Source organism: Mytilus californianus, unplaced genomic scaffold, assembly GCF_021869535.1.
Source record: "Mytilus californianus isolate M0D057914Y unplaced genomic scaffold, xbMytCali1.0.p SCAF_4, whole genome shotgun sequence".
Classification (NCBI taxonomy): Eukaryota; Metazoa; Mollusca; class Bivalvia; order Mytilida; family Mytilidae; genus Mytilus; species Mytilus californianus.
In genome coordinates, this window is record NW_026262690.1 from 27,444,975 (window position 1) to 27,554,642 (window position 109,668).

The 109,668-nt window shown below is 32.4% G+C and overlaps 3 protein-coding genes and 1 long non-coding RNA gene across 4 annotated transcripts; 3 read left to right on the forward strand and 1 right to left on the reverse strand.

Moving 5' to 3' along the window:
• Nucleotides 1–10,136: 10,136 nt before the first annotated feature.
• Nucleotides 10,137–25,743, forward strand: LOC127737827 (uncharacterized). Its single transcript, XM_052248768.1, has 8 exons — nt 10,137–10,907; nt 14,145–14,232; nt 14,666–14,823; nt 17,358–17,667; nt 19,403–19,501; nt 23,544–23,644; nt 24,526–25,091; nt 25,453–25,743. The coding sequence occupies exons 1-8, from the start codon at nt 10,778–10,780 to the stop codon at nt 25,528–25,530; spliced, it is 1,530 nt and encodes a 509-aa protein (XP_052104728.1). The 5' UTR covers nt 10,137–10,777; the 3' UTR covers nt 25,531–25,743.
• Nucleotides 25,744–35,076: 9,333 nt separating this feature from the next.
• On the forward strand, nt 35,077–49,271 carry LOC127737836 (activating signal cointegrator 1 complex subunit 1-like). Its single transcript, XM_052248777.1, has 8 exons — nt 35,077–35,136; nt 39,758–39,901; nt 40,564–40,776; nt 42,609–42,787; nt 44,156–44,292; nt 45,790–45,909; nt 47,969–48,161; nt 49,138–49,271. Exons 2-8 carry the CDS (start codon nt 39,796–39,798, stop codon nt 49,252–49,254), a joined length of 1,065 nt encoding a protein of 354 aa, XP_052104737.1. The 5' UTR covers nt 35,077–35,136; nt 39,758–39,795; the 3' UTR covers nt 49,255–49,271.
• A 15,194-nt stretch (nt 49,272–64,465) lies between these two features.
• LOC127737843 (uncharacterized) lies at nt 64,466–67,117 on the forward strand. Its single transcript, XR_007999829.1, has 2 exons — nt 64,466–64,690; nt 66,855–67,117. It is a non-coding gene; the product is annotated as an uncharacterized LOC127737843 (long non-coding RNA).
• Nucleotides 67,118–67,747: 630 nt separating this feature from the next.
• Nucleotides 67,748–105,268, reverse strand: LOC127737830 (succinate--CoA ligase [ADP-forming] subunit beta, mitochondrial-like). Its single transcript, XM_052248771.1, has 10 exons — nt 105,183–105,268; nt 101,887–102,046; nt 101,458–101,569; nt 99,624–99,783; nt 95,645–95,815; nt 89,615–89,714; nt 77,245–77,549; nt 73,993–74,113; nt 71,190–71,278; nt 67,748–69,315 (listed from the first exon to the last, which is right to left on the reverse strand). The coding sequence occupies exons 1-10, from the start codon at nt 105,249–105,251 to the stop codon at nt 69,241–69,243; spliced, it is 1,362 nt and encodes a 453-aa protein (XP_052104731.1). The 5' UTR covers nt 105,252–105,268; the 3' UTR covers nt 67,748–69,240.
• Between the last annotated feature and the right edge of the window lie 4,400 nt (nt 105,269–109,668).

Consider the following 109,668-nt stretch of genomic DNA (forward strand, 5'->3'; position numbering starts at 1 on the left):
ACACATTACATAAATACGCGCGAGGACGGTCCCTGTGTTGAGCCCCCATAGTCCCTCCCCATCATTATCATCAGAGACATATATTCACATGTCGGTCGTTATCACAAATCCCCGATGTTCCTATATATAAATATCAGTTATGTTTTACCATATGTATACCAATATATGTCATATTTTTTTCTCTGAAAATACATGGTTACTATCACATTGCAACTCTACTATACCGTATACAGTGGAGTGTAAATAAAGTGCACAAAAATTAAAATATTTGAACAATTTGTTTAGAAAAGAAAAAAAATCTTTAACTTTGGACGCTAGAATAACAACTAAATAATGAAATGATGGAACTGAAAATTACCATATGATACCCTACGTTCAATCAGAGACATAAATATAATACTATTATACTGTTTTATATGTCTCTGGTTCAATCATCTCCAATGTCATATAACTTTAAAGTTTTATCAGTATCTAAAATTTTCATAACGATAAAAAGTGCCAGAGTTAATGATGAAAGGCAGCATCTTTTACCAATATAGTTTTAACACTGGAATAATGGGACTAAGGAAACGTTAGAAAATCACTATAGATTGAACCTGCAAACTGCCTGACCGTTTAATCACGAGTTCCAGTTGCAAAATATTAATGTAAAATTCAAAAGTTGTTAACTTATATCAGTAGAAGTGTTTGTATAAATTATACTATAGCTGAGCTAGATGTAGAGAGACTATAATAGCGAGACAACAATTCGCTTTTAAGGCGAGAAAACTGAAGCCAAAATCTTTCATTTTAACTTCGTGAAAACTATCCAGAATCTGTAATTCTTCTAAGTAAAACTGATGGCATATCTCTGGGACCAGTATATAAGTATATAAGTATATGTATTACCAGAAGTCCTTACTATTAGTCCCAGCTTATCTGTAAAACTGTTTTCTAAGAAAACTGATGGCATATCTCTGGGACCAGTGTATATTTTATATATGTATTAATCCTAGCCTATCTATAGAACTGTTTTATTTTTAGTGGTTCATGTCGTGTTTGCACAAACATTATTAAGGCAAATATTTATGGAAGAAAACGAATCTGGATACTTTGAAATCTATTTTTTCAACATATCAATGTTCAGTCAATACCTCACAAGCCCGGGTTTAAAACTTGGGAATGAAAACAAACGGAATCGCATGAACTCCAAAAGTAGTGAGACGGTCCAGAGACATCAACAGGGGTAACTGAGCATATTTTGCTAAGCAGGCATTATCCATTACTACATTTTCTAAAATTATAAATATTAAGAATAAAACCTCAATTCAAGAAATACGGGGGGAAAACGGTTAGGTATAATTTCAGAATGTTATAATGATAGTGATGTGAGAAACTGAAGAAATGTAAAGGGGGAACCATAATGGCGACCGTTAAATTTCTAAATGGTTTCTTCAGAAGCTATTTCTAAGAACATTATATTTTATTGTTCAAATATCAAACGTACATTTAAACAAAGGGAATGATTGGACAAAAGGCAAAACATATACAACTCCTTTCCCATTTGAATTGAATAATTTACTAGTATATAAAATATGTATGATAATTCATTATTGCAGTGTGCCAGGGGAGGCAAACACTCTTTTTTATTGTGTATTCATATATAACAAATAATCATCATCACTATCTATTTGTATCTCAGTGGAAGTGAAATGAAAAAAATCGAGATGACTCCGGTCTTAAACAAGTTATGTGTGTATAGTTTGTTACACATGAACTATTCGGCTATTAAGACCCATTGACAATATCAATTGAATATTAATCCATCAACACCAACAAATACGTGTTATCGATCATAACGTAGAACATTTTGATGATTTAACATTCAGTACATTTCTTATTTGAATCAGTGTGATTCGTAACAACATTGGACTTTATAGGTCCTGGAGCAATACACTGGTATGTATCCACCATTCTGTCAGAGGAAATACAGTTTAATGAGAATGAGGACAAGTTTGCTGGGTATATAGAAAAGTCGGAATGTTATGATATAGTTGTTAACATCTTAATGCCTATGTATGCATAACTGAAGGCATTGCAGAATAACTTCTGGTTTTTTTTTACAAATATTCCGATATTGTACAACTTTTGAGAATTTTTTGAAGGATAAGGTTCTCATCTTTTTATAACCTACAATTGTTCTATGTCTGAGTTGTTCGAACTTGCGCCTGGGTTATCTCGGTTTCTTATTGTCTTGGTCTTCGTAAAAAATCTGCTGGGATCACAAGAGCTTTGGTACAGGATTTCTATTTGTTTTCATTGTTTGCACTTAGTATTGATTTTTTTACAAGTTATGTAGATCAAAATGAAGGGCGGAAACTAGCTTTGACTACCATAGGATATATAGCAACAGGCCACCTATTTACCGTGGCCTCTCAAATTTTTGTTACAAGAGTTTTTTTAACGTTCATAGAGCGTCGCACTCTCCCTACACGAGTCATCTGATTTAACGTCCCCATCCTGGGCATCCACACGGCTACCCCATTCTAGCAAGGGTTTTACTGCGGGAAGAGAGAAGTCAAGGGGTGACTTTATTTCTAATCCCAAGTCAACTCTTAGGGTAAAGGATTATTTTGAATGCTCAAGTCATCTGATTGATACTTTAACGTTTTTATACAGCTAATCTTTATTATTTGGTAAGTCACTCACAAAGTTGCTACTGGAATTGAGCTTTTTTTAGTATTATTTACCAAAAGTTATGATGTTAAAATTCATCTGTTTTGGGATTTTTTTCTCGGAATTTGCTAAATATTTTTTGATGTATCTGTTGAGAATGTAAAGTTTGCTTCAATTGTTTTTATGTATATATGTAGGACTCTGAGTCGCGATGGTACTCTGAACCGCGATGGTCACGCTGGTGTGCGTTGGTTAACACGCTGAAGTGCGATGGTGACATTGTGACGCCAACTTGTTGATAGCTACGCTGAAGTGCGTTGGTGGTTACGTTGAAGTGCGATGGTCTAACTGTGACGTAGACGTTGATTGTTATGATGAAGTGCGATGGTGTATACTATAGCTAAAATGCAATGATCTGAAGTAAGAACCTCATTTAATGTGGTGGTGAAGTGGTTAGCGTACTAGCCTCGCATTTGGAAGGTCGATTTTGATTTCTGGTCAGGTGAAACCAAAGACTTTAAAATTAAATTTTCTAATTCTCCGCCTAGAATGCAGCAGTATGAGTGTGAGAATAGACTAGATGGCTCAGATTAAGTATAATGGAGTCGAGTGGGTGCACATATAGATTCTACCACTGCATCGAGTGTGATACGATATTTATCCACTCGAGACAGTTAAATTTTCAAATTTAAAACGCGAGGCTCGCCGAGCGTTTTAAATATTTAAAATTTAACTGTCGAGAGTGGATAAATATCGTATTACACGAGATTTGGTGGTGGAATCTGTTTCTCTAATGATTTTCAAACAATACGCAGGCAAATTTATTCCTTCTTTTCGAATGATCTACAAAAAGATGTGTTCTTTCTATGTGACGTCATCAGGCATGGTCGTTTTTTTTTCATGCCGTCACAATAGGAAATTCAGAGGAAAGCAAGAAAATTCGACGTCATAATCGGATTTTAACCAATGACGAACTGAGATCAAACGAACCACACGTTGATTAAATTTTTTTTATACAATGGGTGCAGAAAGGGATAAATTGACGAAGAATTAGAGAAATGTCTTTATATGGAGTGTTCAAGTGCGGTAAAAAAAATTAAGCGTGTCGGTCTATAGTACTAAGCAGAATCCATCTCATTTTATCAAATATAACTTGTTATCGTCATGTCATAGCTGATAAATTACTCACAACAATCATTCATTCGTTTATCTTATGTCGTATACCAGTTTTCAAGAGAGAGAAAACCGCCAAGTCCATATGCTTAGCTGATGTCGAGACGTGTGACGTGTTCCTCCAAAAACTTTTAAAAACTTTAAAATTAGGTGCTTCTACGCTGGGCAGGAGAAATTGGGAAATATACGTAGGGACCAGTCGGGTTTATTTCGGTCTCACTTGTGGTAGAAGACAAAAACTGTAACCACAATAAAATTAGGCTAGAGTGCCGGTTTTCTTACAAAGCAGGATTTATCTCAGGAATAAAACAAAATTATATCAACTTGATATATCAGAAACATTGCTATAATTAATTTTATCATTTAATTGTCATCATAAAATCATGTGAAGCATACTTGAAGAGAAGTCAAAATTTATATTTAGAGCAATACATTTTATTTGCCGTACAAAAAGTTTGCGGCAAACTTCCGAACACGTCTGGTTGGCCCATCTGCAAACCAAGTTCATCGTTCAACCGCTTTGCTCCCCCACGATGTGATGCCTGACTTAATTTTACATATTTTTGTAACCTCCACCTGCACTGCTCAAAACTGTTCACGGGTCTCGAATCGTTCGTTACTTTCTTTTTCTTTCCCTTCCCTTTCCTTTGTTAGCATGAAACCCTCATTTACAAAATCTTATCCTCCTGCCTGCGAATTCCTGACGTGTTTAAAGTGACGTTAATTGTATTTAAAAACGTCACAATATTCAAGCGTCATGCCAAACCATCGCACTTCAGTGATGGTTATTTCTTTAATAACGAAGAAAATATTTCTTGTGAGTATGTATACTTATTTAATTGACAATAAACGTAGCCATCATGGGTTCATTCCAGAAATTATGGATATCTTGTATATATCGTTTATGAGTACATGCTAGACTTTTTGCGAGAGGGAGTTTTTCCAACAAAACAATCGTGGAAAGTTATAGTGAATAATGCAGTCGACAATGTTCAAACAGATGAATGGACTTGTCATGTACATAATGACAATAACGTTTCTAGATTTAGAAACATACACATCGGTAAAAGCTCGAGATCATCTAGAGAAATCATAAACTCCTATGTTATTACTAGATTGCTTACTGACATTCCGAATAACACGGGTACACTTGCGAGCTATGTAACAGGCAGTTTTTAGATGTATACGTACATGTCTGTTGTAAATATTGTGGAACTCAATCAATCAGAGAAATATGGTGGGAGTTTATAATTGAAATTTTTCCATTACAGTTATTTGTTGAACTTTATTCATACGATGATGAACAGTTATATTGTATTTTTTTTGGGCAGCACAACAGACAAAAGCTACACTGACAGTTTTTTAAAGCTCCGCCACGTACACTTTGTAAACTGTGTTGCTGAATATTGCAGATTAACGAGAACGACGATACGGTGACGTGCCAGTGTATGAACGGTCATTAATTAGTGTCTGTGAGAGCATTTTTTTTAAGTGTTCTTTTGCAAATACATTTGTATATATTTATATATCTATAGTTACTGTACATATTGTATTGTGTTATCGGTTTTGCTAACTTTTATAATTGAAAACAGAGGCGAAAGATACCAAAGGGACATTCAAACTCATTAGTCGAAAATAAACTCTTTCAATTGATATTTTATAATTTGTCTTTCTAGGTTGTGATGTTACACCATTGTTTCAGATAAGGGTGAAGGTTTGGTACCATTAAAACGTTTAAACCCGCTGCAATTGTTTGCACTTGTCCTTAGTCAAATAATCTGATGTTCAGTTGTTGTCGTTTGTTGATGTGGTTCATAAGTGTTTCTCGTTTTTATACAGATTAGACCATTGGTTTTCCCGTTTGAATGGTTTTACACTAGTAATTTTTGGGGCCCTTTATAGCTTGCTGTTCGGTGTGAGCCAATGCTCCGTGTTGAAGACCGTACTTTGACCTATAATGGTTTACTTCTATAAATTTTGACTTGGATGGAGAGTTACCTCATTGGCAATCATACCACATCTTCTTATATCTATTGACAACACCATGACTTAAAAAGAAAAAGACAAAAAGACAAACAACAGTACACAAAACACAACAAAGAAAACTAAAGACTGAGCAACACGACCCCACCAAAAACTGGGGGTGATCTCAGTTGCTCCGGAATTGTAAGCAGATCCTGCTCCACATGTGACACCCGTCGTTTTGCTCATGTATGTACAAACCCGGTGATAAATCTGTTAAATATAATTGTTTATAGCCGCTCTTGATAGAGGAAATAAAGAAAAGAATGAATGAATGAATGTCGTTTGGACTTATAAATAAGCTGGTCTGGTAAAAACGAAAAATTCCAAATAACTATATTTTATTGAATCTGGAATCCGCATCCGTGACGAATAGTCCAAAGCCCAGTTTAAAAATGTCGAACTGCCCACAGGCATAGAGATCTCAGGATTTCTTCGTTACCTTAATGACTACTACGTTATCCAATTGGTTATTCTTGATTTTGTTTTTGTAAACCAAAATGAATCATTGAAAATAATAGATTCAATTTGGACAAGGATTGTTTATTCTCACTTTACAAATCCTTGATTTGGACAATAGATCTAATAGCTTACACTATTTCTCTAATCTAAAGGTTATAATTTTTGAGTGAATAATTATCAAATAATATTTTTTGAAAATATTTGCAAAGCTCTTATATTTCCTATTGTGTATATTGGAAATTTCAAAATATATTTTATAACATCTCCCCTCTGAAGGTATAACATTTTCTGCCCGATACCGTCTCTATAGAAATATGATACAATAGTAAGATTCCGGAATACAAACGGATCAATAATATACTCGTCATGACGAAACATTGCACATGCAACCACAATGCATAGAAATTGAGTTATTTTGCTGATCAATCGTACATTTCTAATGAAGAAAAGATACTTCTTATTGTTTTATTAATTTGAACTTTAATAATCTTGGTTTGCTTTCTCCTTCGGATAAACAGAAGAAAAAATCAAATATAGTGACAATAATATGAAACAAAACTGTCTTTCCTTTACATATTTTTTTGACAGAATAAACTAAAATATTATCAACTTAAATAAACAATGTTGAAGGTTGAATCTGTTTGATTCTCTCTGTTTTCTTTATCCACCGTTATAAGATATAGATCGTCAGAACAATGTATTGTCTGGTCTTTCTACATGTTTGTTATTTGACAGCAAAATACATCATGTTTAATCTCTCCTCATGCAGAATATCATACCTGTTTAATACCTGCCAAACACCCCTACCTGTATTGAAAGTAATGTTTAATACCTGCCAAACGTCCGTATCTGTATTGAAAGGAATATCATTGTACTATTTGTTGACTAAGTGGATATTTTTTTGTAAAAACACAAAATAAATCATATTGAAGAACAAACTATATGAATTATAATTGTTGCCCATTTATTTTTAAAGAAATATTTTTGAAAGATTAATAGATTTAAACCTGTATTGGATGATATCATCATTGATCGGTCACTATGATAATGTTTTTAAAAAAGTACACTGCATATGCCTTTTTTTAGCTCATCTGGCCTAAAGGGCCAAATGAGCTTTTCTCATCACTTGGCGTCCGTCGTCCGTCGTTCATCTGGCCTAAAGGGCCAAATGAGCTTTTCTCATCACTTGGCGTCCGTCGTCCGTCGTCCGGTAACTTTTACAAAAATCTTCTTTGCTGAAACTACTAGGCCAAAGGTAACCAAACTTGGCCACAATCATCATTGGGGTATCTAGTTTAAAAAGTGTGTCCGACGACCCGGCCCACCAAGCAAAATGGCCGCCATGGCTAAAAATAGAACATAGGGGTAAAATGTAGATTTTGGCTTATATCTCTGAAACTAAAGCATTTAGAGCAAATTTGACATGGGGTAAAGTTCATCAAGTCAAGATCTATCTGCCCTGAAATTTTCAGACAAATCAGACAACCCGTTGTTGGGTTGCTGTCCCTGAATTGGTAATTTTAAGAAAATTTTGCAGTTTTTGGTTATTATCTTCAATATTATTATAGATATAGATAAACTGTAAACAGCAATTATGTATAGCAAAGTAAGATCTACAAATAAGTCAACATGACCAAAATGGTCAATTGACCCCTTAAGGAGTTATTGCCCTTTATAGTCAATTTTTAACAATTTTTCATAATTTTTGTCATCTTTTACAAAAATCTTCACCTCTGAAACAACTGGGCCAAATAGAACCAAACTTGACCACAATCATCATTAGGGTATTTAGTTTTAAAAATGTGTCCGATGATCCCGCCCACCGACCAAAATGGCCGACATGGCTAAAAATAGAACATAGGGGTAAAATGCAGTTTATGGCTTATATCTCTGAAACTAAAGCATTTAGAGCAAATTTGACAACTTGTAAAAATGTTCATCACGTGAAGTTCTATCTGCCCTGATATTTTCAGACGAATCAGACAACCTGTTGTTGGGTTGCTGCCCTGAATTAGTTATTTTAAGGAAATTTTGCAGTTTTTGGAAATTATCTTGAATATTATTATTGCTAGAGATAAACTGTAAACAGCAATAATGTTCAGCAAAGTAAGATCTAAAAATAAGTTAACATGACCAAAATTGTCAATTGACCCCTTAAGGAGTAATTGCCCTTTAAAGTCAATTTTTAACAATTTTTCGTAAATTTTTGTAATCGTTTACTAAAATCTTCTCCTCTGAAACTACTGGGCCAAATAGAATCAAACTTAGCCACAATCATCATTAGAGTATTTAGTTTAAAAAAAAATGTGTCCGATGACCCTGCCTGCCAACAAAGATGGCCGACATAGCAAAACATAGAACATATGGGGTAAAATGCAAGTATCGTCTATTATTCTGATACCCGTTATAAAGAGAGGAAATCTGAAAGGACTAAAACTGTTCAGAATATTGAGCTCTACCAATTATCTATATACGTCAAAACTGTCAGACGATTTCCTGTAGGAGTTATTGCCCTTAAATGACAAATTTTACCACTTTTTTCGATTTTTGCCTATAATTATCTTGAAAACTATAAAAGATAGAGAGAAACTTTAAATTTTAAAAATGATCAGAAGGACAAGTTCTACAAATAAGTTTTATGGTTGAAATCATCAGTTGACTCCTTATTAGAGTTATTGCCCTTTGATGCCGATTTCTACAATTTTTTTGCGTTTTTTTCTTATATCTTAAAACTTATAATAGATAGAAAGAAACTTAAATATACAAAAATGATCAGCAAGACAAGATCTACAATTAAGACAATGGCAGAAATTGTCCGACGACTCCTTATTGGAGTTATTGCCCTTTAATTACGATTTTTTCCATTTTTTTTTGGCGGTTTGCCTCATATATGATAAAAATTATAATAGATAGATAGAAACTTAAATAATCAAAAATGATAAGCAAGACAAGACCTACTAACAAGTCAAATTTTGCTGATATAATTTGCAGACTGTTACTCTTTATAAGAGTTTTTTTTACCCTCTTTTGTGTTTGGAGCAAAAACTAAATAAGATCATGAAGATAGAGAGAAACTAAACAGACTTCAATGATCAGCAATAGAAGATACAAAAATTTTTGTCATTAATTCTATTCTCGTCTACAATGTTGGAGAGTGTCCTTTGTTGAATATGCCTATAGACCAAGGTGAGCGACAAAGCTCTTGAGGACCTCTAGTAAAACTAAAGGATTAAAACCCATTTTGCTCTCAATATTGTATTGAAATGAATCACGATTCAGTATTTCCCCCTCCCCCGTGATTTTTTAAGTAATCATCAGTAATGATAATATGACAAACTGTTGTTTTGCATAACAAAAAATGACTTTAAATCAAGTTTGGTCGTCATGTAAATAAACAATTTAATTAAGATAGATAATATGCTGTAACAACGTGACTTTGGCTTCTTCAATATACACATCGTTGGCTTTGATATTGAAACATTCTCGTATCAAGCCTCATTGAATATTGTATTCACGCATCTGTTTGGATCGGTGAATGCTTTTAAAGGACCATCAATAGATATAAATAAAGATGAAATTGTATAGGGAAAATTTAATCCGGTGATAAAGTCGGTGCGTTTTTATAAACATTTTAAAAGTGAAAACACGTCAAAAAGTATGATCTCCTCTAGCTGGAAAATATATTTCAACTTTTTGTAAATCTTTCACTTCAAATATTAATTCGAAATCAAATTTCTTAGTGTGTTTTCTTTTCAATAGATTTGATAACTTTCAACTGAAAATGACATTAAAAATTCAGATTTTGAATGTCAATAATGACTAGTTTGTATATACAGTAAATATTTGATATGCATTGATAAGACGCATTAAACCTTTAAAAAAATTGTTTACAGTTGCAGTACTGCAATAGTTAAGTGCCTTAAACAGTCCCAATTGGTTTGTTGCCGAAGCAGTGAAATGATATTAGTGGGAATTTAAGTCGGATTGTAATGATTAAATCGATGTAATAAGCAACGACTCGAGAGCCGTATCATTTACTACCTTTTCTACAAAGGTTTGAAGTTAAAAGTAGCATTGTTGTTATCTAGGATACAAGCTTCCTTTATGACAAAATTTATGGTCGAGTTTATTATTTTCCATTATATAGAGATGTAAAGGTACTGCAGAACAATTAATTCACTTATGTTTGTGTTATCGAGAGAGATCACAATTGTTGATGACCCATGTTGTTTTATAGGGAAAGAAAAACAGTCACATGGCAACGGGGTCTAATCCGCTTCTATAATTTGGAACCAGAATGGAGAGGAATTGATTATTTCTTATACTTCATAAGAGCATGAGAAATAGATTTAGATTTTACTTTTGTTATTCGTGGAATGTAACAGGTATTAAGTATAAAGCCTGGTGAATAAATAATACATTTTCCTATTCATGACTTTAAAGTATAAAACAGATAAACAATAGAATGCCATCGTTTTATGAAAAGGTTGTTTCTGTTATTGAGAAACCAGAGAGTTTAAGAACCGATTTTGAGTGCCAAGAACTTATTGCATGGTTTAGGAATAAATCCAGTTTGTTTAAAACCTTAAAATCAGGTAAGTGCAGTGTAGCTATTTACAAACAAAATAGTGGTTGTATTTTAGCATTGTCGGTACATTTTTAATTTCCAAAATCCTGTTGGTTTATTCAAGTAAGCACATTACTAAATAGTTAGTATATTTCATAAATACATAACTTTTTCAAACGTTGATTAATTATAAATGAAGTTTACCAATTGTTAATTTACAAGCAGATCAATTTAAACTTGGATACATGCAGTGCGGTGCGATTCAATACCGTACCATTAATATTCAGATGTATTTGATTTACTTAAGAAGCGAACTTTAAATGACAATATGAAATTGCGTGGTCAAATTAATATTTAAAACGAATGGCAATTGAAAGGAAAGCTTAAGTCACAATATCAAGCATCAATGCTAATAAAAGGAGACGTTGGGTGTGGGTCATTTAGACAGCAACCCAACGACACAATTACAAATGACCAACAAACACCTAAACAATAAGTTTGTTGGTCTCTTTTATGTAGGTTACCACAAGAATGAGGCCACTAATGGTAATTTCCAAATGTAATTATTGTGATTGTGTTTAATCTGGGACTATAACACATATTAGTCCTAGGTTTAGTAGCATTAGTCTAATGGCTGGCTGATATTCAAATATTGTATATGAATTTGTTGAAATATTATGTAATAATATCGGGAAGCATAATAAAATACATATAAAATAGTCATGTAACGAGCAAATCTGGTGAAAATATTGCTTTAAACGTGGTCATGTGCTAAGTACTTTAATTTTAGTAATACATTTTGTCTTGTGAAATAGTATCAGTAATAATTATCAAATCTGATAGATTATTTTTTTACATATTTTCAAACTCCAAAAAGATACTGAGCGTATATCGATGATGCTTGGTTAGCATCTTGAGTAAAAATACTTTTGCTGAATATGAATTGATAAATATGTATAAATGTATAAATGTATTTCATTTATTTCGTTCAACAATAGCTCTTTTTGAAGAACATTAATCAGTAACTGAAATATTTTTTTTTTCATTGACGCGATTATTGTAAAAGGTCGTTCTTTCGTACTTTGCTTTCCTTTTTATATTACATCAAAGTAAGAAAAGTTCTCGCAGAGAGAAAATGTTATAAATGACGTTGACCTACGCCAGAACTACGCTGACAATTATTTTTTTGGAAAGAGATATACAATTATGTTGATTCATACTGTAGGAATATATGAATGGAAATGGTGAACTGTATATATAATAATATGTGGAAAAGTAAAACAAGCGTAAAAGGCTTTCATTAAGTTGACAAATGCGGTAATGGCTTTGCTCATTGTTAAAGGCCGTACGGTGACCTAGAGTTGTTAATTTCTGTGTCATTTGGTCTCTTGTGGAGAGTTGTCTCATTGGCAATCATACAATATCTTCTTATTTTTTAAAATATGAAATTAAGGAATAAAATATTCTTAATTCCTGGAATTTTAAACTTCAAAGTCCAAATTAAATTCAGTGGTAAAAATTAGAATTAACATATCAATTGATAGTACAAATGTAAAAATGTTTTTCTGGTTGAATATTTCACATTTTTTCATAACAGGACCTTCTATAACTGACTATACGGTATGGGTTTTGCTCATGGTTGAAATCCTTACGGTGACCTATAGTTTAAATCCACGTCATTTTGACTTTGGTGTATTGATGTCTCATTGGCAATCATACCACATCTTCTTATTCTTATATTTTCTTATTTCTGACTGTATGTAGTGTTTTATACAAGTTTCCCCCATTTGAAACACAGCTTTTCAAGCGTTCCAGCAAATGAAAAAGAAATAAAACTTTGTCACTTTGGCGCGTCCGAATAGAAGCGCTTTTCTAGATTAACTTTTTTCGGGAACTCTCAAACTCAAAAGAAAACATCTGAAAGCCAAATGGATGTATAAGTACTTGCAAACCTTTCCGTGTAGTTTTCATTGTTATTCATCACAAAATATAATGTTTTACGCCAGACGCGCGAATTGTCAATTTATCAAAAAATCAGAAGGAACAGTTTCTATATGACCTTTCATAGCCACTAGAGCAAGAAAAAAACAGCGTTTCAATAGCCATCTTGTTATAGTTTTATAAATATTTTTCATCTTATTGTCGTAATAATCTACCTCAACATCCTTTCATAAACTTAAAACGATATAATATAAAGCAATATTTAACATGACAAAAACATGTCTAGAATATTTTGTTATTTAAGATTATTAATAGAATATTTGGTAATGAGTTTTTAATGTGTTCGTTTTGGATTGATACAGTCAATCTTCATTATGGAACATTATGAACTCATATTCACCTTTATTTGGTGTTTGACAAAATGATTTTTATTGTTATATGATTGATGGGCATGCAAAAAGCAGAGTTTATTTTTGCTTCATATAAAAATTGGGAAGTTTTAGATCTTATGATGCGTTAAAACTACGGTTGGCAGAATTGCATCTATGGGTACGTGATTCACAGAAAAATGTCACTACATTTATGATTTTAAAATGTAAATTGATGGCAAAATTCAAACTATTTCCTTTCCTTCTGATCAGACACGCATGTGCTATTAAGTGAAACTGGCGTTGGTATAGTATATGTACACATACCGTTTGTTTAAATGAAATATATTTATCTAATAAAGTTCTATCTGTTAAGTTTTCCTACCTTGAAAGTTCCCTTGTACAGAATGAATATAACATCAACATTTTAATTAGGCCAAATGAGTGACAGAAACGGAAAAAAATGGAGGCTTATATCACAAATAACAATAACCCCTTTTACCAGGAAATTCCAACAGAGACATACAAATTTCTTGTATGGCCTGATTATATGTAATAATCAACTAAAGATTTATAAACATAAATTATATAATACATGAGTAAAATTGGTTGTCCTGCATATTTATTATATACATCACATGCCCCAAATCAAGAATTTGCCATCGCCTGAGACCGTCAAGGGTTTCTCATGTAGCTTCGATTCATAGTTTCTACAAATATCATACCTATAGAACATGCCAGACTTTCCTGTGATCGAAAGACCACTTTGACATCCAATTCCCACTTTTTGCCATTTCATTGTATTGCTAAACAATCTGTGGTGTAAAAGTTTTTTTTTTCTATGGTATAAATTACCAGGAAAGTGATAAATTCTATTTAATTTTATTTTTTTCAGTGAAAATAACCCGCAATATTTGTATAAAATGTCTGTGAATATACATTTTATTATATTTTAGATATCGTGAAGGATGTTATTCGTCACTGTATCTTCATGCGAACAAATGAAGACAATGTAATTATCAGGCAGGGTGACAGTGGTGACAGGTGAATTATTGTTTTGCGTCATTTTTATTTTATGAAAAGATTATCTGTACGGAAGTTATCTAAACTAGAGATGTGTGCCCTCTGAAGTGCACGATATTATAGTGAACAATCTGCTGGGCTCTACTACAAGACTGCAGTACCACCAACTATATCTTTATAACAGTTAATCAGATCATCGCTTGTTATAGTTTACTAGTTCTAAATTTTTCGATGCAGAAAAAAACAAATGGACTAAAACATGTTTTGCGTTAAAAATTATTAATAAAGAAGCGATTTGTTACAGGCGATCAGACATAAGTATAGAAACAGAAGTGAAACATTTATTTTGAATTTTTAAATGTCGTACATAAGAACAAATCTTTAAAGTTCAAATGACAGGATATACAATGTATCCAATTAAAATAACTAATTATATCCATATGTTTTTTTACAGGTTATATGTTATTTTAAAAGGCAGGGTATCAATCTATGTTGTTCAAGACAAAGAAAATGATCAAGAAATACGTCAGCATGTGGAAAAAGTTCTCGCAAAAGCAAAAATTGATAAGTTACTTGATAGAACACAGCTCGGACAACATGTATGGACCTCAAGTTAGTTTTCAATGAAACATTGTGACATGTAAATGTCTGCCTTATTTTCTACCAGAATCATATGATGCCTTATAAAAATGTATAATTCATTCAGTTCTAAATAAAAAAAAATAATTGGTTTGTTTATGCAAGTCGAGTTTTAAGTACCGGCTTAACCATTTGACAAGTTGCAGGTTTGTAGAACCACATTTTTTATGATTAATTGAATCTTTCACTTTGTTCAATTTCGCAACTTTAGGATACTTAATCAAAGTTCAAGGTTAAACAATCAAAAATCTTTTATCTTTTTATATAGCCCACTGGAATTAATTTGTTTGCGCATGCCATATAGATACATATACCGAGTCATGAAACTTTTGATCTTTCTTATAACTTTAAAATTTGAACATAATCTCAAGTCGTGCACATTTCAAATGTCAGAGCGGGAGTTTCTTCCGTTTTTAGCTCACCGGGGCCCGAAGGGCCCCATGTGAGCTTATGCCATCACTTGGCGTCCGTCGTCGTCGTCGTCGTCGTCGTCTGTCGTCGTAAACTATTTCAAAAATCTTCTCCTCTGAAACTACTGGGCCAAATACCTTCAAACTTTAACTAAGTGTTCCTTAGGGTATCTAGTTTATAAATTGTATCCGAAGTTTTGATCCATCGACAAACATGGCCGCCATGGCTAAAAATAGAACATAGGGGTCAAATGCAGTTTTTGGCTTATATCTCAAAAACTAAAGCTTTTAGAGCAAATCTGACATGGGGTAAAATTGTTCAGTTGGTCAAGATCTATCAGCTCTGAAATTTTCAGACGAATGGAACAACCCATTGTTGGGTTGCTGCCACCGAATTGGTAGTTTTAACAAAATTTTGCAGTTTTTTGTTATTATTTTGAATATTATAGATATATATAAACTGTAAGCAGCAATAATGTTCAGCAAAGTAAGATCTACAAAAAAGTTTATATGACCATACTTGTCAATTGACCCCTTAAGGAGTTATTGCCCTTTAAAGACAATTTTACACAATTTGTTCATCAAGTTTGCTAACATTTAAAAATCTTCTCCTCTGAAACTACTGGGCCAATTACCTTCAAACTTTATCTAAATGTTCCTTAGGGTATCTTGTTTATAAATTGTATCCGAAGTTTGTATCTATCGACAAACATGGCCGCCATGGCTAAAAATAGAACATAGGGGTCAAATGCAGTTTTTGGCTTATATCTCAAAAACTAAATCTTTTAGAGCAAATGTGACATGGGGTAAAATTGTTTAATTGGTCAAGATCTATCGGCCCTGAAATTATCAGACGAATCGAACAACCCATTTTTGGGTTGCTGCCACCGAATTGGTAGTTTTAACAAAATTTTGCAGTTTTTTGTTATTATTTTGAATATTATTATAGATATATATAAACTGTAAGCAGCAATAATGTTAAGCAAAGTAAGATCTACAAAAAAGTTAAATGACCAAAATTGTCAATTGACCCCTTTAGGATTTATTGCCCTTAAAGGACAATTTTACACAATTTGTTCATCAAGTTTGCTTACATTTAAAAATCTTTTCCTCTGAAATACAGGTGAGCGATTCAGGCTCTTGAGAGCCTCTTGTTATTGGTACCAAATCATGTGACATTTGGTCATTGGATGAATCACCTAAAATAATGGTGAGTTCGTATTGTTGGTCATTGTTTGATAATCCATCGACCTTGCCCTTAAATTGTTATTCTTAAGCGGTTAAACGATTGTCCTATCTTTCAGCAATATCATTAATTAGGAAATGCTGATCAACCGGAAGGGTAAAGGAATATTTTATTATTATTAAACAAGATTCCAAAAAGGATCTATTCTTCCCAATATTTGGATCTAAGTAGTGGGGAGAAATATGAAATTGCAGATTATATCAGGTTAGGTTCTATACAAAATATCACAATTAACGTTTTCCATTTCCGTAGATTGGACGAGTTGAGCTTGGGTCGTTTTGAGGGAATTGTAAAGGGGCTTTTTAAATATTATGGATATAATTGAAACAAACAATAATTTCAGTATACTTATGTATCTGTCTGAACCAACTTAAAATAATTCAACCGTTTTACAATTATTCCCTTATTGCTGGGGAAATGCCCTGGTGCTTCTGGTTTTCTAGCTGAAAGACAAAAGTAGTGTTCCGATGTTCAAAACTCGTAAATCCATGTGGAATATACCAACCAAGATATAAAAATTAAAAACCCGAGGGAATGGCATGAGTTCCCAATGAAACAGGTGCATCGACCGGGTAATTGTCTTCTGCTATGTAAATCCAGGCTAAGTCAAGAATGTCATGAATATGAAAAATGCTTCTTTACTAGTTGTTTGGAAAAAAAGAAAAACAGGTAGTAAACTTTGTACAGGTTTACAACTAATATGCACCAGCCACCAATAACTAATTAAGCCAACTGTTTAGAACACTTGATACTTATATGTAAAAGCTGAATTAAGTTTAAACGATATTTTCATATTTCACTATCTTCAATTAAGCTACTATTCTAAAGATATCCGTCTCGATAACTTGTAGATGAGGGTCAGGCATTTGGAGAAGTTGCTCTGATTAAGGAGGATTGTGTGAGAACTGCTAGTGTTGTGACAGATGAAGAGACGGATTTAATGGTGGTTGACAGAGCATTGTACAATAGATCTGTGAGAGATGTCCTTGAGAGGGAATTTCATGAAAAGACTGAATTTGTAGAGAATAATCCTTTATTCAAACAATGGCTGCCAAAAATGAAGAAATCTATGACTATTGCTTTACAAAAGGAAACAATGCATTATGGAAGTCCGATTGTACGACAGGGTCAGCCAGTCGAAAACATATTTTTTATGCTCAGGTTCGATATGATTAATATTATAACAAATGTAGTAAAATTATTTTAACGAGTTGAATGTCTTTTCTGTCTGAAAAAATATAATATATTCGGTATTGACATGATTTATAGCATTCTTTGCTAAAATTCTCCGTTGAGAAATAAGAAATTCTTTAACACCAAGGTTTCAACTCCCTCAGGCAACGTTGACCTCAAATGAAATTGGCTATTCTTTGTATGCTCCTTTTGGTTACATTGCTATTAGCGTTTCCAGTATTTATACGTCCCTGGCTTTCAATTGTTTGGGCTTGGGCATTCCTGATCATGGAAAATCCAGAAAAGGGCTTCGGACGCACGAAATTTAGAAAATCTTATTTTCATATATACTAGTCAACAAAAGAAACGATACAAGGCAATATATTTTCCATATATAATGAAATTGGATACACTGTACCAAGGTAAATAATTGCCCAATTGGTCTAATATTTACATCTAGTGTTATTTTCTTATCAAAACCATTGATTTAAGGCAAATACGCGAATTATTTTTTTGGCAATTTTTGTAATTTCAAAAATCGTATTTTCACCCAAAAATTCAAAAATCGATAGTAGAACTTAAAACTTTAAACTAAAGTATGGTCTGCTTAAACTTTTGAATGCCTTTGCAGATATTTGAATACTTAACTCTCATCTTTGAAATTAAGTGACGACTTTTGTCATCATTTTGCGCAAAATAAATTTGCCGGACCCCTGTGTTCAATAACACGGTAATTTCTCACTTTCCAATTTTGTCAGATTCTTTTAATCATATATATTTGCTTTGCAAAATGAATGTTTTTCGTTGAATGATTTAACAGTTTTTCCTATTTATCATATTTTATGATAAATTTGAGTTCAAACTTGTGTGTCGTTACTTTTGTTGACTAGTATACATCTTTTTTTAACTCGTATAAAAGCTGGTCAATTTACAAATACACAATATGTCCAAATTCCTTGTAAGTGCTAGCAAAACTCTTTGATATATGACATGTGTCCTTACATATAAATTAGTACATAACTGTAACATACGACCCTAATATTCGCGATTTCGCAACTGAGAAGGCCAACAAAGAGTTTACAAAGGTAACATTACCTTTCTTAATCAATTTGCAACATATCTATCAAATCAATATCGTTACAAAAATAATAGTAAGACGCAAGTGCTTTATTTCATTAAATCTGTTTCATTTTATGAGAAATTGTGATTGATTGGTGAATTGGGTGGTGTTTGTCTAACGTCCAGTAGTAAATATTTCATGGCTATTCATGACAAGAACAAATTAACAATAATATTAGATAGATAGGCGCTGTAAAGTAGGTCGATCCGGTGGCAGGGACTGCTACTGGAAGATGATTGCACACGGAATAGGCACAGAAATTTTGCCTTGTAACAGGTTGTCTGTTTACAAGCCCCTCGGAGAGTTGTTGAAAGTGTCCTTTAATGTGCAAAGAACGTGACATTTTCCCTATTCCTTCAGGACGTGGCTGCGTATTTATACATCCCACACAGCGAGCGGACGTCCATTTGATTGTTATCGTACCCGTCAGAAGAGATACTAGTAGTGGGACTAATTTCTAAACTCCGAGGTATACTACGGGTTGAAGGGGTACATGGTGACGAAATGGTCTCAAATAGTATATAAGGACATCAGAAACTCTTTAATTAACTTAAAAACCGGTAAATGTATTAATATTCAAGCTTTATTTCTATTCACTTTCAGAGGTGAAGCAGAGGTGATTGCAGACCAAGCTTCACATAAGACACAATATCCGGAAATCTGGGGAGAACTCCAACGAATATTACCAGATCTTTTACCAAGGTATGGAAAATAGTTTGAGAAGTGCTTTATCTGTTTGTATGCAATTATGACATAGCGTTACAAATAAAAGATGATCAAACAACTACTGATTAATGGTGGGAACAGTATAGTCCGAGCTTAATGAGACCAAGTGTGTGCCGGAAATGTTTCTATTGCAACTTTTTGGATGTTTCGGCTTTTTATCCAAAAAAACATGGTCAATATCTAAAAAGAGATCAAATTTTAAACCTTCGGGAATTTAAATATTAAAGAGTCAACACAAATTTCCTTAAAAAAATATCAAAATACTATTCAGCGCAAGATGTCGCTGCTGAACACAATTTTGACATATCGAAAGACGTCTTTTACCAAAATGAATTAATTTTCATTTGAAAGACAATATATAGATCTGTACTTTCAGTAGAGTTTTGGATTTAGTAAAAAAGGTGTTATTATAGACGTTTTGAACAAATACTGAATTTTTTTAAAAAATCTATCAAAATTGCAGTTAGAGCTATTTGCTGGCACTTTTAATTTGGGCATACGTATTATTTTACGAAATAAGTAATAAAAACTTTAAAGTATACATATAGTTGTTAACTTCTACGTCATTTTGGTCTTTCGGTTGATAATTGAATCATGATTGGCAATCATACCACATCCTCTTGTTTTACATAAATCTGTGATACTGTGCATTTTAGTAAAAAATGCTTTTAGTGAAAAGTTTCAGACTTATAACCCAAATCTCCTTTTTTGTGTAAACTTCAGTTCATAACTTTTATATGCACATTAGTTTGGTTTTTATTGTACACTTGATTACCTCTTCTTATAAGGGATTTTACTAAACTCTACCGGGAACTTTTTAATTATTCATGCAATTAAAAAAGGAGATGGAAAGTTTCATGTTTCAAGTGATAGCAGACTTGTAATCATTTTGCAATAGTAATTTGTCTTCCCATAGGAAAATGAAATCCTCATTTGAACTTTATTTTTTACTCATCGATCGCAAATATATTAATTGCCACAGTTTCCAAAGGAAGTCTGGATTGATCCATGAAAGATGTAAATTTTCGAAATTGAAATTCATTTTAAAAAGAGTATGTTAGTAACCTGTGATAACATTGATGTTATGGCTCCAATAATGAAGGATTGTTCGTGTTGTTAGTCTTCCTTTTTCTGATGTAAGAAGAAATTGTAATTAATTCTTAATCGTCGGTTAATAATGACAATTGTCGGTTCTGGAATAAAAGATTGTAACAGTGTTAATATGTCGTAAACGATGCATTTTTTATGACATTTCTCAACACTTTTAATTATTAAGATATAATCTAAAAAATGATCAAACGAGTATTTTGTATCGAAACAGGATATGAAATGAAATAAATTCTTTTATTTAAATCAAAGTATCAGATTTTTTAGATTAATCTTATATATGAAAGTTATGGTTAATTGAAAAACTTTTTTGATGCGCTTTTCTCCTTCCATTTGTATATGAAATGTAGCCCAAAGGTGAATATTAATAATTAAAAACGTTTTAAAAAAGGGTATGTAAATCAAAACATTTTTAAGATGAAATGGAGTTCATATTAAAAAACACCCTAATGCTTCCAAAGTATTTTCAAAGTATTTCAAATCTTAATAAAATTCAGAGTATTACAGATTCATGTATGTACTCACAGCATTATTTGGTATTATGAACATTTCTTTTCATTCGTCAAAGTACTATATGAAAGTAGAAATGTTTAAATATGATGTAAGGAAGTGGTAAATAACCATCTCATCTCAGGAAGAATACACGAATTCTCTTTTCCTTTGGATGGAATCTGTAAGATGTGTTTGCAGTGGAAATGGCTTTTAAGTTTATACAGTTAACATAAAGTTTGTTATTCTTAACAATCAGAAAAGTGTTCGTTTTGTCTAATTTTTCACATTAGTAGTCGAATAATAGGACTTTTTTCCTTTCATCAACATGTTTTTACACTCTCCTAGTAACGGATATCAGAAATATTAAAGCTTGATACAGAAATAGCTCGGATACAGCTTGATTATATAATTGTTAGTTTGGTGCAAAATTTGAAATGCCAAAGTGTTAAATGGAAACACTTATCTTGTTTTCAAGCAGTGGAAGTTTGATTTGCAATTTGGTAATTTAGATAACTAGCTACATTGTATTATATCGATGACTTTCAATACTACTCTAAGGTTTATTTAACCTCGTCAGTAATTTCAACATATCAAAAACCTTTTTTTTTTGCTGTCACTGACTCAGACATTATGTAAACATGTTTTGGAGAAAGGCTTACATTTACCAAATTTACATACCTGAAAGTACTTGCACTTTATAAGAAAACTCATTTTCTTACAAAATAATTCCTATTATTAAGTAGTGAAATAAACTTCACTAAATATAAAATGAACATTATTATTTCAATCAAATTAATTAACCATGCACCAATAGACAGTATGATCAATTCTTTCAACATCAACTCGAGAACATTAAAAGTAATGAATCCAATGATGTAATGGCATCTCTTTGTTTGTACAGGATGTAAAACATCGCTTCAACTTCCTGTACGAGTATGGACGTTAAATTTTAGTCCTGTTACATAGGGTGGGTATAAACAGACAAAATTATTTCGGTCCTAAAAAAATACCCGTCTTTGCAGTGTCACTTCAAATTTTCTGATCTTCATTCCTGTTGTCCCACTTTTCAGAGGCAATTCTTTAATATATATATATATTGTTTATTTGTTTTCATCTTCAATATGCAGAATGCTTTCCACTGACGTTGAATTAAGACAATGGCTAGATCGTTTTAACCATATAAATAATAGATTTTTAAGGTTCCTAAACTGAAAGAAATACTCTCCATAAACATCATTTACTGAATGTGCAAACACCCGTTGTGTTTATTCATATTCAGTTTTGCATAGAAAATGAAAGGATATGGAGTAAATGTACATAGGACAAAATCGCACACAATACATAGAAAACATAGAAAATTATCAATGAACAGGGCTTTTATTCCTGTACTTCATCTTGACAGTTGATGTATACATGTATGTATGTTAAGCACAGGAAAACGATAATCGGAAGTAAAACAAATTATACAGCAACTAAGTTGCATTTTGTTATAACTGTTACAAGAACTTGTTTTTCTAAACAAGTAGCAACTTCCCAGGGCAGTGTTGACCTTAGACGGGGTTATATTTTCTTATAACACTGTTGTTGTTGTATGTTATCAAAAGTTTTATATTTTGTCATTCAAATAGTTTGATCTCGAGCAAACCTTATAAAGGCACTTTAAGAAACACTCGTTGTGCGCATGGGCATCATATCATGTTTTACTGCCATTGGGGCGATACCGTCCGCTGACGCAGGACTTTGCCGATTCTAGTGCCAATACGAAATTTAAGGAGGAAATGTTAATGTTTAAACATGATGAATGGTGGAAAGGTTAACTATGTTGTGTTGCAAAAATGTGAAGTGGACTCATCAGTGCAATTCTACTTGGAACAACTGCATTTCCTACTAAGTTTTAAAAAAAAAGTATTCAAGGACAAGTAGTACTTCGCTTTAATTAATTAACACACCAAGAGTAAAAAATCCACAAAAACCTCACTGTGCTGAAACGTTATTAAAATAATCATAGATCCGAAAAAAAGAGACAAAATCTCTCCCCTGTTCTATTTCCATTATTTCAGGTGCAGTATATATGTTTTATATGTAAATACCCTGCCTTGATTTATTAAGATATTATTGAGTTGAAACTACAAGTCTTCGCGTTCATTTAAAAAAAAGGTACCCTGAGCTATATAAATAAATAGTTTTTTTCTATGTTACAATGAATTAATTATTGGAACTTTGTTCTTGAAAGTATTCTAATGTGTAATGCATCATGTAATAATTTTCAAAAATACATTTACATCATTGAGTAACCGATATTTGTAAATCTTTATGATTCCATAATGTTATTTTGTTGCCTTAATTTGATTTTTTATGTAGAAGATGTTCCCTTGATAAGGACTGTTTATTGTAATTACTATATTTGTACTACTTTCAGAGATAATGGTATTAACTACACACCTTACGAAACCCTACAAAGACGACGGACATCTCACCGGCCTTATCAGATGTGTCTTCTAGGAGCCAATGAAGTGGTCGGTAAGTTTCATTGTGTGGCTGTTCGTACAGTACTTTTAATAGAAATAAAAAACTTTCCTTGTTTTTTTTATATTTTGAAATGATCTGTTAAGACTGGAGATGCTAAATAAAGGTAGTAATGCTGATCTATTTACAGTTCTTAATTTATAATCATGTTATTACTCCATATTTATATAGGTTACAGTTATCAGCGAATTGCTTGAGAAAAAATAAAGAAAATTGCATCATAAATAAATAAATAAGAAAACTACAATAACATGTATTTAAATGTATTTCTTACATTGCTTTTTAACAGTATATAGTATTTGTGTATTTGAAAACAGTGAATTGGATTTTTTTCCAAAGAAAAAATGGAACCTTCATTTTATTACTTTGTTGTTGATGATTTAATAAAAATATTAAATTGCAATTTAACAGAAATTATTTTACGAATTTAGTGACAAATTGACGTTGACACACATTTAGCTCATTCTAGCTACTGGTGGATTGCTAATCTTTCTAAAGAATTGCAGGAATGCAACTATAAATGCAATGATGATATACCCGGTATCAAGTATTTTTGTTTATTGCCATACCTCAATGAAAAACTCAAAATTGATTGAAATTTACGCACAATTCTTCCAGTCTTTCCACCAGTGTACTTGTGGTTTTGTAATCATATTATTCCTCAAAATTTAGTCATTCATAAAATTAATGTAAGAAAATTAGCATATGATCCTGGCAAAACTTACTGTATATAATACAAAATAAATGCTGGTTTGAGTTTTATAACAGATCATGACTTTCTACTATTGTCGGTGCATGTCTAATCAAATTCTTGTCACAAGTTATGGTTGTAAACAGAAGATTTTGAAAATATCCGTACTATTTACATTTAACAGGTGCTGTTGAAGTTATTGTTGGACTCAAGACTTACCTAGAAACAACAACTGTTACAAGAGAATCTGATGTATTGGTTCTGAGCACCAACAATTACAACAGACTTTTCAACCGGAAATCGTCTGCTAGATCAGTTGACATCCTGAAGGAGATGCTTTGTCAGAGATACTTTATGTATATACATCGTTCAAACCTGTCTGTTATAGACGCTACCTTCCTGAAATATTTGACAATAAAGATGTTGGACACAGAATCTATAAAATTACTGAAAACTAGACATAGAAAAAAGAATGAATTCACGGAGCATGATTTTTACGAAGCTTACAGAATTTTCAAAAAAATGGAAAAAGAAAATGACAGCATTATCAATTTAATGAAAATACTTGATATTAATTTTCTTTTCTTTGATACAACATTGCCCGAATTGGAGACGAGTAAAAAAGTGCTGACTGATTTAGAATACAGAATGACACAATGGAGAGAAAGGAGTAAAGGAGAGGAAAGACCGGGCACTTCAACTTCTAAACATATCACAAACGGAAAACCAAGAAGAAAATCATGTCCTGATGTAAGAAATATTTACTAATCTATTTTTGCACTAATCGTTTTAACCTAGGAATTTTAAGCAGTTTTATCTGCTTTCTTGTGACAAGAAAATGAGGCTTAAAAGTAAAAACAAGAATTTCCTTCGTTATAGAATTTGACAAAGACCGCTTGAAATTAAGAAACTTCTGATATTAGATATATTTCATATTTATTCTTTGATCGTTATTTTTATATCGGTTTCATATACTTGTAAAGAGTTGTTAATCAAACTCCATCGATTGAGAATTTTGTTTTCAGTTAAGTTAATCTTCATGCTTTTGGTTTCTATTTCATTTCAATAACGAGTGTTCCAAATCATACGTTATTTTGTCTGATATATTTAGGTTTCACACAGAAAAAGAGGCACTTCTGCAAGCAGTCAAAAATCAGGGACCCCAAGACACAAAACGACACATTCCTGATGTGGTCAGAGTTTATTCCCATGTAGAGGCAAATGCATTGTTTCGTATACCTGTATTGTGTTCTTTTTGGATTGGCTAAAAACCCGTAACTGCTATACTAGTATATAGTAAAAATGTTGCCATTGTTACCATATGGTAGATAGTTGCCTGTAGCTGGAATTGACGTTACCATATGTATTAATTTATATAGCTGAAATAAAGATTAAACACATACTTTTGTTTAAAGATTTGTTGTACCCAGTAGTTGAGTAAAGTCTTACTAAATACATGTTACACGAATAACTCTTAGTTTTTGATATAATAAAACGGCAGAAATACATTATTTTTTTTAATATTTGATTTCTTAAATTTTTGCGTAGATTTATTATTGCGATAACGATCTTTGTACAAGAATGCGAAATTAGTTGTTGCGATTTTATAAAATGCGCTTCATCAATAATGCTATCAGAATTCAAAATGCTAATTCTTATTTTTAGCTCACCTGACCTGAAAGGTCAAGTGAGCTTTTCTCGTCACTTTGCGTCCGTCGTCCGTCGTCCTGCGTCCGTCGTCCGTCGTCCGTCGTCCGTAAACTTTTACAAAAATCTTCTCCTCTGAAACTACTGGGCCAAATTTGACCAAACTTGGCCACAATCATCATTGGGGTATCTAGTTTAAAAAATGTGTCCGGTGACCCGGCCAACCAACCAAGATGGCCGCCATGGCTAAAAATAGAACATAGGGTAAAATGTAGATTTTGGCATATATCTCTGAAACCAAAGCATTTAGAGCAAATCTGACATGGGGTAAAATTATTTATCAGGTCAAGATCTATCTGCCCTGAAATTTTCAGATGAATCGGACAACCCGTTGTTGGGTTGCTGCCCCTGAATTGGTAATTTTAAGGAAATTTTGCCGTTTTTGGTTATTATCTTGAATATTATTATAGATAGAGATAAACTGTAAACAGCAATAATGTTCAGCAAAGTAAGATCTACAAATAAGTCAACATGATCAAAATGGTCAGTTGACCCCTTAAGGAGTTATTGCCCTTTATAGTCAATTTTTAACCATTTTTCGTAAATTTTTGTAATCTTTTACAAAAATCTTCTCCTCTGAAACTACTAAGACAAATTTAACCAAACTTGTCCACAATCATCATTAGAGTATCTTGTTTAAAAAATGTGTCCGATGACCCCGCCCGCAAACCAAGATGGCCGACATGGCTAAAAAATAGTACATAGGGTAAAATGCAGTTTTTGGCTCATATCTCTGAAACCAAAGCATTTAGAGCAAATCTGATTTGGATAAAATTGTTCATTAGGTCAAGATCTATCTGCCCTGAAATTTTCAGACCAATCAGGCAACCCGTTGTTGGGTTGCTGCCCCTGAATTGGTAATTTTAAGGAAATTTTGCCGTTTTTGGTTATTATCTTGAATATTATTATAGATAGAGATAAACTGTAAACAGCAATAATGTTCAGCAAAGTAAGATCTACAAATAAGTCAACATGACCAAAATGGTCAGTTGACCCCTTAAGGAGTTATTGCCCTTTATAGTCAATTTTTAACCATTTTTCGTAAATTTTTGTAATCTTTTACAAAAATCTTCTCCTCTGAAACTACTAAGACAAATTTAACCAAACTTGTCCACAATCATCATTAGGGTATTTAGTTTAAAAAATGTGTCCGATGACCCTGCTCGCGAACCAAGATGGCTGACATGGCTAAAAAATAGTACATAGGGTAAAATGCAGTTTTTGGCTCATATCTCTGAAACCAAAGCATTTAGAGCAAATCTGATGAGAATAAAATTGTTCATTAGGTCAAGATCTATCTGCCCTGAAATTTTCAGACCAATCAGGCAACACGTTGGGTTGCTGCCCCTGAATTGGTAATTTTAAGAAAATTTTGCAGCTTTTGGTTATTATCTTGAATATTATTATAGATAGAGATAAACTGTAAACAGCAATAATGTACAGCAAAGTTAGATCTACAAATAAGTCAACATGACCAAAATTGTCAATTGACCCCTTAAGGAGTTATTGCCCTTTATAGTCAATTTTTTACAATTTTCATAAATTTTGTAAATTTTTGTAAATTTTTACAAAGTATTTTCCACTGTAATTACCGGGCCAAGTTCATTATAGATAGAGATAGTAGTAAGGAGCAAGAATGTTCAGTAAAGTAAGATCTACAAACACATCACCATCACCAAAACACAATTTTGTCATGAATCCATCTGTGTCCTTTGTTTAATATGCACATAGACCAAGGTGAGCGACACAGGCTCTTTAGAGCCTCTAGTTTCGATTCCTATCCCGTCGCAATTTTCGCAATAATAATAAAAAAATGTTAATAAAACGTATTTAATTATTAAGTTGGCGTGGTCGGAGCGCTTTTCTAAGATTTAGCTTCATCAATGTCCAAACCAAAACAAATTTGAAATACAAAGATGTATAAATACTTGAATACTTGAGGAGTTTTATGACCAAAATGGACCTTATAACAGATAAGCCAAATCTACGCATGGTCAACTTTACCTGAGGGTGTTCGAACCTTAATTTCTTAATGATTTCTTATTTTTTTAACGGAGAATTTAAGAAAGATATGGTGTTAATATCGTTGTTGCCAAAGCCCTGACTAATGAGCTTGGTCATACCCACGGGAATATGAATCCACCATCAGCGGTATGACCCCAGTGCTGGAAAATTAAAATATCACTTTATAAAATTGTTGCATTCGAAGCGTTTTTCTCGATTTACCTTCATCGGGAACGCCCAAATCCAAAATTTGGAAGTCAAGGAAAACCCGAGTGCTTAAGGAGCTATATATGACCAAAAGGGACTTAAAAAACATAGTCAAATGCATATAAAGTCAATTTAGCCTGAAGGAGTAGGAACCTTAGTTTCTTGAAACATTGATGTAATTTCTGAATTTATCAATTGATAATTTAAGACTGGTATGTTATAAATTAATTCAGTGATGAAGCCAAAGACATAAGTTCACAAAAAAATTCACAAAAAAGCTACCTTACAGCAGATGAACTCACGCGATTAGAATGGAAAGAAATTCCTGTTCGACATGTGGCACTTGTCGTAATGATCATGACAAACACACATTTCTCATTCTGTTATGTCAGAAACGAGGAAAGGATTTTGCGGCTATAGTTGGAGCATATCTATGGTCATCTGTCACTCATATTCCATACGGCTAACCAAATCATGATGGCATCCTCATTTGTTTTTTAGGGATGACTTCTTCTTTACTATTATAAGACATTGGTCCATAATCTTTTTTGTAAGCACCAATCGTCTATCAGTAGGACATACAAGACATATTTTCTCCATATGCAGCTATTGTTGGAATGCTGTTACAATAAAACGGAAAGTTCCGACGGGAAAATTGAGAACATCTCTCTATATATCGTTGGAACGATATAGTCTCTACCGAATCTCACGGTCGATTTTTTAGAGGTAAGTCAGGATATGAAGCACATCTTATTGCATCTGTGGAATTCTTAATTTCAAGTTCAAAAGATAGTTGCGATTAACATAGCTACTAAAATCGGAACTGTATGAATTGTGACTGATACGAATAAAAGAAGAGCACAGGTGGTTTACACACATTTTAAAACTAAACGATACAAGGAAAGAATAAGTCAAAATAAAAATTAGTCGACGTCGAATATCTTATTTAAGGATGGCCCTGGGACAAATCATACTTGTAATTGGTAAAAAAACCACATCAATTCTGACAAAAAGTTTTCTGAAACTCACGTTACTAATTAAGATGCTTATTTTTTTTAAAGACAACACATTTTGGGACATTTGGTGGACATAATTTTTAAAGTTATAAAATTGAGGTTCTTCGTATCATCTTCTTATTTACCAAAAGGTCTTAAAAGATAGCGATGGGCAGTATATCCAAGATGAAAGCTGAAATTTGTAATATTTAGAATTGGGATTTGTAACAAGGTTTCCAAATATATTTTGTTCATTAAAATTTAGTTTCGAACGACGTTGTGAATAAAGACTTTGGGGATCTCTGTGTAAATAGTATATTTATCGAATAGATCATAATCAAAACATCATGGAAAGGTATGATGATGATCACCACGACTGAGTCTACGTCGATGAGTTAGATCTATTGGTCATAATTACCGAGCTGCGGGAGACTTGATAGAATACATCGTAGTATGCCATCAATTTTAATTTATTTTTTTTAATCATTGGCAAATAGTTTTGTGTCCGATGATATGTTCACTACAAAAGTCTAAAAGTCTGAAAAGACCAGTTTTTGTCTTAATTTGCATGAACTTTTACTCGACATTCTCCAAAAGTATGACTTGTGTCTTAATTTTTCTTGACAAATTCTCATTTATATTAAATTTGTATGAAATTTACTCGACATATTCTCGACATTCTGAATATGGTCTTAAAATTTCTTGACAAATTCTTGACATTTGAATACTGTCTTGAAATTTCTCGACATATTCTCGACATTCTTATTTTTTCTCAGTATGGCTTGACATATTCTGAACATTTTGAATCGTGTCTTAAATTTACTTGACAGTTCTGAGTTTTACAAATCATGATCAATATTCATGATATAACTTTAATCTTTATTTCTCTTTATATGATATACTGTTGTTTCAAGTTACACTTCTTTACAACAAAAATAAAAGTTGGGCATGTAAAATAATTGAAAATTTGGGTATATAAATATTTTTACAGATGCAAATATGGCTATGAAATCTAAAGTATAAAATAATTCAAATGTGGGTGTTGATATAAAACAATTTCAATGTGGGTTTTTAAATAATTACAAATTTTGATTCCTAAATCTTATAAATTAAATGATTCAAACCAATCATACTTTAGACATATTTCATTCTACATTCATAATATTCAATGTTGATATGGTAAATAATTATTATACCAAAATGTGGTTTATATAAATAGCAAATTATGATGATATACAAATCATTCATTTAACAGAAGAAAAATTTGTGTAATGTCATCTGTTGGAATATATTAAGTATTACACATGGACAGGATGTTCCCCATAAAATTAAGGTATTCCACACCCCAGAGTACGCGCAACTGTCAAATAGAAGTTATTGCTTTGCCTGTAATCAGCCATACAACTTATCAGTTGACCGACCATGCCACTACAATTTAAAAAGTTTGTTGATAGATGAAAATGAAAATCATCATTTTGATGAAAAAAAATTGAATTGAAATGGATTTTCTTCATCAAAATTATGAAGTGAATTATTTTAACATAAAAACAAATTGAATAATTCCCAAAGATTAAAAGAAAATTATTATCTACTCCAGGAATAATAAAAAAAATGTTTTTATAATGGGTCCCATCAATGATTTCTATAGAAATCATCGGTCTTATGAAATGGTTCTCAAACAGACATGCATAATATAGATCTAAACATTTTTTTCTTTTCAGGAAGGAGTTATCACAAATATTTATTTTTGATAAAAAATTATAAAATTCAACACTCAAATTTGAATAAAAAATGTTTTTGGGTTGTTCTAAAAAATGAATAAGGTTTTTGAATCAAGATGGGAACAAATTCTTTGACCTAAACGAAAGACCCCCTCCCTCTTTTTAGCCACACAAACCCAAAAGATGAATTGTGGGGTCCAAAAGAGATACAAGACACCTATTTTAGTAAAAATTTGACTGGCAGTTTTGCGAACGGCAAAAATCTAAATGCTGTTTGTCAATACCTTCGACTTATATTCCAAGTGAAAACATTTACTTAAATGTTTAATAAAAATAAATCAAAATTAAACTACATGGGGGATTATTCAGGGTATTCCAAAATGTTTAATAAAAATAAATCAAAATTAAACCACATGGGGGATTATTCAGGGTATTCCAACTTAGTTGCACCAAAAGGGTATCTTACTACATGTACTATACCAAATTAATCCTTGATTCTTCAAAGTTTAGTTTAGCCATAATAAAAAGGAGTATATAATAGCAATAGAATGTCATAAACAGTGCAGAATAAGTCTGTTCACATTTCAGGCGAAATTTATACTGTTGAAATAGTGTCAAGACATATTTAAGACTGTCAAGAATGTGTCGAGACATATTCAGACATTATTTAGAATGTCAAGAATATGTCGAGACATATTCAGACATTATTAAGAATGTCAAGAATATGTCAAGACAGATCGAGACAAATTTAAGACAGTCAAGAATTGGTCGAGACTAATCCAGACTCTTATCAGATGATACAGGAAGTGCCGAGAAATTTTAAGACAATGTTCATACTGTCAAGACACTTGTCAAGAAAAATCAAGAACATATTAAGACAAATTCATACTATGTCAAGAATTTTTAAAAATTATTCATACAAATTAAGAATGTCGAGTAAAAATTCATGCAAATTCAGACAAAAACTGGTCTTTTCAGACTTTTTGACTTTTGTAGTGGTTGTCAGGTAAGTCGTTAATGAATGTCGGGCAAAGTAACGATCAGAGTGCAGTCACTTGGAGAACTCCACTGACCACAGGAGCTTTCTCCGATGATTCTCTCTCAACGATGACTTTTTGGGTACGATCAAAAAAGAAAGATTGGATCCATTTACATGTGTTTGATCTATATCTTCATAATGGTGCAGCTTGTTTAACAGTCGTTTAAGTGGGACACAATCGTAGGTTTTGGAAAAAATGAGGATGTCCATACAAGATAATATCAATTCCAAACTGCTCTCTTTTGCCTAGAGCTAATGCAAGTTCGTGGCATAATGTGATAATATAAAAATAAGAAGATGTGATGCAGATGTGATTGTCAATAAGATAACTATCCACCCTGGAGTATATCGACATATATATGTATTGTCATAAGTTAAATCTATTGTACTTCTGACACTCACGTTGGAGTACACGTTTTTTATTTTTTACATACAATTGATTTTATTGTAAATCTATCAAAACTATTTCACTCGAACGGTATGTTTGTATTGTTTTTAAAAACACTATTGTACTTCTGACACTCACGTGGGTGTACACGGTTTTACATGCAATTGATAAAACACATTCTATTGTATTACATGTATTGTAAATCTATCACGAATGGTATGTTTGTATGAAGTGTAAAACACTATTGTACTTCAGTCATGTGTCTATGATGTGTTAATGGTTTTACAAACAAATAGTACAAACATATTGCATGAATGTATGTTGGTTGGAAACCTGGATAGCAGTTTTGCACGGGTTTGTCCCCGTTAAAAGTACCATATGTGCATAAAAGTCAATAGTATTTGACAAATTATTGTTGATTTTAAATCAATAAACAGGTAATAAAAATACACCAATAAGAATAAAACACAAAATGACAAATGTAATAAACAGATGCTGATAAATTAATTTTGAATTTCATACAATAAATACTGTATTTCATCGACTTTTGGTATTATTATTCGTAGAGTTTTAAAGTGAACATTATCATAGATCAAATGTATTCGTTCATGTATGTTCACTTGTGTTAATATGTCTTTTGATTGAGTAAAGCCATTTCAATTGATATTTTATAGTGTGTCTTTCTATGTTGTGATGTTACACTATTGTTTCAGATAAGGGTGAAGGTTTGGTACCATTAAAACGTTTAAACCCGCAGCAATTGTTTGCACCTGTCCAAAGTCAGGAATCTGATGTTCAGTAGTTGTCGTTTGTTGATGTGGTTCATAAGTGTTTCTCGTTTCTCTTTATTTATATAGATTAGACCGTTGGTTTTCCCGTTTGAATTGTTTTACACTAGTAATTTTTGGGGTCCTTTATAGCTTGCTGTGCGGTGTGAGCCAAGGCTCCGTGTTAAGACCATACTTTGACCTATAATGGTTTACTTTTATAAATTGTGACTTGGATGGAGAGTTGTCTCATTTGCACTCATACCAAATCTTCTTATATCTATTCAGCTGGTACAGATAACTGAACATAAAACAGCATTACTCAAGTCCCTTGTGTTGTCATTATACTATTCCCAGATCCACGAGCCACCAAAGAACTTAGAAGTTTGCATTATAGGTCTCCATATAGCCTTCAACAATGAGCAAAACCCATACCGAATAGTCATCTTTAAAAGGCCCACATGAAGGGCCCTGACATGACCATTGAAACGAGAAAACCAATGGCCTGAATGATTTTCAAAACAATAGATTGATAGGTTGATTGGTGTTCAACGCCACTTTCAGCACTATTGGCTATTTTATGGTGGTCAGTTTTTAATTGGTGGAGAAAGCCGGTGTCAAGGATTTGTATAGTAACTATAAAAATCCTTGCCGGTGTGTCCAAAGAGAATCGCCGACCTTCTGTAGGAAAACTGACAATCCTAGTCAATTAAGACTGGAGTCGTGGCATACCTATCACGTGCCGCGGGGTTCGAAACAACAACCTCAGTAGGATTTGAACTACTTAAACCACTCGGCCACTGAGACCCCCCCCCCCCCAAAAAAAAAAAATAGACAAAAAACAAATATGATAGACAGCAACAAAAGTCTCAGATTTCAGAGAGCTTGATACATTTTATAAATTATAAATTATACCACAATACTGCCTTAGCCTTTCAACTGATTTGATAAGAGCGTCAATAATGAATCTTATGTAGTCACTTTGCGGAGCGTTTTTTTTTTACCACAGAACATCACAGAATACCACAGAACACTCAGAATATACCACAGAACTACACAAATTACAATAAAACTTCTGAAATATACCACAGAACATTAAAATTACTTAATAAAATGCAAATCTAATAATTCAGAATTATATTATTTCTATAATTCGGGTTTGGACTAAAAAAATATAGAATCTATATGTAAATGCTACATATACCAGATTTTTCGATATAAAGTTTCAGTTCAACGATTTCTAAATGCATACAAAATTTGGTATAGATCCGATATATTGTCAAATGATTAGAGCAGATACACACACAACATAAGAATCCAAAAACAGTCATTGAACTTGAACTTTTTGACAATTAAAAAGACACACTTATAATATGTTATTAGTCAACTCAAACAGAGACATATATGTCTCTGACTCAAATATAACTGTCCTACAACAACTTCAGATATCTTTTTGAAAGTATTTGGTAATCCTTTACACAGGATTGTTTTATATTTAACTATAATGGTTCCTTCATTTCTGTATTCTTTATTTTTAAGGCCATTTTCTCTATTCTTTATAATTTTTGTCCATTATTCTCTATTCTTTATATTTTAGCACCTCATTATTCTCTATTCCTTATTTGTTTGATCCATTATTCTCTATTCAAGTTTATAAATGTTTTGCCCATTATTCTCGTTTCTGTAAATCCCCATCCACACCCTCCTTTATTGTTGCAGATCGACTTCTATTACCCTGCAGATGTCTTCAGGCAGATTTTTGTTGGGGTCTGGTGTCACATGGACATGTTAAAAAGTTTCCCATAATTCGTTTTAACATTCATGGTCAAATACCGACACCAAATAATAATTCAATGTTTTTGATACATACATTGACTAAAATATTTTTGCTCTTTAATGTAGAGACGTGAAAATTTTAACTTCCGGGAAGAAGTTTGCGAAATCTGCTAAAATTGAAAAAAAAATAAGTAAGATATTTTCCTAATCGCACATGTTTCTGTTCAATAGTTTATATATATGAAGAGGCAGGTTTTTTCTGTGAAAGAGGGGAAAGTCCGCAATATAGAAGAACATATACAAAATTAAGGTTCATCATAACAAATGGACAAATATGGCCGTATTTTCACCTCAAAAACTACTCTGTGTACAGACTTACCTGTGCAGTTTGGAAAGTTTTAAGGCCTGGCATCCACTAGATATATAAAAGTTAAATTTATTTTGCATATCAGAAAGATAAAATCGTTTTTGGATTTTGATGGGCATTTTTTTTCCTTTGAAGAAGGTGTAAAAATAAACAGACACCTGAATTGCATTTGATACTGTCCACTCAGTTTCTACCTTTAACTCACCTATAGATGTGTAGAGATCTATTGTCCATGCCAATCAAGGACAATCAATACAATACAAACCAGTTGTTACCTGAGAGGGAGCATCTCAAAGTTGTATCCCAACTTAGTTAATTTTTACACCTTCTGCAGGAAGGAAAAAAAATGCCCATCAAAATCCAAAAACGATTTTATCTTTCTGATATGCAAAATAAATTTAACTGTTATATATCTAGTGGATGCCAGGCCTTAAAACTTTCCAAACAGCACAGGTAAGTCTGTACACAGAGTAGTTTTTGAGTTGAAAATACGGTCATATTTGTCCATTTGTTATGATGAACCTTAATTATTCCTTGGTAATACAGAGACATATATTGATATAACGTGAGGGTACCCAAATTGCACAGGTCTATTTTGACAGTTTTTTCGCCTACGTTTATTTATGATCCAGACAAAAGTTTCCATTTTGTGTTTATTTTGTAGATGTATCCTTACTTACTATATAGTTCCACCAATTTAATTTTAAATCCATAATGAATCATAGAAAAATGGGTTTGAAGCGACCTCCAAAAGATCCATGGTTCTGTAATGAGGAGTACCCAAATTGCATCTATGCTTAAATTCACGTCCTTAAAAATCGAAAAAACAGATGTTTCTAGTTATTTTTTCAAATATTTAGAACAATTTGACATTAGTCCATGCTTACTATTCATATTTTAAGAAATGGATGCTCGTAACATATTTTATTCGCTCATTTTTAAAAGAAGACCTGCGACGTTTCCGTAGATTTTACTTTTTCCAGTGATTACTTTATCTGTTTATACATACTGTGAATATTTAAATATATTTATCTATTTGAAAGATGTGCATAATGTCAAATAATAATAAATACAAATTGTTTAGTCCCTAGGGAAACTTGTAAGATTTTTGCTGCTATTTTTGCTAAATAGGTGCAATTTGGGTACTCGATGCAATTTTGGTACTGTGACATTATGACATAATACTTAATTTATGTCTTTAGTAATTTAATAATAATATGAGACTGGTTTACCAGCTGTTTACCGAGGAATAAGAATGAGGACAAAGTCCGTAATTCTTCAGCTAGCCATGTAAAGCAGTCTTACTTAATTTTGTCAAAATGAAAGTAATAAAATAACTTTGATAAGAATTACCAAGGAAATCATTATTTTTTACTTTGTGCAAATACTTGCACCTTATTCCTTATCACAAGAGACATACATGTATAATATATGTCTCTGTTATCACTATTTATTCCAATCCGGATAAGTTCTGAAATAACATAACTTTTTCATGATGTCCCAAACCAGTTGAAGCTATCTGGGTCCCTGTTTAAACAGTGTATTGTGCATAAATCTTTTCAAAGAGATGTTTTTAAACCATCGTAAAATCTTCAAACAAAGCATTTTTATTACTTTAATTTGTGTTTAAAAAAAACAGATGATACATGTAAACTATCAAAATTTAAAAATTTTCACTTTCTTAACTTTTCCTCCATCAGCTCATTACTGATGACCTTTGTTTTTGTGACACTTGACCCAAACAGGAAGTTGTCTAAGTGACATTTTTTTTTCCAGATTGGACCACTTAATAACAATAAGGTGTATAACATTTCATTGTCTCTATATTAAATTAAACCTTGAACATTAAAAATAACCATGTTTCTCAAATTTCTTGCATAATTTCTGTTGAAAGTAAGATGAAATACGGAATCACCCCAGATGTTGGTCTTGTTATTTTTGCATTTTATTTATGATATTTTCTATGTTAACAAAGAAACATAGTCTACACTTTGTTTCATATAATGTTTTTATCTTTTAAAAATTATTATTTATTTTAAATTATAATTATTACTATATGAAATCATAGAAAAGAGACACGTCATTGTGTATTTAAAACTTAAATACAAAAAATTCTTATAATTTATTATCAGGTGAGTTTTCCCTGAAACTCATTTTTAGCTCACCTGACCTGAAAGGTCAAGTGAGCTTTTCTCATCACTTTGCGTCCGTCGTCCGTCGTCCGTAAACTTTTACAAAAATCTTCTCCTCTGAAACTACTGGGCCAAATTTGACCAAACTTGGCCACAATCATCATTGGGGTATCTAGTTTAAAAAATGTGTCCGATGACCCCACCAACCAACCAAGATGGCCGCCATGGCTAAAAATAGAACATAGGGGTAAAATGTAGATTTTGGCTTATATCTCTGAAACCATAGCATTTAGAGCAAATCTGACATGGGGTAAAATTGTTTATCGGGTCAAGATCTATCTGCCCTGAAATTTTCAGATGAATCAGACAACCCGTTGTTGGGTTGCTGCGCCTGAATTGGTAATTTTAAGGAAATTTTGCCGTTTTTGGTTATTATCTTGAATATTATTATAGATAGAGATAAACTGTAAACAGCAATAATGTTCAGCAAAGTATGATCTACAAATAAGTCAACTTGACCAAAATGGTCAGTTGACCCCTTAAGGAGTTATTGCCCTTTATAGTCAATTTTTAACCATTTTTCGTAAATTTTTGTAATCTTTTACAAAAATCTTCTCCTCTGAAACTACTAAGACAAATTTAACCAAAATTGTCCACAATCATCATTAGGGTATCTAGTTTAAAAAATGTGTCCGATGACCCTGCCCGCAAACCAAGATGGCCGACATGGCAAAAAATAATACATAGGGTAAAATGCAGTTTTTGGCTCATATCTCTGAAACCAAAGCATTTAGAGCAAATCTGATGGTATAAAATTGTTCATTAGGTCAAGATCTATCTGCCCTGAAATTTTCAGACCAATCAGGTAACATGTTGTTGGGTTGCTGCCCCTGAATTGGTAATTTTAAGAAAATTTTGCAGCTTTTGGTTATTATCTTGAATATTATTATAGATAGAGATAAACTGTAAACAGCAATAATGTACAGCAAAGTTAGATCGACAAATAAGTCAACATGACCAAAATTGTCAATTGACCCCTTAAGGAGTTATTGCCCTTTATAGTCAATTTTTTACAATTTTCATAAATTTTGTAAATTTTTGTAAATTTTTACAAAATATTTTCCACTGTAACTACTGGGCCAAGTTCATTATAGATAGAGATAATAGTAAGGAGCAAGAATGTTCAGTAAAGTAAGATCTACAAACACATCACCATCACCAAAACACAATTTTGTCATGAATCCATCTGTGTCCATTGTTTAATATGCACATAGACCAAGGTGAGCGACACAGGCTCTCTAGAGCCTCTAGTTTATTTGTTTCCTAGTATCTTATAAAATTGTATGTTGAATAAGCATTAAAGACCTATCTTTTTTTTAAACAAACATAATATTCCACCTATTTCACAGGAAATTCCTGTATCATATTACATGTACCTGTTGGTAATCAGGTACATGTATAAAAAAAAATCTGAGTAGCGTATGCTTAGCATAACAACAATTGCAACTTTTTGTCCATGGTTGCAACAAATCACAGTGATGTACACTAATTAGTTACATGTAGCTGATGTACATGTATTTTAAAAACAATTGTAATTAAAATGACCAGTCATATCCATTCAGATAAATATAAAACAGTCTGTTTTATATTAAGATGCAGCCAGAAACATAAATATTATGTGACTTTAATGTATGGAAAAAGTCACAGAGAAATTATTTGAACTTGTATGTAGTTAATATCAACTGGAATGTGTTTCAGAATATTTCAACATCTTTTAATATTAGAATACAGGGGTGTGGTATTTCAATGTTTGTGTTGATTGCAATTTGATAAATTTTCGAAGACTATAAACAAAATGTTTTTCATGAAAATATATGTTTTTAAAACAATTCAACAGACAGTTATTAACTAATTGGCTTCCTATCAGATTTGTGACTTTTTTACTACATTCATGACATTAATCAAATGTGTGGTTTTTTTTTCTTACCAAATTTGTGACTTTTTCCGTTTACAAAATTACATCTTTTCCTTTGAATTGTAGCACCTCATCAAGAATACAATCTATTATGAAATATCATCAGAAAGCACTATGGGGAATACACTGTGATGTTCAAGAGTCAAATGAACAACATAAGTAAATTTTAGTAGATAGGAAACAAAGACTGATACCATTAGTTAAAATAGAAAAAATAACTATATAACTAATCATAAAAAAAATTCTGTAAAAGCCACCAAGCAATGATTACTTAAAAAATTTGACAAATAAACATTTTCAAGAAGGTTGAAAAATGCATAAGTTTTTTTTTCTTTAAGAATGATGTAACAAATCTCACTTGAGCACTTCATTTGAAATGGATGTCCTCAGACCCCAGATAATAAGAATTGGAGACAGATGTTATAGGAAAAATCCTACACTCGAGAGAGATATCACAGCTGATGAAGAAGATGAATATGATGGTTGGAAAAATTCTGATTTATTGTAACTTTAATCATTCTTTCTTTAATGAATTAATTGATTCTACACAATGTAAATTTGTTATTTTGAAGATAATTCTGTTTACGGTACATAGGAGAATGTACATTTTGGGATGAATTGTGGACTTACAAGTAATTGCACTTCAAAATTTCTTATTTAGTAGAATTTCATGTGAAATTTTGTTGAACCTCAATAGTTTTGTTGTTCAAAAGATTTCCTTCTCATACAATGTAGGTATTACTGCCATGAGATGAGAGTGAAATGCGAATGAAATTTGTCACTATGAGAAAGGAGGGGGGGGGGGGGGGGGGGGTTGAAGTAGGGAAATTGCTATAAAATTTGGAAGAAGGGAACTACAACTTGGGCAATAATATGTTGAGAATATGATCTTTCATTTTGAGATGAGATGAAATAAAAATTTGAACTTGCAACATGAGAGAACTGGAAAGTATTGGTAAAACTGTGGGAAATGATCCTTTATTTATCATAGCTAATTCTAATTTTAGAATAATCAGTAAAACAGACTCCAGTTTTACATGTTTTAAAAGAACCTTCTAAAATAAAAGTAAATATTTATTCATCAAGCATTTAAAGACAAAATTTGCCTATTCAAAATCCTAGTTAAATGTTTTTTTTTTTCTAGATGGAAATAGTCAAGATTTTGGATATTGTGATGAAGTTTGTGATTTGAAAACTTCTGTTGAAGAAACAGATGGTGGATTTCAGTTAAAATTAGAGATCCCTAGTACCTTCTTTAAACATATTATTGGTAGGAAAGCTGAGACAAAGAGAAGACTAGAAACAGAAACTAGAACTCAGATCAGAATACCAAAGAATGGACAAGAGGGACCTATAGGTACAGTTAAGTTAGAGACATATGTCATGTAACAAGAGGGACCTATAGGTATAGTTAAGACACTACTATTATAAGTGAAATAAATAAAGTTTTCTCTATACTGATTTTTTGGTAAACATGTTGTTGATGAGAAGTACAATTTGTTTTATGCTTTATCACTATCTTTCTCTTTCTTCACTTTTTGTACTACATTATGTGCATACAATCAATCAAAATTTACATGTATCTGATTTTGATGACATTATAGAATAACTTAACAATAGGTAAAAAAGGTTTACCTTACCAGTAAATATTTCCATACATTGAGGCTGGGAGGGGAGTATAGTGATGCGCTTGTTCCTCTGTACATCATTAATTTTGGTTTCGGGATCAACATTTGAATATAACTTGACCAAATCTTTTGAAATTTCAATGCAATGCCATGCACCATTAAAAAAACAGATTTTGACAGTTATGACTTATACTGTTGAAGAGTTTTACCCTTACTATGCATTTGTCATAAGAATTTAGATTTTTTTGTCACATTTAGTAAAAGCAGAAAATTCAAAAACCTGATTTTTATTATTATAACCCTACTTAGAAGGGGGTATACTGGTTAACCTCTGTCCATCTGTCCCATAAAACTAGTCACATTTTTCACGGGAACTGCAAATCATAGCTTCTGGAAATTTGGTAGCAAACTTCTTGTGGGCATGCTATACCTTTTGATGCAGTACTCATCAACTTCCTGTTCACTGATACTATTAAGTATACAATAATGGAAATGTATAAAATTTCATACATCTTTTCGGGAACTATGATGATTTTAGATATCAAGCTTTGTGTGTGCAGGCTTTGCCATGTGATTTGTTTTCACATCCATCACTAATCAACTTCCTGAATACCTAATAAATTACTTATAATCTAACACATAATTGCAAGTATGATTTAGAACTTCTTAAAATTTGGAAAGAAGCTTTATGTGAGCATTCTATACCTATGATGTGTTTTCACATCCATCAATTATCAAACTTCTATTTTCGGAATTCTTATAGCAGGGTTAGGGTTTCAGGTTAGGGTGAAGGTTGTCACCTATTAAAACCTTTAAACCCACTACATTTATATGCACCTGTCCTAAGTCAGGAGCCTGTTGTTCAGTGATTGTCGTTTGTTGGTGTGGTTCATAAGTGTTTCTCGTTTCTTGTTTTTTATATAGATTAGACCGTTAGTTTTCCTGTTTGAATTGTTTTACACTAGTCTTTTTGGGGCCCTTTATAGCTTGCTGTTTGGTGTGAGCCAAGGCTCTGTGTTAAAGGCCATACTTTGACCTATAATTGTTTACTTTTTACACATTGTGACTTGGATAGATAGTTGTCTCATTGGCACTCATATCGCATCTTCTTATTTATATTTATCATAAGTGATCAATAGCTCACAGTTCAACTGGTTACAATTATTTTGTAAATTCAAACTTGAGGAATTGTGTTTAGAAGAAGGACAATTTTAAATGTTTTAGAAATTTATACATACTTCAAATTTAGATACTTTTATGATATTTTTACCTTTAAAACTGAAATGGAAATTTAATATAACCAATAGGAGATAATGGTATGATTGCCAATGAGACAACTATCCACCAGAGATTAAATGAAGTGAATGTGAAAAGCTAAAGGTCACTCATGGTACGGCATTAAGTTAATAATGCTTTATTTTATGAAGTATTAGTAAGGTATAAATAATGGTGAATAATGAACTAAATTATAATCAAAGAACAATAGTATTTTCATTTTATTATAACAATGAGTTTATTCAGTACCTTTAATTTAAAGACCAAATTGGGTTTTTTTTTTCAGTAATACAGGGTCATGACAGAAAAGGAGTCATTTCTGCTAAAACAAGAATTGATTTGATAGTAGATGGAGCAAGACAGAGAGAACCATTTACTCACTTTCTTTCAATTCCAATTAACAGTTCCAAGATGCAAGAGAGTTTTGCGGAATTCAGAACTGATGTATTGAGAGAATGTGATGGGGTAAATATTTTCAGAATATTTTCAGAGTATCAAGTTGATCAAAAATCAAGTATCTGAATGTATAATAGTAAATTGGAATAGCTGTTATTGATGATTACCTGTATTTCATTGACACAAGTAATGCTTAAAAAATTACATTTCTAGGTTGTCGTCAATTGCTTAGATTACCATTTAATAAAAAAAATATTGTTTTAATGTTGAAACTGATACATATTTTGGAAATTTTAAGAAAAATAACTAGCCATTTGTTCCTGTTTAACTGGCCCTAGATCCAGATTCTTAGGTTCCTTTGGAATTTAAAACTTTAAGCATTCTTCTTGATTTTTCCTGTAATATTGAACAAAAATATGTGCATCATTTAGTGATATTTTCTATTAAAGATGTTTAAATTTTTCCATATAGTGATAAAATAGTAAATAGAATTGTATCAGACTCGGGAATAGATAACTGAAATGATCTTTTTATTCAAAACTATTGATAATTTTTACAAAGTTATTAAATTAAAAAAAAAATACTGGTACACATGTAAAAGACTTTGTTGTGTTCTTGAACCGTTTTCTTACACTTGGATTCAGTGAAAGGGAAAAATATGACACCTATTGACCATAAAATATGTTTCTTAATAAGATAAGAAGCTCTTGAATAAAGAACCAGTCAATATAAGATTCATGGGTGGAAAGCCTAGAAGTAAAAAATAATAACATCATATTTAGGATATAAAAGTATGTTGAAATTCATCTAACTGTGGATTCATTTATTTTTTAGGGTACCAATTTTCGTAGATTGAGAAAAATATATTTTCGTGGATATTTGATTTATTGGTTTTGCCAAAGTCTGCATACAAGGCTATATATAATTGGAACTTCGATGAACATCTAAATTCTTGGTTTACCTATACCCACTAAATCCCTGAAAATTGGTACCCAACAAATAATAATGAATCCACAGTAGTTTTTTATATGAATACTTACCAAATGAGAACAAAAATTCTATAGAATGCATAATAAAACTCATGTTGAGGGAGATAACTCCAATGATATCCTTTAGAATCTTGTAAAATGTAGACCAATTATATGTCCCGATAAGGCAGTTTTTGGAACATACATGTATTACTCATTCCTTTCTACTTAAATTTTTACCTGTCATAAAAGCTATTGTGGAAGTGATTCAAAGTAATTATGCTGAACTTGATTAAAGCAAGCATCTCATGATCTGAGAGATGAGTAGTAAGGTTTGTACAACACTTAAAATAAACATAAATTGTAGAAGTAAGAAAAAGATACTCAAATACTCTATCAGTCTTTCAGGTATTATCATGAACGTCAAAATGTATTACAACCTTTAATTTCATCAAAATTATCTTTTTAGGAAAGAGGTATTGACAGTTCTATCTTCCAGAAATTACAAAAGTTGCATTTGACAATAGGAATCTTGGCATTAATGGATGACAAAGAAGTACACAATGCTGAACAGTTGTTAAATGAATGTAAAGAGGATCTCATAGAGTGAGTTATACGTGTTAGTTGTAAAGAGGATCTCATAGAGTGAGTTACACATATAGTTGTAATGATGATCTCATAGAGTGAGTTATACATGTAGTTGTAAAGACGATCTCATAGAGTAAGTTATACATGTTAGTCATAAAGACGATCTCATAGAGTAAGTTATACATGTTAGTTGTAAAGAGGATCTCATGAGTGAGTTATACATGTTAGTTGTAAAGAGGATCTCATAGAGTGAGTTATACATGTAGTTGTAAGGATGATCTCATAGAGTGAGTTATACATGTAGTTGTAAAGAGGATCTCATAGAGTGAGTTATACATGTAGTTGTAAAGATGATCTCATAGAGTAAGTTATACATGTAGTAGTTGTAAAGAGGATCTCATAGAGTAAGTTATACATGTAGTTGTAAGGATGATCTCATAGAATGAGTTATACATGTAATTGTAAAGAGGATCTCATAGAGTGAGTTATAGATGTAGTTGTAAAGAGGATCTCATAGAGTGAGTTATACATGTAGTTGTAAAGAGGATCTCATAGAGTGAGTTATTCATGTAGTTGTAAAGAGGATCTCATAGAATGAGTTATACATGTAGTTGTAAGGATGATCTCATAGAGTGAGTTATTCATGTAGTTGTAAAGAGGATCTCATAGAGTGAGTTATACATGTAGTTGTAAAGAGGATCTTATAGAGTGAGTTATACATGTAGTTGTAAAGAGGATCTAATAGAGTGAGTTATACATGTAGTTGTAAAGAGGATCTAATAGAGTGAGTTATACATGTAATTGTAAAGAGGATCTCATAGAGTGAGTTATACATGTAGTTGTAAGGATGATCTCATAGAGTGAGTTATACATGTAGTTGTAAAGAGGATCTCATAGAGTGAGTGTAGTTGTTATATTCACATTAAGCATTTGTTACAAAAATACAGCAAAAAGTAAGTCAAAGTTTAAGCAATTAGTGTAGGATATTGTTTTTTCTTGCTGTTTGATTGCTGTCTCTTTGATAAATACACTGTAACTTTACCCATGATGACTAATATATATATATTGTGGATTCATTTATTATTATTATTTTCGTTGATTTCATAGATTTGCCAAAGTTTGCATAGTTTACAATCTTATGATAAGTGTATACTTCATTGAACATTTATCTGCATGGTTCATCTATTCCCACAAAATTCTTGAAATTTTGTACCCAACAAGTAGTAATGAATCCACAGTATATAAATGCCATGATGTGAGTAATACAATCTCATTAGAGCCTCTAGCGTAGTCTATGCAGTGTTAAGTCTTGACTGTGGAACCTTCAGTAGGTAATACACAATTATTACCAGAACAGATTTTGATTTTACTTTCAAGTGAAGTTTTGCTGTAGAAAGTATCAGATTTTTATATGCATGTTATAACTTATTTCATATTGGTGTAAACTCTTTATTGAACTGATAGAAAATTTTGATAGGCTGCATAACTTATAACAAATAATCTGATTTTTTTAAGACCTATTCTGAAATCTGAACCACTGTTAATACATTTAAGAGGATTGGAATATATGAATGATGATCCACGTGCAGTGGATGTGATGTATGCCAAAATTGACCCTGGAGAAAACCTTGATAAGTATGTACAAATGGTAGGGTATAAATAGACTTATATCATCACACATTTTTTCCAGTCATAAAATTTACAGATTTAGAATGTGACTGACATAAAAAAAAAAACATGTATGTTAAGTTGTTAACACTGAAGTTACTAAAGAAGAGATTGGATATCAATGACCTTACTTCATAAGCAATCCAGGAAATCCTTCTAAATTGTCATTGTTATATGAAACCTGCCATAATTTGACTTGAAATAGCAAAATTGTCTTTACGGTTAACACTACATTACAAAACAATGATTGATTGTTGTTTGAATAAAGTCCATTGGCAAATCTTCATGCATATTCAGGAGAATGCAGGACAGAAAGTCACAGGACAAAAAGGTCACAGACAAAAAGTCCCGGACAAAAAGGTCACAGACAAAAAGTCACAGGACAAAAAGTCACAATTCAGTTTTGAGATTATTTTTCTGTGAAGAAGAAAACACTTATTTAAAAAAAATAATTTTGTATTTTTGTTGAACTATTATATATACATCAACTTTGTAATTAAAATTTATTTAATAAATATCAATAATGATCAAAAAATTGTTAAGAAAACAAAATGTCAAAGTGGACTGGTACTTAAACGGCTTCACGGTGCCAAGAAATATATCCTTTGTATGATTAAAATTTAATAAATTTTCATTTATCAAGGCTAATGAACAGTTTCCTAAACTGTAAAATGAGTATATGTAATAAAATGAAAATCTTTCAAGATTTTTCTTTAATATTCAAACAATTGTCAACAAATTATTTGTGACTTTTTGTCCTATCAAATTTGTGACTTTATGTCCTGTGACTTTTTGTCCTGTAACTTTCTGTCCGTTTACCATTCAGGAAAGGAACAAAGAAAAAACAAATCCAACAGGTAGGTTATGGAAACTGGGTAGACTTGGATGTGCACTACGGTCAGAGTTTTGACTGCCACTGAAAACATGGTGATTTTTTTTCCCAACGTTTAATGATATTTTCCATTGACTCCTTTTGTCAAAATTACTTTACAACATGTCAGTTTATTTGTATGTTTTAGGCGTTTTCGGTTATCAGGGATGCTTGGTTTAAACACACAAAATTTGAACTTACGTATTAAAGAACCATTTTCTTACATCCTTATGGAAGTACTTTGTTTGAGTTAATCTGATATGCGATAGCTGTTACTGTTTCTTGGTAACGAAATGCCAAAGGGCTTTGTTTTTTTATTACGATTACATTTTAGCATTTCAGGAGTTTGGCAGCAAATTGTTCACAAGTCTTACAGTTTCCAAGCTAGAAGGGGAGAAACTGGCAGGAAACTGCACTTTTACTTGGTACCTCTTAAAAATTTCTCTATCAGTCAGGATTCAGTTTCTTTTGATACATACCATTCAATGTGTTTGCATCATTCTGATCTTACCATAACCCTATAATTGGAGTATGCAAAAACATTGTTTACAGTGATGTAAAATAGAAGAATTAGGAGATAACTGTATTGTATTCTGAGTGTGATTTTCATAAATCGTACTACATAGGTTTTACTGTCAAACAAGTTTAGTTTACTATGATTTACTTTGAAGAGCTTAGTAAATGGATATATGAGATATTTTACCATGTTTTATGTAGGCCAAGCTTAAACTACAATACAGTTATCTCCCTTCTAATACAAAAAAGTAAAACATTGCATTCCAATCATTCTTTTGTTGTAAAAATGACATAAATCAGAATTTCTGCAAAAAATATTGTTCTGGTCTTTAGTATCTGTACGTTTCTGGGGCAAGGCATAAAACCAGAGAGGTTTTGGCTTTGTGTCACTTCAGAATTGAATAAATTTAACAAAGGAGATTTTCAGGTGTTAAATATGACTTAATTTTTATTGACCAAATGATCATATGAATAAATTCTGGAATTCAATTTGTCAGCCTGTCTTTGTTACAAACAGGAAAATTGAGAATTCTATGTGCTCCTTATTTATCAAATCCATTGATGCCAAAAAATAAGGGGTGTTTAAACATTTCAGTGTACAAGGTTTTTTTTCAAATATTTAAAATTATATCATTACAGATTGCAAATGGTGGTAGACAGAATAGTGGATAAGTTTACATCAGCTGGAGTTATGACACAGGAATATGACAGGGTTAAGTTACATGTTACAATAATGAATACATTGTTTAGAAGAGATCCTACTGGTGCTCCTATGCAAAAACAGAAAGGAAAAGTAGAAAGGGAATCATTTGATGCTTATAATCTTATAAAGGTGTGTTACCATTAATCATTGGTTTTGATGTATTTAAAACAAGTGTTGATATATTTGCAAGCAATCAGATGTGATGAAGGGGTTAACAATATTGTCTAGTTTGGTCAGATAGAATTTAATACAAATATAATCTGTTAAGAATTACTAAATAATTGACAAATTCAGCTCAACAGCTGCAGTCACAAAAACCAAAAACAAATTTATTTTCTTTATACTTTCTTAAGACTTTTAAATCTGTCCAAAGAAAGTAAACAAGAATGAAATAAACACTTGATCACCATAAAGTATACAAGAAATAATAAAGCCTAACATTTGTAAGCCCTACACAAAGTTTGGGTACTGTTCTTTTGGTTATGGAGTTGACCTCCTACTTGACTCTCATTAACTCCACTTGCTTAAAACGGGAGGCTTCTCCCTTGAAAATGATAAATAAAATAATTAAAACCTTTTACACTACATGTTAATTGGCTTATGTCTAGTAAGGCTGTATCATGGTCCAGTCACACTGGCTCATCTGGTCCTGGACTCCTCCTATGCCAATGATTCTGTATTTGGCAGAAGGCTCCAGTCATGCACTAGGTGGTTTTGGATTTTTTTGTAACTAAAAACAAGTAACTGGATCATTAGTCTTTGCTGTAAGGTATCCCATTGGAGTTCTATAATCTTGTGAGGCAGACTTTGGGAGTGTATGTGTACTGGTTGTAGACAATATCAGTCGCTCTGCATTGTAACTATTTAATTGTTGAATTCATATTGACTTACTACAAAAGAAATGTCTTTTCACAACTTTATTTGCTGTTAAGGGGCCTCTGAAAAAACATTTTCAATCCATTTCGCATTTTGTTTGAATCAAAACAGTTTATTTATTGTACCATAACTAAATTATAGTATTGCAATAAAACTGAAAACCATACTGTCAAATAGTCAGCTGTGTTATTTCTTTCATCATTGACCAAATTATTTTACTTTTTTGCAGAGATTTGGTAATTATGATTTTGGAGAATACTGTGTAGACAAGATACATTTATCACAGAAACATGGGACAGCATGTGATGGATACTATTTTTGTACTTCTTCAATAAATATACCATAATAAATTGTTATAATTGTCATGAACTTGCTGAAATGTCTTTCTTTCTGGTTACCACAGTTCACACATTATAAAAATATATTTAAAAGATATTCTGAGTAATAAGGTACAAATTCTCTGTAGAGAGTATAATTTGATACATGCCACTGGTCATTAAGCAAGCAACTATCCATCAATGGGCTCAGGATGTTTGCGCTTTTTTACCTGTAACACGGTAGGACATTTTCGCTCCAAACACTATGGACATTTGCGCTTTAAATTTTGATTCACCTGTTTAAAATTGTCCGGACATTAGCGTTTTTTACCTATAGACCTGTAATTTTAATGAATTATAATCATTACGTAAATAAATTCATCTTATATCTGTGGTTAGTTAGTTCACATTGACATAGTCTTAAACATTGAGTTTAAAGTTAAAGTTAAAGTGTATGTGTCCGTTAAAATAAGCACAAATGTCCTATGAAAAATCGCAATGTAGTGAATGTAGTAACCATTGCTTTTTGTATTATATGGCCCCATAAATTCTCAAAGATAAGAAAAATTTTATGATACCTTTTTGAGCATTTTTTTAACCTTTGAATAAAGACATTCGTAAAAAGTAAACATGAGCTTTGTTGTGATGATGTTACTTGAATGACATATTGAAGTGAAATTATAAGGGAGATAATTCAATATCTCGACAAAAAATCGGCTAATTTCAGGAACATTTTGGCTAAATTGATTTAACAGTAATTCAAAATTGTCCCTAATAATTGTGAAGGTGGAAAAAAAAAAAAGATTGCACATGCTGAAATGTCTCGCTGGCTCTACTTATGATTGAATTTATGTTAAAGGTCTGTAATATGAAGGTTTTACTACAAGTATCACATATTCTTAACATTATCTTTTTTTTTTAACGTGACTAATATATTTTATTACACACTATTGCTTAACATTATCAATGTTGTATGAAAATGAGGTAACGGATAGATGAACCATGCCAGACAAACATGTATACCTTACAATCATTCCATACACCAAATATAGTGGTCCTATCGCTTATAGTACCTGAGAAACAGATCAAACCACAAAATCTTAACATTGACCAATGGACTATGAAAATTAAGTCAAGGTCATATGCACCCTGTCAGACGAACATGTACACCTTACAATCATTCCATACACCAAATATAGTTGACCTATTGCTTATAGTATCTAATAAACTGACAAAACCAGGAAAACTTGTGACCCACTTGTCATTGACCTATAAATCATGAAAATGATTTTGATTTGATTTTTTGGTGTTTTAACGCCACTTTTAAGCACCGCTTTTGGGCTATTTCGTGGCTGTCAGTTTTTTATTGGTGGAGGAAGCCGGAGTGGCCGGAGAAAACCACAGACCTTCGATAGGAAAACTGACAATCCTAGTCAATTAAGATTGGAGTCAAGTGCACCCGCACTAGCAGGGTTCAAACTCACAACTTCAGTGTTGACTGGCTAGTGATGACAGTAGTAACTACTTAGACCACTCGGACACCGAGGCCTCTCATGAAAATGAGGTCAAGGTCATATGAACCCTGTCAGACAGACATGTACACCTTACAATCGTTCCCTACACCAGGGACAGTCTATACTAACTATATAGTATAGACTGTCCCTGCCTACACCAAATACAATTGTCCTATTACTTATAGTATCTGATAAACTGACAAAACCATGATAACTTGTAAATTGACCAATGAACCATGAACATGAGGTCAAGGTCATATGAACCATGCCAGACAAACATGTACACCTTACAATCATCCTATACACCAAACATATTTGCTTATAGTATCTGAGAAATAGACCAAACCACAAAAACTAAACATTGTCGGACATGTACACCTTACGATCATTCCATACACCAAATATAGTTGCCCTTTTGCTTATAGTATCTGATAAACTGAAAATACCAGGAAACTTTGCATTGACCTATAAATCATGAACATGAGGTCAAGGTCAAGGTCATATGAACCCTGCCAGACAGACATATACATTACACCTTACAATAGTTCCCTACACCAAATATTATTGTCCTGTTACTTATATGTGATAAACCAGGAACATATATATTGACTGTTCCCAGGATAAACTGACAAAACCATGATAACTTGTAAATTGAACAATGAACGATGAAATTGAGGTTGGGATCAGATGTAACTGGCCAGTCGGACATGTACACCTTACAATCATTCCATACACAAAATATAGTTCACCTATTACTTCTATTATTTATAATATCTGAGATAAGGATTTGTCCACGTTGCTTTAACCTTGATCACTGATCCATGAAATGAGGTCGAGGTTATATGAACCCTACCTAACGGATATGTAGCGTTGCAAGGAAACTATATACCAAATATAGTTATCATATTACTCATCAAAATGAGTATTATAACTAACAATTTTTTTTCAAGCAGTCAGTGAACCATGAAAATGAGGTCAAGGATAATGGGCATATGACAAACGGATACTTCGTAACATAAGGTATCTACATACTATAAATAGAACATTGTTATTTAATAAATTAGACTTGCTTGGTGTTGTTCTAAAATGATAAAGGCATTAAGATCTTCGTTTATATAATAATGTTCAGTCTTGTATTAAGTTAAATGATTTAATTAATGAAGTCAAAAAGTTAAATGTTGGTATTAACATAGGTGAAGAAAAAGTGTGTATAATGTTATATGCAGACGATGTAGTTTTCTTAACAGAAAGTGAAAGTGAATTGCAAAACATTTTGAATACTTTAGAATGTTGGTGTGACGGATAGAAATATGATAAAGGTTAATCTAGAAAAATCCAAAGTTATGCATTTTAGAACACCTTCTGTGCCATGTACTAATTTTCCTTTTGTTTTTAATGGAAAATTTGTTGATAAAGTATCAAATTATACATATTTAGGTTTATTGTTAAACGAACATTTGAGTTATGAAGATATGGCAAAAGCAGTTGCTAAATCTGCCATTAGGGCATTGGGGTTATTAATAGCAAAATGTAATGCTCATGGTGGCAGTTTTCAATATGATGTATATACAAAACTTCAATTCAATTGTATGGTCGGTGATTGATTATGGTACCTCTATTTGGGGTACTAAGGAATTTGCTTGTATAAATGCTGTTAACTGAAACATAAGGCTATGAGATTTTTTATGTGTGTAGGTAGATATACCCCTAACTTAGCACTTTATGGAGATATGGGATGAAAATCATGTATTGTTAAACAATGGTCTACTATATTTAGAACTTGGTCACGATTTAATAAGATGTCTAATTGTAGACTTAATAAGAATTTTTTTCTTTGGAGTAATAAACTCAGTTTTGATAAAGTAAAAAATTGGAACTGTAGAGTGAATACAAAGTTTAAAGAACTTGATCTTATTCAGTATTGTAATGTTGAATGTATTTTGAGCAAATCTGTTATTAGAGATATTGAAAACAACCTTTTTATTATTTACCAGAAAAAAAAAGTATCCATACATTCAAACGAAACTGACAATTGTATAAAAGAAGAAAATGGTTTACAATTATTCATCACATGCGACCTTTATAATGACTATGGTAAAAGGTAATGGACGATCTTGCATTCAAATCTACTAGCTAATGAAAGCAGTAAATAGCGTACTTACAGGTTATTTAATAAAAATTATTGTATTGAAAAATATTTAAGTATTACTATGCCGAGTAAATACAGAAGTGCATATGCTAAATTTAGAGCAGGTATTGTTCCAATTAGAATTGAAACTGGCAGATATGAAGGTATAGATATAAATGAAAGGTTTTGTTTTAATTGTAGAAAAAATGATTTAGATCAGGTATCCCTGTTTAGATGTAATTGAAGATGAAAAACATTGATTGTTGAAATGCCCAGAATATGCAGATTTGCGAAACGATCTTTTTTAACAGTGTATACGATGTAGAAAGTAGTTTTAATAATTTGTGTAATGAAGAAAAGTTTTTATTTATGTTTCATGATGACAGAGTTTGCTATTTCGCAGCCAAAATCTGTCCTGAAGTACTTTTTAAGAGAAAATGTATTTTATACTCGTAATAACTGTATATAATGGTTTTTTTTTATTATGATTAGAAAAGAATTGCTTTTTAAAGAGGTGAGACTCTAATAAAGTATTTGTTGTTGTTGTTGTACAAGGTATGAAGCATCCAGGTGTTCTACCTTCTGAAATATACAGCTTTATACAAATGCGGTTTCCTATATGTCTTACATTCTGCGACTTTCATCGCAGTCTAGACAAAAATCATTACCAGCGTAAATATTTTTATTATTGACGTTTGTTGTGCTACTCTGTACTATTTCTGAGCAATATCGAGTCAAAGGGTCAACAATGAACTGGAATTCTATGATTTCACATTTTTATGCCATCACCGCGACGCGGCATTACGTGTTACCCTTGTCTGTCCGTACTTCCGTCTGTATGTCCCGAAATTGGTTTCTGTTCTTTAACTTTACTTTGCCTCTACCAAATGTAATGAAACATATACACAATGGCATCAGAACCAAGTTTTACATTAATTGTACTCAGATTAAACTGATAACATTGTTGTGCAGTACATTGTTGTTCTTGTGTTCAGTTGATTTTGAGATGAGTAGATGTCAGGTGTGAATGAAACAGGAGTTTGACTTTCATACTAAAACAAAAAGAAGCGAAACAAATCTCAATTGATATTAGAATTCCTATTAACAGTTGAGTTGCATACATTGTATGACACATATACATGTACACACCTTATCGAAACACGTTTAAAAGAAATAGATACAGAAAAATAAAACATTAAAGTTTGACCTATAAAGGAGGATGTTGATGTTGTTTATAGAATAGAGAAAATTGGGCCATTTTTTTAAGAGAAAATGACGTGTCAAAATATAAGGAATAGAAATTAATGGGCAAAAAAAATAAAAATTGAGAAATACAGAATTGAAGACTTTCCCATCCAGACCCTAAGGGCAAGATATTATTTTTTCAATCACCGGAAGTAGCTAACAAAATCAAATACTAGTAGTAAAAATAGATTAGACTTACTAGCACAATTTATGTATGTACCAAACTTTATATGACCAGTTCATAACTGGCATATGATCCTAATAAATGATGCAATCAGAAGCTGTGTACGTCGTCATAAATCAACGACGGGCAGTCGTAAACCAATTACTCCGACAACTTGATAACATTATGGGTCCGTGATGCATATTTGTCGTGAGAAACAGGGTCCTCAAATGTTATGTGTGAAAGAATTAATTTCTCGATAAATTTTAGTATTAGAAAAATGTAAAAGTATCCATACATTCAAACGAAACTGACAATTGTATAAAAGAATAAAATGGTTTACAATTATTCATCACATGCGACATTTAATTATAATGACTTTATGGTAAAAGGTAATGAACGATCTTGCACGACCAGTGCCTTTTTTCGATGAGAAAATATTTTAAAAACTATACACATATTTTAGGATCCAGCAGAACATATCTTATCCTTAGTACAATCGGCATTGTCCAAAGCTTCAATTTCAAGTCTGAGTTTGCTCTTTCTCTTGCTTGTCCATTCTCTAGTCGCATTCCAGGCAGTGACGTGTGGATTTCCATGTCCTTTGGCCATTGTTGGTTCTGTATCATCTACATTATAAGCAACTAAACAAATCTGCTTTGTGACCGATGTCCATTTTAGGCCTTGATATTAGAATTTCTCATGGTAATCTTCATATCAAAATTAATGATTAACGAGACAATTTTTCCATCCCTTGATGATTATATTTTGTTGGCCATATTCTTGTTTGGCAGTGAAGACTTTTCAGATTTCAATGAATGTAGTATTTTTATTACTTAAAATATCACCAAAGAATATACATGTAGATATCATAAATAAGATTAAACTTTTACCAAATATAATAAAAAAAATATAGATATTAATTTGAATTTTGATTAAATCTACACGAATAAAAAGTGGTATTTAGTTTTTTATGGTTATATTGTTTATAGATCTAGCAACTTTATAATGTTTCATTCAAATCTTTCTATTTCGCTTATTAGGCTTACATTTCACGGTTATAATCGTACTGCATGATATTGTTCACTGAATCACTGTACTATCAAATCTAATAGTTTGAATCCATAGGCGGATCCAGGGGGGCTGGGCCCCCCTCCCCCTTTGTGGGAAAAATTCCGTTGATTATATAGGGAATCACTGAATCATGACTGGAGCGGGCCCCCCTTAGGTCAGTCAGTGGGCCCTCCTTATGAAAAGTTCTGGATCCGCCACTGGAATCAAAAGTTAAATGTTTCTTTTAGTTTTATTTTGCTTAGGAATTCGTTACAGCTTGTTTTGTGCATAATTCAGATAATTTATTCCTGTACTGTTAATGGCGTTGTTGTATGAAATCGCCTACCAAACACAGCAAACAATATTAGAGTGAAGGGCGGCATAGCTTCTTATCAGCAAGTTATGTGTTTTAGCTAGCTTATAGAAACTGCGAACGTTCTTTAAAACAGTGTCTAAAAAACTTCTTGGTACAGTTATCAATTTTCCCGACTTTATCACTACTTTTGTGATAAAGAAAAACATAGTGCAATGAGCACAACATTATATACATTCTTTACATGAACATTTAAATTTATCAAAGAAATATATATACTCAGATATTCAAATTGCAAAATGATGTGTTTGTGCATAGCCCTTTATATATGTACTTGTCTAGAAAAATACATAAATTGTGCTTAGCGCATGAATTTAGTTTCTATTCTCAAAGGTTGCAAGAGCGCAATTATTCGTAATGCATTTTTCATAGGTTACCAGTGGAGTTCCATGTTTTATTTCTTGAAAAAAACACAAACTAGAAAAAAAATATGTAACAGTTCCTGTTAACAGAAATTTCAGCGTTGAAAAATAATTAAAAAACATTTATGGTCATGCGGAAAAAGTTAAAATGCACTGGAAGAAAACGTCTATTTTATCTCTTTCTTAATACTGGGAAGAGTATATCTAATATATATGTTCCTGCTTAGTAGGAAGGCATTTTTTTAATGGCTCGTTCATACATAAATTGAATATATGTTCTGCACTTTGTTAGATGTGAATCTAATTTTATAGAACTTTTAACTTAAATGAATAAGATTTGGATTGAAAATTATCCCACTTGTATTTTCCAATCAGGAGTTATACACGACTTTATTCTGCTTACCATCTTTGGAAAAAATGCAATGTTTAATTTAAATTTCCTACCTCAAAATGAATGCAATCTTCGTCCTTCGGTGCTAACGTACAGGACCTAACAAGCACTTTGATTTAAAGATGCGATTAAAACCAGTCATAAATGCATTAGGTATTTGTAAAATCTAGTATTACTTTCCGTGAAATGACATTAATATAACTATATGTCTATTGATTGAAAACATATATGAAAAGGCATATAATTTGATTATTCAAAAGAGATACTGAATGTCTCAGATGCTCACCACTACCACAAAAGGTCGCCCCCCTCGAGATTTTTAATGACAATTAGTGCAAAATTGAATACAAAACACTATTTAAAAAAACACAAACAAGAAGAAATGATTATCACAATGCTAATTTAAACCTCAGCCGATTCATAAAAGATTAATTTACTGGTCCGATAAATTTGAAAGCACGGATTTCTTCTAGACCCTGTCCGTCTTTGTACAATGTTTACAATCGTACCTAGTATTGGTAAGTAAACATAGAGGTCAATCTTGTAGAGTGAAATATCATAAAATTAATTTAAGTTATAAGTAAAGTTTAAGTGCTTTCGGTTATTTGTAAAAGTTTCTGAAAGGTTTTTGTAATCAACTATTTTTTTTAAAGGTTTAGCTAAGAACCACACAGGAAGATAATAGATAAGAAGCTACCTTATACATATGTTGTAGCGGTGTTCAGATTTTTTTAACTACACCATTAAGTTGCAGAATAATCATGATCGAATTACAAGAACTTGTTGGTTTTATTTAAATTTTCTGACGTTTAACTGTTCCATCTCATATTTAATAATCATTATAATACGACGACCTAATAATAGATATTTAATACAACAATGATCAACAATCAAAGAAAGAACTTTCGTTATACAAAAATTCAGGAATAACTTTTCACTGAGATATTTTAGATTCATGTTTCAGCACATATCCTTTGTTTAAAGACCCAATATAAGTAAACAAACCGCAAGAAAAATGATATAGAACTTTCGTTATTCGGGAATTGGTATACTGTACATCGCTGAACTCACTTGTTTATAAGTATTAAGACGAAGTTAAAAGTATTCCGGCAATATCATTTAGAAGAAACTGTTTTTGAAACCTAGAAAATATTCATTTCATTATCACAAGCACAAATATCTCGAGCGTAATTTGCATGTTAATGAAACTATGTATATTTTGAAAATATACATGAATGATGATGATATGATGGATGACTGCATAACGTCCAGCGTCAAATTAATATATGCACATTCAGGACGTAATGTAATATGAATGTTAACCCTACTCCAACATGATGAGCCGGATTTTATGTTAACCTGCTAGTTCACAAGGTAACAGTCCACAGGATGACATGTAACCCTACCTGGACACATTATTCTGACACCGAGCTGACCAGTCTTTGCTCTTACTCTTAATGCCGCGTGCTTAGCGGAGAAGCAGCAAATGCTAATTTCAAAGTCTTTAGTTTGACCCGGCCTGGTTCGAGCCTACAACCTCCCGCACTCGAGGCGAACGCGCTACCACGAGATATACATGAATGTATCGACTGTATGTACGTTGACATGTACATGTCTTTTGGTTTATTGTTCGTTGGTTTCCTATCTAGTTGACGTTTGGCCTTTTATTCATATAAATGAATTATATATATATATATATATATATATATATATAAAGTGCCTAGAAAATCAACCTAACAATGTTAGAGTAGATTTGATTCTTTACTTCCTCCCCAAGCGGGGCTGGAACCTGTACTTTTCACTTCATACTTCTACGGCAACACCGCCTAGCATTGCGCAGACGCCTTATCCCCTCCTCTAACTATAGCTGATAAAAAATCAGCTTTCGTTTCGGGAGGTGTTACCTTCTCGTAGGAATTAAACAAGGACATCTAGACGCAATACACAAAGTATTTTAAGTGTACAGAAATGATCATCTACTCATCTCTTTAGTATAATTACAGGATGCTGTTCTATTTTTAGAAGCATACAATCACTGTAAATTTATATATATGTATGTCTGCCTATGTGTAGTGACAACTGTAAATTATACCTTGTCCATCGGATTTCTTATTTACTCTAACATTGTTAGGTTGATTTTCTAGGCACTTTATAAATATTCTAAAGCCTGGCATTTCTTAATCATAAGAAATCCGATGGACAAGGTATAATTTACAGTTGTCACTACACATAGGCAGACATACATATATATAAATTTACAGTGATTGTATGCTTCTAAAAATAGAACAGCATCCTGTAATTATACTAAAGAGATGAGTAGATGATCATTTCTGTACACTTAAAATACTTTGTGTATTGCGTCTAGATGTCCTTGTTTAATTCCTACGAGAAGGTAACACCTCCCGAAACGAAAGCTGATTTTTTATCAGCTATAGTTAGAGGAGGGGATAAGGCGTCTGCGCAATGCTAGGCGGTGTTGCCGTAGAAGTATGAAGTGAAAAGTACAGGTTCCAGCCCCGCTTGGGGAGGAAGTAAAGAATCAAATCTACTCTAACATTGTTAGGTTGATTTTCTAGGCACTTTATAAATATTCTAAAGCCTGGCATTTCTTAATCATAAGAAATCCGATGGACAAGGTATAATTTACAGTTGTCACTACACATAGGCAGACATACATTATGGCAGTCAGCAGGGTTTAAGAACATCAGTTGTTCGACCTGCTAGTCAAATGCGTTTTGTTAAAATATACTTTTTCACTCATTTGGTATTTTGGAAAATGTTGTTTGTGCTGTATTTAGACCCCTCTACAAAGAAATTTGTTTTGCATGCACACGTATAAAAATTGCGGTTTTTATCCAACGCAATCATAGGTTTGAACGTTGTTTTCAATTTAGACTTGTTTATATTTTTTCGTTTGGGTTTGTATTATATTTGCCTTCGGGTTTATATGATCCGTTCATCCTATTTTACTCTTTCAAAATTCAAGAGTCTATCCTAAATTGAGGTAAATTATATGGCCTTCCAAATACCGTTTCGATTCCTAACATCACTGAAGAGACATTAATTGTCGAAATCCGGATATGGTGTACAAATTTTTGCACCTCATGTTTGCGGTATTCCATCTTTTCCGCAAGTTTATTGTTTTCTGTTTGGTAATAATTAATTTAATAATAAGATCTGTTTTGTTACATCTTGTGATCCGTTTATTTGGCAATCGTCTATGGCAGTCAGCAGGGTTTAAGAACATCAGTTGTTCGACCTGCTAGTCAAATGCGTTTTGTTAAAATATACTTTTTCACTCATTTGGTCTTTTGGAAAATGTTGTTTGTGCTGTATTTAGACCCCTCTACAAAGAAATTTGTTTTGCATGCACACGTATAAAAATTGCGGTTTTTATCCAACGCTTTCATAGGTTTGAACGTTGTTTTCAATTTAGACTTGTTTATATTTTTTCGTTTGGGCTTGTATTATATTTGCCTTCGGGTTGATATGATCCGTTCATCCTATTTTGACTCTTTCAAAATTCAAGAGTCTATCCTAAATTGAGGTAAATTATATGGCCTTCCAAATACCGTTTCGATTCCTAACATCACTGAAGAGACATTAATTGTCGAAATCCGGATATGGTGTACAAATTTTTGCACCTCATGTTTGCGGTATTCCATCTTTTCCGCAAGTTTACTGTTTTCTGTTTGGTAATAATTTAATAATAAGATCTGTTTTGTTACATCTTGTGATCCGTTTATTTGGCAATCGTCTATGGCAGTCAGCAGGGTTTAGGAACATCAGTTGTTCGACCTGCTAGTCAAATGCGTTTTGTTAAAATATACTTTTTCACTCATTTGGTCTTTTGGAAAATGTTGTTTGTGCTGTATTTAGACCCCTCTACAAAGAAATTTGTTTTGCATGCACACGTATAAAAATTGCAGTTTTTATCCAACGCAATCATAGGTTTGAACGTTGTTTTCAATTTAGACTTGTTTATATATATATATATATATATATATATATATCTGTGAGGATTGGGTCCAATAGATAATTAGATAGGCTTCTGTGAAGATAAGGCCAATTATCCCTGAATTTAAATTCACAGTTCGACAGCCCCATCCACTTGCGTTTTGTACGGGATTTCACCTCTAAGCATATGTAAGAGCATGATAATCCCTTTCTTCTTGATTAAGTACGAGCGTTAGCGAGTACTTATCATGAAGAAAGGGCCGATTATCATTCTCTTACAAACTTAGAATATTGTAAAGTGCTCAAGGCTCAAATGATCTCTTGATTGGTTTCAATCAAGAATTAGTTTTATTGTCAGCGCAATGTTTATAATTGCATGACTTCCTTTTTAGGCATTTTATATATGTATTAGTCTTAGTGGTGTAAGGACTTACTTATAATTTGGGACATTTTATAAATCATCAGTGTGTTGTAGACGTTAGATGACACAACGGTACAATGAAATGGTAGAAATTGTACAAGTTTACTAATTGTGAGTATGCGTGTACATTATGTAATATTTTAGTGAGGAATTATCCTTTTGTTTCGTTACAGTTCAAAATTGAATAAATTCAAAATTAGAATTACAACTAAATTGTATTCCACAGCAAATTGTATTCCAGCTTTTTACACCAAATACTATAACCGTTATAATGGAAATGACTATTCTTATTAACTGCGGATACAATAATCTGAGTTTTGGTAACCACATTAGATAAAGATTTAGGTAACTAAATATTTAATTTTAAAAGATTTTTTTTCCCGTTTTCTTCTCTTTTGCATTGCTTTGATATTGCAAGATCAAACTTATTCTGATTTTTTTTTTCCAAAATTCAATTTTCAATCAATAATCCTGTCTACCTGATAAATGTGCTTCGGGCAGTGGTAACTCTTTTATAGAAATTCTTTGTTTTGAACTGTAAATAGGCCTAAACAATGGATAATCCCTTACTAAGAACATAATTTACATTCATTCTTCACAATTAAGGAACACCAAATTCTACACTTTTATTGGTCGAGAGCACGTTGCTATATTCTAATAGAACTGCTTATTACTTTGTTTTGTACTGTGGTCGTGTCGACCACTGACATAGCCAGGCAATAAATCTTGCAAATATTTTAGTTTTATTATTTACAATTATATAGCTACACACAACAAAAATTGGATTATCAAACCCATCAAAGAAAACATGAGCATCAAGAAGATAACCTTAACTTTGAACAGATTTAACATCGTTTGTGATCCTGCAATGGATATTTCTCACGTATATAAACGTAATTTTGGACAAGTTCTAAAGCACTAGTGATACCCTATGGCACTTACAGTTCACCAGCAGTGGCATCCATTCAGTATTCGTAATACATAATTGTGTGATAATTAAAAACAAGTTAATAACTCTTATATATATTGCTTCTGTGAATTTTTAAATTCTAAAGATGTTTGCAATAAAATAAATAAAATGCTCCGCTGGGCGCAGCTTGATACGACCGCAGAGGTCGAACCCTGAACAGTTGGGGCAAGTATGGACACAACATTCAAGCTTGGTACAGCTCTGAATTTGGATTGTGATTAAATATTTGACACAGCATAGGTTTCTGACACAGAATGAATGTGGTCTAAGAACTTAAATTTTTTTAATTTACCTATTATGGTCCAATATCCAAAATCTAAATACATACACGGTTAGATTCAGCATATCAAAGAACCCCAAGAATTCAATTTTTGTTAAAATCAAACTAAGTTTAATTTTGGACCCTTTGGACCTTAATGTAGACCAATATGAAAACGGGACCAAAAATTAAGAATCTAAATACACGGTTAGATTCAGCATATCAAAGAACCCTAATATTTCAATTTTTGATGAAATCAAACCATATCATTATTATTTGCTTTCATATATAAATAAAAAATAACCAACTTAAAATGGAAAATTTCAAAGGAAAAAAATCCCCCGCCCAATTTTTGAACCCCCTTATGATTCATCACCCCCAACCTCAATCCCAGCCTTCCCTTTGTGGTATGGTACCTTGCAGTACAATTTCAGAGAGATCCATACACTTGAACACAAGTTATTGTCTGGAAACTGTAAAAATGCTTGTTTTTTGGCCTCAAATTCCTAAACGTTTAGGGCAATTACTCCCAAACTCAAACCCAGCTTTCCCTTTGTGATATGGAACCTTTTAGTACAATTTCACAAAGATCCATACACTTACACACAAGTTATTGTCCTGAAACTAGAAAAATGCTTGTTTTTTGCCCCTTTTTGGCCCCTAATTCCTCAAATTTTGAGCAATTACCCCCAAAATCAATCCCAGCCTTCCCTTTGTGGTATGGTACCTTGCAGTACAATTCCAGAGAGATCCATACACTTGAACACAAGTTATTGTCTGGAAACTAGAAAAATACTTATTTTTGGCCTTTTTGGCCCCTTATTCATAAAATTTTGAGCAATTACTCCCAAACTCAATTCCAGCTTTCCCTTTGTGATATGGAACCTTGTAGTACAATTTCAGAAAGATCCATACACTTACACGCATGTTATTGTCCTGAAACTAGAAAAATGCTTGTTTTTTGTCCCTTTTTTGTCCCCTAATTCCTAATACTTTGTGGCAATTACCTCAAAAATCAATCCCAGCATTCCCTTTGTGATATGGAACCTTGTGGTAAAATGTCAGAGAGATCCATACACTAACACACAAGTTATTGTCTGGAAGTTACAAAAATGCTTATTTTTGGCGCCTTTTTGGCCCCTAATTCCTAAACGTTTGAGGCAATTACCCCCAAAATCAATCCTAGCCTTCCCTTTGTGGTATGGTACCTTGCAATACAATTTCAGAGAGATCCATACACTTGAACACAAGTTATTGTCTGGAAACTAGAAAAATGCTTGTTTTTTGTCCCTTTTTTGTCCCCTAATTCCTAATACTTTGTGGCAATTACCTCAAAAATCAATCCCAGCATTCCCTTTGTGATATGGAACCTTGTGGTAAAATGTCAGAGAGATCCATACACTAACACACAAGTTATTGTCTGGAAGTTACAAAAATGCTTATTTTTGGCGCCTTTTTGGCCCCTAATTCCTAAACGTTTGAGGCAATTACCCCCAAAATCAATCCTAGCCTTCCCTTTGTGGTATGGTACCTTGCAATACAATTTCAGAGAGATCCATACACTTGAACACAAGTTATTGTCTGGAAACTAGAAAAATGCGTATTTTTGGCCCCTTTTTGACCCTTATTCCTAAACGTTTGAGGCAATTACCCCCAAAATCAATCCTAGCCTTCCCTTTGTGGTATGGTACCTTGCAATACAATTTCAGAGAGATCCATACACTTGAACACAAGTTATTGTCTGGAAACTAGAAAAATGCTTATTTTTGGCCCCTTTTTCCTTAACGTTTTGGGCAATTACCCCCAAAATCAATCTCAGCATTCCCTTTGTGATATGGAACCTTGTGGTACAATGCCAGAGAGATCCATACACTAACACACAAGTTATTGTCTGGAAACTAGAAAATGCTTATTTTTGGCCCCTTTTTGGCCCCTAATTCCTTAACTGTTGGTACCATAACCCCCAAAATCAATCCCAGCCTTCCTTTTGTGGTATTGAATCTTATGGTAAAATTTCATAGAGATCAATTCACTTAAACTAAAGTTAGAGTGCGAAAACCAATGTGTCTTCGGACGACGACGACGACGCCGGACGACGACGCCAACGTCATACCAATATACGACCGCAAATTTTTTTGCGGTCGTATAAAAAATTAGATCCACTAGTTTAACCTTTTCAGCGACAAATGAATGCAACAACTCATACATGCTCGACAACTCGTTTTACAAATAAAAAATAACATGATTGCAACCTAGTCGGTACTAATGCGAAATTTGCCAAATTGCTTACTATTATTAGTAAATGTTCTTTTGAATTGTCACTTTTTTTATATATACAGATGAAATAAAAACTAAACTTACAGAAATTCTATCGTTATAATTAAGATTGTCAGTAATAGAAGGTAGGGAAAATTAAGAAAGATAAAAAAAAAAAAAATTTGGTTCTACAAGAACCCAATAATTTTTGTCGTTTGGTTTGTTTGTAGCCAGATTATATAAAAGATTTGATTTCTTTTACATTTAAGAAACTTTATAGCAACAAAAAATCCACAGTGAAAACATTGTTACCTCATGTCCAGACCAGACCCTTGTCAAAGATATGCTTGCAAGATACAAGATTGTCTCCAAGGTAATATTATAAAGTTAAAGAAGAAAGAACATTGTATATTGTTAGGTGCATCTCTCGGATTGAAAAGGGGGCACCAACAAGTCAGCGTTAGAAGTGGTACTTGTAAAAAGTCTATGCATTCACCATTTTTGTAGTTCCACAAGGGAGGCACTCAGTGGCGGATCCAGAACTTTTCATAAGGGGGGGGGGGGCGCTGACTGACCTAAGGGGGCCCGCTCCAGTCATGCTTCAGTGATTCCCTATATAATCAACCAAATTTTTGCCACAAAAGGGGGGCCCGGGCCCCCCAGGTCCCCCCCCCCCCCCTGGATCCGCCTATGGCACTCCTAAATCCGGATCTGACGCTCCCATTTCAGATATACGATATATATTTTGTTATTCAGCATCTTAATATATTAATGGTTTCTGTAGGGTTTATTCTACGATATTGATTTTGAAGTTTTTGTCGTCTGAAGTGTCGAATTAATTGCATTTTTTTTCGTCGTATTCCTTTGATTGAAGTACAGGGTCAAGGGGTGTAGAAGGTTCAATTGTTAAAATGTTGCAGATTAATATTTTTATTGAATATTGAGATTTGTGTTAGTTTGTGTTTTTGTCATCTGGTTATTTAAATTTATTAATGGTTTTTTTTTATCTGGACTAAATTTTATCGTATTTCGTTGTCTCTAGCTTTTTTTGTATACGGCTGATTGAATTTGAAATGGGGTAAGGTATGTCTCACAAAACTGGTTTAACGTTTTTTTTTGTTTTTTGTTTTATTGACTGTCCCCAAAATTAGGAACCTTCAGTGGTTATTATTTCAATACATTATAGTGATTTCAACAAAGCAAAACGTTTATTTGTCTTACAACGTTTGACAACATTAACATTTTGGAGATAATGGCAGATTATCCGACTGAGACTTCATTTGCATTCATTCATAACGTGTCTAGAGAGTTTAGGGTATCGTTGTGGCGTGCTCCAACTATCAGCCTACTCGAGTGCAGGAGCTCGTGGGTTCTACTTCTGTCGGGTCAGACATTAAACACATTATTCCGACTCCTAGTCGACTGATGTCTTATGCCTAAAGCAGCAGGACATATAAACGTTTAGAAGTCCTTGGTTAAATCCAACTGTTTAACCTAAGACCCACAACACTCGTGGTGAGCAAGCTACCAATAGACCAAGATTTTAAATAGGATCCCATACTAGAAACTACATAGTCGGAATTTCGATTGGATTGCGGCATATCTTCTCTACTTACGGTTTTGGGTTGAAAAACACGGTCTTAATTCTCATCCGTCCCAGTTTTGTAGAAGTAACTTTGGGATCATATGTATAATAAAGTAAACACGGTTGACAATTCAAATAAATATTTTCAGGAGTGAAAATGTCTTCAGCAGGATACAAGTCTTTAATCCTAGACCACTTAAATAACTAAAGGACAATTAATTTTGACATAATTACATGTAATTTTAGGTCCTTGAACTGCTGTCCTCTTTTTTCAAAATTGAGTTTCAAAAGGCGTTTCCCAACATTTTTGTGTCGAACACGGTTTCAGAACATGTTGCAACACTCTTTTGAATCAGTGATTTTTTGGTTTAAATAGCCAACGACAAGCTTAGTAATGTGCACCTGTTACAATTTTGTGTTGGGACTAAAACAGTTCCAAATATGTTTCTATGTTGTTGTTTTTTTTTCCCAAGCAGTATTATTAGGTGAATGTCTTTTGATATAGGCATAGATGCAATGCGAGCACTTTTTGGCATTTTGAGTTATTCATTAAAAGTTTTAAAAGGACAATGAACCCACACTTCTGTTAAACAATCACAAGTTTTGCAGTTAGAGAAAAATTCCTCTGCTTTTTCCCCTTACAAATTCATGACTACCGTGAATTAATCCTTTTTTTTGTGTAAGAAATTATTGCATAACATTTGATAAGTTTAACTCCAATAAATAGTAAAATGGTCTGCATTGGGACAAAAAGCACACAAAAAACCTGTATAAACTGAGACAGGCATAAATTGGAATCCTGTCTAAACTGTTTGCATGTATCAGAACAAACTCTGCAAAAGGTTTCAGAGTTTAAATATTTGGTAAAATTGTAACAGCTATATTGTGATTGCAGTCAATTTGAATGTCTTATATGTGGTAATTTAATGAACCTTCTTTACTTTTTTTGTAGCTAATAATTACAAAATGGAATCATGCAAAGATGTTATAGAACAATTGGTACAATGTTGTAGAAAACTAAAAGATCCTGCATCTTCACCTCCTTGTTCTGGATATTTAAAACACTTGCATAAAAAGCCTACTTGATGCCAGTGTGGAATCATAGTGTTTAAAATATCTCAATCTTATACTAGTGGTCATGTTAACTGTTGAGTATGTGAATTATACAAACAAATATTTACAAATTTAATTTATTCAATAAACTTTTTACAGACATTTAATGGTTCTATATGTATGCCACCTTGTTCATTGATTAATATCCAATCATAAATTATATCACCAACAAAACTGTGAAACTTGCCTATATATGTTTATCTTTTTATATGCTTTAGGATGTCAGTTGTGATAAAGACCCTGAGTCTTGTTTGCTCATAAAGGAGAGGATAAGTTTTGATACCAAATTGCCCTTAACTTCAAATATGTCTCCAAAATTTCTCAGATTTGCAGAATTAACTTGAATTTACGAGCTTCAATAGAACAGTTCATTTCTGATAAATTTTTTCCCCTTTTTATTGGCAATCCAGTCATAAAAAGCCAGTACAATCAGAATTGGGAAACTACTAAAAGACAGAGGATTTCAACCAAACTACTGTGAAATATATATCTTGCCTAAAAGATATATATACAGTAATTGTATTCCATGGTTATTTACTCACTGGCAGAAAATACTCATGGGCAACATTTGTGCTACATAATAATTTAGCATTAAATGTTCTTAAAATATTAATCACTTTATAAAGAAAACTAGCAGCCGTAATTCAAATTGTGTTATGAAGCAGAAGCTGGTATTTTACATCTTTCCACAGACCATTATTCAGGCATTTAAAAAAGTGACAACTATAATGATACAATTCATTTTTTAATTTCTGATAATTTCACAGGACTAGATAATCCTCAAAATATATATATATCTTCTCCTTTGTATGTGCAAACTTTAACACTAGGATTTACCAATAGGTTTGTATGAAAGATAACACCTGTCCTAAGTCCAGTTTACTACTGAAATAAACTGAACATATTTTTGGCTATTTATTACATTTAGAAGTTTTTTCAAATGAGACTATACAGTAAAACCTGTACAAAAAATAATAACTAATACTTCAAAGTAATTGCTGTAAAATTATAAATAGATAGACTGCAGTAAGTAAAGTATAAAATTTTAATAATGTTGATAAAGTTTTACATATAAAGAAAACAATAGGCAAAAGCAGTATCTTTGAGAAAATCTTATTATGCTTCAATTAAATTATACTTGAAACAAACCAAAACTATTAGGAATAATTATTATCCCTGTCATATTTATACTTCATCAACCACTTGGCTTGTCAGTGAAATAAGAAAACCCATGTATCCAGCATGGGCAATTCAGAATGAGAATTAACTTAGTGAACGTTACATATGGACAATGGAGCAATACGTTAACCGTTAACCGTATAAAATTGAATTGAGTTCCACAAGCTGTGCATCAACATGAAGCTTACAAATAGTTTATGTTTTTTTTCTTATATGAGCTGTTACAAGGACAGATTATTTATAATTTGACAAAGGTGGATGTATACGTCTTTGTAATAAGTATTTTTATTTAGAGATGTAAAAAAGTGCATTATCTAGATGCTTTAAGTGATAGTATTAATTCTGTTTTTCTTATTAACCAAAAACAGATGAAAATCCAACTAAAGATACCTGTTCACAAATCAATCTCTGTTCCAAACAATGCTCATAAAATTAAATATATATGAGTTTGATTTATTAGGATTTCATTAATTTTATAAATTATTTTTAAATTCAAATTTATTCTTTGATATTTAATTTTATTAGGATATTTCATTCATGTCATAATATTTTACTTGTTTATTCAAATTCAGAAGCCAAATTATTAATAATGTGATATATTTATACAGAGAAACTAATGACACTCTATTTATAGAAATTAGATATCATTTTAGTTAGAAACATACAAAAATATTGTAATCTTTATGATGACATACAGAAGTGGCAAGTAAATTAATACACTTAGTTCAAAATTATCATAAGACCATAAATAAGATGTTAATCAACAGGTGGGAAGCATGCTTCATCAAACAAATAAATAAATAATAGAGGTATTCAATAGATAAAATACATCAGAAGCCAATGATATATTTTTTCTCTGGCTAATTCATTCATCTTCTGAAACATCATGTATCTGTTGTGTGTTTAAATGATAATTTTAAAATGAAACCAGCTGTGAGTATGTTTGACAGGCAATGCAAAAAATTGTATTCCATAACCATCAGAGACTGAACATGGGGGTGTCATTTTTTTTATATAAATATTTAAAACCTAATAACAAAAACAATCTATAATGGCAGTTCAAATTTCACATTCACATCTACTTCTTTAGCAAGTCCTACAATTGTAGACAATTTCACAGCCTGAAAACAGAAACAAATATTAGATTATTATAAACATTTGTTTTTACAAGCCAATACTATATCCAAAGATATTTTGCCATTTAATTGTTTGAACATGGATGTTGAAATGGGTTAAATAATTAAAGATAATTGCTTACATCCACTTCATTTGAACTCTGGTGGATAGTAACTGTTGTCTCATTGGCAATCATACCAAATCTCCTTATTTTTATATATGTGTACTAGGTTTCAAGCTGATGAGAACACAACATCACAGTAAGCTACCTTAACCAAAACTTTAACCAGATTCAGAACGGACGGACTGAAGCACATACCATCATGGGAGGGGTATAAAAAAGAGTCATCACTGACCATATTGATAGTGGATTTTTTTATGATCCAAGTCCTGTAACTCTGGAATGACAAAAGTGAAATTTGTCAAAACAAATACAGACCCTCAGACCACCCTTCTTTATAATTTGAAGTTACCTCTATAGACATATATATACTCAAGTCAGTTCATAAAATCTTGACTCTTGTAGACAGACAATTGCATAACATTATACCTCAGTTGTTCACAGGCATATAAAAAAAATGCATAATTGGGCTTACACTATATATAGCTACATCTCCTTATATCCATATTAACCTAAAGAACAACTGAACTACAACAAGCAAAGGGGTATATTAAATCTGTTAAAATGTTGAAATTCAAATCAAAGATGACAACAACTTACATCTAACAATTACACAATGACACAACCACAACATTTTTGACTTGATTTAAAAAATAAATTGCTTTGCTGAGCGCAGCTGTATACGACCCCAGATGTCCAACCCTGAAAATTTGGGGCCAAAATGGACACAATATTCATGCTTGATACAGGTCTGAATTTGCATTGTAATTAAATTTTTGACACATAATAGGTTTCTGACACAGAATAACTGTAGTCAAAGAACTTCAAATTGGTTATATGATTTGAATTTATATTCAATTTTTTGCTTTTGTGCAATACACTATGCGAATTGACCCCCCCCCCCCCCCCCCCCCAAAAAAAAAAAAAAATTTTACCCCATTTTTTGGCGTTTGTGCATTACACTATGCTGTTGAATATTAACCCCCCCAAAAAAAATATTTGAAGAAATTTTCTTTTAATTTCTGAAATCTGAAATGAGAAAAATTGTCCACCTCCAATTTTTTTTCACCTCCTCCCTTTCCCTTATTCCAAAAAATAATTCTTTCCCTCAAGTTATGGTCAGTATCTCAGACAATCATTTCTTAATACATAATTTACAAGAAGTGTAAGGGAGGTAATCAAACATTGTTATTTAAATTGATTTGGATTTTGATTTGGATTACCTCCCTTACACTGCTTTTAAATTGTCTCAATTGTCCTTTAAACAGAAAAACCCTTGTTTTTCCCCTTTTTTTGCCCCTAATTCCTAAATGGTTTGAGCCATAACCCCCCAAAGTCAATCCTAACCATCCCTTTGTAGTATGGAAACTTGTGGTATAATTTCAGAGAGATTCATACACTTTAACACAAGTTATAGTCTGGAAACTACAAAAATGCTTATTTGGGCCCCTAATTCCTAAACAGTTGGGACCATAACCCCCAAAATCAATCCCAACCTTCCCTTAGTGGTTATAAACCTTGAATTTAAATTTTATTGATTTCTATTTACTTATACTAAAGTTATTATCCGGAAACCATCTGTCTTCGACCAAAAATTTTTTAAGGACAATATAAAGTAAAATCTGTTTAAATTGAAAAAATCAATTCTGTTCATTGTTCTGTTTTATCACTGTCAAGTTAACATCCAGCATAAGAACATGTGTGCTTTTAAAACAAAGGGTAAAGTCTGCTAGTGTTTCATAATAATACAATATTTACCATTTTGGCTGCTTCATCTAAATTATCACAAGCAATTATTTTCAGATCACTGGCACCCATTAATGCTTTTGCATCTTCCACTTTTGTTCCTGTAAAAAATGATGAAAGTACATGTAGTGGATAACTGGCACTTAAAAATGTCTTTGTATCTACTGCATCCATAGATCTCAATAATGCTATTGCATCTTTCTTATATGCTCATGTAAAATATGACGAAAATAAATAACTCCATAAACAAATACACTCTTACCTTCTAAAATGATGATATATATTTCTCAGTTTTCATCTAAATATTTATCTGTCTGAATGACGGTAATTTAGAGTTATACAAGAATTCTAAAAATCTGAAAATTCCTTCCTTTTTTTTTAAAGTTGGCTTATCATATAAGTTTATTAATCAAATACAATGTACTTTTAAACCATAAAATCTGTTTATTAATTGATAAAAGGGCTTGGTCTAACTTTCAGTACCTGCAATTACTCATAAGATTGGTATTTTGAAAGTTTGTGTCTTTTTGTAATACGAAAAGGACTGATTAATTGATTGATTGGTGTTTAACACCACTTTCAGCACTATTGTGCTATTTTGTGGCGGTCAGTTCATATTGGTGGAGGAAGCCAGAGTGCCTGGAAAGAACAATAGACCTAGGAAAAATAACAATCCTAGTCGAGCTCACCTGCCACATATACAGGATTCGAACTCACAACCCCAGTATTGACAGGATAGTGATACAGTAGTTCGACTACTTCGACCAATTGGCCATCGAGGCCCATGATTAAAAGGAAATATTGGGTACTAGAAAATACCCGTGAAATATACTTTGGTTCATAATTTGAAGATATATAGGTTTGGTGTAAGGCGATATTAAGTTCTTAAATCTTTTTGAAATGTGTCACAGACAAATTCCACCACTCAATATGACACCGTAAAGAATAGTCTTCCCGACAGAAACTATTGGCGTTTGTGATCTAATCATAGGATATCTCATTGTTATACCCTATATGCATTGCACTGATCAAAATAATATGTGTTTATAAATACCTTTAATTGGTGACATATAGAGTGAAAACAAAAAATTTGCTGACCTTGATTTGTTAAAAAAAAATAAACCTAAGTAATCCCTCCACCCTTTTCATGTTGAATTGCTGCGGTTTCCCATGAAGGAAAAGCTGTTGACGTGTAAAAATTTGTTGTTAAATTGCGTCAATGGAATGTGTATCACAAAGTGTTTCAGTGTAAGGTAAATCTGCATCTGATTTCAGGTGTGCTCGTGCTCAGAACCACCCCCATATATGAGTGGGCTGAAAATTTTATGCATTAATATATGAATGGGGTTGGGTCACATTCCAGCCGCACTTCGATACCCATTTTTACCCGAAAACTGAAGTAATCCCCCACCCTTTTCATGTTGAATTGATGCGGTTCCCCGGAAGGAAAAGCTCTAGACGTGTAAAAATCTGTTGTTAAATTGCTGAGAGCGTCAAAGGAGGGTGTATCACAAAGTGTTTTAGTGTAAGGTCAATATTTACCGTATCTGCTACGAAATAAAATTTAATTTTGCTGGGCAGACGTGCAATGACGGCACGTAAATTTCAGAGCCGAACATCGTGAAGGACGGTCGGTCCGAACAGGCTTTTTTCCAATTTTTACCACCAAATACGGTCATTACTCCTTTGTGGTATAAAACAATATTCATGGATTTTATGTGAAAGAAGAAAACGCTACACCCAATTTCAACTCTATTCATTTAGTAATATAGATACATCAATGAGACAGCAAACTAACAACAAAAAAAAACCAAAAAATATCCACAGGTCAACATACAGTTATCTGTATTGTGCTAAGTATTGTTCTGGAGAGTTAAGCCCTTTCCAACTGATTTTTAGTTTATCTTATTTTGAGTTGTAATACCATTGTCCCATGTTATGGGAGGGTTGAGCAATCACAGACATGTTTGACACTACCAAATTCTGTATGTGCTTGTCTCAAGCCAGAAACCCGAAATCCACTTCTTGTTGATAGTTGATGTCTGCCTTGATTATTTATATGCTAATTATTGTTCTAGTATAAAGCTGGCCTTGATTTTCTTGTTTGAACTGTTTCATAGTTGGTCATCCTCGGGCCTTATATAGCTTACTATACGGTATGGGTTTTGCTCATAAATGAAAGCATTTGCTGACCTGTAATATGTGATCATTTACTCTTTAATGGACATTTGTGTCATTGGTAATCATACCAAATCTCATAATTTTTATATTTTTTTCCTTCTATACTGGGGACTTGATACACAAAATATATTTATACCTTTCAAATAAAGATCAGCTTGTAAGTTATATCTACAAAAATTTTCTTTTTGTTGAAATCCGATTCATTTCTGAGTCGTACTTTAGGAAAAGCAAAACCAGAAAATATATGATTGTAATAATTTCCACTGAAACTGGATGATACCCTTAAGACAACAACTTTGAGATGACAGAATAGCAATCGGACAATTGGCTTATATAAATATTCATCATTTAAATGTTATTCTTTTGATGTTTTATCTTTTTATGGTTAAATGAAGAAATTATTATAAATCATTGACGATATATGCCTTTTAAACATCCCAACTTCAACTACCCACTGGTAAAATTTGGGTGTCTTTCTAAAAAGTTTCAAATTTTTGGGGCTCAGTCAGGAGAATCAAGTTCTATTGGTTGAGTTGAATATAAAATAAACATTTTTTTTTAAATTTTGTAAAAATAAAGCACTATTAAAATGCAAGTGAGAAAGGTAACATTACCTAATCCCTAGAAATATTACCTTGTAACCTAACTACGATGGGTATTTTAAGATGTAATTCTGATGCAGCTGCTACAATCCCTTGGGCAATCACATCACATCGCATTATTCCACCAAATATGTTCACCAATATAGCGTGTACCTGTAATAGAGCATATAATTATAGTGACAATTTAGGAATTTACTTTTGAGTGAAATACAAACAGAAAACAACAGACATCTCAGTGCAGGCAGTGTTGCCACAATGTCACAGAAGTAAGGGTTTGAATCCCGCTAATGGAAGAAGGCAAACTTGCAGATCTAACATTTTTAAGCAAAATTATAGACGAATTATATATATATATTCATTATCAAAAATTAGTTAAAACACCTATATACATGTATATATATATCCAAAGGCATATAAAGTGCAATACGTATGTCCGCCAGAGAAAGCTAGTCTATGTTAAAATTAAACATTTTGATTGATGTTCTAGATACATAACAGTCACTTTCATACAGAAACAAAAAGCCCTTAAGATCCTAAATCACTCATCTTACTGTGTCCTAAAAATGTGCCATTTGATATTTACTTTTACCTTTATTGCAATCATGTATGTATCATGCTTTCTGTAAATCTTATGTTTTCTTTCTATCTATTATAGTTAAGAGGGTAATATACAAAAACGCAAAATAAATTATGTCCCGTTGACTCTTTTGTAGATCTTAAATTACTGATCATTTTCACTATTCTCTCTATATATCTTATTATCAAGATAATAGCCAAAATAAACAAGAGGCTCTCAAGAGCCTGAATCGCTCACCTATAATTTTTTGCTTAAATCTTTCATCAATTATTTTTGCTTTTCAATATATATTACTGAGTGGCTTAAAAATGCCATTTAAATGTTCTTTGTATCTGTCATATTTTCTTCAAAAGCAAAACAATGCATTTTACCCCTATGTTCAATTTTAGCCATAGTGGCTATGTCTCTTGACGTACAAGGAAATAAAATACAAAATTTATACTAGATACTCTGAAACTCATTCAGCCCAAGTTTGGCTGAGTATCAAAGAAGAAGATTTTTTAAAGTAAGCAAACTAGATGAACAAATTGTGAAAAATAGTTTTTAAAGGACTATAACTCCTTAAGGGGTCAATTGACAATTTTGGTCATTGGAACTTATTTGTAGATCTTACTTTGCTGAACATTTTTGCTGTTTACAGTTTCTCTTTATCTATAATAATTTTCAAGATAATAAGTGAAAACTGCAAAATTTCCTTAAAACCATCAATTCAGGGGCAATAACCTAAAAATCAGATACCCTATTAGGCTGATAATTTCAGGGCAGGTAGACCTTGACCTAATGAATACTTTAATTTCTCGTCTGATTTGCTCTAAATGCTTTAGTCAAAAACGGCATTTTACCCTATGTTCTATTTTTAGCCATGGCGGCCATGTTTTCTGAGGAAACATAAAATAAAACACAAACTTTATTTTAGATAACCCAAGAATCATTCAGCTTAATTTTGGTTTAATTTGGTTCTGTAGTTTCAGAGGAGATTTTTTTTAAAGTTAGAAAACATGATAAACCAATTGTGTAAAATTGTCATTAAAGGGCAATAACTCCTTAAGGGGTCAATTGAAAATTTTGGTCATATAAACTGATTTGTAGATCTTACTTTGCTGAATATTTTTGCTGTTTACAGTTTATCTCTATCTATAATAATATTCAAGATAATAAGGGAAAACTGCAAAATTTCCTTAAAATTACCAATTTAGTGGCAGCAACCCAACAATGGGTTGTTAGATTCATCTGAAAATTTCAGGACTGATAGAACTTGACCTAATGAACATTTTTAATGTAAGATTTGCTCTAAATGCTTTAGTTTTTGAGATATAAGCCAAAAACTGCATTTTACCCCTATGTTCTATTTTTAGCCATGGCGGCCATGTTTTTTGACGAAACAGAAAATAAAACACAAACTTTATTCTAGATACCTTAAGGATCATTCAGCTCAAGTTGGTTGGAATTGGTTCAGTAGTTTCAGAAGAGAAGATGTTTGAAATAGTTTACACCGGACAGACGACGATGGACGCCAAGTGATGGCAAAAGCTCACATTTCCTTTGGAAAGGTGAACAAAAAATTACATAAAAAATAGTCTTTTAAGGGTAAATACTCATAGTAAAAGTCATCTGATATTTTTTGGGGAAATTGGAACGTAAGTATTTATACTAGAATCATGTGAAAAACAGTGTAGCCGAGACCATTGATTGGCGCGCTAAAATATCCCATTGACTGGGTCAGATTAGGTGAACGTTCGTCTGTAACGCCCACAACTCACGATGTATTTATTATAAACATTTAAACTGTGGGGTTGCCAAAGGGTCTCAGTATATATACGAACTACAGTGCACAGTATATTATATACATATTTTATTTGCGATAATAAAATGTACGAAGTCGTCCATTACTATGTAAATTGGGTCGATTAAAAAAAAAGCTGAATATGTTTCTGTTGCCAAGGGTTTTTCACAAGTATAGTAGTTAGCAGAAAAGATCACCAAACTATACATTTTACCTTATTAAAAACGTAAATGCAAATTTCACAAGGCTTGATCCAAATAGCCTTTTTACTGTCTAATAACTTGCAAGTACGAAAAAGACAGGAAAGAAGTATATTTTGTCTATATGTTTTGTGTTTGCACACTTTTTAAAGTTGATCATGCATTCGTTCTAAAATAAAATTTTGACCAGATAAAAGTTTAAAGATGACATAATTGGACAACCGCAATTGTTTTAATCGCTTTGACGTCCGAAAAAAAGATAATAATCAACACATCTATTGTAACTTTTAAAGCCAGTTAAATCCTTTTTTGCTGAAAGAACGTCCGATATCATAAAAATTCATTATCAAAACATAACAAAAACACAAGTAAAGAACGTTTAAGTATTCAACATAAATCAAAACACAAAGGTTATTCCTGATTAGTTTTTCGAATTATTTTATTTAGGCGTTGAGACCCTTTGGTGACCCCACAGTTTAAATGTCTATAATGAATACGTCGTGAGTTGTGGGCGTTACAGACGAACGTTCACCTAATCTGACCCAGTCAATGGGATATTTTAGCGCGCCAATCAATGGTCTCGGCTACACTGTTTTGCACATGATTCTATATAGTTATGTCTAGTTGATAGTAATTTGGCAATTACACCAAAATCTCCTGTACTTTTAAGACACATTACTGTGTATGTGTCCATCACAAAAAACCTTATTGATTTTATACTTACTTTTGGATCTGATGTAATTAACCTAAAAGCTTCCATTACTTGATTTGAGGTGGCACCACCACCAACATCTAAAAAGTTGGCTGGACTACCACCATGTAATTTGATAATGTCCATTGTAGCCATAGCTAAACCTGCACCATTGACAAGACATCCAATATTTCCATCTAAACCTATGTAATTTAAATTGTGTCCAGCTGCTATGTGCTCTCTCTTATCCTCCTGCGACCAATCTTGTAAAGTAAAAATGTCTTTTTGTCTGTATTCTGCATTGCTGTCAAAATTGATCTTACAGTCCATACAGTAAACTGAAATTAACAAAAGCATCAATTAGAACATAAAAATATGAAATACATATATATATCTTTTTTTATTTTGATTGTGTTTTAAGGTTGCTGCCTCATTGATGTTTAACCTATTATATAACATGACTTAACTTTCTTTTCATTCTCTGATGTCTGGCAACCTCTGTTGATTACTCCCCCCTCCCATCACCCACCAGTGTTTGCAGGGAAAACTCTCATATTTGGCTAACTTAAGTAGACAGGAAATAGTAAAATTAAACATATTAAACTTTTGCCATTTCTTTGGACACAACTTTCAATAGTGTCTAAATGATTATAGCTCATACAGTTGAAGTTACTCTAATTGCTTGACACCATTGAATAGATTACATGACCTTTGTTATATTTTCTTGTAGGCAGACTTCACTGTCTAGTTTTAATTTTTCTGTTAAGTAGAGTTAGACCTTGGAAAGTTCATCGAAGATTAGACCTAAATTACAAATTTATCTATGTTCAGTCCCATTATAGTATATGGTATCCATTACTTGATTCACAGCCTTCCATTGTATGTTTAACTTTTTTTTCACTTGAACAGCATATAGATGATATAGATTAAAAGGAAGTAAATAAAGATGACATGAAGATAATAGCTAAAATTAAATTTAATTTCTGCTGCCCTGTTAATAAGAAAAGAAAATTGAAATAGTGAGAAATTTGTTGGAAACTCTTTGTGATGAGCAAAATTAAGCAAGGAGTGTTCTTCATTCATACTATTTCAAAAATTCTGGAACCAAAGAGGACCCTTAAAAAATTCTATTTTTCAATCAAAAAAGCTGCGGCACCATATGTGTTTTGTGGATTTATTCACACCCGAAGGTGTTGAAAAGCCATAAGTTCAGTTTTTTCAAAAAAAATTTTATAGGGAAAATGCAGAACCCAAAAAGGCTACCATTGTCGCCTATGCAAATAATTTCTTCATTTTAACCTTAAGGGCATAAGGTATAGCAGTAAGGGGAGATAACATCAGTTCCCTGAACTAAACACATTTGTTTGCCATGTTGCAACTTATAGGCAGCATCTGAAATTGGCAGAAAAATAAATAAGAGTCATCAAATCTGATTGGATAATTTTGAATGCAGTTGCAAGGGAAGGGGACATGCGGTTTATGAAAGCAGGTGCATTCTATCACCATAATCACAGGGCATAAAGCTAGCTGCAAATGAAGACTTTGGTAATTTTACTATTATCAATAAATCTTATAATTAACAAGAATTTGTAAAATGTTGTGATGTGCAGCAGGAAATCCTGTACAAATCAATTTATTATAAAAATATACTGCAACATAATTTAGAGCCAAAAAGAGAAAAGAGCTCTTAAGCATTTGAAAAAGCAAAAGTTTTGGCTTTTAGTGAAAAAGTAAGCACAGTGATTATGCAATTGAATATAAAAAGGCAAATTACAAAGTGAGTCATATACTGCTTTCTTTCACCAATTATTGCATCATTTTGTAATTAATAATTTTATTGCATTTATCCCCAGCTTGAAAACTTACATGATGATCTATATACTCCAGAACACTATACAAAACTAGAGGCTCCAAGGGGCCTGTATTTCTCACCTAGCATTTTTTTTTAAATTGATACAATGCAAAAAGAATAAATGGGTTGAATGGAAAATGTGTGTGCAAAAATCTTGTCATGTTTTTGTCTGTCTGTTTTAGTTAGGTAAAAATTAAAACTGTGATTAAGGGGCAATCATTTGAATTATTTGTAGATCTTAGTTGCTGTTCATTTTTGCTGTTCAAAGTTTCAGTCTGTTTCAGTCTATCTATGCTGTTTACAACTCTCTCTATCTACTATAGTTGTTGCAAAATATGCAAAAAGTTGTGTAAAAAAATCTTTGGTTAGATCTTGTCATGACGATAATTTTTGAAGTTTAAAGTTTCCCTTTGTTTATTAAAAGTTTTTTTAAATTAGACACAAAAAAAAATGGCCATTTAAGGGTAATAACTCCAATAAGGAAATTGTCTAACCATTTCAGTCCAAATGGACAGAAGGTAGATCCGACATTCTGAACATTTTCGCATATGAAATGATTGTAGTTGCAGTTGGCCTGGTAGCTTCAGAAAAGAGGAGTTTTGTAAATACAGCCTATATAGGGAGCACATGTTAAACTTGCCCACCATGTCTGTTCAAAGTCAGGTTATCTGGACCATGTGTTGTTCACTTTTTTTTTTTTTTGCTTTTTGTTTACCGGTATATGTCTGTTATTTTGGGGAGGAGACTGATGATGGTGATTGGTGTGGTTTGTTGTGCTGTCGATAATTTTAGGAAATTCCAGTCTGTGCCAAACTGTATGAGTTTCTGTCTAACATTTAGTCCAAGGCTTTAAATCCCTAAATATTATTTAAATCTTACTTACAATTGGAAATGATTTTATTATCAATTCTTATTTTGCTACCACCAACTCGACCAATGTACAGTGGAAAAAGACTATTGCCAGTGAAATCAGATTTTCCGAACTCCTGCATAAAATGAAACAACCTTATCTGGAAACTCAGAATTTACCAGTATCAGGGTTTTGGTTACTGCTTATTCAGTATGGTGAAAGTGTTGATTGCAAAATAAGTAAATGAAAAAGTAATTAACACCTGTAAAGTCTTTTTAAGGACTATTTAATGAATTTAAGCAGCGAATTCAGATAAATATAACGATTTTAGTACAATTGTAAGCTGTGGCATCACACCTTTTCCTATAAACTGGCACTAAAACAGGCTAATACATCACTATAATCAACCAATAAACAACAAATGATTTTGCAATCAGACATCAAATTTATCTGTCAGGACCATCGGACTGATAACGTTTGGGATAGACTGTAATTCCTGTATCATTTTAATGTATTATCCAATAAAAAATCAAAGGTATACAGTTTTATACTAATAAAGCACAAAGGTACATGGAAATCATAAGAAACAACAATAAAAAAATAGAATGGAATGAAAAAAAAAAAATTGATGTATCTCTTAATATTTCACAATTAAAACAATAAATATCTACCAGACAAGATCCTGTCCTTACAACTGATAACCTGAACTAGAAATCATTTTTTAAGTATTTTCTTTCTTGTCTAATGTAAGATTAATAATGCTAGTGGGACCATGTAATAATAATGACTCCAGATGCATACAATAGATCTCCCATTATTAAGTTTTAAAGCATTAAAATTACCACTTATGCCTGCTACTAAGCATGCATCAATCACCGATATCTAAACATACTTAAAGACATATGAGTGGCAACAGACATTCTAAGAATATTTTTACCTACAACAGACTGTCCTTTCAATGTAGATTTTGAAACATAGTTTGTGAACAGATGCCAAGTGAAGGTTTTACCGAACCCATTGGGTCAGGTGAGCTAAAACTAGCATTTCTAAAATGATGAAAGCAATAAACATCTATCTGTCTTTTATTTCAGTTTAAATATTCATGTTGAAAGTAAGATGTGAGTCTTCAATGTTATCTGTCACAGCTATTAATGCAATTCAGCAATAAAAATGGCCAAAATATAAGGTTTTAAAAATATATTTGTAGGGGAACTGATATACACAACCTTGTGGAAAACTATATGCAAAATGAAGCCATTTATGTTCCGTGGTCTGAAATACAGATGTACTCTCCATTAAACCACATTAGAACTACTAGTTAGGCTTTGGGACAGCCACTAAATCCATTCAATGGTTTAGAAGAAGTACATCTCATTTCCATTGGAACACTTTTTTTACCCCTACTTTTATTTTCTGTAGTTTTAGGAATTCTCAATGCAGGAGGTAAAAGGTTATTTTCTGCAATGTATTTGCAATTGTTATCTCATGTTTTCTTGTATGGAGCTCATTATCCACAGAGTTTCGTGCAAATTGGTAAAAAGCAACTTTTAAGCTATTCTTTTATTTTTCCATCATCATGAAATTGCAAGTTTATTTCCTGTTCCTACATGCACATACCTCCTTTACCTCCATCTCAATGCAGACAACAAATATGGGATGTACACTACACTACCTGGTAAAAGAACTGGGTTTGGCTAAATTCAATTTCAGTTTGAGAAAAACAGATCTTTCGTGATACACAGGACTACTCAAATTAGACTCTTACATAATTCTTATTTTAAGAACCCAGAATACAGAAATCAAATAAATTACACACAAAGTTCACTACATATTAAAGAAGATATTAGGTTTGACTAATTGCTTTAAAGAGAAAGCAGGCTGAAGGCACTTTTCTTAATTCAAGAATTTCCCTCAATCTTATCAAAGGAATTCTTAATGTAGAAACCGAGGTATGGATGCACAACTAATTACTACATAGAAGAAAAGACATAAGTTTGAGTTAAATACATTTTTCTGTTCGATAAGCAAAGACAAGGGAATCCTGCAATTTATCTACAACTAATGAAGTTATTGCTATTGACTGATTGCTGTTTGCTTAACTTTCTGGTAAAAATATGTCTTTTAAAACTACATATGGTATGAAAGGGTTCTTTTTCAGCCCAGCGTTAGAGGGTTTGTAATTGCAAACTTTCAAACCGGTTCATAGTCATATGTGAAAAAAAAGGCAGGCCAACATTTTCTGATCACAACCTCCCAAAAATCATGAGATCAAAATAAGTTAAAAAATGTCATGCACAACTACACATAGCTAAGTATTTTTCTGTTCCAATGAAAAACCATAGTAGATTTTTTGGTGACATACTTTTGCTACCTACGGATGTCCAGTTCAATAACATGTCTCCCTGCATGAAATATAGGTGGAAATAAATATAGGATGTGCAAAAGGAAATAAAAAAAAAGTAAAGAGATCATTGACCCAGCAAGGCAATAAATAGGGATTGTTAGTAACACCTTAACTATGCATAAACACAATAACTGGAATATGGTCATTTAAAGGCAATATAAGACTTTGGTTCAACAATATATGCAAACAAGAGTGCACACACTAAAATGTCTTGCCTGCTTGACTGATCATGATTTAATTTTATGATGAAAGTCTTTAACATTATAAAGGTTCTACTATTGGTGTTAAATAAACTTAAGTCAACATTATCACTAATCCATGAAAATGAGGTCAAAGTCTGATAAACCCTGGCAGTCAGATATATACAACTGGAAATCATTCCAAACACCATATATAGTTGATCTAGGCCAAAAAAAAAAAAGGTTTGTTTCCCCACACCCCGACCGACTTGAAAAAAGGCTGCTGACTCAAAAATATTTTGTCCTTTTTTTTTTTCTTTTTTTTTTCGTCTGACCAAACTCTGATTTCCGAAAATTACAATCTGGATTCGACTTCTTTTTGAAAGCGTATTTGTGATCCAATCGGAATTACTCACATGGATTTTTCTAGCATTCCACAGGGTCCGGTATTCGAACCCTTTCCAAAACCTACATTTTTCCCAATTTTGGAAGCAAAATTCCCAAACGATCCCAAAATTCATTTTCATCTTTATTATTTATGACAGCGATGTTCATTTTGTTCAACCGCTAGCTTTATGCCGAAAATCGCAGACAAGTAATTTGTTAATCCGAGTAAATATATATCTGACTGACAAAACAGCATTGATACACAAAGGCCACTATAAACCGGAAATGTAGACAACTACAATACTGAATCATATTCCGGGAGTGGATAAGGCTAATTCCGGGTTTGCCGATCAACTACCATTAATAAATAAAAATTCCAAAATACAGCTATAAAATATAAACTATAGAATTGAAAACCAAAAGATATATGAAAAAGAAAGAAGAAACAGGAAATATCTTATAAAGAAACTCAAAATTATTAATTCATGTCAAAATCCAATAAAATGTGACACTTTTCTTTATCACTAAAAAATGTTGATATAAGTTGTTTTTTTATTATGTAAACAAATAACTAAAGATCTAAGAGGTAATTTCTTCTCAATTTTAAAAGACCATTAAAAATCTGGAAGAGCAAGTGATTTTAGAAAAGTGTTAGACTGCTTGACCAGTTAACATACATCTTATTTCTATCCCTTAATTAATTATTAAATCAACTGTTCCTGTCTTTGAACATAAAAAAGGCTGTAAACTTTTATCACATGTGCCCTTTAAGAACTACAATATTTTGATACTACTATAAGCTTGATCTCCTTATTTTTATATTGAGTGCCTTGTTGTCAAGTTTAAAAACAAAAAGAACAGAAAACAAGAGGCTGTCAGAGTGACAGCAAACCAGATTTTCCTGCAGAGGTCAAACCCTGAACAGTTGAGCAAGTATGGACACAACATTTAAGCTTAAAACAGCTCTGAATTTGGATTGTGATTGAATATTTGCCACAGCATAGGTTTGTGACACAAAATGAATGTGGTCAAAGAACTGAAAAATTTGAAATCGGACATTTACCTATTATGGTCCAATATCCAAAATCTAGGTACATTGTTAGAATCAGCATATCAAAGAACCCCAAGAATTCAATTTTTTATGAAATCAAACAAAAGTTTAATTTAGGACCTTTTGGACCTCAATGTGGTATTATCTAATTAACAATGAAAATAAATACAGGTTTAGATTCAGCATTTCAAAGAATCTTATATATATTCAATTTATGTTGAAATCAAACAGTTTGATTCTGGACCCCGATCTGGACCAACTTGAAAACAGGGCCCAAAATCAGAAATCTAAATATATGTTTATTTATAGACAATATAATCTTAGTTTTTAAAGAAGTTTGCTTCATCAAAAAAAAATATATATAGCATTTAGAAAGTTAGTTTATACAGAATAACAAACAAACCTAAAACAAAATTCTTCAAACAATTTACCAAAGAAAGAAGAAAATAATGCAAAATGTCATTTATCATTAATACAATGTCTTTTAAAAATCTATAAAACTTATCTGTAATTATCTTCAAAATGTCTAATAATGAACAGTAAATACTATATTTATACTGTCCTTCAGAGCTTATCATCATCAGCACTTAGGAAACAGAAAATTTTCAAATAAATCTGTCACTCCAATTATAATTAAGTGATAGATATTTACCACATGCTTTGTAATCTGATAACAAGTGAAAATTATTTAAAAAACTTAGTGGAATCAAACTTTATATATATAATTAATAAGTCCCAATATTTTTTCTTTCATTTAAAAAAAATTAGATTATTATCTAATGAAAATGATATTTGCCATTTCTGTTCAAATGAAAATAACTCAATCACATAATAAGCATTGATAAGTATAACTTTTGGCTACTAAAAGGTCTACAACTCAACAACGAGGAAAACCTAAAATCGTTAAAATTGAACTTGATCTTCATTTAGCCACAGGAAACAACATATCAAAATTTGAAAAAATTTCATCAAAGCGTTTTCATATTAATGAACAAACGCCCCCCGTACATCCCCAAATCAATAACCGATTTTTTCCTTAGAAAATCCAGTTAATAAAAATATAAATAGCAATCAAGTAGTTTCTTATTTTATTTTCACAAAAAAAGATAACTAAACACACAAAAAATCACATCGAGTATATTTGTGTTTTCCCTATTTCATTGAAAATCGCGTAAAAAAATTCCCAAAACTGGTCTGGGTCCTTTTTCCCAAAATACACAGAAAAACCCCAGGTAAAGTTAAGGTGGACACAGAGCTTAATGAATGGCATCAGCACAAACAAATTAGTACCCTGAGTGAAGTAGCCAATTTTTCGCCCATTATGGTCTATGTGTCTAACAAAAAAAAAGCACCTTACCTACCTACCAAAACATTTTCAAAAAAAAAAAAAAAAAAAAACACGTACCTACCTACCCACCAGCAAAAATCTGGGTAGGGGTGTGGGGAAACAAAGATTCTTTTAATTGTGGCCCTATTGCTAAGAGTATCTGAGAAACAACCATACCACCAAAACTTAATCTTGATCACTTATCCATGAAATAAGGTCAATGTCAGGTGTGTAGACCTTGCAATGATACTATATATATACCAAATATAGTTGTCCTAGCACTCATCATAAGTGAGAAATCATGTAATTAAATAAACTGTTATCAGTCAAGGGTGTAACTTGAATAAGCTATTAGAGAAAAATAACATACATGTGTTATTACGGATACTTTCTCTTAATCTGTAGTAACATATGTTTGTTATCAGTTAAATGTACCATAAAAATTTTTATTTTCAGTAGGCACTTGTAAATTCTTGAAACTTGCGCAGTAACTTAATACATAACCTTGAAAACTAATTTTCCAATTCAATTAATACATTTTTGATCAACCATGGTAAATCAATGAGACAAGGCTTTTAAGTGATAACTTAGCTGTAATAACAAGGCTTAGTTATTACAGGCATTTAACTTATTACATGAGACACTTGGGAAAGACTAGGAAGCTTGCGCAGAACCTCATTACATGCTCTTATTGTTATTTATTACAATAAATTAAAATACATTGTAATATATGTAGGAGAAAAGGCTTTGAAGAGATGTAGAGAAGCTGTAATAACACCCTTTAGTTATTACAGGCATATTTTTTCTGTAATAACATGGGTGTGTTATGCATGATTGGCAAACTATGGGCTGTTATATCTTTCTACAGTTTAATATACATAAAGACAATTATAATATCAATAGAACTAGTACACAATTTAATAAAATAAAGGATGTATAATGCCCCTTTGAAACATGTAACACACATATGTTATCAGAGATTTTTGATTTTTTAGCCCTCAATAACAAATGTATGTTATTTTTCTCTAATAACTTATTTAAGTTAGACCCTTGACTGGTTATCACAGAGATATGTCACGCCTTTTTGTAATTTTGATAATGCAAATGTTGAAATTAAAATAGGAATACTTTAACCCATAAGTTATGCAAATATTCAAAGTCGATGAACCATGACTAAAGGTACATGGCTAAACAATCTCCATGAAAATGAGATGTGCCAATGCTAATACAACTGCATACCAAATACCATTGACTTATTATAAGTCGTTCCCTTTAAACAAACCTAAAGACAAATATTAACTTGTAAACTATGTTAAAGCTTCAAAGTCAATGAACCATGATGAGGGGTTGGGGCTATATAATCTCCATGGAAACAATACTTGCAAATGACAATAAATTTGCAAACCAAATATCATTGACTTCACATTAGCAGTTCATCTTAATTAAACTGATCTAATCACAAACTAATACAAGTAAACTAAGCAAAAGTTTCAAAGTCAATAGACCATCACTGAGGGGGCAGGGACAAGTAATCTCCATGGAAATGAGATGTGCTAATGTTTATACAACTGCATACCAAATACCATTGACCTAACACTAGTGGTTCCCCATAAACTGACCTAATCACAAACTAATACATGTAAACTTAGCAAAAGTTTCAAAGTCAATAGACCATGACTGAGGGGGCAGGGCCAAATAATCTCCATGGAAATGAGATGTGCCTATGTGTATACAACTGCATACCAAATATCATTGACCTACCACTAATGGTACCCCATAAACTGACCTAATCACAAACTAATACATGTAAACTAAGCAAAAGTTTCAAAGTCAATAGACCATGACTAAGGGGGCAGGGCCAAATAATCTCCATGGAAATGAGATGTGCCTATGCTTATACAATTGCATACCAAATATCATTGACCTACTACTTGTGGGTCAGCATAAACTAGACCTAATCACAAACTAATACATTGTTGAAGCCGCGGACGCCCGGAACAGCATACATATGTCTTGCTTTTTGACTCCGTCAAGGAGAGACAAAAAGCAATAGATTTGTGAAGAGGTCAATGAACTAAGAGAATGAGGTCAAGAACAAGACATATGCCAGAATGAAACTTCAACACATAAGGCATCTGTAAACAGGATATAAGGTATCCAGGTCTTCTGAAATATATAGTTTTATGCAAATTGTTTTTGCCATCTATAGCTGCTGCAAGGATAAGGGTCTCTATGTTTTGGTTTTTTGCAACATTCATAGCAGACAGACAATTAAATCATAAGGACACTGCATCTTTTACTGCATTAAGAGTGATTTCATGCTACCAACAGAAACCTAAACAAGGTCTTTTTCTGTTATAATGGAACACTTTCTTTAAATTTAACTGAAAGAAAAGATTACTCCTTAATTTCTACTGAAATAAAAGAACTTTTGAAAAAAATATTAAGTGAGATAAAAAAGAACAACTAATAAACTAATTTTTGATATTAAACTATTTATAAAAATTTTTTGATATTTTTATAAACTCAAGATGCTTATGCTTTCAATGCATGCTTTCATTTCCAGGCCATGAGCAGTTGTATTTTTGATGAAACTGCTATTAATACTCACCCTTATATGGAATATCTGAAAAGATAACTAGCTAACTGAGCTAGTTTCTATAATTCAATCCTATTTTTTTCAATTTTCAGAGTGCATCAGATGCAATAGAAATAAATAAAAATTAGAATTTCAGGTAGGTCATGCATGCACTTTGATACAAACCACAATGTTGTTGTTGTTGAATATAGCTGATGAAAGCTATCCAATATGACATAGAACATCAACACAATAACATAAATAGGGAAAAATCAAGCTCTCAATTCAAGATTTTCTTCAGAAACTATACTTGAATTACAAATAAAATCTATTTTTTCTCATTATTTTATATAATTAGTCTGGATTTATTTTCTGTCAATTTGATCTATGTTCATATTGAACCCCTGCAAGTGAAGACTTTATTTTAATGGTATATCATATTTCAACATACAAAAATAACCAAACCCTTAACTTTTGAAAATGTACTCCTTTTCAAGCTAATGATTAAAATCACACGAAAAATGCATCTTTTCCCGATATGTCGCAGTTTGATGATGCAAAAAATAACATTTTACTTTAGCAACGTCATTATCTCCCCTGTAACTGTATTGTATGCCCTTAAGTGTGTTTGCTATACATGTTTAAAAATATCCTATTTATTACAAAATGTCTGCTGATAACAGACCATGCAGGGTTCGACATTAACTTTTATACCAACTTGTCCAGTTGGGCAAGTGCCCTATTACTTTTACTTGTCCGAAAGTGAAATCTACATGCCCAAACTTTTACATGCTATTTTTGTGGTTGTAATGTAGTACATGCAGATAAAATATAGTTATCATGTATATGGGGTGTAAATTGATTATGGAGTATGAAAATATACTATTGGATCATTTACATAGAGATACTTATTTCATAATAATTTATCTAAGAAATGCCATTTCAAAAAACCCTTCTTGATAAACTGACAAAAACTGACAAATTTGTTAAAGTTTAATTTCATTTTCTCTTTCAAGCTTTTACGTTTTTCCATCTTAGGGAAATACACATCCGATGTCAAATTATAAAGTTAGAACAACGAAAATAGACCTCCGCTTTCCATTGGTCGGTGGGAATAACACATGCGTCGGAAACGCCCGAGTGGTGTCCCGATGGATAACGATAATGACGAAGCAACGCCGCGGCCGCCTGATTGGCCAATATTTTTAAACGTGATCTATTTTTGGTAAAATGGGGAATTCAGTGCGAACAATTGACGAAATATACGCATTGAAGGGGGGTTAAGACCACTTTACTCGACCGTGCGGTGTTATCACTGAGTAATCTATGGACAAAACAACAGACACTATTGATTTTGTGAAATTTTAATCATATAACACTTTTTTTTTCACTTGCCTGATCGGACAACCAAGATGATGTTTTTACTTGTCCGAATACGGCATTAGCTTGCCCCGGGCAATCGGACAACCGTAAGTGTCGGACCCTGCCATATATTTGTATTTGAGACCTTTATGACATTGTATTGTATTAACAAAGTAAAATGTCATACAGTTATTAATTACAATGTATGTTGTAAATCTAATAACAAGTATGCTACTGTGTGAAACAAATAATTAGTTTATTGTTTTGAATAAAGAAATATAAACACTGGACACAACACATTAAGACAGTTTTCAATGCAAAATGTTCAAGCACATATATTTATATCTATTAACTATGCCTACTTCAATTCACAAAACATAAGACTTTTGTTTAAAGTGTAAACTATTACTTACCTTGACCTGTGGCACCTTCAGTCATAGGATTAATTTCTATCAATGTTGCATCATACTTTAGGAAGATGTCATAGTACATTTTCATCATAATATCAGCTGCCTTATAAAATAAAAAACATTTTTATAGGACGGAGAGATAATACATTATATTTTGTACACGGCCATTATCAACATGATCAAATTGATGTAGCACAACTTTAAAAAAAACCAACATAATTATAACAAATGAAATCCGAGTCTGTATATGAGGTTAAAATAGTATATGTTTATTAGATGGTAAACTAGAGGCTCAAACCAACTGCCTTTGCTCTACCTTTGTGCAATATTTACAAATATTTCATATGGTGTATATATATATATATATATATAATAAGCAAGTCTAAATGGGTACATCACCAAACAAGAATGGTAAAAGTGTCGCCACCAAATTTCGTACTTAATCTGTATTATGTAGTAATAAGCATTGTGTATAAGTTTCATAACATTTGGTTGAGGCAAACTAAAGTTAGAAAAGGAAACAAAAAATTTGTACTTAATCTTAGTTTTGTGGTAATGAATATTGTATATAGGTTTCATAATGTTTAGTTGGGGCAAACTTAAGTTACAGAATGGAAATTAAATATTTAGAAATCTTTCGATTTATAAAGGGGCATAACTCAATAATGGTTAAAGTGACACTACCCAAATTCAACTTGATCTGTGTTTTATCAGTGGAAGTCAAAATTAAACATTGCATGGTATAAAGCATTGATTGTAGTTGATTCAACTATAATCATGGACAAAAGGAAGATAACTCCAATTTTAATAAAATGCTCCGCCGGGGCGCAGCTTGATACGACCGCAGAGGTCGAACCCTGAACAGTTGGGGCAAGTATGGACACAACATTCAAGCTTGATACAGCACTGAATTTGGATTGTAATTAAATATTTGACACAGCATAGGTTTCTGACACAGAATTAAAGTGGTCTAAGAACTTAAAAATTTTCAATTTACCTATTCATACATGTGATGGACTGTGAAACTCAGATCAGGAGATTTGGAAATTTTGGTCAGGAGATTAGGACTCAGATCAGGAGGTTTTTAATCGACATTAATTTTGTTGTAAATGTAACCGTGTGCTGTAAAAATGGTCTTTTAAAGTGTGTTTTCTTCAACTTTCCAACCAATTTATTATGTTTATAGTACCCTTGTACTTATAAAGTTTCTCCATCTTTATATTCTACATGTTCAATCTAACATTGTTTTTTTCCAGTATGTTCTTTAAATTTTTTACTTCATATTCTATAAAACAATCATTGCAACCAGAACATTTGTTTAGCTGTCTGCAAATAGTTTTTAATTTATTTTTTTTCTCTTGCAAATAGTTTTTATTTGCAAACTCAGAAATTCATTCTATCTGTAAAGTTAGGGTCATAGTTATTATATAAATTTCAATTTAAGCCTTAAAAGGAAGTATAGAATCCTCAAATAATTTTCAAATTATTATTTTTTTATTTGTCCTAAGACATTTAAAATCATTTGATAACCATCCTTTTATGATTATTTGTTCAATTTATATTTTATTTATATTCTTTTAAAAATTTTCATTATTAAAAGGAAAGTAACTTAAAACAGGATAAATCAAGGGAAGTAACCCAATAAATACACAGTTTTTGTTACACAACGGCAGTTAGCCTGAGGTAAAAATCGTTGCTTACCAGTATGTTTGACACCCAAGCTGACAAGTGAAGCCATATAATTATGCATGTTAATTGATTTACAGGTAAAATATAACTTCAGGTAATGTCAGTTACACCAGATGCCTGAGATGTTATGTTGGGCAGAAATTTTTCATTCATGAAAAATTTCATACACGGGATTTTTTCAACGGGAGGGGGAGGAGACCCCTGAAAACGGGATTATTGTACTCCCGTCGGGAGGTTCACATGTATGCCTATTCAAACCATATCATTATTATTTGCTTTTATATATAAATCAGAAATAACCAATTTAAAATGGAAAATGTTAAAGAAAAAAAAGGAAAAAAAAAATCCCCCCCCCCCAATTTTTTGAACCCCCTTATGATTCATCGCCCCCAAACTCAATCCCAGCCTTTCCTTTGTGGTATGGTACCTTGCAGTACAATTTCAGAGAGATTCATACACTTGAACACAAGTTATTGTCTGGAAACTAGAAAAATGCTTGTTTTTTGGCCCCAAATTCCTAAACGTTTAGGGCAATTACCCCCAAACTCAATTCCAGCTTTCCCTTTGTGATATGGAACCTTGCTGTACAATTTCATAAAGATCCATACACTTACACACAAGTTATTGTCCTGAAACTAGAAAAATGCATGTTTTTTTTGCCCTTTTATGGCCCCTAATTACTAAAATTTTGAGGGAAAACCCCCAAAAATCAATCCCAGCCTTCCCTTTGTGATATGGAACCTTGTAGTACAATTTCATAAAGATCCATACTCTTACAAACAAGTTATTGTCATGAAACTAGAAAAATGCTTGTTTTTTGCCCCTTTTTGGCCCCTAATTCCTAATATTTGGAGGAAATTACCCCAAAAATCAATCCCAGTATTCCCTTTGTGATATGGAACCTTGTAGTACAATTTCATAAAGATCCATATACTTACAAACAAGTTATTGTCATGAAACTAGAAAAAAATGCTTGTTTTTTGCCCCTTTTTTGCCCCTAATTCCTAAAATTTGGAGACAATTACCCCCAAAATCAATCCCAGTATTCCCTTTGTGATATGGAACCTTGTGGTACAATGTCAGAGAGATCCATACACTTACACACAAGTTATGTCTGGAAGTTACAAAAATGCTTATTTTTGGCCCCTTTTGGCCCCTAATTCCTTAACTGTTAGTACCATAACCCCCAAAATCAATCCCCACCTTCTTTTTGTGGTATTGAACCTTATGGTAAAATTTCAATGAGATCCATTCACTTAAACTAAAGTTAGAGTGCGAAAACTAATGTGTATTCGGACGACGACGACGACGCCAACGTCATACCAATATACGACCACAAAAATTTTTTTGCGGTCGTATAAAAATCTAAATACATGGTTAGATTCAGCATATCAAAGAACCCCATATATTCAATTTTTGTTGAAATCAAACTAAGTTTAATTTTGGACCCTTTGGACCTTTATGTAGACCAATTTGAAAACAGAACCAAAAATTAAGAATCTAAATACACGGTTAGATTCGGCATATCAAAGAACCCCAATAATTCAATTTTTGATGAAATCAAACAAAGTAAAATTTTGGACCCTTTGGACCTCAATGTGGACCAATTTAAAAACGGGGCCCAAAATCCAAAAACTTAATACACGGTTAGATTCAGCATATTAAAGAACCCCAAGAATTCAAGAATAAAACCCCATTGAAATTGATCAAGAAATAAGCAATTTATACGAAGTATCTTCTTTTGCACAATACTGTGCAATTGATTATTTCTTGCTATTGCGCAATACTGTACAATTGACAATTTCTTGCTATTGCGCAATATTGTGCTATTGGATATTTCTTGCTATTGCGCAATACTGTGCAATTGAAGATTTCTTGCTATTGCGCAATACTGTGCAATTGAAGATTTCTTGCTATTGTGCAATACTGTGCAATTGAAAATTTCTTGCTATTGCACAATACTTATTATATAATAATTTACACATCCTGTTTGGTGTGTATCTCCTACCATATCATTATTATTTGCTTTTAAATATAAATCAGAAATAACCAACTTAAAATGGAAAATTTTAAAAGAAAAAAAAAAGGAAAAAAAGAAAAAAAAAAGAAAAAAAAAAATCCCCCCCCAAAATTTTTTGAACCCCCTTATGATTCATCACCCCCAAACTCAATCTCAGCCTTCCCTTTGTGGTATGGTACCTTGCAGTACAATTTCAGAGAGATCCATACACTTGAACACAAGTTATTGTCTGGAAACTAGAAAAATGCTTATTTTTGGCCCCTTTTTGGCCCCCAATTCCTAAACGTTTCGGGCAATTACCCCCAAACTCAATTCCAGCTTTCCCTTTGTGATATGGAACCTTGTAGTACAATTTCAGAAATATCCAAACACTTACACACAAGTTATTGTCATGAAACTAGAAAAATGCTTGTTTTTTGCCCCTTTTTTGGCCCCTAATTCCTAACATTTTGAGGCAATTACCCCCAAAATCAATTACAGCCTTCCCTTTGTGATATGGAACCTTGTGGTACAATGTCAGAGAGATCCATACACTTACACACAAGTTATTGTCTGGAAGTTACAAAAATGCTTATTGTTGGCCCCTTTTGGCCCCTAATTCCTTAACTGTTGGTACCATAACCCCCAAAATCAATCCCAACCTTCCTTTCATGGTATTGAACCTTATGGTAAAATTTCATGGAGATCCATTCACTTAAACTAAAGTTAGAGTGCGAAAACCAATGTGTCTTCGGACGACGCCAGACGACGACGACGACGACGACGACGACGACGACGACGACGACGACGCCAACGTCATACCAATATACGACCAAAAAATTTTCAATTTTTGCGGTCGTATAAAAATTACTTGATATTTAGAAGAAAATAAAAATTTTGCAGTTTTTCCATTTATAAAGGGGCATAACTCTAGAACGGTAAAAGTGACACCACAAAAATTCAAACTTGATCTGTGTTTTGTGGTAATAAGCATTGTGTATAAGTTTCATAACATTTGGTTGAGGCAAACTTAAGTTAGAGAATGGAAACTAAAAATTTTGCAATTTTTCCATTTATAAAGGAGCAAAACTCTAGAACGGTTAAAGTGACGCCACCAAAATTCAAACTTGATCTGTGTTTTATGGTAATAAGCATTGTGTATAAGTTTCATATCATTTGGTTGAGGCAAACTAAAGTTAGAGAATGGAAACTAAAAATTTTGCGATGTTTCCATATATAAAGGGGCATAACTCTAGAACGGTTAAAGTGATGCCACCAAAATTCAAACTTGATCTGTGTTTTGTGGTAATAAGCATTGTGTTTAAGTTTTATAACATTTGGTTGAGGCAAACTCAAGTTAGAGAACGGAAACCAATTTTGGGACGCACGGACGGACATACGTATGTACAGACAGACAAGGGTTAAACTTAATGCCCCCACCGCTACGGCGGGGGCATAAAAAAAGTAAAATCACGAACAAATGTTAAATATTCCGGATAACTTATATCCTTCATGAGTAAGATGTCAAATGATTCTTATCTTGACATGTGGTAGTCAAACTGTTTGATCACCCCATAAGATTTATCGTTGGCTATTATTCAGACATTTTATATATATATATATATAAAAGTCTAAAGATTTGCGCAACAGTACATGTACTAATATAACATGGTAATATACGAAAATGATGTTATAAAATCGTGTTGACAAATATTTCGGCTTGATATATATATATTGACTGTCCATATAAAAAATCTTGCAAAATACAATGTAAAATTCACAGAAAGGACATTGAAGTCCATTTCCATAATACACTACATAAATAAAGGACTTTCACTCAGTAAATACCTTATAGGTATATGGACCTGTTAGATTATATTGACACTCAGACTTCGTCAATAATCCCTAATTGATTATAAACATATAATGATAAATTGAAATCAGGTCTCATAGTCACCCTAACTATAAGATTTCAAAATATTTGGCTTTTATGTTTCAGATATGAAATTTGAATAAAAATGAATCTGTTTGAATGACATATTTTGACCTAAGTTGTCTTGTTTATAAAGATGCTTTGACACTAAAAATCTTACTATGAAAACATAAAAGATCAGTAGCTTCTAAGAACAGGAGAAAAATGATAAGTAAATAATGACAGATGTCAAAGAAAAGGCCACACTGGCTCTTTCATGAAAGAATTGGAGAAATATAACAGTTTGATTTGTGCCTTTTGCTGTCCGATTAATGTATATCCCAATTCTCTTTTTTATTCTAACTAAAAATGATAGCAATAAAACCATCATCCTTTTATAAGTACTTTATAACCTTTATATCACAATTTCTACCTTATCGATACATGACGGATCAAATCCCATATGTGCTGCCATTTGTACAGCTTGATTCCTGGACATTCCATTAAAAATATCTATAGGTTCTTTGATAATTGCATGTGGGTTTTCATTGGCAACTTCTTCTATATTCATTCCACCTTGAGAACTTCCTACCAGTACTGGTCCCTAAAATGAAAGAATGGATAAATGTAGATGTTGTTGAACATCATTATTAAAGAAATACAATAATCAGCCAAAAAATGTTACAAGAGGTAAAGAGTTATACTGTTTAAAATAGTGTGAAAGTTTAATACATTTCTGTTTCTCACAGATCAGAAATGTAGATAACAACCTACAACACTTCATGACAATTGTAAGTCAATCCAAACTATTAAAAAAAAGAACACACATAAACATTACAGGTAAATCAGTTATCTACCTGTACATGTTAATATTACAGGCCGGAGACATACAAACTCACCCAGGCCCAACAAATATAAAGTATCCATGTGGAATATGTAACAAAAATGTCAACTGGAATGCTAAAGCCCTTCAATGTGATGGCTGTGATATATGGTACCATACAAATGTACCACCACATATTTATAAAGCACTTCAAGGTAACAGCTTAAGCTGGATATGCTTGCAATGCATCCTACCTAACTTCTCGACAACATTCTTTGAGACTGAAGAACGCATTGAGTTAACAAACAGATTTAACACTTCCAATGTCAGCCTCGCTGACATACCGATAAACACCTCTGATCCACCATTTGCAAGCCAAGCTGCTTTGGCGACAAACTCCCCATATTCACCAATGGACAGCCATGCTGTCTTTCCGAGAAACCACAAAGAATCATCACGGGAGATAAATGCAGAAACATCAAGGAATAGCACTAGCTCATTGTTTAAACATCATTTGAACACTACAATAGATGAATCTGTCCAACTAAAACCAAAAGCAACATCTCCAAAAAACATGGATAACTCCAAATCTGCAGTACATTATAGTAGTGATAATAGTTACACGACCAGCCAGTCAGAAATGACAACAAAGTCTGACAAATTAACCATCTTAATGACCAACTTTTAAAGTATAACAAATAAAGGCACTGAACTGTCAAACATCATATCAAGTTCATCTCTGGAAATAATAATTGGTACAGAAACACATCTGGATTCAGCTTATAACAATGCTGAAATATTACCACATGACATACCAAGTAGTCACCAGTACAAAATATACAGAAAAGACAGGAAAGAACTCTTAGACAAAAATGATGGAGGAGTCCTGATAATGGCAAGACCAGACATTAGGTGATCGCTTGTCGCCTTATATTTTTATTCTCTGTGCTGAGATATTAGCACTAAAAATACGAAATAATGATAAAATAAATGGCATTACAGTTACTCAAGCTGAGAACAAACTTTCACAATTTGCTGATGACACATCTCTTATTTTAGATGTTAGAGAAGAATCTTTGAATGAAGCATTAAATGAATTAGATTGGTTTGGAAATATATCTGGTTTAAATATTAATTTTTCTAAAACACAAGTTATTTGGATAGGAAATAAAAAGTATAGTAATGAGGTATTATGCCAAAATAGAAACCTTACATGGGGAGAAACATGTTTTAAGTTATTAGGTATAAGCTTTGATGTTAATCTTGATAGAATTGTAAAAATTAATTATGATGAAAAAATTGTACAAATAAAATGTGTAATTAAACAATGGTCACAACGAAATATTGCTGTTATTGGTAGAATTACTGTTGTAAAGACATTGATATTGCCTATTTTAAATCATTTGTTTATATCCTTACCAAATCCAAGTGATGATATTTTAAAAAATGTTATTGAACTTATGTACAATTTTATATGGAGTTCACCAATTGATAGAATAAAGAGAGATGTTTTACAAAATGATATTGAAGATGGTGGACTCAAAATGATAAATCTTAGTGCATTTATTTTAGCACTGAAGTGTACATGGATAAGGAGATTATTTAAAACAGAAAACAAATGGCAGAATGTTTTTTTGTCAAATGTTCATGTAGAACTTGAAAAATTTTATGGTTGTGGAAGTGTTTATATACAAAAATTACAACAAAATATCAAAAATAAATTTTGGCAAGATGTTCTGAAAGCATGGCAACTTCTCAGAGAAAAAAATGAATATGACAGTTGGGAATGCTTTCTTGCTAGTCCAATCTGGCTTAACAATAATATAAAGGTAGCAAATAAACCTATTTTTATAAAGATTGGTTTGAAAATGGTATAAGATTTATAAATGATATTGTAAATGAAGATGGACCTTTTTTTCTCATCAAAAATTAGAAGAAATGTATCAGATAAATGTGAATTTCATGAGATGTAATAGTATTATATCTGCTATACATCAAGCATCAAAATCATTTGTGGGAAAAAATCACAAATTAGAAATACCTTTAATTCCATCTGCTATTAAAAGACTTGTTAAAAGTTCAAAAGGATCTAAAGATATGTATATTGTTTTAAACAAGAGGCTCTCAAGAGCCTGAATCGCTCACCTGTATTTCAGAGGAGAAATTTTTAAATGTTAGCAAACTCGATGAACAAATGTGTAAAATTGTCTTTAAAGGGCAATAACTCCTTAAGGGGGTCAATTGACAATTTTGGTCAGATTAACTTTTTTGTAGATCTTACTTTGCTGAACATTATTGCAGCTTACAGTTTATATCTATCTATAATAATATTCAAGATAATAACAAAAAACTGCAAAATTTTGTTAAAACTACCAATTTGGTGGCAGAAACCCAACAATGGGTTGTTCGATTCGTCTGATAATTACAGGGCCATTAGATCTTGACCAATTGAACAATTTTACCCCATGTCAGATTTGCTCTAAAAGCTTGAATTTTTAAGATATAAGCCAATAAACTGCTTCGCTAAGCACAGCTAGATTCGCCCGCAGAGGTCCAACCCTGAACAGTTGGGGCAAAAATGGACACAATATTCAAGCTTGATTTAGGTCTGAATTTGGGTTGTAATTAAAAAATTGACATATTATAGGTTTCTGAATAAATGTAGTCAAAGAACTTGAATTGGTTATATGAATTGAATTAATACTCAATTAAAGATTTCTTGCTGTTGTGCAATACTTAGTAAATCTGTTGTCAGACTATAAACAAATAAGGTTCAATTAATTCTCAATGTCATATTAGAAATTTATGAAAATAAACAGGGAGCTTACATCAATAGATATAAACAATTCACCAAAGTTTCTTGAGAATTGGTGACAGCATTTTTGAGTTATTGTCCAAAAACTGGAAAATCACCCATTTTTTAAATGAATAAACCCCAAAACTCAGAAATGTAAAATGTAAAATTTATAAAATTCTAAAGGGAGCTTACATCAATAAATACAAACAATTCACCAAAGTTTCATAAGAATTGCTGAAAGCATTTTTGAGTTTTTGTCCGAAAACTGGAAAATCCCCCCTTTTTTAATGAATAAAACCCTGTAACTCGGAAACATAAAATCTAAAATTTATAAAAATCAAAAGGGAGCTCATGTCAATAGATATAAACAATTCACCACAATTTCTTGCAAGTTGGTAAAAGCATTCTTGACTTATTGTCCGAAAACTGGAAAATCCCACTTTTTTTAATGAATAAAACCCCATAACTCGGAAACGTAAAATCTAAATTTTATAAAAAAACGAAAGGGAGCTCACGTCAATTGATATAAACAATTCACTTAAGTTTTATGCAAATTGGTTTAAGCATTTTTGAGTTAATGTCCGACATGTTGACGACGGACAGACGGACGGACAACGGTATACCATAATACGTCCCGTAAACGGGCGTATAAAAACAGTTTTTCCCATCTTGCTCTACTAGTCAAATTTTACTCCAGACCATAGTTAAAATTTCTGGACAAACTTTCACAAAGAATTACTGGTACAATTTGATAACATCCATTTAAACGAACCATCAATTTAAATATCTTACAGCAAAAGAACGTTCCATAGCAATAGCAAAGTAGAATTCTCTCCTGGAGTACAGTCTCTCAGACAACATCACTGTATTACAAGGTCTGCCCAGTGGTGCTTGTTTTGTAATGAGATCATAACCTAACATTTGCTCAGCAGTCTTCTTTGCTTCTTCTGGCCTATATTAAATGAGACATTTTTTATTTACTAATGTTTCTCATACACAAAAAAATTAAAGAAGAATGTGTCTGAGGACACAAATGCCACTGATCTAGTTTGCTTATAATACTCGAAAATACTTTTTGAGAGCATTTGATGTCACTGCAAGTTTTTAAAGAGTTCTATTGTTCTAGTCTTAGGTATTTTTGTGCTGTGTGTTATTTTAATATTTTCACTGTTTTGTTTTAATTTCTTATGTGATAAGTTTTCTGATAAGTTCTGTTTTCACCAGTGAATTTCTCCATTCTTGAATAATGCTTTGGTTCTTTTACTAATCTAATCTCTTTGTTAGCTTTATTTTTTATTCCAGAACAGTGACTCACTGCCTAAATTTGTACTCTTTCTGGGAGTTGTGGTTCTTAGCATTGTGTATGAGTTTCATAAAATTTGCATTAGGCAAACTTAAGTTAGAGTGCAGAAACAAATAAACTTGCAATTTTCCAAGTTATAAAGGGGAATAACTCTGGAACAGTAGTGACTCACTGCCCAAATTCAAACTCTGTCTGCATACATTCCAGATTGAAACATGATTGTCATAATATTATATTGTTGCTAAATTGTTTTTTTTATCTTAAAACTATTAGTAATTTTTCAAAATTAAAAGAGCAACCACTTGTCCTTTACTGTTTTGATATGTCAATGTGCATTGTTGTTTGAAAGTTTTTGATGGTTTTTAATCCAAAGTTGTTTCATTTTGGAACATTGGAGTGCCTTGTTTCTTAAATTTTGTTGATTTTGAGCCACACCTTTAACATTTCTGGAAATATGTAATTTAAGATTGGAAGATGAACGGAAAAAAAACTGATATCATTTTCTTTCGTAACTATTTTCATAGCAACCTAATCTGAAAAATCATAAGTGAGAATAAGAACCTATACAGATCATACTATCACAAGAGTAGGAAATGTATGAAATATACTCACTCAATAATGAGGTAAATAATCCAGTGAAGTTTAACTCACACTGTGAGTAAAACAAATAAGGAATGCAACACAATTTTCAGTTGTTTGTCTGTTCTATATGAGAATTACTGCTTGAAGAGCAGCAAAAACCTCATGAAATCAATACCAGAGATAATATTCGATAGAACTCAGTAATTTTTGCATTTTTTTCTTTTAGTATTGTACTTCATTCCATGTTCATTTTCAAAGCATATGAGTGAAAATTTACTACTGAATTCTAACCTCATTTTGTACCATATTTTGAACATGTCAAAAAAAATTCAGACACCTGTGATGCTATCTGTCTACAGCTATAAAAATCAGGTCTTTTCATTCAGTATCATAGAATGTTTTTGTGATTTAATCTAATGATAAACCAGGATAAACTATTTCTCATCCTGAGCACTTGTCACAGAAATCAAACATTTGTTTCTAAACTTCAGTGCAATTTAGAGCTTGACATATTACATTGACAACTGTCTACTGTTGACCTCTTTCATTCTTTGGGGAGTTTTCTTGCTGTTGGTCTCAGTTACAGGTATCCTTATCTCCTTTTATTTATTCACAGCATAAATATTTAATGCCTCTGAATCATTTGTATACATCTAATTCACATCAACTCATCACAAAGAACATTTCTATTAGTTTTGACTATACTGATAACATGAAAAAAAGTATCTAAATAAACCTTACGTATAACAGATTTTGACTCCTCCTTTCAGACCACTTGTAAATGAACCCTTCCCTCTTCCACCAGAAAGTACCTGAGCCTTTACCACCACATCTGTTGAACCTGTTTCTGAAGCTATAAAAATATTAAAACAAAGTCAATTCAGTACAAAAAAGACACCCACATTTTTACACTTATGACCACAAAATTCTGTTTTAAACATAAAATTAATATTATTCAATAAAGCTCAATTTCATTACAAGCAAGTGAATAGTGATTTTTAAGATATTCAAATGGTAAACAAGTTGACTTTCCAAGCATCTACATAACAAATTGTATAGAATTATGGCCATTATTTTCTGAGAACAGCCTGCAGATGTGGACATGGCTATTGAGAATATGTCAATAGTCCCTCTGAATTTTGTTGAGGCAAACTAAACAGTCTGATATACCCAATTCTGCTGATGACTTTTGCACCTCTTCTGTTGTTTCACAGACTCTGTATCTTGGTATTGGTATTCCAGCCTTCTCCAATAAACCAAAACTCAGGTATTCATGAATGGATAAATTTCTCTGTTGAGACTGCTGAGGGGGGATAGAACCAGCAAGAATCTGTAAAACAATAAATAAATAATTAACAGCATTCGGTAGACAAGCCATATCTTCAGAGAAAAATAAGTCAAATAAAAATTCAAAAAAAATAGGTGGACAATGGTACTTTTTGGCAAAGATTCTGAGATTTGTGTTCAGTCAAATTCTGATTAGGTGATCAGGAGAAGCAGGTACAAATGGTGTGGTGTAGAGTGTACATATGACAAAGTCCATTTCATGCCAAAGTAGGTCCCAAAAATCATTAGGATGTAGAAATGAAATAGGACTTGCAAAAGAACATGATATGAGCACATGGTGAGTAACATTCTGTGAAAGTTTTGAACACAAAATACAGGAGGTAAAGTTTGGTAACATCTTGCCTAGTAGTTTATTTCAGAGGAGAGGTTTAAGACAAGGAATGGACAACATGTGATGACAAAAGCTCACATAGCATTTAAGGCCAGGTGAGCTAAAAGAGCTATAATTGTAATTCATATGCAATTACTCCTGCAAGGAGTCAACTGACAAATTCAATCTTGTGTTGTGAATTGCAATGTGACTGAAATTTTGTATCAATTAAAACTACTCTTGACCCTGAATCCCGGTAGTGGGTCCATTTGCACCTTATTTTTCATGTTTTTATTCAAATACAGGTTGAATTACCATATAGCGGGTTATTTTTGCAGGTTGAAAATTTCGCGATTTAGGGGCTAAAAAGTATACGAAAAATTTTGGACGTTTTTATTTTGGTGGATTCTTAAATCCCAATTAAATATTTTGGCAGATACTGAAATTTTTGCAGATAAAAAGTTGTTAAAATTGAGAAGCAAGTGTCTATTGTTATTGTTAATTTATTTTTTTTTACCTGAATGACGTCTTATTTATTGATTATATTCTGATACAGTTAATCAATAGAATACCGGTAACTTAGATATTTGTCACAGGTATACACACTTCTTATAAATTTTACTGTTGATAAGTTAAGAAATTGACCGGACCAAATTAATAAGGGTAATTACCTGATAGAGTACCTTACACTCTTAACCTATTTGACACTAATTGATAAGGGTATACACACCTGACAGTCATTTTATAAAATACATACATGTATGTACAATGCCCCTTGAAATTTATGTTGTTAGAACTAACCTATACTGTTAACAGTGATATTGTTGTCTTTTTTCAAAACTACCTGTACCGTTTTTTACTGGGAAAAATGCATATTTTTTATTGAAATTGGGAAATTTGTATATTTTATTCTAAACACATCTCCGATTTTTTGCTGACCTTTGCTGTCTTTTTTGCAATGTTTTTTCATGTATATTTTGGTTGTCAGACATTTTCAACCTGAAAGGTACTTTTTGGAGAGGGGAAAGAAACAGAAGCAATGATGGTACTTAATGCATTGAAAACCACATGTGTTACAAACACCATGATGATTCTGATCAGAAAACCGGATCTTAAAAGTGCTTTCTAATATCAAAATACATGAATACGATATTTACAAACATTACTACCAATGCCATCACTGTTTGGGGAAAATGTAAAACATTTTGGGAGGAATTTTAAGCCATTTTTTTTAGTAATTGGGAATTTTATCTAGGGGAAAAAGCCGAATTTCGGCTGTAATTTGAGGCAAACAATATCACTGGTTAATGACCTGCCGACCCGAAAAAAAAATAGATCGTTTACAAAACTCTTTAACTATTAGAAAGTATCAAATGTATGCATAAATTTTTGGCGGAATATATTTCACGATTTTCATTATCCGCTGAAATTAGTGAAAATAAACACCCCTCGAAAATAAATGTTAATTACATGTATTTATGATTACTGATAATTGGTATTTACGAAGCTAATTTGGTATTATTGTTATGCGTTTGAAAATCATGATTGTTGTTATAACTAGCTTTTGTGTAGAAATCTAAATATTTTGGTGCTCTTTTTGATTTGGAATAGGGCATTATTTGAATGATTGTGTGAGCTTCAAGTTTATTATTGTTATGTTTATAATTGCCTCAAGTTTTTTTGCACATGGAAATAATTGCTCCATATGAACTGATAGCTGTATTACAACACCAAATAAGCAAAAAAATTATGTATGTTGGTATCTTCAATCTTTTTTACCATCGTGGAAATAAATGCTCTGCAGCAACTTATATAGCTAAAATGCAATACCATCAGAACACCTAATAAACATACATGTGCATTTTGGACATGTTTTTGTGTTATTCATTGTTGTCTCGGTAATCTCATTGTTACAAATTTGATTGTCGTTTGATATCTTCCTCCTTTCATTTACAAGTCTTGGATGAATGAACTTGGCCTTTGATCATCAAGACAATATTCATTATTCATTTTGTCAAAATAATTCACAATACACTAAAGGGAACCTGTTTACCTTTTTACACTAACTTATATACAACCCACCACCATGGATAATCCCCAGCCCAACACCAAGGGAGTGTTGGAGGAAGCTAAAGTACTCGGAGAGAACCACTGGTCTCCTCAGAAAAAATAGACAAACCAAAGACATATCTTAAGATTGATCTCCAGGTCAAAGCTGGGGGCCACTTTGACCAATCAAGGCACCTAAAGTACCCATTCTAGTTAAAACTACTGTCTGGGTACCAGAGATGTGTGAGGGAGAAAGAAAATCACTTTTCTAATGTACTGAAATTTCCAGTGTTCCTATTTAGGATTGAACCAGGGACCTATACTATAGCAACGATCTTAACCACTGAGCCTTGAACCAACAATACAAAAATAAAACACAATTAAAAAATTATTCATAAAAAAACCTTTTTAAAATAAAAGGATGCAAATGAACTCATGGTGCGAACGTGAAAGGCAGACATGGACCCGGATTCCTGAACCCCAAAAGGGAGTATACCACTACTAACAGGATAATTTCGACATAAACAAAAGATTGCTTCTTTCTAATAATACACAGAATCTTTCAAAGTTCCAATATCATGAATGAGAGGATGCAAGAATTAAGGTGTTACAAGTTCATGAATTTTGTCAAGGACAGACCTGAGTCAGTGAGTGACATTTGTCGACTAGTTCAGCTAGCTGTCCGACCTATTTCACCAGAATGTTATATATAGTCTTATTGCTAGGAAAATGGACAAAAGACATGTTAATTTGTATATACCCTCAAAGAGTTGCCTGTATTTAATTTTTGTGCAAGGCGACCTGTCGTCCGCAAAATAACAGACGCCATTTTTTTCAAACGAAAAGTAACGTACCGGAGAAGAAACGATTTTCCGGTTTTCCCCTTCTTTAGTGAGTGTGCATGAAATTGGTTTAGATATAAGAAAATCAAAGTGTAGGTTGTAAATAGATGCTTACAACTTGCTGATTCTAAAATCGAATTGTGGAGGTCCTGAAATAATTGTGGAGCCGAGGTCAGGAAATAATTGTGAACCTCCATAAATATTAAAGGATATCCTAAAATTGAAGATCATTGAATAGTCACGGGAGGTCCTGAAATAATTGTGAAATAATGAATAAAAAAAAGAATATCCTGAAATATATAAGGACCTCCTGAAATAATGAAATTTTGAACTATTATTTGTGGAGGTCAGGCCAGAAATTACTCAGGATATCATAAAATCGAATTATGGAGGTCCTGAAATATTTCCTGAGGAGCTGCTTTGGCTAAATCATGTCATCAGGGCTTGCTATGAACACTTATATAATATCTATCATTAACAAGACCTGCCGTCTGACTTTCCTGACTTTTTTCTGGTCTTCAAAGTCAAGATCCAAACAATATATTAATAAAAACTGTGTAACAAAGGAATTAAGTATTGAAAATTAACTTGAAAACAATTAAAACATTGAAAAGATTCAAACTGAAATATTTACTAGATAAAAATCCTAGACAATAAAAGATCTGTTAATGTTGAAATATTTACTAGATAAAATCCTAGACAATAAATGATCTGTTAATGTAGGAATTTGGATACTCAGCTCACTCTTACTACGGTGACTTCTGGTGTTCTGCTATAGAGATGTTCTGTCGTAATGGGTCATTTTACATTGTAAAAGAATGATTTTTAAAGGTGAATAAGATCATCGTTTTATTTGGGGACTTGTTACTCATTCTGTAGTTTTCTTTGTGAGTTTATGCACTGTTGTCTGTCTTTTCCTCTTTTGTTCTTGGACATGGGTTTGTTTTTCCTTCCTTTGAATAAAGGTGTTTGATTAACCTCTCCTTATTTTCTTACTTTCAGTTTTATACTCATCTGGGAATATAATTTAAAAACATGTGTACTGCATGCAGGCGAGGTTCATCCTTCTCCAATTCTGCATGCATAAATACAGTTTTACGGAAAACAAAGGACAGTGCGCAAGTCTATGGACAGTAAGTTAAAACGGTAAGTCATGGGCATTAGACAGTACCTTTTCTTGTGGTCAATAATTTAAAACGCACTAATAAAATTGAGAATGGAAACCTGGAATGTGTCAAAGAGACAACGACCCGACCAAAGAGCAGAAAGCAGCCCAAGGCCACCAAATTGAATGGGTCTTCAACACAGCGAGAAAATCCCGCACCCGTAGGCGGGCTTCAGCTAGCCCCTAAACGAAAATGTGTACTAGTTCAGCGAAAATGGACGTCACACTAAACTCCGAAACATATAAATGAACCAAAATTAAAAAAAACATACAAGACTAACAAAGGCCAGAGGCTCCTGACTTGGGACAGGCGCAAAAATGCGGCGGGGTTAAACATGTTTTGTGAGATCTCAATCCCCCATACCTCTAGCCAATGAAGAATAAACAAACACACAGAAATACGCACAGTAAAACTCAGTTTAAAAGAAGTGCGAGTCCGATGTCAGAATAGGTAACAGAAGAAACTAAGCAAAATGACAATGATACATGAATTAACAAAAGACTACTAGCAGTTACTGACATGCCAGCTCCAGACCTCAACTAAACTGATTGAAAGATTATGTCTTCATCATATGAAAATTAAGCACAATCTATGGAACGCCACAGCTGTCTTATGTGGAACTCTGATATTACTTTATGTTGTTTTATTATTACTTGATGATATTTTGTCTTTACTTAATATGGTTTTGACATTACGTAATGATGTTTTGATATAACTCAATATGGAATAGTCATTACTTAATGATATTTCGATATTGCACGATATGGTTTCGTATTGACTTGATATAGTTTTGTCATTACTCAATATGGTTTTGTCATTACTCAATATGGTGTTGTCATTACTCGATGTGGTTTCGCCATTATTTAATGTGGCTGTGTCATTAGTCAATGTGGTTTTAACATTACTTGATGTGAATGTGCCTTAACGTTATGTAGTTGTTTCATTACATGATGTGGTTTTGTTATTTTGTAATGATGATTTGCCTATTCTTTATTTGGTTTTAACATTACGTAATGATGTTTCAAATTTGACGATTTTACACTACATGATGTGTTTGTTTCATTATTTGATGTGGTCCTGTCATTCTTTGATGTGGTTATCCCATTACTTGATGAGGTAAAATCACGTGACCAATTCGGAAAAACCTGTTCTATATTTAGATAGATTTCCATGTTGTATGTGCCTTGGATGAGTGTGGCCATCCATCGAATTAGAGTTCAAATTAAAGTTCGGGTTACTGTTTGAGTTAAACTTTGAGTTAGTCTTCGATTTCGAATTCAAGTCATTATTAGAATTAAAGTTTTAGTTAGCATTGAGTTTCGAGTTGGACTTTGAGTTTGAGTCATATTTAAAGGTAGAGTTCTAGTTACAACATTAAATTTGAGTCACTTTTTGAGGTAGAGTTTGAGTAAGATTCGAATTTAAGTCTCATTTAGATTAATTAAGATTTTGAGTTGAAATTCGAGCTATCTTATATGAGTTCGTAATTAAATTTTCTATCGCGGAACAAGGACTTTTGCTCTGTCTTCCGAAAAGAGGGCTCCGGGGTATGCGTACAAAAGATAAACAATGTTACAGTATACAAACGCAACATAGAAGTTGAAATAAAGTTAGATGTGGTGTGATTGACAATGAGACAACTATCCAACAGAGTTTAAATGCAGTGGATGTAAGAAATCATATATAGGCAACCGTACAGTCTTCAACACACCGTATAGTCAGCTACAAAAGGCCGCCATGCACCATGTGAAAAAATTCAAACGAAAAAACCAAACGGTCTTATTTATAAATAAACAATCTACAAAAAACAAATAAAACACATTTATACAACGACGACAATTGAACTTCATGCTCCTGACTTGGGGCAGGTACATAAACTCGGAAAGTGTACGTGGCGGAGTTTATGTATGTGAGCGCTAAATTCTTACCGTACATCAGACTGTTACAGTTGTGTAACAGAACAACACGAGAAAAATAAGTAAACTAGACAAAGTGATGCTCATTTAACCGCTTATACCCCAAAAATGACAAAAAAAGTTCAATTATCTCCCAAAAGAGCAAAAGATAATAAAAATAAAAATCCTGACCACATGCACACCTTCAATATATGTACACACAGACAGTAAAGAGAAAACTTCCTAGAATTCAAACTGTAGGAGGAGTTATGCGGAATAACTATATACCCATAATGGGACGGACAGACGGACGGACGGACAGGGGTAAAACAATATCCCCCCCCCCCTTGCAACGGTTGCATACAAAACAGTTTCATTTGGCTGTTTCAATAGATCGGTATGACTGGGTAATATAAATCCATCGGGGTGATCTCGGATGCTCCAGAAAGGCACCCGTCGTGTTATTCGAAAAAGTACAAACCCAGTGATTTGGTTTTATTTGATAGTTTACATTCAAGGAAAAGATGACGGTTTTATGGTTACGACCACTGGAACATGTCCGTCGTCACATATGAAACAGATATTCCAAAAAAATTATTTTTCAATTAGTGCGAGGTAGATCAGGGAATTCAATTGATTACAAATAAAAGATTGATATTCGTATAAGTTCAAATGATCATTTACGCTAAAAAAAAAATTCGGAGAATTCTTATTTTATAGTATTGATGCTTTGTCGCTTAGTCCGAGCCCCCCTCCCCCCGTTTCCCTGTAACTTTAGTGTGAGTTGATTTGAAGTGTTTCATTTGTTAACAATAAAGTTCAAGTCTTTTGATTTGTGTCGATCCTGCGACATCAATGTAGCGGCAGTGAGACACAACAAACCTATATTTCGTCGTCGATAGTGGCGTCGGCGTCTCCATCTCCACTTTTTTATTTCTATTGAGTTTAACCTTTCATTATACATGTTACTAAACATGTATGCCATGTATATTACTTTTAGGATATCATACTGCATTTGTTTACCTCGACTATTGTATCTGTATTTATATTGTATGTTTCTCTGTAAACTTGTATTTAGTTTTTAGAGAATAAAGTATCTATCTATCTATCTATCTCTAGATCGTTAGGTTTCTAGTTTTTTACAATTTTCATTTCGGGACCTTTTATAGCTTACTATAGGGTATGGGTTTTGCTCATTGTTGAAAACCATACAGTTTTGTTTTAGTTAAATAAAACCGAATTAAACTGTTTTGACATGATAAATTTGTAAACCTCCATGAAGTGTTTTGAAACTTGTATAGGAGTTATTCCTCAATTTCAAGAAAAAGCATCTACAGAAAAAC

Bases quoted from the DNA above. Each gene is read 5' to 3' on its own strand.
- LOC127737830 (XM_052248771.1), bottom strand. From the start codon at position 105,251: ATGGCGTCTGTTATTTTGCGGACGACAGGTCGCCTTGCACAAAAATTA. The intron at 99,784-101,457 runs GTAAGGTTTATT...CATTTAATATAG, and splicing joins GGAGTCAAAATCTGTTATAC to GCCAGAAGAAGCAAAGAAGA. The intron at 95,816-99,623 runs GTAAGATATTTA...CTTTCATTTTAG, and splicing joins CTATGGAACGTTCTTTTGCT to GGACCAGTACTGGTAGGAAG.
- LOC127737836 (XM_052248777.1), top strand. From the start codon at position 39,796: ATGGATGTCCTCAGACCCCAGATAATAAGAATTGGAGACAGATGTTAT. The intron at 44,293-45,789 runs GTGAGTTATACG...GATTTTTTTAAG, and splicing joins TGTAAAGAGGATCTCATAGA to ACCTATTCTGAAATCTGAAC. The intron at 45,910-47,968 runs GTATGTACAAAT...ATATCATTACAG, and splicing joins CCTGGAGAAAACCTTGATAA to ATTGCAAATGGTGGTAGACA.
- LOC127737827 (XM_052248768.1), top strand. From the start codon at position 10,778: ATGCCATCGTTTTATGAAAAGGTTGTTTCTGTTATTGAGAAACCAGAG. The intron at 14,233-14,665 runs GTGAATTATTGT...GTTTTTTTACAG, and splicing joins CAGGGTGACAGTGGTGACAG to GTTATATGTTATTTTAAAAG. The intron at 14,824-17,357 runs GTTAGTTTTCAA...GATAACTTGTAG, and splicing joins ACAACATGTATGGACCTCAA to ATGAGGGTCAGGCATTTGGA.